Genomic DNA, 144,179 nt, shown 5'->3' with positions numbered 1-144,179 from the left:
GTGTTCCGATTCTTTCGATCAGATACTGTACGTTTATCATATGATTGTCCACTGTACCAGGCTGGAATATTATAGATCAACCTGAAAGCCCATCCACAGGTGTAGACCCCCACCCGAACAACTGCAAAGTATCTCATGTAAGGTGTCTAAATTCTACAACTCCTTGCCATTTTCGAGCCGAGTTCTCATGCTACTTTATTTCCCGAAAGTAAGCTTAGAAATTTGGAAACTGATGTATGTAAAGATTGAAACATTTCCATTCCGTTAAATGTTGTTTTGGGGGGGGGGGGGTTCTGACCTCCATGAACACCCCTCATCTGAATCCGCACCTAAACGCAAGACCATACCATAAATTAATAAAAGTAGCCAAATCCCTTCAAATTCGGGAATGCAGTTATCACTGACACAACCGGTTTCATATTATATCGGTTTTTCAACGCCCGTTTAACCGGACTTTCAAAAAGCGCTGAAAATAACCGGTTTCTGAAATAAACGATTTTCTGTTCTTCATTCTTATTTTTCCGTGTAACAAACGCAGAAATAGAACAAAGATTGAAAAAAATTGACTCCCTCAGTTTCAAGGTACATAAAATGAAAATGTTAAATTAAACAGACACATGAAAGAAAATGTAGTCTATCCATCGTTCGCTGTCTATTTTTTTTTTTTTTTCGAAAAGTCATAAGAGACTACTAAAACAAATCAGCAGTGCTCTAATATTGATCTTAATTTTTTGAAAATCTGCTCAAAAATCATGTTGTAATTGAGTATCAAACCACTATTTGTACATTGCGAATAGTCAGTGATAAAGGGTGAAAACTAAGGTCGAAGAACTCCGCATTGCGTATGTGTGTTGGGATACCTTCGGTCAGATAGTGTACTTTTATCCTGTGATTGTCCACTATACCAGGTTGGAATATTCAAGATAAAAGCACATCCGTTGGGGTAAACCCCCACTTGGGCACCTGCAAAGTGTGCTACGTTAATCTTGTTAGTTCTACAACTCCTTGGCATTTTCGAGCCTAGTTTTCATGCTACTTTATTCCCCGAAAGTAAGCTGAGAAATTTGTAAACTGATGTATGTCAAGGGAGGAATTGTCACATTTGTCAGAAATTTTAATTTCAAGAATATTGATATTAATTAATTTTGCTCAGAGTAGCACCTAGAAGCTTGTGCAATGAAAGCAGTGTCTCGTAAAAACTCCTTTACAATAGTAAGATACACAGAGCGTCTCCAGAAAACTTTAACTTCTTCGTAAAAAATCTGGAAGTTGTGCTGTCCCATCTCGCTGTAAAAAAAAAAAAAACAAGAAATATTGGTTGCTGATGATTTTAATTTGGATTTATTCAAAAATTCTGTCAGTAAACAATTATTTCAATCAGTAACATTGTCTTTCAATTTAATTTCTGCTGCGAACTTTGTAACTAGGGCATGTAAATGCTCCTCTGCTGCTATTAATAATATCTTTGTAGACAAATCTAGGGAAAAAAAGCCATATCACAAAACCAGTCGTAAATGAGATACCTGATGATGACATGCAGCATCTTATGTTAACTGCTCAAACTTGTCAGCATATAAAATTCATTAAATCTGAATACAGGAGAGTAATAAATCAGTCAAAAATTGAGAATTTTAGAAGACTGGTCAATGATATGAACTGGGTAGATGTAAGCGTAGGCTTCCGCGGCCGTTGTCTTCTTCAATAAAATTCTTCAGGGTATCAGACCGCATCGTCATAATTTAAAATGCGCCAACGTTTCGGCCAGCGTTGCAGCTAGCCTTCACGTTAACTAGCTAGCCTTTACGTTAACGTAAAGCCCTGATGAAGGCTAGCTGCAACGCTGGCCGAAACGTTGGCGCATTTTAAATTATGACGGTGCGGTCTGATACCTTGAAGAATTTTATTGAAGAACTGGGTAGATGTTTACAATGCTTCTGGCTCAATTGAAAAATACAAGGCATTCATTGATAAAGTTACTTCCTCATTTGAAAACTGTTTTCCCCTAAAGGTAACTCAAATCAAACAGAAATCTCAGAATAAACCCTAGATGACATAAGGAATAAAAGTATCATCTGGGACAAAAAGAAACTGTGACTACTATCTAGAAACAGATTGATGCTAGCATTGTAATGCAGTACACAGATTATTGCGTAATATTGAAGCAAGTAATCCAAAAACTTAAGCATCTTTGGTATGAAAAAAATAATAACATTAGGTAACAAAAAAAGCTGTAAGAGATATAGTAAAGACAGACAGGTGTGCCACAAACTAAGAAGAACAGATAGCTCTAAAAACAAACAAGACATTGCTAACAAATGCATGTAGTGTTGTAAACTTCATAAACAAGTACTTTGTTTCTGTTACTGACAGCTTGCTATTATCAGGTCCAGTAAATAGTGCAATGGAATATCTAAGACCAGTCTCTACAAATAACTTCAGTAAAATGGAAATGATACTCACTTCTCCCAAAGATGTAGCAACCATCATAAAATCAAAGCATTCTAGTGGTTATGATGATATATAACAAAGTTAATGAAAGTATTCATGTGAGTTAAAATTTATCTTAAGTCATTTGTGTAATCAACCTCTTATCAGCAGAACATTTTCAGATTAGCTAAAATATGCTGAAGTTAAAACTCTTTACAAGAAGAGGGTTAAAGAGATGCTGTCAAAGTATCGACCAATTCCACTTTTGCTGGCTTTTTCTAAAGGTTGGAAAGGTTGTGTTCAGGCATCTTCTTAAACATCTGATTGCAAATAATATACGAGGGCAGTTCAATAAGTAATGCAACACATTTTTTTCTCGGCCAATTTTGGTTGAAAAAACCGGAAATTTCTTGTGGAATATTTTCAAACATTCCCGCTTCGTCTCGTATAGTTTCATTGAGTTCTGACAGGTGGCAGCGCTGTACGGAGCTGTTGAAATGGCGTCTGTAACGGATGTGCGTTGCAAACAACGGGCAGTGATCGAGTTTCTTTTGGCGGAAAACCAGGGCATCTCAGATATTCATAAGCGCTTGCAGAATGTCTACGGTGATCTGGCAGTGGACAAAAGCACGGTGAGTCGTTGGGCAAAGCGTGTGTCATCATCGCCGCAAGGTCAAGCAAGACTGTCTGATCTCCCGCGTGCGGGCCGGCCGTGCACAGCTGTGAGTCCTGCAATGGTGGAGCGTGCGAACACACTCGTTCGAGATGATCGACGGATCACCATCAAACAACTCAGTGCTCAACTTGACATCTCTGTTGGTAGTGCTGTCACAATTGTTCACCAGTTGGGATATTCAAAGGTTTGTTCCCGGTGGGTCCCTCGTTGTCTAACCGAACACCATAAAGAGCAAAGGAGAACCATCTGTGTGGAATTGCTTGCTCGTCGTGTGGCTGAGGGTGACAATTTCTTGTCAAAGATTGTTACAGGCGATGAAACATGGGTTCATCACTTCGAACCTGAAACAAAACTGCCATCAGTGGAGTGACGCCACACCCACTCCCCTACCAAGAAAAAGTTTAAAGCCATACCCTCAGCCGGTAAAGTCATGGTTACAGTCTTCTGGGACGCTGAAGGGGTTATTCTGTTCGATGTCCTTCCCCATGGTCAAACGATCAACTCTGAAGTGTATTGTGCTACTCTTCAGAAATTGAAGAAACGACTTCAGCGTGTTCGTAGACACAAAAATCTGAACGAACTTCTCCTTCTTCATGACAACGCAAGACCTCACACAAGTCTTCGCACCCGAGAGGAGCTCACAAAACTTCAGTGGACTGCTCTTCCTCATGCACCCTACAGCCCCGATCTCGCACCGTCGGATCTCCATATGTTTGGCCCAATGAAGGACGCAATCCGTGGGAGGCACTACGCAGATGATGAAGAAGTTATTGATGCAGTACGACGTTGGGTCCGACATCGACCAGTGGAATGGTACCGTGCAGGCATCCAGCCCCTCATTTCAAGGTGGCGTAAGGCCGTAGCATTGAATGGAGATTACGTTGAAAAATAGTGTTGTGTAGCTAAAAGATTGGGGAATAACCTGGTGTATTTCAATGCTGAATAAAACAACCCTTGTTTCAGAAAAAAATGTGTTGCATTACTTATTGAACTGCCCTCATATTGTCCAAGGTACAGTTTGGTTCTTAAGGGTTCCAATATAGAGAGGGCTGTTTACACACACAGTGAGAATGTACTTAATTCATTAGTCAACGAATTAGAGGCTACTGGCATTTTCTGTGACCTGTCAAAAGCCTTTGACTATGTGAATCACAGCATTCTGTTTAGTAGATTAGAGTATTATGGTGTCCTGGCAGTGCTAAAAAATGATTCGAGTCATACCTAACTAACAGGTAATAAAAGGTGCCATTGAGAAATACTTCTGGAGTAAGCTATCAGCCTTCATCTGATAGGGAATTAATTACATGTGGTGTTCCTCAAGGTTCCATCTTGGGTCCTTTGTTTTTTCTTGTGTACGTTAATGACCTCTCGCCTATTACATTTCCATATGCTGAGTTTGTTTTGTTTGCAATCAATAGCAAATCAAGTACAGATTTAGAAAAGGCTGTTAATCAAATTTTCACTAACATTAATAAATGGTTTAAAATTAATTCATTGTCCTTAAACTCTGAGAAGACGCACTATATGCAGTGCAGAACTTGTAAGAAAAGTACTTCCAGCATGTTATAGCATATGAAGAAATGCAGATAGAAGAGGTTGAAAGTGTTAAATTTCTGGGATTACAACTCAGTAAGAAATTCAGTTGGGAAGGGCATACCACAGAATTGCTGAAGCGGCTAAACAAGTCTGTATTTGCAATGCAAGTGTTATGAGATGTAGGATATACAAATATAAAAACAACTTGCATACTTTGCTTACTTTTATTCTATTGTGTCACTCGAGATCGTATTTTGGGGTAACTCGTCAAACTGAGCAAAAGTTTTTAAGTAAAAAAGCTTGTAATAAGACTCATTTGTGGTGTAAAGTTATGAACATCGTGTAGAAACCTGTTCAAAGAATTGGATATTCTAACCACTATTTCTCAGTATATTTATTGCTTAATGAAATTTGTTGCACATAATATGTATTTATTTCCAACCGATAGCTCAGTACATAGTATCAATAGTATGAATAAGAACAACCTACATTAAGACGTAGAATCACCTACCTTGGTCCAAAAAGGCGTCCATTATTCGGGAACACACATTTATTTTCAATAAATTTCCAGCAACAATTAAAAACTTGGTTTCAGATAAAGCACAGCTTACACAGAGTTTGAAAGACTTTTTGGTAGGTGACTCCTCCCACTCTGTAGATGAATATCTTAATTGGGGCCATTAAATCAGCTGAAGTAAAAATGTATGTTAGATTTCAGTTTTGACAGCACTTGGTCAGAACAGTCAATATTAGGTATTTTGTGCGTGATAAATTCGTTAAAAGTGCATAACTATATTTCATTCTGACGCTGTATTAATTCTGTAAATATTAGCAGTTCCAGTTTACTGTAATGTATTCCCATATCTTGACATCTCCTGACAAACGATCAGGGAAGTGAGTATTATATTCAAATGTTCTACTTTTTTACATTATACTTTCTGTTACGTTCCACACCCACGAGAATCATCTCATTTTTGTGTCTATCAAACACAAACTGAATCTAATCTAATTTATTCTAAAATATCGTTACATGTCGAGCATACTTTATAGTACAGACTACTCATTTCCAGGACACGACAATACCGTTGAAATTCGTTAAGCGTTCCATTCGGAAAAAATTTCATATGCCCCGATAGATAAAGAACATTATAGTACTAACGTCCAAAAAGTACGGACTTCTTTGCATTTTATCGTATTGTAGCAAACAGTTTCGATACGCTGAAGTGTGAGTGAAATAATAGCGGTGTCCATGTTTTCAGAAGACGTGAGACGGTATAATGTGAAAACCGTGGCCTGATGAGATGAGTGCCAAATTCAGTTGGTGTGGGCTGATCGTAGGGTTCGAGTGGGGTGCAGAATCCACGAAGCCATAGACACAACTTGTCAACAAGGCACTGTGCAAGCTGGTGGCGGCTCCATAATGATGTGGGCTGTGTTTACATGGAATGGACTGGGTCCTCTGCTCAAACTAAACCGATCATTTGACAGTACGAGTAAATGGTTATGTTCGCTTACTTGGAGACCTTTCACAGCTATTTATGGAATTCATGTTCTGATGACAACGCCCCATGTTACTTGGCCACAATTGTCCACGATTGGTTTGAAGAACATTCTGGGCAATTCGAGCGAATGATTTGGTCATCCACGTTGGCCAACATAAATCGCTTTGGACATTTTTGGCACATAATTGAGAAGTCAGATATGTACAGAATCCTGAACTAGCAGCACCTTGGCAATTACGGAAGGCTGTAGAGGCAGCACGGTTCAGTATTTCTGCAGGGGACTTACAACGACTTGTTGAGCCCATACCTATATTACATCGGGCAAAAGGAGGTCCGACACGGTATTAGGAGGTGTCCCAAGACTTTTGGCACCTCAGTGTATAACATCTCATCAGTTAAGCTGGCACAGAAACTAACAACACAATCACTCGGAGAATTCGTTATATGTTTCTATATTACAAGAGATGACTCAGAGACACTGACAATAATGAGTATAATGACACCGAGGGAGGATTGCCAGATGAGGTGCGTAAATCCATTAGAAGTATGAAGAAAAGTAAGGCGTTGCCGATGATGGTAAATCAGTAGAAATAGTTAAAGCTGAAGGAAAATAATGTAAGTGGAACGTGTAAAACTGTTTAGGCAATTACTGTGGAGGAAAACAACTGCCTACAATTGGAACAGTGATGTAACGGTTGCGTTTCACGATAACATAGCAAGTCATAAAAAGCTATAGACTTGTCAGAAACAAAATATTCGCTAATGTTATGGGCAATCACAGAGGAAACAAAATTGGATTCCAATCAAGGAATAGGACAAGTGGTTTAAGCAAGCGAATATAGCACACCTGATCAGTTTCATGTCGTGAATTAAATTATAATTGTAGAACAGTGAATTAAAAGCAATTTACCATTCTTCATGAATTCAGAGACTTCAATAAAGCTTTCTATTCAGTTTCAACAGTGTCCATACAGAAATCCTTGACAAAAACAGATAATTATTCAGTCTATGTTAATCATCATCATCACCCTATCGGCGATGAGGTCCTTCAAACTGTTCTGGCTTCACTCCCTCTCTGTCTCGGTCTTCATCGCTCTCTTCGGCCGATAGGTCTGAACGACAGTGCCATTTTTGGAATCCTGCTATTGTCCGTTCTTTCTGAATGCTCTTCCCATTTGATTCCCATTTGCGTTTTATGCCGTGTCTTAAATGTTTTTAAGTGTCATCGTGGATAATAACAGCTTGGCTGATCTTGTAAATACTTTATTTAACGACCTGTTTCGTAGCCTAGAAGCCACTTCATCAGCTTAAATATGATGAATCATGACATTAAAGTTGCAACATGGACGGGACCGAACGTTATTTTTAAGAGCAGCCAAGTGGTTATTATTCAGGATATGTATTACGTTGGTGCGCAAGTTCGTAGTGTTTTTGTTTTGCATGTTGGTATTCCGGTTGCAGTGGGTTTAATTATCGATTATCATATTTGTTTGTAGTTCACCGCTGCTGTTTGAGTTTATAATTGTCATTTTGTTATTCGGGGATAGTGAGTGTACATGTGGACACTAGAAAATGGAGTGCCAAGAGAGAAATCGGAACATTTCAGACACATTCTCCTGTTTCAGTTCAGTAGTGGGGTTACAGCAGCGGAAGCAGCCAGAAACATTTAGGCCGTGTCTGGGGATAACACCACTGGACAGAGCACGTTAAGAAAATTATTTTCTCGTTTTAAAGCCGATCTTTTTGACATTGATGACTGTCATCTTTGTGGTGTGATGAAGATCGTTTAAACGCATCAGTTCAAAAAGATCCACCTAAGTGTACCTGAGATCTGAAAATGTTGTGAACTGTGATCATTCCACCGTTGTGCTACATCTGCAATGGGAAAGGTTCGGAAATCGAGTGTATGGGTATCGCATCCTCTAAGCCAAAATCACGAAAATCATAGGGTGGCCATAAAAGCAACTCTGCTTGCTCGTCATCAGTTGACTAGTGAACAAGACCGGCTATTCCTATACTGTATCCTTCTTGGTTGAGCCCAAACAAAGGAGCAACTGTGCGTACAAAGACCTGCGGACATCCACGAAGGACTATGCTCTGCATCTACTGGAACAGCGGAGGTGTGGAGTACTACGAAACGTACGAATTGCTTCCCCGAGATGTAACAATCATTGCTGACATTTACTGTCAACAACTGAGAAGTCTTGCAGGTGCAGTCCAAGAACAACGACCGGGAAGACTACGTGAACTTATGTTACTACATCATAACGTCCGCCCGCATTTTGCTAGGCTGGCGAAAAACAATATACAGGAGTTGTGTTGGGAAGTCATTCCGCACCCCCTTACTCACTTGATCTTGGGCCGCCAAGTTTTCATCTTTTCCGCTCTCTATAGTATAACCTTCAAGGAACTTCCTTTCCTGATGAAAATGCTCTCCGAACGTCGCTCTACGAGTTCTTCGCCTCAAAAAATGTGATTTTACAGGCACGGAACTGAAAAGTTATCCCAGAGTTGTCAGACTGCTGTAAATAGTGAAGGAGAATATACATTCATCAAAAAATGTTTTGCATCACCTCAGTTCCGAGAGCACTATGGGACTTAACATCTGAGGCCATATCAGTCCCCTAGACTTAAAACTACTTAAACCTAACTAACCTAAGGACATCACACACATCCACGCCCGAGGCAGGATTCGAGCCTGCGACCGTAGCAACAGCGTGGTTCCGGACTGGAGCGCCTAGAACCGCTCGGCCACAGCGGCAGTCATTTCCGGAAACTGTGCAGAAAATTGGAATAGAGATCAACATAAACATAATTTCCGCCCTTTTTATTGCTCATGAAAAACACACATTAAACACACATTGCATGTTGTACCACTGTACACCGAGACCTTCAGAGGTGGTGGTCGAGATTGCTGTACACACCGGTACCTCTAATACCCAGTGGCACGTCCTCTTGCATTGTGCTGTATTCGTTGTGGCATACTATCCACAAGTTCATCAAGGCACTGTTGGTCCAGATTGTCCCAATCCTCAACGGCGATTCGGGGTGGATCCCTCAGAGTTGTTGGTGGGTCGAGTCGTCCATAAACAGCCATTTTCAATCTATCCCAGGAATGTTCGATAGCGTTCATTCTGGCCACCCTAGTCGAGGGGTGTCGTTATCCTGAAGGAAGTCATTCACAGGATGTGCACGATGGGGGCGCGAATTGTCGTCCATGAAGACGAATGCCTCGCCAACATGCTGAAGATATGGTTGCACTATCGGTCGGAAGATGGCGTTCACGTATCGTACAGCCGTTACGGCGCCTTCCATAACAACCAGCGGCGTACGTCGGCCCCACATAACGCCACCCCAAAATATCAGGGAACCTGCACCTTGCTGCACTAGCTGGACAGTGTGTTAGGCGTTCAGCCTGACCAGGTTCCCTCCAAACACGTCTCCGACGATTGTCTGGTTGAAGGCATATGCGACACTCATCGGTGAAGAGAACGTGAAGCCAATCCTGAGCGGTTCATTCGGCATGTTGTTGGGCCCATCTGTAGCGCGCTGCATGATGTCGTGGATTTTAAGATGGACCTCGCTAAGGACATCGGGAGTGAAGTTGCGCATCATGCAGCGTATTGCGTACAGTTTGAGTCGTAAAACGACGTCCTGTGGCTGCACGAAAACTATTATTCAACATGGTAGCGTCGTTGTGAGGGTTCCTCCGAGCCATAATCAATAGGTAGCGGTCATCCACTGTAGTAGTTGCCCTTGGGCGGCCTGCGCGAGGCATGTCATCAAAAGTTCCTGTCTCTCTATATCGCCTCCACGTCCGAGCAACATCGCTTTGGGTCACTCCCTTGTTGAGAGCCCTTCCTGGCCAAAGTAGTAATGCAGACGCGATCTAACCGCGGTATTGCCCGTCTAGGCATGGTTAACTACAGACGACACGAGCGGTGTACCTCCTTCCTGGTGGAATGACTGGAACTGATCGGCTGTCGGACCCCCTCCGTCTAATAGGCGCTGCTCACGCATGGTTGTTTACGTATTTGGGCGAGCTTAGTGACATCTTTGAACAGTCAAAGGGACTATGTGATACAGTATCCACAGGCAACGTCTGTCTTGAGGAGTTCTGGGAACTGGGGTGGTGCAAAACTTTTTTTGATGTGTGTATCATGGATGACTAAAGTCTCTGTTATGTGTATCTGATGTGCTCATTAAACTTATGCAAAAATGCTACGAACGTACGCATCTACCGACACTTACAGCTGCCGATGATCCTCATACAAGATAGTGTGTATTTGTAAATGATTCTGTATTTCCTCGTGTCTTATTTTTCAAGGCGTGTGTGTCACAGTAGTGCCCTACGGAATTTATTTTCTCTGACTTGAATGTGACCGTGGTCCTTCAGCCCTAATCGCTGTGATTCACTGCCATAAAGAGTAAACGGCACTGCCACCATCTTGTACAGCTTTACCTCTGTTTCGGTCCACGCCGTTTTCAGTGTCCTTCGAATAGTTCCTCACATTGAATGGTATCTTTATGTTACAGAATCATGTAGTTGAAAGAGAAATCAACAGCAGATCTCTGTCAGCAACTATTAAACAGATCTTGATAGGAAATGAAACAAAAAAGATCTTCATGAAGAATGGCAGGTGATAAAGAACTGCATGAACAGAGCACCGGATGAAGTCTTCGGCAAGCAAACCACGTGGAAACGAAAGAAAAGTTTCAGAATTTGAAATGACGGAACGGAAAAGGAGGCCTTGGATAAGCAATCAATGTAAAAACGGAACAAACTAGACAACAATATACTCTATAGTTGCTAGAACTATTGTAAAATCTCTAAGAAGAAGAGCAACAAGAGACAGCTTGGAAAATTCGTGAGTAATGTGGAATACGATGTACATGGAAGACAAGACTTTATCTATAAATTCTTAAAGAATTTAGTATACTGAAAAATTTATACATCAAGCCTAAAGCTTTGATTGGACTTCATTAGTTAAGTGGATGATAAAACAGAATAGAATGATTAGTAGAGCATGGAAACTCCACATCAGTAGAAATATTTTCGGCAGTACTAAAGTAGATATTTAGATCCTTGAATTCCTATGGGTGTTATTCAGATCTTTGAACTGGAAGAAAGAATACGTGTTAATGAGATCATTTATAGTGTTCTGAGATCATTTATAACGTTCATCTCTTCAACAACAAACGGAAGAACTTTCCAGAGACAATTTAAAAGAGAGTCTAAGACTCAGTTAAGATAACACAGAATTAATGTATAATCAATATAGTAGAAAGATAGCATAAATTGACAAGAATTCATAGAATCAATTGTCTTTTTTATTTACAGTACTTATAGACAACTAGACTAATGAAAACAACATTCAGTGAAATTAAAAGCTATTGTATCAGCATTAAGAGAGCAGAAGAAATTCCGCAATGAAAAGTGAGGAGAGGATAGATAGATGGAAAGATACATTGATGGCCTCTACTGAGGGAAAGAAATTGTTGGTTTGGAAGAAATGGGGGATTCAGTATTACAGTCAGAGTTTGACAGAGTTTTGGAAGACTTGCAGTCAAATAAGGCAGAAGGCATGGATAATCATTGGAAGGGGGGAGCGGCAACAAATCGAGTATTCAAGTTGCTGTGTAGATTAAAGTCATATCAACAGACTTTTGGAAAAATGTCATCCACATTACCCCAAAGATAAAAATGGCAGATAACTGCAACAACTGACGGACAATAAACTTGACACCTCTTGTATCCAAGATTCTGACAAGAATAGTATACAGAAGACTGAGAAAGAAAATTGTGGGTTTGTTAGACGACGCTCAGTGTGGCTTCAGGAAAAGCAAAGACACCAAATCGACCGTTCTGTCGTTGCACTTTGTAATGGAAGCAATACTTAAGAAAAACCATGGCACCTCATTACGATTTGTCGACCTAGAATAGGCGTCCACAGTGTAAAATGGTGCTTCAATTTGACCCCAAAATTCATAAAGACACGTGCCATGTGTGGACAATCACTGTACTGTTGAGAAATGGCACCACGATACCGTCACATGAGAGGTAACACACGAGTAGGGTGACCAGATGCAATTGTATAAAAAGGAGGACAAACAGCTTCAAAAAGGACAAAGGAAGAAAAAAGAGGACACATCAAACGGATCAACTGCAGATAAGGCGCTACGGTCGCAGGTTCGAATCCTGCCTCAGGCATGGATGTGTGTGATGTCCTTAGGTTAGTTAGGTTTAAGTAATTCTAAGTTCTAGGGGACTGATGACCACAGATGTTAAGTCCCATAGTGCTCAGAGCCATTTGAACCTTTTTTTTTTTTTCTTTTTCTTTTTTGCAGATGAGGATACCACCCGTCAGCTTTGGACAAGTCACGTGACTGCCGGGTATTACCGGTAAAACTAGTAGTTAATTGTTACTGATGGTCAGGTGCTGGTTAGATGAGCAATATAAAAAAAATTTAAAACATTGATTGTGGTGACAGTGTGGCGTCAATTGTTTTGTTATGTCAACAACACAGAATTGTTTAGAAAGCGAAAAACGTTAAGACCATTTACCTCCCTTCATTCGATGCACCGCTACCAACATCTACAATTCAAGCAGCAGCTGACGACATGTAAACTGCACTTTAACCTAGCGAATAGAAATAAATTGAATGACTATGAAACAAAGAAATAAAACCTTGACAGTTAATCAAAAATGGCTCTGAACACTATGGGACTTAACATCTGTGGTCATCAGTCCCCTAGAACTTAGAACTACTTAAACCTAACTAACCCAAGGACATCACACACATCCATACCCGAGGCAGGATTCGAACCTGCGACGTAGCGGTCGCGCGGTTCCAGACTGAAGCGCCTAGAACCCCTCGACCACCACGGCCGACTTCAAATTCATTTCTCGCATTCTTAAAGCCGGATATTTGCAGGAATGGACATAAGAAAATGTACTCTTTCGTTTATGCATAGCCAAATATTTTACGTAACTCACTCGGTTAAAAATTACACTCACAAATTACACGTGCACTACAGGAAGCCAAGCCAATACAAAGCGAAGATACGAAACGAAAATTTTAAATAATCGATATTTGCATTCGCTTATAGGTAGATCAACGATAAAATCGACGATCCTGGTGACACCTACTAACACCGCCTTCATGCGTGTTTTATCACGAAGGCTGTGCCAATAGATAAAAGTATTTAAGACAAGAGCAATAGAAAGGAACGAATTGTAAATTTAACTATATTACGCTCAATTTTACGAAAAAGCCGGACACTGTAAAAATCCGCCCGGACCCCGGACAAAGAGCTAAAAAGGAGGACATGTTCGGATTAATCCGGACGTCTGGTCACCCTACATATGAGGACGCAGGACGTCCTTGACGTACCGTTGTGCCGTCAGAGTTCCCTCAATGACTACCACCCTTGACCTCAAGTCTCCCCACACTATGAAGCCAGGAGTAACACTGCTGTGTCTCTGCAAAACATTGGCAGAATGGGATCTCTCCCCTGGTCGCCGCCATACACGTCCACGCTGGTCATCTGGGGTAGCACAGAACAGCGAATCATCTGTGAGCACAATACGATGCCATTCGTCAGCAGCCCATGCTTCCCAGACACGGAACCACTCCAAACGTAGCCGTGTTGTGGTGTTAAGGGATGCCTATGCATGGGACGGTAATTCCCTGGTCTGGCTGCTGCTAGTTTTCTGAGCAATGGTAAAGTAAATGTCGTGTGACTAGGGCCTCCCGTCGGACAGACCGATCGCCGGGTGTAAGTCTTTCGATTTGACGTCACTTCGGCGACTTGCGCGTCGATGGGGATGAAATGATGATGGTTAGGACAACACAAGACCCAGTCCCTGAGCGAGGAAAATCTCTGACCCAGCCGGGAATCGAACCCGGGCCCTTAGGATTGACATTCTGTCGCGCTGACCACTCAGCTACCGGGGGCGGAATGAAGAGGTTACAGAGTGCTTGGTGCACAATACGGCGATCAGTCTACATCTACGTGATTACTCTGCTATTCACAATAAAGCGTCTGGCACAGGGTTAAATGAACCACCTTCAAGCTGTCTCTCTACCGTTTCACCCTCAAGCGACGCGCGGGAAAAACGAGCACCTAAATTTTTCTGTGCAAGCCCTGATTTCTTTTATTTTATAGTGATGATCACTTCTCCCTTCCTGAGGCAGTCAGACGTGATCGACCTGAACCTTGACGAGTATGCTTGCCTTCACATTCCTATGCTGTCCAACATTGGGCCACTGTCACATCCGAATGACCAACAAATCTAGGTATTGCACGATTCGACCAGCCAGCCAAATGAAGACCCTCAATGAGGTCCCTTTCAAACTATGTCACATGCAGACAAAGCTGTTTCACAAGTGTTCGTGGCAGCTCCGTGTCCTTCACAGTGATTTCCCACCGTGTGAGCTGTCTATGCCCCTTGTTAGAAACACCAAATACAAATAACGCTTGTGCACCCTGGCGGCCGTTCTACCTATTAGAGAATTGCGCTCTAAGTGTTTATTACAAATACTCTCCGACGGTATGTACGTGTACGAAGTTAAGTCGACATCAGACTTTGTCTTTTGGATGAGGCACATTTTTTGTGAGACAGTATATGATACGTGTAAGAGCCAAGAAGAAACAATACGAATGGGAGACGAAGAGAAAATACTCGGATTAAAAAGGGTGTAAGACTAGGACGTATTCTTTCACCCCTACAGTTCAATATGTACATCGTAGGAGCAATGATGCAAATAGAAGAGAGGTTCAGAAGTGAGATTAAAATTCAGAGTGTAACAGTATAATGATGAGATTCGCTGATGATGTCGCTACCGTCAGTCAGAACGAGGCATTATTACAAGATAAACTGAATGGAATAAATAGTCTAATGAATACGGAAAATGGATTGAAAGTAAACCGAAGGACGAAAGTAATGAGGAGTAGCAGAAATAAGAACAGCGAGAAACATAGCATCAAAATTGGTTACCTTTGAAAGATATGTGTGTAAATTTTCGTAGGAATTTTTCTTGTTTTGGATATGTGGAATCGCGCTTGTAAGGTTTGAATTGCTTAGACATGCCGCACGCAGCCTCGGCAGAGAAGCTGCACTAAACCACAGACACACATTGTTACACTGGCAAAGATGCACCTTTTGAAGCCTGATGCTTGGAGAGGTAAGGTGGCGGCATCAGGGAGTTTACGTATGGTACTATAACTACAATTTCTGAAACAAAAGACGCTGTAAGAATTACGTGATGATCTACACAAGTTCTGCGGTTGAGTTTAAAGATTACTTTGTAGAATCGTGTTGTGAGAAAAACATCAAGTTACCTATACACACGTTTAAAGCAGACTGAAGTTTTCGCAAGAACACTCAAATAAATAAAGGCACTTGTTATTAACTCGAATAGCACGTTCTACTTCTGGGAGTACTTTCGAAACGAAAATAGTATTTGAAGAAAAAACAAAGTTGATGAAAACTGGTTAAAAGTACATCTTCAAGCTACATCTGTTAATACTAAACTGATTAAATCCCAAAAAATATACGTAAACACTGCTGATAAGACAAACTGTAATGTAATTGTTTAGGCTTACATATGGTCCAAAAACAAAAGTATGTATGATGTTTCTAGTTATGGCTGCATTACGACATGTTCCCTTCTTTGTATCTTCCATCTGCTAGGCCAGTGTTTTTCAACCTTCTTGAATACGCGACCCCTTTCCAAGTAAAAATATTCTGGCGACCCCACAACCATAACAAAAGTTTGTCGGCGATTTCAAAGACAACGTATTTAGTTTTCTTTCTATTCATACTACACTGATCGAGAAATCAAGTGCAATGTCGAAAGAGGTCGCAGTGCTCTGCGGGCAGAGATATAATTGTATTCTTTACTGCGGTATAGGCGTGGGGTGAAGAAGGGGTCAGCGGGGGCATAGTCGCGCGTTTTCGGTCACTACAACCTAGAGATGGGCAAACTGAAACAAGTAACTGTTTCGAAACAAATGAAACAGTACAATTTAATGTTTCGATACGCTGTTTCGAAACAGGGAAACAGTGTGTGTTTTGAAATCTAATAAACCTACACATTTTATCATCTTAAATGTCTACTGTATACGTATGTCTATATAAACACAAATGAGGTGCGAGAGCGCTAATCATATTGCAGAAAGTATGAAACTATCACTTAGGTGCCTTGGCAGTTTCGTATTTCCTGCAGCAAATGCGCTGCTTTCGTGTCGTGTGACTTTCATACTTTTCAATTGGCTGAGGACAGCCATAGCTGAAGACAGAAGAACCACCACGAACGGAACTGGAGGTGGGAGCAAACTGCAGAAACAACGGATTTGCTACTGGGATTCCTACATTCCGTTAGTATGGGTAATACACCCATCCTGCTAATTTCCCCGCACACAAAGGGAATTATTGTGGGTAATAGGAACAGTGACTATAGACTCACAAATAACACCAAATAATTCGAATAAATAACAAAATATAACAGAAAAAAATTTTGTCTTTCAAGGTGTTTCGAACCGTTACTACAAATTCACCATGCTTCCCAGCCCTTCCTGTTCACCATTACACTATCAGTGATATGTCAAACAGATTGCTTGCAATTATACCTATATATAACTGTCACTCTACGCCTTTTTTTATTCAAAATATGCGTTTCTTAATATGATTACTGCACATGAACAGAGCAGCGTATGTTATAAAAAAAGTGTAATTTAACTGAATGATTTTCACATATTTATTATTTTGAATGTGAATAGTATGCGTTGTTTTATTGTTTGGTTAGTGTTTATAAAGCAGATGTTACGCCATTTCGGACTAGGACAGTCAGCTAGAAACGAAGCTTTATTTTCGGATATCGTAAGCTTCACGCTATTGCTTGTCAAAAAGATTCCGACACTCTTGAAAGTGTTTCATGAAGTGGTATGTTGTGTTACAGTACCTGTGCCGAGCCCGAATCTCGTCCGACACAGAGCGGAATGAAACATCACTGTTTCGATACAATTAGTCCGTTCCAAGCATAGGTGGACTGAAACAGCCTTATTTTGAGACAACGATACAGTTTCTGTGTCTGGCTCGAGATCGAATCTGGTCCGGTTATCCGAGACAGGGGCGGAATAAAACACCACTGTTTCGAAACAGTGAACCACAGCCGTTCCGAAACACTGAAACAGTTCCACATATCGATACACTGTATCGAAACATAGAAACAGTGGCCAAGTCTACTACAATCAGTTGTCCGAGTACGCCAGCAAGTACGGACGTGATTATTTTCTTTGCGCTTCGCTCTGATCGAGCATAAAATGGACACTTTTCTCAAAAGATCTGGGCAGCCGTCCATGTCCGGCGCAAGTTGCATTGGTGGAAGCGAATCAAAATCGACAAGAAAAGACTTTATGACAGTTATCTGAAAGTATAGTTTTACTGTCATGAACAATAACCCTCAATGCGTAATTTGCGGAGAAGTTTTATCACGTGAGAGTATGAAACCACCAAAGCTCTGCATCCCCTCTCAGCAAAACATACCAGGGAAGCTGATAAACCGTTGGGTTTCTTCGAAAGGAAACTGAAAACACTTACCCAGCAGCAAACTAGTATGATTCAGGTAATAAAGTAGTAATGTCATTTGTTGATTTGAAATGGTATTAATATTTCTCATTTTCATTCACGTTTCTCATTTAACAATATTTTTGATCTGATTTTACGTATCAAGTGTCAACGAGAAAGCGTTACTAGCTGGCTACCGAGTCGCATTCCGAGTCGCTAAATCAGGGAAGCCGCGTGAAAATGCAGAGACTTATTTTACCAGCAGCCCAGGATATGGTTGAATTTATTTTAGATAAGCAAGAAGCAATCAAGCTAAAAAGCAAACCACTTTCTGATAATATCACTGAACGCAGAATAAGCGGTATGGCCGGCGACATTCGAGAACTGTTACTCGAAAAATTAAAGAAGAGCCCACATTTTGCTTTGCAGTTTGATGAATCTACTGATGTTTCAGATTGTGCTCAATTTATAGTATTTGTGTGCTTTGAAGCAGATGAAAGTATCATGAAAGACATTTTATTTTGCAAAGCACTCCCTGCGAACTATACTGGCCAGTGTTTGCATGGCATAATTTTAGAATGCACTCGCAACTATTAGACTGATCGGACAAAATGTGTCGCCATTTGTAGTGATGGTGCTAAAGCTATGACTGGCATTAAATGTGGGCACGTCGCGAAGTTAAAATCAATAATGCCAAATTTTTCGTGGACACACTGCTTCCTTCATCAACAATCTCCAGCAGCCACGACTTTAACTTCTGATTTAAGTGATGTGCTTGAAGAGGTGATCAAAGTTGTAAACTCGATTAAAGGTAAAGCGTTGCAAACTCGACTGTTTAGGATCATTTGTCAAGACACGGGTTCGCTCCATGAGAATCTCCTTTATCCACGGAGGTCATGTGGCTTTCCAAAGGAAAGGTATTGACACGAGTTCTGGAGCTCATACAAGATTCTAAATCTGGATATGCGAATTACTTTTGTGACTCTCTTTGGCTATTAAAATTAGCATTTCTCGCGGATCTTTTTAACTACTTAAATATTTTAAACAAGAGCCTCCAAGAGAAAGAAGAAAACATTGTAACAGCCAAGTATAAAAATCAAAGGATTCCTCGCAAAACTTAGTTTGTGGTCAACGTTTTTACAAAAGATGATGTTTAATGAGTCTTTCCCTTTTATTCAGACGATTGTCGAAGAAATTGCAGTGGACCATTCGGTGGTATTACATTCTCACATTCCTTGCATGATACAGAGCTTGCATAATTTGGAAGAGAAACTGTTAAGTTTCTTTCCAGAGCTGAACTCTGACGCTGACAATGGTCACAGATGGCTACTAAATCCTTTTTTATATATGTCAGTACAACTGGCTAATTGGAGCACGATGACGAAAGAAGCACTTATAGATTTAGCAGATGACCAGATGCTGAATATGGAATTTAATTCGCAAAAGATTGACGTCTTCTGGATGAAGAGAAAAGAAGAGTATCCACAGCTGGCAAAGGAAGCTTTGAAATTCGCCACTTCCTACCTTTGTGAATTAGTGTTCTCTTCAATGGTGAACATAAAAACTAAGAAGAGAGATAAACTTCAACTAGAAAATGATGTGGTGCTTTGTGTCTCAAAAGTAGAACCACGATTTGACAAATTATGAATAAATAAATAGGCACAGCCTTTTCATTAAAACTGTTGTGTTTTTAATCGTAGTCTAGGTCCTATAATCCTTGCTTACTTTCATTTGGCTAAGTGGCACCCGTGGCAGATATCGCTGGTGTCGTCCTATGAATAAAAACTGTTCAAAACAATAAAATCTTAATAAGTGTCAAGTATGCCTTTTAATAATACGAATGAGAGACATCAGTCATGAGGTATCAAAAACTAGTTGTGGCGATAAAGCGCTGTGCATTTGCGTACAGTCGCTGGATCGGCCAATATTATTATTGACATTACTCTTGACGGTATGGCTTATGCTCCGTGGGAAAGAAATAATGAAATTACAGAAAACGAGAAGGAAGAAAAAGCGTAATATTTTACATCAGTGTTATTATTATTACGACGAACGAAGTACATTAGACGCTCCGACAAAGACAATGCCACCGACAACGCAGTATTCAGATTTATTGTTAGCGAAACTCCTCGCGTTGCAATTATTGTATCGTCTCCTCGACGATGTTGCCAATTTCTCTGTGACGTTGTTGCAAGCAAGACTCATGTTACTTCATGTCCTTGAAATAACTCTATATGAATTCCATTTTAGATATGTCGTCGTTAACGAAAACAAATTTAATACAGCTGTGCATTGACCAATACGTAGGCAGATATTTCATTCAGCTACCTGTGTTTATGACTCATTTTGAAGAGAAGGTAAAAACAAATGTCTTTAGACGACTTCTTCTAAAAAAGGATGAACATTTTATAAACTGTTTTAGAATTTTTTTGGAATGGAATGCATTATCGTTTTTTATGCGAATTCCAACAGAAAAATATGTTCCGCATAACGAGTGTTTCACAATGCACTAAGACCAGTAGTGAATTATCCCCGTTAAACGAGATCCCACTGTATAGTCAATTTGTAATCAAGAAGATCGTTTTTCGAATTTCTCACAGTTACTTATTGGATCTTCTTCATTTTCCCAGTTTTGCATTTATTTATAGTTAACCCAGTGTATTTATTATAAAACAATCTACGTTATGCTCAATTCAGAATTAATGTTAAACAAAGAATTGCGTAATTTTAAGAAAAATTTTCCATATGCCTATGTTTTGTATTACAGAGCCCCTAGTTTTGAGACATGTAGCAGGATGGTTATTTCATTTATTTTCATTCAATTTCAAAAGAAGACAGCATTTCTTTTTAATTAATTGCAAGAATATGTAGTATATATTTTTGCAAATGATAGTACTAGTTTTCTGTAAGATTTTTTCAACTCTCTTATAAAGCACTGTCAAAAAAGCAATGATTCACTTCAAGGCACCACAGTTAACTACACAAGTTATGAGAAATTAACCAGGTGACCAGCAACGACGATTGTACTGGAATCATGATGAAGCCACAGAACTGGGAAAATTGAAACAACGACAACATGTAGTGTGCGAATTAATTAAAGTTTGAGTTGAGCTCTGGCATCCTAGATCCCCTCGGTAGAAATTGCTATACTTCGTGCCCTGTCTCACTGCTGCCAATCCTAGCGATCTATTGTTTGCTTCGAAACTTGTTACTGAGATGCATTCTAGCAACCGTGGTGCCAAATCTCAAATCTTGCAAGGAGCTGTGTGCGTGTTGTTGCAGCCATTTTGTATCACATTTGAACGTGAGCATCTTTTAAATGCGCTTTCGTAAATTGTTCTCGTTCTGTGTGATATTTTTATCACAGCAGATGATTGGCACGTATACTAAGTTGTCAGTAATACACAAGACGCTGCCACTGCACCGCCGTTCCAGCCCGGAAGTTGATGTGGTCCTTTCCCTCTCCCTACAAACCTCTCAGAGGTAAATACTATATGTAAAAGACTTGTAACTCTCGCCGCCCTAGTTCCATTCTGCAGAAGTGGAAGAGTTCGACAGACATCTTGTTGCTTCTTACTGCTGCAAGTGTTTGTGTATTTGAACTCTTCAACAGGTTTAAATTAAATTCGTATTATTATTATTAAAAATAAGTACCAGATCTGAACGTGAGCGAATTTTCAAGGTGCTGTCACAAAACCTTGTCACTTCCGTGTGATATTTGTACCACAGTCACATATGACGCATGTATTGACGATTATGTCGAAACTCTAAAGGTAACGTAGTAATATCAGTTTATCCCCATTCCTTACGACTGTTTTATCAGTAAATAAACAGCCTCTGTTCTCGTCGCCATACTGAGATTCTAAAGTGCTGCTTTTAGTGACACCAATAATACTGTATACGGTATTACCCATGCAGGTAAAAAAAAGAGGGGGGGGGGGTATTATTACGTGTCAAACTTTAAGGTGATGTCTGCCATCATAACTAGCCCAAAACATTAGGTTCGCGCATTCAAGAACAGAAAAACCTTCGAAATTGCCATCCTGGCACTATCTTATTCACGTAAGCTCTACAATTTTTAGTATTTAAAACAGTTATTGTGCGCACAAAACAGAAATAATGAACGTGAAGCGCTCGTAAACAGTAGCCTGCTAATGTTTTGGGCTACTTAAAATGGCGCCCACTCTAGCTTCAAAACAACATACATAAATATTAAGTGCCGCCTCCAGTGATCTCCATATTAACTGGATGTACATCTTCTATCTTTGACCATAGCGTTTATCCGTGCCGTCACAGGATTGTTTGTTTATATGGTCCGCCATCTTTTAGTTAGGCAAAAAGTTTCTCTTGGTGTTAATGAAGTGTATGTTGTGAGTGTAAAATGGTTATTTCGTGCTCTGCATACAACTGTACGAACTGATGGAACAAGGAAAGTAATTTAACTTTCCACAGGTAATAATTTAATGTCAAGAAATGACAACAATCTCGGAAATATCTTGGTCGTTGCCTTCCATGATACAATTTGTCTTCTGTTTTGGACAGGTTTCCACTGCAAAAAGGCGATTTGCTGAAACATTGGGTCATTGCTGCTAAACGCAAAGGTTTCACGCCTACAAGGGCTAGTTTCTTGTGTGGAGATCACTTCTTGGAAGAAGATTATTTGGTTAGGCCTGGTACTTCGAGAAGGCATCTCAAGCCTGATGCAGTGCCATCACAGTTTGCGTTTACGACGCATTTAATGCCCAAGGAAAAGCAACCAAGGCGACAGATTAGAATAACAACTGAACAGCCTACTGCAGAAACTCATGATTGTATTGAACAGATTAGTCACTTCACATAAACATTGTCTTTGTTTTTGTTTTCAAACAAACATGTTTTCTCACAAATACTTGCCAAACTTTGTTTCATGCCTGTACTACTTGTATTCTATTCTTGTTTCAGTTTTCTCAGAGTTGTGAAACATCTAAGGAATGTGGATCTCAAACACAAGTAGAAATGTTTGACAAGGCCACTGACACATGCAGTTTTTTACCAGATGTTGTGGAGGCATTGAGAAGAAAAATCAAGAGCCTGCAGGAAAAAATTAGGAGAAGAGAGAAGAAGAGCTATTCAATGAAAGAGGAGGGTCATCTAACAGAGAAGCTGCATGAATTCCTGAATCAACAAACAGGGACTCAGGTGGAATTAGTATGCAGTTTGTTGAATAATAGTGTGTCATCCAAGGGAAACAGGTACAAAACAGGCATTAAAATGTTTGCAATGACAGTGTATTTTTACTCTCCTAAGGCGTATGAATATTTACAGACATTAATGCCCTTGCCTCACAAATCACTGATTTCTCGTTGGGCACGGACTGTGAATTGTGATCCTGGCTTTTTAAGTGATGTGTTCAGGTACTTTGAGTTAACCATCAAGTGAGGACTGAAGTTAAAGATTCTAGCCTCATAATAGACAGTATGGCAATTAGAAAACAGGTAGTGTGGGACCAGGAAACTAAGAGGTATACAAGTTTTGTAGATTTTGGAAGAGAAGTTGAACAATCAAAAAAAGTGAAAGAAGCTTCAGAGGCATTAGTTTTAATGCTTGTGTCCATAAAAGGTAAATTTAAGTGTTCTGTCCATTTTGTAGTGAGTGGCTTTGTTAAACTTTGTTAAACTGTGCTCTGGAGAGGCTAAGCAATTCAGGCATCAGAATTTGGGTAGTCACTTGTGATGGCACAAGGACAAATATCTCTTCGTTCATTGGGATGCAGTATTAATTTTCATCAAAAAGTTTTTTCTTCTCAGTCCCTTCACCCAGTTTCAAACCACAATGTTTACTGCATTTTGGATATGTGTCATGTAGTGAAACTTGCTCGCAATGCATTAGCAGAAGTAGGTGTTACAGAGTCTACAAATGGCCATATTAAGTGGCAGTACTTAAAAGAACTAAATGAGTTGCAAATTGAGGAAGGCATGATATTTGCTAACAAGTTGTCAGGACAACATATTAATTATGTTAATAAAAAGATGAATGTCAGCTTAGCAGTTCAAACACTCAGTTCTAGTGTTGCAGATACTATAGATTTTTTGAGAAGAGATGGCAATCCCAGGTTCCACAGTAGTGAGGCAACAGTGAAGTTTTTGAGATTTATAGACAGAATTTTTGATGTCTTTAACTCCAGAAATCCTCTAGCTTCAGGATATAAAGCCAGCCTGAAACTCAGTAATGAGGCATATTGGCTTGATATTTTTCATCAGACAGAATCTTATATAAGAAGTTTAGAAGTAAATGGTGTTTCTCTCCTGCAGTACCCAAGAAATACTTTTGCATTTGGCATAATTTTCAACATGCATTCGATTAAAGCCGTTGCACTGTAAATAATGACTAGGGAAAATTCTCCTCTGCAATATTTATTGACATATAAGTTTTCCAAGGTCATATTGAACTCTTCTTCTCATGTGTGAGATCTAGAGGGGGTTGGAATAACAACCCAAATTCATATCAGTTGAAGTGTGCTATGTGCAATTTGCTTTTAGGCACTAATGTTAGCACTGTTGGGGGAAACTGTGCAAATTTTAACATGTGTCCAATGGTACGTGTAGGACTGTATGACGTCCGATCACAGAAGTGTCCTCTTGTAGATGATTCTTGTACGTTTGTAGATGAAGTAGACAAATGGTGCTCACTTATTGAAGAGGGTACTCTGTTTTCCACATACAAGCAGAACATTTTGTACTACATTGCAGGGTATGTTGCCCTCACAATTTCAAAACTAGTTACATGTAAGGACTGCCTCTACATTCTTAGGCCACCCGTTGTTTGTAATGATGCAACATATGCACTTCTTAGTACTGCAGAAAAGAGCTCATTCACAAAATTTGTAAGCCAAGGTAAGCTTATTGAAACAAGTAATGCTGTATACTCTGTGGTAGAGCACTCAGAAAAATTGTTTCATATGTTTGTTGTCAATGGTGACATGAGGCAAAAGCACTTAATTAGTAAGATTGTCACGTGTTTTTAAAAAAAGTTGTGAACTATTCATTCCCTAAACTTAACCATGACTTCCATAATGAATGCGGAATTGAAGATTTGCATGAGGCAGAGCTTGTACGTAAGATTGCATCTAGGTACATTCAGGTACGGCTGAAAACACATGGGAAAAGGTTTTCACTTGAGAAAATAGGTCACAACACAACTAGTGTAGTCAAAAACTCAGTAAGATTATTTTATTCAGTAATGTGTAGTGTTGTGCCTGTAAAATTGCAGCACTGGTTAAAAATGTATGGAAATGTCGACTATAAATTTCGTCTTTCAATGTGTTTTTGTGTTCAAATTTCAATACCCTTGCTCATGCTTAATGTTTTCAGTATTCATCATTTTACAAATGATAAAAAAGTACATAGACATATGAAAGTGTTCCTTGGGACATTACAATCAGGGCAACTTTTAACTAATCATGGTATCTTTGTACCAGTTGCTATTCTTGTTTCAAATGGCTGGTGTTCCACCTGTTTCTACTATTTTGTACCAAATGTAACGTTTTTATTACCTCTGTGATTCATTCAAATGTCTTTCCACCTTCCTAAAAGCTCTTAGGCTTGTGAATTTTCTTTAATTGCTTTGAGTGTGAAGTAAGCTTCTGACAGTGATTTAAGCTGAACACTGCCAGGTTGATACAAATATCTTTATATTTCAAAGTAAATCTGGAAACTGAATCGACACTGTTTTTACTTCTTATTAACACCTGATTTCCTTTTGCTGGGATGTAAATTTATTCAGAACATTAGATACGGGAAAAATACTACGTTTTATAAGACTAAAGTTACCCAGAATGACTGAGTAACTTTGTACCAGTATTAAAACTGAAGACAGCGTGAAATTTTGGCGTCTGTTGTGATGTTGATTGTGTGTGCAGTACTTTAAAAGACGGAAAGAAGTGGTGCAAAGTTACCCAGATTGACTGAACTGTTTATATACGTTAGTTCTCAGTTAAATATGCACTTTAAACTAACTGATTTCATCGCAATTTACACGTTGGTACATGTGTATTAGTTCAGTAAAAGAAGGGAACAATTTTCGTGTCAGTGTCACACGTAATTTTGGTTGTTTCATACGGTGCCTAACAATAATGAGCATATTGTTGTGGATATCCAAATTCACGCTTAAATAAACCCCATTACGTTTTTTACCGACCCCAAAGATGATGTCGCCGCTGATAAGTGCATTATATATGTGAATAAAACTGTTCCTTACGCCTGGGAAAGATATTGTTTCGCTTTTAGGTACTTTATATTTACGATATTACAGTAGGCTTTAGTGTTCTTGATCGTAAAACAAAATTGGTAGTTCGTTGCTTTAATGTTAATCTAGTTAGTTTTATTATCGTCAAGAATGTAGATACTTTCGAACGAAAACGAGTGCCGCCTTTCTAACTGAAATATCACATACAGTTCCTTGCCTAACTGCAATATGGCGGCGCTAACAGACGACGGCACGCTGACAGCTAAGTTCGCCATCCGGTTAGTATAGAGATCACTGGCCGCCTCTCTTCTTTTTTGACCTCCATGATATTGCCAGCCTAGTAATGTATGCCTACGTGCTAAATAGATATGAGTTAGACGTGATCTTCGCTCTGCGAAGATACGCGCCAGATCTGTCGGTTGATCGCGAGAAGAGGAGAGAAGACAGACAATTGAGTTAGGTGATAGATGTGGACAGTCGAGTTACCGTTTTATAACAGTAAGCATCAAATAATGGAGATCTTCGTGAACTGTATTATGGAATAATGGAAGATTTATTGTGGAGAGATAAAGAACTGATTTTTGCATTGGTACAGTTATACTCTTTATAAAGAATGGATTACGGGTAATGATGTAAGTTTGTTTTATTTACCGCAGAAGTTTGATAATGCAGCATTCTTGCTTTGTCAGACATCTAGATTAGGAATCGTTTTGCTTTTTTTGGTGGGATTTATCGATTATTGTGAGAGAAGTGGATTTAAGAATTACATTTTGGAATTTTGTTTAAGGATAGATTATATATGTGAAGTTTAGTTTCGTAGTTCTTGGATTATAGTTACGTGATTTCAGAGAAAGCTCAACTGTTAGTGAAGTTTCATTGATTGTTCTTAAGTCAAATGATATGAAACTGCTATTGAGTTCATTTAATCCAGAGTCATTGTTCGTATCACAACAATCAATTAAATTTCAATTCATTTAAAACCATTATCAAAAATTATGAACCAAGACTGATAGCAATGTTTTTTGTGAACACATCTCAGTCGTTAGATTTTGCAGCTCTGTTATCGAGACGCGTTGTAGTTACGAGAGCAGTTTGCACGGCGTAATCCAGTGCGACCCAGGTAAGCCAATTAGTGTAGAAAACAGATTCTTTCTTTAATTGAATTTCACAGGAACCAACTTTAGTTTCAAAGTAAGTTCATAGTCAAACTTTATGATAACAACAAGTTTCAGACAGTGTATGCTCTTACAACTGTCGCAGTTAGATTTCTGTATACATTCTCGCACTTGTATTTTGATACCAACATTTAGCATTATGCAAGATATCAGCTTTAAAGTCTTGTATGCGCACAATTCAAAACAGGAAGCCCAAAGTTTAGCATCTAACAGACAATTTAACATTAAGGACACGATCAACATTACAGATCCATTTCACTAAAATAAATCTAAACTAGGCGACAATGGTCTATGTTCGGCGTCGGGGAATTTTATGATGGGATTTTCTTTTTTTCAAGTGGTCAAATGCGGTATTTTTTATTATCATTTGTGTTTTCTTACTGCTCATTAGGATACTTTCTTTAAATTTATTTGTTCTGAATATTTTTCTTTGCTATTACAATCACCATGCTGCGCAAACCAGTAAATATCAAGTCGCGTAGCAATCATTCTCAGACAGCCAATATGCAAAATTCAAGAGACAACAATACCTTAATTTATGACGAGTCATTTATATATGCTTCAGAAACTAATTCTCACATAACAATGCTTGAGGTAGATGCTTCCCTCCCAGACAGTCAAGTTACGATGAGTATGGAGTATGGACAATACACAGAATTCGGAAAGCAACATTTTTGCAAGCTTAAATATTTCTTTTGATGATGGAACGTGAGACTTGAGATTAAAACTTTCAGATTTCGCGCAGTCTAACGGTATCACCACACAGACAACGCAAAATCTTTTCAGAGACGGCAGCAGTGAATGAAAACATAGACGAAAAATCAGTTCATCACACAACTGTAGCACGAATTCTTCTCAGGAAAATGAACTTGCAGTTATGCTTCAGAAACTAACAAAACTTTAGTCGATCAGCCAAGTCACCTCGAAAAAAATTACAGGAAAACAAGAAAATAATTGAAACAAAATGACAAGAAAACAACAAAATACTTGAAACTAAACAGACAGAAAGCAATGATTCAATTGTAAAGAATGTAATGAGAGGCATGAAATCAGAATTAAGCAAAATCTCTACGAGAATAGATGAAATTGCAGAAACTCAGGCACAGTTACAATGTCAGTTTTCTTAGGGATTGACACAAAATTTAAAGAAATTGCAGATACATACCGAAAAATTGTAGCGCAAATCACAAAAGCACTCGGAACGGATACATAATTTGTAAACAGAAACAAATAAAATTGATACCAGAGCAAAAGAACAATTTGAAACACTAAAAAGGACCGATCGATGAGCGTTCAAATAATGTTGAGCAAACCGAAATAAATCAGACGATCACTCGGCAGACACACGACCAATACAGTTTAATGACACCGAAGAATTTGAGTCTTTAGAGCGTTTTAAAGGACAGGTGACGGTAAGCAAACAGCACAAACAAGAAATCAATAGGTTACGCACACTTCTAACTCACATTGCGAAGCATGTGTCACAAGAACAAGATATACGCGACTAGTGAAGGCTGTCACGTACGAGAAAAAGATTTCGTGAAAGAACAATATTTTTGCCAACTTAGACTTGAAAGAGACGTTGAAAAGGAACGCAACTATTCTTACGCAAATTTCAACCAACTTAACAAGACACGAAAGATTTGACTACAAACACTTTTTGCTGTTAGAAAGTTTAAAGTTTTTCGCAGTGACATCAATGATTTGCATCCCTTCGATTGTATCCAACAGTTTAGCTTTTCCTTACTACAAGCTTGGCCAGTGACATACAATTTATTTGTAGTTTTTTGGAAGGTGAACCAGCTATGCGTATGCAAGGACGAACTCATCATTTCGCCAAATTTAGAATATACGCTATTTGAAATGGTAACACAGTTCTTCGAGCACATGGTACAGCAGAACCAACATTTGTCAGAACCGCAGTCAATCTGTTTTAGTACAGCTTTGTATTTCTGAACTTCCAAGATCCTTAGCTGTTTCTTTGCTGAGAGGATATCAGAAAGAATGAAGGCATTCCGTGACGTTTTACAATTGTTTGAGATTCGACAATATGAATGTAGGTACAAAAACATAAACTTCTATCGGAACAACCGTAGTTACAATGACAATCGGAATAGGGGACAATTCAGATTATTTAATGACAACGGAGACAAAAGATAGGGAAATAAACGCCTGTACCAAATACACTGTCAGTGACATAACACTTTCAATAGACCACCACAGTACGATCAGCAACAAAACCCGAATATTTATCATAACAACCAGCAAACTTCAAGAGGCAGCATGAACAGTCCTCCACAGCGACATAGTAACTTCGGAAACAATAAGGTACAAATGAATAACAATTGACATATGCATAGGAAGCAACCATAGAATCATAACTGTCATGACAACTGACAAGAAAACCAAGATTTCCGATGAATTGAGAGATATGGGAATAGGAGAAATGAAGATTACAGACAAGAGCAAAATTTTGTTCTGAATGAATCGCACAGTCGTTTACACCCACGAAATTTAATTCTAATAGTGCAGGACCGAGGCGATGTGTGCACATAGCTGAAGTTTCGCATCCTATTTCACAGCGACGCGACGGTGATGGGCAACAATAAATACAGGAGACTACAGAAGATTCACACACACCCAGACAACACGATGTAGTACCAATCCCACCGACATTACTAAAAATACATTTGTTTAGAAGGCATCAGCGACACGTTGTTACAAGAAGAAGAGGAACTTCAAAAACAAATTAATTACACAGTCAACAGGGTACAAATTGGCAACTTACTTCAAACGCAGTTTTAGATTTGTGCTCTCCAGGCCGGCCGGCGTGGCCGTGCGGTTCTAGGCGCTTCAGTCTGGAACCGTGTGACCGCTACAGTCGCAGGTTCGAATCCTGCCTCGGGCATGGCTGTGTGTGATGTCCATAGGTTAGTTAGGTTTAAGTAGTTCTAAGTTCTAGGGGACTGCTGACCACAGATGTTAAGTCCCATAGTGCTCAGAGCCATTTGAACCATTTCTTTGCTCTCCAGTTTCATTAATTAGTGATGCAGCGTTAAATAAATGTAATTCAGATGGAACTTGCCCTGCTTTAAATAGAAGGAAGTTAGAAAAGCTGTTTCAGGGAAAAGTGTCGATGTGAAATCGCAAACACGTTTATAATTTACTCTAGAAGGACACAGTTTCTTTGCAAACTTCTGGATCGCTCCACAACTAACAACAGAGATTAAGCTTGGCTTGGATTTCTTAAACAGACAAAATGCGGTGATAGATTTGGAAAATTCAAATGATATCCAGATTACATTGCATTTTGAGAAGAGTTTCTCAAAGGAGAAACAGGAGATTAACACCCTAAAGTTTTACAAGTCAACCGATAACATGCATTGCTACACGTCATTCTTCACTGATGCCAAATTTTCTATTATTAATGAAAGAATGAAACAAAATTAGATATTCCTCAAACAATACAAGCAAAAAGTGACAGGTGTGAAGCTTCAACAGACAGGAATAGGAAACAATTACAGGTGGTTCTACATGCTCATTCTCATGTTTTTGGCAACGTTCCCGTAACTATGCGCGGATTTGTTTCAGAATTTCATGTGAATCCTCAGTATTGCTTTATTTGTAGATATTAACATTCAATTCATTTATAGAGACAAAGTAAAACAGGAAACTGAATACATGCTCCAACAAGGCACAGTTGGAACATCAGCTAGCTTCGTTTCAGTCCGTTACACGTTGTTTCAAAAAGAACGGTTCTCTGAGACTTGGTTTAGATTCGAGACTAATTATTGACATCATAGTAACAGAAACCTACAGACCGCTAACATTAGATGAGTCGCTCCAAAAATTTCATGGAATCACCGTGTTTTCCGCACTCGATTTAAAATCAGGATTCTGGCAGATCGAATTACACCTCAACTGTCGCAAATGTACAGGCTTTTTATGCTTCGGAATTTGTTATTAATTTTGCAAACTACCCTTTGGTCTTTGTGTTTCATTTGCAGCTTTCATCAGAGGTTTGAACGTAAGTAGTGATTCTGTCCTTTAAATGTGTTGAGAGAATGGAGTTAAGGCCTTGTTAGTTGTTTCATTCGCTACAAAGCTCTGAACACTCTGAGATTATGTCAGTTAAGTGGTAAAATTTCAGATTGGTTTTGGAACCAACAAGCAAAAAAAGCGGAATCTGGTACATTGAAACACAGCTTTACTAAATGCACCTTTACTTTCGCACGCGGACCTTTCGCGTGATTTTTACATCGCGACTGACAGGTCCAAGAAGGCCGTTGTCTTTCACTTGTCTCAAGATATAGTGGAAAATGGTGGTATTGTTTCCAACAGTACTGCATTTGGCATCCATGTTCTCTCCACTTCTGAACGCAATCATTCAGCCACAGAATTTGAGGTATTAGCTGTCGTTGGCTCTTTTACATAATTTCGAATTTTTTTTATTTGGGAAACATACAAATGCATACACAGCCACCGTGCATTACAATTGCGTATGACCGACAAATTATCCCATGATCGGGTGTGGAGATGGGCTTTCTATTTACAAGAATTTCATATTATTATTAACCACATTCCTGGAAAGCTGAATATTATTGCTGACGCCTCTTGATGGCTCACAAAATGATACATCCACTGAATTCTGTAAGTCCAATTTCAGTCTTTTATAAATACAACAGGTTTCTTGCGAAAATTATGTTACTTCTGCTTTAAAGGACATTGCGAAAGAACAAGATAAACCTGCAATATGGAAGAATATTGCACAGTTGCAAGACACAAACAAGTCGACAGTTAGGCATTACGAACAACATCCTCTTCAAACGTTTGAAACCTGACAGCAGTACCTGGTGTGTTTGCATGCAATATGATTTGGTCAACGAGTTAGTTTGGTACATTCATCTTATTAATGCGCACCGTGATGTGAGCAAATGTTTTTACATACTTCGCCAGACCTCTTACTTTCTCAACCTGGAAAAATGCATCCGATGCGTTCTAAGCACATGTAAACTCTATCAAAAAGCTAAAACATCCACCACTTCACATTTTGCTCAGCTATTTCCTACGGTTACAATTAATTTACGTCATTCAGCAACCGTGAACCTGTTCCAACCCGCAGACAAGGTTTCTCGTACATTTTTGTGGCAGTAGAACAACTCACATCAAAAAGAGTCTCTTTTACACCACTTCGTAAAGCAACTGCGAGAACTGTTTCTGCAGCATTTACAAAGAATTGTGTAAAAGAAGCTGGACTTGTCGACAATGTTAGCTCTGACAATGGACCTCAATTTCGACCAGCTCTTTGGATACGCACATTGAAATATTACATCAGTTTTCATTTCCCTGTACCATGCTTCTTCCAACCTGTCTGAAAGAATCATGAAAGCAACAGGAAAATTATGCGGCCTGTACTGTTGTAAAAAGAATGCAAAATGGGATAGTTATATACAGTTCGTTCAGGGCACCATAAATTCTTTACACATTACTCGTCCACATGTCGTACTAAAAAATAAACAACTGCATAACAAAATCCGAGAAACTGTATCTTTTCCAAAGTCACGGTGCTTCAGACACCATGAAGTCATTGAAGTAGCTCTTAAAAACATAAAACATGCAGCAGAGAAAAGAAAATGGCTACAGAAGAGGAGATGAGACAATAAAGAATTCAAAGTAGGTCAAAAAATTTTAGTTCATCCTCACCAGTTGTCATGCAAATCAAAGAACAAGTTTCAAAAATTCTTCTTAACCTACAATGGACCATTCCGTATTCACCGAATAGCCCATTCGAATGCGACTGAAGTCGAAACATTGAGCACAAAAGATCTCGTGATCTACACCACATTTGCCATGTAAAACAATTCGTACAGCAATTCTTTGGGCATTTTTTTAGTCAGTAGACATTTCTTAGCATAGTCATGTTGTGATACACGTTATTTTCCCATTGACGAGTGGATTGTTGTAAATATCTTGAAGTTAAGTCGCCCTATGTATGGGTAGATCACAATTTTTTCCCTCTCTACATACTGTAGAATAGGTTGGCCATTTCTTTGCATATCTTTCATTTTATGCATTTTTGTTGATATAATACGCTTTACTTTACAGATGTAAGTTACAAAGTCACCAATAGTGAAACTTTCTAGCGGAATGTGTCACACAAAGATTCTGGCAAAACAACACTGCAGAAAAGAAGCAGCAACTTTTAGTCGAGTAGAAATGCGTAATTGCTCAAAACCATGAGTGTTGGATGGTAACATCGGGAATTGCGTAAGATAATGGAATTTTTCTTATAGGCCGAGTCATGCAAAAGTTGGACGTATTTGGCAAATGTTGTGTATTACGTAATTGTGGAACAGGTGGAGACTTTTGGTTGAATTTAACATCTTTTGTTACCTGTACTAATTAAAGGGGGTTAGGGACTAGTAGAGGTTACGAGATGATTTGCTTGTATTGAATTCTTTGAGTTGTGGTTTAGTAATTATTGTCTGGGGTAGGAGGTTTATCAATGGAAGCAAGATGTGTTGGGAAACTTGCTGCTTTATTTGATACACTATGATGACGACTTTTTGGCTTGTAAGCATTTTACTGTGTGGGTAGTTATATTTATGTGAGATGACACTTCTGTTCATTTGCTTGATTTGATAGCTGCTTGGTTTTGCTTGTCCTAAAGACTTTTCTTTCTCGCTCAGCAGATAAATGACTTTTTTACTTTTTCAGCTCATCTTAATAGATTTAAATGTGTGTATTAACCATTTAGCACACTATGTATCATTTCACCCTTCTTGTTTTGGGGTATGCTGAGCATTTTTTAGATGATAATGATTAGTTAGTACCTGCACAAAGTAAGCATCTGTAGCCACATTTTCAATTTAATTGTGTTTTGTAACGGACTGACGACTGATGCTTTAATGTAACTAATTTCTTTCGACAGGTACAACCATAATTTTGTGCACAAACCTTCATTCCCTTCCCTCATCCACTTTCCTTCTGAATAGTTGCTCGAGCTAGAAATTTTTGCAGAAAATAGTATTATGTTTTATGGTTACTGTACACTGTAAGACTCCCTTAAGGAAGCTTTTACTTTTGTAACTGTATTGTGACGGATACTTGGTCCGCTAATGCTATGATTTTTGTCTTCAGTTCCTATTTTTAGATGCATACTATGTTGTACTCATGTTTTCTTACCAGAATTCTGTGTAGCACTGATGTCAAGATCTTCATTTATGTGTTACTACGCCACCTTTATGGTAATTTGTCAACTTTAGCTACGTATTGTGGACTGGTCTTAAATGCCATCACCAAATTCATTCTCTTATGAAAACTTACTTTAGGTATTTGTTTGCGTAACCTTTTGGTAAAAGACACACATTTTAATTTGTAACAATGTTTGTCTATTATGTATACGTTGAGTCAAAACATTCATGGAAATATTTTAACGCACTCTTTTGCACTGCGAGACACTTCTGCACCGACTGCACTTTTTTTACGACAGCTGTATGTTAGTTCACTCCAGCTGGGTTTACGCAATTATTTCAGACATTTGTGAACTAATGCTATGTTTCCGTCCTACTATGGAACTTTACAGTACTGTTGTGAGAGACATTGGCTCTGAGTTGCCAAATGAATATTTGTGGATCAATAGTGCATCCTCTGAGTCTGGTCTTAGCCCCCTCACAAATAAACCGGTACAGTGATGTAGTCATACAGCTTTTATGCATTGAGTCTTCGACAAAACAAGTTTACTTCAAGACACACTTCGAACAGTTTTCTTTAGTGGTGTACTGGGTGCACTCAATATAAAGACAATTTTCACTGAATGCGTATATAATTCATCAACGATGGCAACATAGTTATTGCAATGGTGGAAAAAAGTGTGATATTTCAATGACGTTGTATCTTCAGATTTTTGACGCAACGAATTTCTTAAAAGTGGACTCACGTACTAAGTGCAGAGCAAAACAATCAACTCGTTACCGTGAATGATATTACATTTGTTTTCATACTGATGCTTTGAGCATTTATGGACTCCTTACGTATTTTGTGTTCTAACTTCGTTAGCGGATTTTGTAGTCAAATCTTTTTAATTGCGTGTCTCATCCTGCATGGGTCGAGGGGTAGTGAAAGGTATGTGTGTAAATGTTCGAAGGGATTTTTCTTGATGGTGTTGAGACAGCAACCAGCCACAAATTTATTTTAAGTTCCGTTATTCAATAGGTACCGTTACCGGTCTCGAATCATTACGATTGATCCTCAGACGGCTTTCATTACAACATGTGCTGCGTGTTTTACTGATTAGTTATCCTAAAATATAAATAATACATAATTATAAGCACGTCACAAAGATGGTTGAGTTACAGATTTGCATTGGGATGTGACTCACTTGAGCATTAAACGATGCAGGAAGCCTACGCTGAAGAGTGCTTAAGCCGTACTCGGTGTTCGAATGATTCACACGATTTGAAAATGACTGGACGGAAGTTAAAAGATAAATTGGTTCAAATGGCTCTGAGCACTATGGGACTCAACATCTGAGGTCATCAGTCTCCCAGAACTACTTAAACGTCTTAAACCTAACTAGCCTAAGGACATCACACACATCCATGACCGTAGCAGTTAAAGATAACCCTCGTGCAGGATGCCCTTCGGCGTCTACCGACAACGCTCATGTCAGGAATGTCAACGACACTGTACGTGCCAATCGAAGACTGTCTGTCCGAGAGGGTGCAGAGGAGCTTAACATTTCACTTGGATCTGTCATGAAATCCTGACACAGTGTCTTGGAATGCACCGTGTTGCCGCCAAGTTCGTTCCACGACTCATGACTCAAGATCAAAAAGACCTTCGCCACGTAATCTGTGAAGAGCTTTTGGATCGTGCAAATGAGAACGAGGTGTTCCTTAAAAGAATCACAACTGGTGTTGAGACGTGGCTCTACGGCTATGATGTTGAGACCAAGGTTCAGTCTTCACAATGTGTCGGGAAAGGTTCTCCAAGACCAAAACAATCTCGTCAGATCAGGTCAAATGTGAAAGCCATGCAGGCAGTTTTCTTTGACTTTGAAGGATTAGTTCATATGAATTCGAGCCACAGTGACAAACTGTTAATCGATGGTACTATCGGGACTCACTGCGATGCCTGCGAGAAAATGTGAGAAGGAAACGGCCTGAAATGTGGGGAGACAATTCACGGCTCTTGCATCGCGATAACTCACCCGCAAATTCATCCCTGTTGGTGAGTGACGCACAAGGAAACGAAATCGCTGTGCTGCCTCAACCTTCGTACTCTCGAGACCTGGGCCTTGCGGATTTTTTTTTAATTTCCAAAGTTGAAAACCCCGTTCAAAAGACGAAGGTTTGCAACGATAGACCAGATAAAAGAAATTTCGCAGAGGGCGCTTCGTGCGATCGAGCAAGGCGCGTACAAAAGTGCTTCCGGAAGGGGAAACGGTGTCAGCAGCGGTGTATCAATTGTGGAGGAGAGTATTTCGATGGAGACCATGTTGTTGTTGTTGTTGTGGTCTTCAGTACTGAGACTGGTTTGATGCAGCTCTCCATGCTACTCTATCCTGTGCAAGCTTCTTCATCTCTCAGTACTTACTGCAACCTACATCCTTCTGAATCTGCTTAGTGTATTCATCTCTTGGTCTCCCTCTACGATTTTTACCCTCCACGCTGCCCTCCAGTACTAAATTGGTGATCCCTTGATGCCTCAGAACATGACCTACCAACCAATCCCTTCTTCTGGTCAAGTTGTGCCACAAACTCCTCTTCTCCCCAATTCTATTCAATACCTCCTCATTAGTTATGTGATCTACCCATCTAATCTTCAGCATTCTTTTGTAGCACCACATTTTATTCTCTTCCTGTCCAAACTATTTATCGTCCACATTTCACTTCCAGACATGGCTACACTCCATACAAATACTTTCAGAAACGACTTCCTGACACTTAAATCTATACTCGATGTTAACAAATTTCTCTTCTTCAGAAACTCTTTCCTTACCATTGCTAGTCTACATTTTATATCCTCTCTACTTCGACCATCATCAGTTATTTTGCTCCCGAAATAGCAAAACTCCTTTACTTCTTTAAGTGTCTCATTTCCTAATCTAATTCCCTCAGCATCACCCGACTTAATTCGACTACATTCCATTATCCTTGTTTTGCTTTTGTTGATGTTCATCTTACACCTTCCTTTCAAGACACTGTCAATTCCGTTCAACTGCTCTTCCGAGTCCTTTGCTGTCTCTGACAGAATTCCAATGTCATTGGCGAACCTCAAAGTTTTTATTTCTTCTCTATGGATTTTAATACCTACTCCGAACTTTTCTTTTGTTTCCTTTACTGCTTCTCAATATAGAGATTGAATATCATCGGGAAGAGGCTACAACCCTGTCTCACTCCTTTCCCAACCACTGCTTCCCATTCATGTCCCTCTACTCTTATAACTGCCATCTGGTTTCTGTACAAATCGTGAATAGCCTTTAGCTCCCTGTATTTTACCCCTGCCATGACCATGTACAATAACTAAAAGGTAAGTGTGGAAAAATTGTGCGGAGCAAGTTTCGGAATTTTTTGAACTGACCTCGTACGGGCCACTGTAGTGGAGCGTTATATATTGAACGACCGTCGTAATTTTTTCCGGCTACGTGTTTCTGCTTGTGGGGGCTACGTAGCGGCCTGTCGGAACCGCCAAGTGCCACCTGGCCCTCGGCCGGCGGAAGCTAGCGCCATTTGGGCGCCATTGTGCGCCAGGTGACAGTGGACGGCCGCAGTGCGCGTCAAAGCCGGGCGCGGCGGGGCGTCGCCCGCCATTATAAGCTGTGGACCCGCCTGCGACTGCGACGTGCTCTGAGTACTCTACGCTGCTCTCGCTGGCCAGTCTGCGGTTGAAGCTGTCAAGCGAGATTCGTCCCTACTCTAGGATGTGTGTCGTCTTACATTTTTTCTAAGACTACATAAACTGACGGTAAAGGGAAGTATTCACGATCATGCCTGGTTTTTTGGTTTAGGGGGTTAAGGAACTAAATAGATACGTCATCAGTCCTCCGATCAAGAGATTGTGTGTCTGGGATTAGTGCCGTCAGTCAGAAATTTGAATGAATTGTGGTAGTATGTAGGAGTGGTGAAATCGAGGCACTGAAAGCAATATTGATGTCACAGATGAGAATTTAAAGGGGACTAGAAGCAAATTCACACAGGCCATGACGGCACCGTCACGTCAGGGTGTATTCACACCGTCCATCACGCCAACTCAGTTCAAGTCACGTGATCGTAACTTGCATGGCTGACCCTCAACGGTTATTTTCGCGGGAACTATGATCTTCGCAAGATGATTTTCAACTGAAGTACACATACGCATTGCGGTAGCATATATTACGCGTGTGTGGATGCCGGAGTCCGCAATTTTTCCGTAAATGACATTTATAGGTCTAAAATGATTTGCAGCCTGGAGGGATATTCAAATGGTTCGAACGGCTCTGAGAACAATGGGACTTAACTTCTAAGGTCATCAGTCCCCTATAACTTAGAACTACTTAAATCTAACTAACCTAAGGACATCACACACATCCATGCTCGAGGCAGGATTCGAACCTGCGACCGTAGCGGTCGCCCTGTTCCAGACTGTAGCGCCTAGAACCGCTGGGCCAGCCCGGCCGGCCTGCAGGGATAGCTTAAATATTGCATCTCAATGTATACAAGTGTAATGTGCTGCGAAGACATAGAAAGAAAGATCCTTTATCATCTTTATCATTTAGCTACAATATAGCAGGTCAGTAACTGGAAGCAGTTAATTCCATAAATTATCTTGGAGTAGGCATTAGGAGTGATTTAAAATGGAATGATCATATAAAGTTGATCGTCGGTAAAGCAGATGCCAGACTGAGATTCATTGGAAGAATCCTGAGGAAATACAATCCGAAAACAAAGGAAGTAAGTTACAGTACACTTGTTCGCCCACTGCTTGAATATTGCTCACCAGTGTGGGATCCGTACCAGATAGGGTTGATAGAAGAGATAGAGAAGATCCAAAGGAGAGCAGCGCGCTTCGTTAAAAAAAAAAAAAAAAAAAAAAGGGTTCAAATGGCTCTGAGCACTATGGGACTTAACTTCTGAGGTCATCAGTCCCCTAGAACTTAGAACTACTTACACCTAACTAACCTAAGGACATCACACACATCCATGCCCGAGGCAGGATTCGAACCTGCGGCCGTAGCGGTCGCGCGGTTCCAGACTGTAGCGCCTAGAACCGCTCCGCCACTCCGGCCGGCGCTTCGTTACAGGATCATTTAGTAATCGCGAAAGCGTTACGGAGATGATAGATAAACTCTAGTGGAAGACTCTGCACGAGAGACACTCAGTAGCTAGGTACGGGCTTTTGTTGAAGTTTCGAGAACATACCTTCACCGAGGAATCAAACAGTATATTGCTCCCTCCTACATACATCTCGTGAAGAGACCATGAGGATAAAATCAGAGAGATTAGAGCCCACACAGAAGCATACCGACAATCTTTCTTTCCACGAACAATGCGAAACTAGAATAGAAGGGAGAACCGATAGAGGTACTCAGAGTACCCTCCGCCACACACTGTCAGGTGGCTTGCGGAGTATGGATGTAGATGTAGATATTAGAGAAGGAAGACAGAAGTGCAAAACTACGAAAAAAAGAGTGTGAGTCCGAAAACTATCATTACATGGTACACATGGGGAATTTCACACATTGTACGTGGAGCTCGAGGAAGAACAATCAGGGTTTTATAAGTATTTTAGAAAGCGGAAGCTCTAGTTTCTTTCATTTGTTACGTCAAATTGAATCCAGAATTATTAAAAGGAACACAGTTTACGAGATGCCACCACATCCTATCAAAAATTGGTTTGTTTAAAGTTAAGGTCAGTTGCCAGTCTAGTGTAAATTTTTGTGGAATAGTCATATCTCCCTCAATGCTCTCCCCTCCAAGGTTTATTGATTATCTTTACATCTTATATTTGGCTTTTAATAGTTGAAGTGCCTTATTTGTAGTTAGTTACTGAAACCACTTCAACATTGACCACTGATGCTTACAAAACTGTTTCACCCACAATTCAAATATGTACATATCAGTACGTAAGCCTGCCATAAACACATATTTAGACAAGCAACACTAATATATTACTTGATGTACCCGAATACTTCACAAATGTACCATTTTGCCACTGTTGCAGTGTCTGAAGGTTTCAATCCATTACTTCATGAAACTTCTAAAATGGCACTTACTTATCAATGTGATTCTACGCACAGTACGTTTTCCAGTTCAAGTTGCAGCCGTACTGTAATCCATTTCATTGTAAATGTTAAATGCGGTACCAGTATGTATAGAAATCCAATCTGTAAATGTAGTAGATGGCAAGTAATTTAATGTGCTCCTGTCGTCCAGTTCAGACTGCTGCCTCATTCCTTCAATAAAAATTTCGCCATTTATCATAATATTATAAATTTTAACAACGCAACGGAACAATTTATTCCAAACAACTAAAGTAACGAACAACAAACAGCTGATATAAACCACGAAAACCATGACGAAACGAAATATGGAGATGTGTGCATGACCGTCTATCAGGAGCAAATGAGCTTGGGGGTCACGTGATCAACAATGGACAGATGACGTCAGCTGTCAGAACTTTTTTCCCGAAGAACTTGACGGCGCTGTGACGTAACAGGACTGCCAGTGTGAATGCCGTCATTTGAAACGCATTGCAGAATGTTCTGACAGGACGCGACATGGCATGAAGTGATACGACGTGAGGTCAGTGTGAATTGGCGTTAAATGTATATTGGTTTGGGGGGTACGTAGGTCACTGAACAGCTGATGGTTGCCCCAGAGCTCATCTGTGGCGACAGACACCTTACCCGCATCTGACCCCACCCACCCCACCAATTTGCTATAGGGCTAAGGTAGTACCTAACAGAATAAATAACGCCTTCTTTTAGAGAGACTGGTAACAGCAAAAGTGAGAAGGCTAAAAATGTAACGAACATAAGAAGGACCAACGATAGTAAAATAAAGTGAGAGAAATAATTAGGTTAGTATGTGGGTGGACACAGTCGAGTGTCCCCCAGGGCTCAGCATGTGATGGAGGCCGACCCTCCCACAATCGTCCCAGCCCCGATCCGTCATAGTCAATGTTCAAGATGGAAAGCAGAGCCCCCTCTCTCGGCGGAAACATAGAAACCTGTTGAACAGTACTTTCGTCAGCAGCTAGTATCAGGGATAAGTGAAAAAAGTCTGGCCTTTATCAGGATGCTACTCCAAAAGAGTGAAATTGGATGTGGCAGAAAACAGGGCGAACAGCAAGTACAAGCAATTACAGCAGAGTAAAAGAAGGCTAACCAAGGGGACTGGCAGGAGAGGGAGTGCAGTGTGTCTCAGGCCAGCATGTGGTGGGAGATACCCCAATCCCAGCCATCCTCCCCACACCCCAAAAGCAGTTTAAAATGTTATATGTAAATACTTTAGGATTAAAGGAAACCACTCGCCAAAAAACCGAAGCACTGGGTTGTCGATAAGCACTCACAAAAGAAAGGAAGCGTACTAGCTTTTGAGGTTATCGTTTAACGAGCTAGAGTAAAATACACACGCGCACACACATGCATACGCATGCCTATGCCCCCACATAGTGCTGACTACACTCTAGCTCCTCAAAAGACGGCTTCGAAAGCTAGCAAGTTTATCGACATCTCAATGCTCTTGCTTTTCGGTGAGTAGTCTCTTTTAGTTGGTTGGTTGGTTTGGGGAAGGAGACCAGACAACGTGGTCATCGGTCTCATCGGATTAGGGAAGGAAGTCGGCCGTGCCCTTTCAGAAGAACCATCCCGACATTTGCCTGGAGTGATTTAGGGAAATCACGGAAAACCTAAATCAGGATGGCCGGACGCGGTATTGAACCGTCGTCCTCCCGAATGCGAGTCCAGTGTCTAACCACTGCACCACCTCGCTCGGTGATCTCTTTTAGTCCTAAAGTATTTACATTCTTCAAGAAGTTTCCTAATACATTTAAAACTTTGTACATTACAATTAAAACCACTTTCTCGGATGAAACGAAGAACCACTTCCACTGTCCATATTTTACACAATGAAGTATCTGTCTGGCATTTATCAAACTTCGTGGACCTGTTTATCAAATAACAGACATTAAATGATTTAACTTTCATTCCATTTGGAACTGATGTCCACCCTCAACATCAGTGAGAGATGTCACCCCCATGAGCACGAACACACTTTCCTCTTCACTGTAGCGTGGAGACAAACAACTTCTGAATATCATCTTGAGGAATTTCTTGTCATGCTTGAAACGTCTATTGTCACTTTGTACGTTTACTAATCTGCCAGTTGTGTCCCTCAGTAGATTGCTTCTTTTCATAGTTAATTCGTCAGATTAGATTAGATTAGATTAGATTAATACTTGTTCCATAGATCATGAATACGACGCTTCGTAATGATGTGGAACGTGTCAGGTTAATAAAATATGTCTGTACAAGATATTACATTACACAAAGTATTGCATGACACTAATGTTTAAGTTGTTGTTGTTTGTTTTCCTTAATTTATATCTAAAAATTCAGCCAATGAGTAGAAGGAGTTGTCATCTAGAAATTCTTTTAATTTATTTTTAAATGTTAGTTGGCTATCTGTCAGGGTTTTGATTCTGTTTGGTAGGTGACCAAAGACTTTTGAGGCAGCATAATTTACCCCTTTCTGTGCCAAAGTCAGATTTAACCCTGTATAGTGAAGGTCATCCTCCTGGTGTTATAACTATGCACACTGCTATTACTTTTGAACTGGGTTGGATTATTAACAACAAATTTCGTAAGTGAATATATATACTGTGAGGTTACTGTGAGGATCCTTAGATCCTTAAATAGATGTCTGCAGGATGACCGTGGGTGGCTCCAGCAATTATTCTGATTACACGTTTTTGAGCAATGAATACTTTTCTACTCAACGATGAATTACCCCAGAATATGATGCCATACGAAAGCAGTGAATGAAAGTAGGCATAGTAAGCTAATTTACTGAGATTCTTATCACCAAAATTTGCAATAACCCTAATAGCATACGTAGCTGAATTCAGACGTTTCAGCAGACCATCAATGTGTTGCTTCCAGTTTAACCTCTCATCAATGGACACACCTAAAAATTTTGAAAATTCTACCTTAGCTACAGACTTCTGTTCAAAGTCTATATTTATTACTGGAGTTGTGCCGTTTACTGTGCGGAACTGTATATACTGTGTTTTATCAAAATTTAAAGAGAGTCCGTTTGCTAAGAACCACTTAATAATTTTGTGAAAAACATCATTTACAATAACATCACTTAGTTCTTGGTTTTTGGATGTTATTACTATACTTGCATCATCAGCAAAAAGAACTAACTTTGCATCTTCATCAATGTGGAATGGTAAGTCGTTAATGTATATCAAGAACAGTAAAGGACCTAAGACAGAACCCTGTGGGACCCCGTACTTGATAGCCCCCCATTTTGAGGAATAAGCTGTTGTTTTAACATTACATGAACCACTTATTTCAGCTTTCTGCATTCTTCCAGTTAAGTATGAATTAAACCATTTGTGCACTGCCCCCCTCAAACCATAATGATTTAGCTTATCTAAAAGAATTCCATGATTTACACAATCAAAGGCCTTTGAGAGATCACAAAAAATACCAATGGGTGATGTCCTGTTATTCAGAGCATTTAATATTTGATCAGTGAAAGCGTATATAGCATTTCCTGTTGAAAAGTCTTTCTGAAAACTAAATGAAAGGATTTCAAAGTGAGCTCTAAAATAATTGCACGTAATATTGTGGGGATCGGGATTCGACCGTCGATCAATTGAAAAGTGTCGGCTCTTGGTGTGACTCACGTTTCAGCGACACTACGTCGATGGTCGTCTCCATAATCGCCGTCATCGAGGTGAACGGCGGCTCGACCGTGCATCGCGCCATGGACGCAAGTTGGCGGGAGACATCCTCCGGCGCTTGCATAGGACCTGTGGTAGAAATCGAGAACACGCTGACAGCTGCAGACCACCTGGGTCCCTTTATGCTTGATGTCTTCCCCGACGGCGGCATCATCTTTCAGCAGTATAACTGTCCATGTCTCGGAGCCAGCTTACGTGCATGGCGCGATGCACGGTCGAGCCACTGTTAACCAGCGGTTTGAGGAGCATTATAGTGAACTCACCTTGATGTCTCGGCAGTCAAATTCGCCTGATGTAAATCGTACGGAATCCATTTGGGTTGCTATCGGGCGTCATCACCGTGTACGCAAATCAGCGGCCTGCTATTTACGCGAATTACATGACCTGTGCATAAATCAAATGCCACGTACCTCCACAAACCTACCAACAAACTGTCGGATCCCTCATATGCAGAATCAGTGAAGAATTTAGTTCCAAAGACGGACAAACAAGCTAAGGTGGTCATAACTTTTGGCACACCAGCGTAGATATTTCCGAACTGGGTCTGGTTCCCACGATGTTATTCCACAAGTGTATAGGAAAAGAACAAATGTGCCGAACACGATTAAACCACTCGACATTAAGCAAATCACTCGCCTAAGTGCAGGTAATGTGTTACGTGAACGAAGAAGAAAATTGGAACTGGAGAACGTTGAAATCAAGAAACGAACACTGGAGTGTGTGATGAAGATAACAGCCATAAAGGAAGAATATTAACTGCAATTGGAAAAAGAAGTAGCTATTGGACATGTGCAACCAAAGTTTACATGTGGCTTTAAACACAGTGTATGGTGAAATCTTAGTACGGCTGGGGAATATAAAATATCTGTATTTACAATAAACAGCACTGGAAAGTGGTCATGTGTTGGAGTGCTGGCCGAAATCAGTGGAATTGAGAAGGTTTACTACATTAAAGGATACAGGAATTTTTTTTATAAATTTTCATTCTTATTTGGACTGTCTTAAAAAATGGTTATATTATATCTAAACGTGGCTTGCTGAATGTTGTGCACCTAGCAACAGGATAGTCATGTGCGGCGTTTAAAACCAATGAAATATCTGCACTTAATGGACACTCAGTTGCAAAAGTTGTGACCTTTAAGTTCTATTCCGAAATTCCTCAAGATGTGTAGGAGAAGAGCAGTTGGCATACACACAGGAAGATGTGGAATGCTTTAACAATAGTGTCACGGAGGAAATAAGAAGTAAAATTAAAATCCCCAAGTGCTTTCATCTAGAAGAACTGCAAGCAGAAACAGAGCTAATAGTTAAAACCATCAAGAAGATAGTTTACAGGTGCAAAAATAGATATGTATTGAGTTCGAGATCATAACTTCTTTGTACCTGTCAAATCACTGGTTGTAGTAAGACATATCTTATTCAGCTGTAGTTTTTGCTTACAGATTTGTGAGTGACCACTTATTTCTATTCAAGAACTGATCCACAGTATAGGGGGAATAGTTATGGAGAAAGAACTTTAATCTACATATGAAAAAACTTCTGCTTTCGCTGGTATACCCTCTAAGTCAAAAAATACGAATGAGACGAAAATCGGTAGATGTGACGTACATGTACAGAAAAACAAATGATTGCAGATGCAGAAAAAGTAGATGATTTATTCAAGAGAAAGAGCTTCACAAACCGAGTAAGCCACCTCTGGCCCATACGCAAGTAGTTATTCGGCTTGGTACTCATTGACAGAGTTATTGGATTGCCTCCTGAGAGATATCGCCCCAACTTCTGTCCAATTGGAGCGTTAAATTGTCAAAACCTCAAGTTGGTTGGAGGACCTGTCCACAAAACTCCATTCTCAATTTAGTAGAGATCCGGCGACCTTGATGGCCAAGGTAAGCACGAGGACAAGCAGTAGAAACTCTTGCTATGAGCGAGCGGGAATTATCTTGCTGAAATGTAAACTCAGGATGGCTTGTCATGAAGGACAACAAGACGGGGCATAGAATATCGCCGACATACCGCTGTGGCGTAAGGGTACTTCGGATAACCACCAAAGGGACCCTGCTATGATACGAAATGGTACCCAAGACCATTACTCCTGGTTGGGGGGCCGTTTGGCTGGCGGCAGTCATGCTGGAAACCCAATACTGTCTGGGGCGTCCCCAGATACATTTTCACTGGTCATCGGAGCTAAAATCGTAGCGAGACTCATCAGAGAAGACAAGTCTACTCCAGTGAATGAGATTCCAGGCCTCATGTGCCCAACACCACTGCAAAAGGCTTGTTGGTTTACAGAGGTCAATGGTAGTCGGCACAAGATGGGCTGTGAGCTCAGCCTCCTTTCTGTGAGCTGCCTAATAATAGTCCTTGGAGTCACTGGAGCAGCAATTGCACGTAGAATCGATGATGATGATGAATCCGGGGCCCGAGTGCTCGCTCAAGTTCTGTCGTCTCTCTAGGTCGACCGCTTTCTTCTCGACGCTGTATTCGGCCATGGTTCACTCGTAGACTGATTACTTCAGTTGGCTACTTGGAGCTCAACTGCACGTCCTCTTACAAACGCAGAAAACTCCCAGCTGAGTACACGGAATGAAATTCGTCCTGGCACCGACTTGTCTCCTGTTTAATATCCTTGCCAGCCGCAGGGTGGAATTGCGTTGCAGCGTCACACATTCATCTATCGGCTGCCAAAGTTTACATTTTTGCTTTTCTCATCGATACCCGTATTGAAATCAGTTTTTATCAATTTGTGTAACTCCTTCGTCATGCGTCGCTTTTTTGTCTTGGAACGTATTTTATTCCATGGACAGATAATGAAAGGGTTTTATAGCTTTATATTTCACTCTTTTATGTAGAAAAAACCGTGCATCTGTTAGAGTTCATAAGGCAAAATGGATCGCTGTATGGCTGAATGGACCGCAACGTATATATAAGTGTGTGTGTGTTCCTTCCATCTGAATTTTCTAGTGTTGTTAGCTGGAGGTAAGTGCACACTGTTGTTTGACGTACCTGAATATACAGTATATAATACGATAATTCAGTTACAACAAAAACAATGAATTTCAAATTATAATATAACAAAATAGAAAACATTTATAATGCTTTCTATAATATCAGTTGCGATAAAATATAAAATAATAATACAATGGCTATACAAACGTAGCTGCTATAGACAAAGCAACATTGGTTTGCTCTTGTCCAGTAGTTGCAACATCGCTGTCTGAAGAGTCACTGATTTCACTGATGGGAGGGATATATTCCTCATCATCAATAGCTCTTGCAGCGTCATTTCTCGTAATTCATAGGCTTCACAAACATCACGAGGAGCTTTTCCTTTGGATTCACCATCTGACATTGACATCAAATATTTTAAAATTTCTTCATCAGACAAACCGCGTCTTTGAACCGCCATTCCGAAACAACTGAAATGTGGACAACACAAACTGCGCCACTTGAGCAACAGAGCTTCGTTGCTCATCGACAATGGGTGTGCGGAAGACAATAATCAAATTAGTGTGGTAAACAACAATAGCTTTGGACATGTCCGAAAGCTATTTTTCACATTTCGGTACCCATTAAAATGACGGATTTCGGTCCTTGTAGTAGGAGTTGTTTGGGACACTTTTTAGAATGGTCCTACTGGGTAAATTCTTTGCAGACGTCTACCTAACAATATTTATGAAACGTCATAGAAAATGGGAGCAGTAGAAGAATCCATTTAGGGGGAATAAGTCTACAGAAATAGAATACCCGTCGAAATGGCGGGTGCGGGCCTTCTATTGTTAACGCACCCTTCTTCTCTTTTACTGTCTCTGTTCACAGTGCCAGACACGTAGACCTCCAAAGTCTGTAAGGTGGCAGCATAATTTTGCCCCTTAACATACTATTTTAAATATAGGGACGCTGAAGATATCTTGAGCTTGAAAGGGAGCAACGACGAATGCATAATGCTTGTAAGTAGGCGGGAGCAGCAGTTTCAAATGTGGCGCCAGCTCCTCGTGCCACCTGACATCATTCGGTCTGGCGGCAGGCCAGAGCTGCTACGAGCTGCCCAACTCACCTTCTGCACACGCATCGTTTTGGCCCTATCTAATTGGTGCCAGTGGCCAGAGCTGCTATGAGCTGCGCAACTCACCATCTGCACACGTATCGTTTTGGCCCTATCTGATTGGTGCCAGTGGCCATAATTGTAGGCATATAAGCAGGAAATAGTCCCAGCCCTCCAGTTAGCAGTTTTACTCCTGATGACGAAGGTGGAGCCAGCCATCGTAAGCTCGAGAATGTTATTCAAATTAACATGGTATGTAAACTGAGAAGATTTTATTCATTATTAATAGTATTGGCAGTGACTGCAGTTGTATACATTTGTTCATAATCATAACTGCTATACAGCAGTTGTTGCATACTATAAAGCTTAGCTGAATCAAAAAACTTATGAACATCCAAAATGCATACTCACGAGCTGCCACTGGTTGGTAGTATTAATAGTATTGGCAGTGACTGCAGTTGTATACATTTGTTCATAATCATAACTGCTATACAGCAGTTGTTGCATACTATAAAGCTTAGCTGAATCAAAAAACTTATGAACATCCTAAATGCATACTCACGAGCTGCCACTGGTTGGTAGAATAGAGGGCTGTGTAGTGATGGAATGGGAACAGTGAAGGGGCAAGAAGGGTAAGGATAATGACTAACCAGGAGGATTATGGAAATGTAGGATATATCACAGGGAGAGTTCCTACTGGCGCAATTCAGAAAAGCTGGTTTTGGTGGGAAGGATAGCACAGGCTGTGAAGCAGTAATTGAAATGGAGGACATTGTTTTGGGTGGGATGCTCAGCAACAGGGTGGTCCAGTTGTTTCTTGACCACAGTTTGTCAGTGGCCATTTATGGGGACAGACAGCTTGGTAGTTGTCATTCACATGTAGAACGCAGCACATCAGTTGCAGCTTAGCTTGTAGATCACATGACTGGTTTCACAGGTAGCCCTGCTTTTGATGGGATAGGCGATGTTGGTGACCGGACTGGAGTATGTGGTGGTGGGGGATGTATGGTACAGATCTTACATCTAGATCTATTACAGAGTTATGAGCCGAGAAGCATGGGGTTGGGAGTAGTTACTGTGTAAGGATGGACGAGGATATTGTGTAGGTTCCGTAGGTGGCGGAATATCACTGTGGGAAGGGTGAGAAAGATAATGGGTAAAACATTTCTCATTTCAGGGCAGGAGGAGAGGAAGTCGAAAACCTGGTAGAGAATATAATTCAGTTGCTCCAGTCCTGGATGGTATGAGTGACAAGGATGCTCTTCTGTGGCCGGACAGTGGGACTTTGGGAGGTGGTGGGTGACTGGAAAGATAAGTCACGGGAGATCTGTCCATATCAAACCTACCAACCACCAGCAATACCTCCACCTTAACAGATGCCACCCATCCCATACCAAGAAGCCCTTCTATACAGCCTAGCTAACCATGGCCGTCACATCTGCAGGGTCTCACTGAGGCCTTTACAGACCATAGTTACCCTCCCAATCTTGTACAAAAACAGATCTCCCATACCTTATTTTCCAGTCAGCCACCACCTCCCAAAGTTATGCCATTTGGCCACAGAGGAGCATCCTCCTCATGACTCAGTACCACCCATGATGGGAACAATTGAATTACGTTCTCTGCCAGGGTTTCAACTACCTCTTGTCGTGTCCTGAAATGGGAAATATCCTACCTAATATCCGTCCCACCCCTCCCACATTGGTATTCCGCTGCCCACCAACCTATACAATATCCTTGTCCATCCCTAGACAACCCCTGCTCCCACCCTCTTGCCTCATGGTTCATATCCCTATAATAGGCCTAGATTTAAGATCTGTCCCGTACATTCTCCCACCACCACCTACTCCAGTCTGGTCACAGACATCACCTATATTGTCGAAGGTGAAACCAGTCATGTGATCTACAAGCTAAGCTAAGCTAAGCTGGGACCATATGCTGCATTCTATATGGGCATGACAACCCACTAACTAGCTGTCTGTCCACATAAATGGCCACCAACAAACTGTGGTGGAGAAATAACTGGACCACCCTGTTGCTGAGCAAGCCACCCAACACAACATTCTTCATTTCAATGAGCGCTTCATAGCCTGTGCCATCTGGATCCTTCCCATGAACACCACCTTTTCAGAATTACGCAAGTGAGCACAGTCCCTGCAATATATCCTACTTTCCCATAACCCTTCTGGCCTCAAACTTTGTTACTCATTGGGGCCATATGAATAAAACTGAAGCACAAGCTTGGAGCCAAAGGTAGAAGTAAGAGCATTCACTTGGAAGCAAAAGGTAAAAGCAGAAGCATTAGCTTCTGATTGTAAGAATAACCTTTTGCTTTTCCTATGTACCTTTTACTTCTAACACAGTAGCAAAAGCTCCTAGCCGCCTGCTTGGTATACATTGTCAGCAAACCATTATTAAGCAAGAGCAGGCTTCATCACTGTTTCCTTTGCCGCGCGACTGTGTTTCGCATCATTTATTTTCATTGAGTACTGTCACTCATTGACTGAAGATGTCTTCGTCTGATTCAGATGAAAGCATGGTATGTGCAGAAAGTACGATGTTGGTTTTAGTCACGGCTTTAGAAAATCATCCTGAGTTATTAGAGAAGTCACAACTTCCAGAAGCAAAAAGAAAGAAAGAAGAAGCAATCCTAAATGTTATACATTCATTTGAAACTAATATCGGCATTAAAATTGACAGGAAATAATTGCTAAAGAAAGTTAGTAACATGAAAACGAGACTAAAAAGGAAAACGGAGAAGAACAGAATGGGAAATAAACCGATTGTTTTAAATGTTTGTGAGAAAAAGTTTTACAGCTTGCTCAAGGAGATGGGAATCCTACGATGAACCAGTTACCAGGTAAGATAAATTATAAGCTCGTGTGATGTTAATATTTATTTATTTATTTTTTCAAATTGTCGACCTTCAGGGGCAGTGACACTAGGGGTTGCACCGTCCATATCTACACTATCGCCAGTGGAGCACTCGAAGTTGTCTGGTAAGATTTAGTTCCAGTTTTTGTAGGTCAAACAAAATTATTTTTGTTTTTTGCGAGAGTAGCGAAATGTTCTTATTACTGTATCGTAAGTACTACTACTACTATTACTATTACTATTATTAGTGGTGCTAGCAGTAATATGATATGTAAGAGCCTTGTTTGCTATTCAATTTCATTAAGTGCCATGGCTAGAGTTAACTTGGGCTGCCAACATTTCGTGACCCTTTGCGGAGGAAAGCTTCCGCTGTTATCTTTGTAAGGTACATGTTGATAAAAATGCAAACACGCATTAAGTTCTACCATATTACACATCTCTGGCATACATATGAGTTTCTAGGAACAGATGTTACACCTCATTTTTGCCCACCATCCTCTTCGTATAAAGCAAGTCCATATGCCAGGCCACCACCCATGAAGAAAGGAGAATTGCCAGAAACAGAAAAGACGAAGATGCTCAGTACCACAGAATTGCGTAGGCTGGTGCTGTTGGAGCACCTGACGCTCACTCGACCGCAAATGGAAAAAAAAGCTATGTTAATGAACTTTCTTAATATAAAAATGAATAAAGTAAACAATTCGAAACAGTAGGAAAATGAAAATAGTTTTAAAGTATATACTATTCTGTAGACTGTGTTATTCCTTTTGTTGTAGACGATCATTAGTTTTGCATCTTTTCATAAATAAAAAATTAAAAATGCTGCATTTTGTATTAGAGCTGCAATTTCTTGTCTTCTTTGACGTCCCCCCCAAAAAATATCCGCTTCAGTTACAGGCTCCTTCTCCTCATTATCACCATCTTCATGTAAATCCTATAACGTGTCTTCAAAATCTTTATCTTGATGTTTCGCAACATTATGCAGTATAAAGCATCAAGATATTATTCTTGGAACATTTGGTAAGGCAACCCTACACATATACTGCAAAACAGGAAACTGCCTCTTCAGCTGACCAAAGCAACGCTCTATCACAACTCTTTCTTTTTTAAAGAGGTTATTGAATGACTTGTGACTGTCCTCAGGTGGATTACGAAAGGGGGTTATCAAATGGTTCAAATGGCTCTGAGCACTATGGGACTTAACATCTATGGTCATCAGTCCCCTAGAACTTAGAACTACTTAAACCTAACTAACCTAAGGACATCACACAACACCCAGCCATCACGAGGCAGAGAAAATCCCTGACCCCGCCGGGAATCGAACCCGGGAACCCGGGCGTGGGAAGCGAGAACGCTACCGCACGACCACGAGATGCGGGCGGGGGTTATCAGCCAGAGCTCTAGGCCATACCCTTCATCACCCAAAAGAACAGTGTTCTTACATTCACTCAGCACTTTCCAGACACGTGAATTTCTACATATTCACTTGCCATGTACTGACCTGGGCCAGCTAGCCTCAACACTAGTGAACTGTTCCTTCACATTGCATGTAACCTGCACATTTATACTAGCAAAACCCTTTCTGTTGATATATTCGTCGTCAAATTGCACAGGTTTTGGAATTCGCACGTGTACAGTCAGTTAAATCAACAGCACTCGGAAATTTACATTTTTGTAGCCACTCATTTTTAGCCACAGTAATATCATGTGTTGATGATAGAAACTTCATCCACAAATCTGCTTTTTCCATTATCTTTTTAGAAACACTACTCACTGTTTTACTCACTGTAGTTTGATGAATACCCACTTCTTCTGCTGTTCCAGACTGAAATCCTGGATCAGCTACATACCGAAGGAAAATCATCTTCTGTTCCGACGATAGTGCTCCACCTCTTCTTTCCCCGGTCAGAAAATGCTTTGCAATCCACTTAACATTTTCTTCGTTGAAATGATACAGAGTTTTATAATGCTCTCCAGATGGACATCGACGTGGTCTGTAGCATTTTTCGTGGCGTAAATGTGCTGCTACTTGAGCCATATCTGCACTCTGCAAACGTGAGCCTGCTACTGACCAGCCTTCAAGTTTTACAAGCAATTTCTTCCAGAATGAAGTCAGAGCTTCTCTTTATTCTTATAGTTCATCTAATACTGAAGCAAGAGCTCAAGGGGAAAGCAAGAGCTTTCATTATTCTTTTTGTTCCCACAAGCAAAAGCTCTTGCTTCACATTTTATTCACAAATTCCAAGCTTTAGCTTCGAAATTTGAAGGAAAAGCATTTGCTTCACTTTATTCTTATGGCCATTGTCCTTACCTATCTAGCTCCTTCGCTGTTCCCATTCCAGCACTACGTAGCCCTCTATTCCACCAACCAGTGGTGGCTTGCGAGTACACATTTTCAATATGCAATTTTTTGATTCACATAAACTTCAAAGTATGAAACATTAACTGCTGTATGATTGTGAACAAATGAGTAGGGAATTTGTGGTAAGGTCTTATGGGACCAAACTGCTGAGGTCATTGGTCGCTAAGCTTACGCACTATTTAATCTAACTTAAACTAACTTACGTTCAAGACAACACACACACCCATGCCCGAGGGAGGACTCGAACCTCCAACGGGAGGAGCCACACAGACCATGACAAGGCACCTAGACTGCGCAGCTACCCCGTATGGAAACAAATGTATACAACTGCAGTCACTGTCAATACGGGGTGTTTCAAAAAGGAATTTACAGCTTTGAAAATTCATATAAATTAATTCATAGTACCTACAGAGGTGATTTTAGTGTCAATTTGTAGGGAAATACATCAACTTTTGTCTCATGTAGTTTGCTAGTGTCGAGTTGCTCTCTAAGGAGTGCTAGCAGCAGTTATGTTAAAGATGGCTGCCTTCACTGGTCTCGAGTGTGCTAGCTGTGTGTTTTGGTTTGAAGAATCAAAATAGGCGACAACAGTAGAATTTGGGGGAATGAAAATCCACATCAAACATTGCATCATGTTTGTGATAGCCCTAAACTGACTTTTTTGCGCATTGAGCTAGAACAAAGTGTTCGGCTCCTTTTTTTCCGTGAGAGAACCATCAACCTGATAGTGTACCTGGATATGTTACAACAATTTTTGATACCACATGTCGATGAGGATGAGCAAGAATGAAATGTTTACATCATGCAAGATGGTGCACCACCCCACTAACTGTCTGACATCCGGGATTTTCTCAGTAACCGCTTTCCAGGTCAATGGATTGACCACGATGCACCAATTGCACGGCCCCCATCTTCCCCAGACCTGACACCACTTGATCTTTTTTTATGGGAATTCATCAAGGATTTTCTGTTTGTTCCTCCTGTGCTGGTTTCTCTACCTGAACTTAGAGCAAGAATTTACAGCGCCACTGAACAAGTTACACCTGCAATGCTACAGTGCATTTGGGAAGATATTGACTTCTGATGGGATGCGTGTAGGATAACCAACAGAAGCCACATAAATCTTTAGCTTAAAGAAAAAAAAAACATTATTTGTTTCCCAACAAAATAACACTAAACGCAGCTCTATATCTTCTTTCAGTAAATTTATATTAATTTTTAAAGTTATAAGTCCTACTTGAAACACCCTATAATATTAATAATAGTAATAATAACATAACAATGATGTCCGATCTAATTTTATTATATAGTGAGTGAATTGATATATCTGAGGAGGGTGCTAGCATCTAATGGACTTTATGCCAACTGCCAAAAGAACAAAGATCACCGTGTGCCGCAGTATGCTACCACCTAGTTGCACAGACTTAAACTTGTAGTTGAGTGGTAAGGGGTAGCTGTGCACATCATGACTCGTGCACATTGTTAATCAAATCCGTATGTATTTGACCCATAAGGCAATTACGTCTTGCCAGCAATTCAAGTGCAAAAGCTCCTTAATGCGTGCACAACTGAAGATGTGCTTGCGACCCTGATGCCAAGTTTCACGGAGTGTAGCAGAGCAGTAGTGCGGCAGATTTAAGGGCCGTATATTTCAGATTACCTCATCTACATTACATTTAACAACATTCAAAGAAATATAATCAATAAATCTGCAAGGTGTCAAAAGTTAGGGTATTCATGTGATCCTTGCTCTGACATAGCAGCCGCCATTGCCACCAACGCACCCAGTCAGTTTACTCATGTCCTTTTCCACTACTCCTCTTTCTCTCCCCTGCCCTCCATCTAACTTCCCAGCTGTGCCTAGCTGCCTACCATCTTTGCACCTCATCCCCGCACACTCACAGTAGCAGCACTTTACCTTCTCCCACCCCTACCCTGCTAACCCTCCTCTTCCCCACCTCAGCCTCCTCCTTAGCCCACTTGGTTGCCTCCCCCATCATGCGCTGCTCTTCATAGTCTGGCTTCAGCTGCCAGAGTCTGTGGTCATAAGTGTGTGACTTGCATTCATGTGTGTGTGTGTTTTTTCTTTCTTTCAGCAAAGGCTTTGTTGGCCAAAAGCTCATTTTGTGACAGTCTTTTTGTTGCGCCTACCTGCAACCCAGTATCTCAGCTATATTGTGAGTAGCAACTATTCTTTTCATAATATTGTTACATTCCATCCTGGATTTTCCACTGTGTATTCTAATTACTACATAGTTTGCTCTCAACTGATTTTTCAGATATTTTTTTATTTTATAATAATTTATTATAAGTAAAGACAATGGCCTTGCTGCAGTGGTAAAATCGCTTACCATCAGATCACCGAAATTAAGTGCTGTCGGGCTGGACCATTTTTTTTATTAAATCCAAATTTTGAAGCTTGGGTACAAGAGCTGATATGGGTGAAGAGATAAACGGGAATGGCTGTGATATTTTTGACTATTCTGATCCTGATTTTGTGGTAGTTAACAATCACTATGAAATAGAGGGTGATACCAGTGAAGAAAATACTTTACTGGAAGAAAAGCCTGGTGTGATCTATACCACAGATAATTCATCGCAGCAAACACAATACTGCACCAATGTTCTGAGTGTATTTTGTTTAAAAAATCTCAGAATAACTTTTGACAGGCGGAATGCCTGAATTAAGGGCCAAGATTTGATCTTTGGGGCAAAGGCCTATTAAAACTCAAATATTTGTAGGGTTTATGTGATGACAAAATGTTAGAGGCATAAAGTTATAGAACGGAAAAGAGAAACGGTTATATAAAGTGTTCTGAGTCCAAGAAAAGGAAAACAGAATACAAATGCACCGAATGAGGTCAACCAATGTATCCGGAGTATCGTAGTAAGATATGCTTCGATTAGTCAAAAGTGTTGTGTGATTTAATTTTTTCATTTCATTTGATCATGAACTTCACTTACATTTTCTGTCATTTTTTCATTTCATGACTGCTGTAACAATGTTAGCAAACACCTGAAGACTGATACTAAAAGATGCAAATACTCCTGTTATTTTGTGTTCATTTTAGATCATGTAATCAACCAAGACTTTATACATGCTGAATAGTGTCAAGTTTACTTGTAGTGCTAATCAGCTATTTACTTAATTTTTGGCAACTAATGTAGAGTTAAGTGATAAAAAACATTACGTGATCTGATAGAGCCCTTGATTCTACTTATGCACATTAGAGAGATGTTTTGAGTTATGTGTTAACTTGTTATTGAATCAGATGTCGAAGGGTCAATCCAAATTAAGTGGTCAAACAAAAATTAAGTTGGTTGCTTGATCATTTTTAAATATTTTACTTTTTTTATATGTGATTAACCTATAAGTGAGAAATTCAAAACAGTTTTTTAAAAAAAATTTACCTTTCACCTTTACTGAATGGCAGCAATTTTCATTTGTAAGCACGCAACGATGTTTCAGTTTAGAGACATTAGCAAAAATATGAATATCTCTACACTGCGTTAAGTTACAACATTGCAATTGACATGATTGTTTTTAGAAAAGTGTCCTCTACAACATTGTCTGTTACACAAAATACCCTAAATTCAACAATAACCAGTCAAAATGACCTCCAAAGTTTGCTATTCAAATTTTCAAAAATCCACTTTTTAGGCCCAAAAATAACAAGGAGTGATTTAAGAGAGTCTATTTTTTCCTATAGTCAGATATCATACACTACTAGCCTCATATAGAGCAAGAAGACTTACAAATGTTTCCTTAATTTTATATGAATTTTTGAAATTTGAAAATTTTCATTTTTTGTAAAATTTGGGTCTAGTTATCTCAGGTGGAACAGAATATAAAAATATGATTTTTGCACAGTTTGTACACCTATATGATAGCAACGTACAGTAAAAATTTCAACATTGGTATCTGACTGTGAACAAAGACATGAATATTTGAAAATGAGGAGATAATTCACTTTATTCTACGATGATCTTATGGCTGTTGCCTATTCATGTGTGACAGTGTGATATTGGCAGGATACAAGCAATTATTATTGAATTAAGGTACTGAATTATATACAAAAAGTGGTAACATCACTGAAATTAACATTTATATTATTTTGACATACTTAAAATAAACATTTTCAATTAACATCCTTTGAGATGCGACTGTTCCCAAACCTGGTGGTGAATTTTAAGAGCACTTATTTCTTCAGACAGCTTCTGTGATATAGAATAAGACCTCCCAGTTGCTGTGGTAAGTTCAAGTACTGAAAATTTCCTTAAAACATTTTTCATTTGTATCCAAACTTCGTCACTAGTAGATTTCTAGAATGATGTTCTTGGGCCAGCAGGGTGGTAAAAATGCACAAAAACATCATTGTTTTCCAGACTTATTCTTTCAAACCTCTGCAAGCTACCACTGTCCATCATACACCCATGCCACTATGTCATTCAATGTTAAAGACAGATATGTAATTTTACTGACGCAATGATCCTCATAAATTTTGGTTTCTGATATTAAATAGCATTGAACTAAGTTTCCTGCAATGCCAAGGAATTTGTGGAAATGCCTTGTTCCTTTTATTGCTATACAGTTTTCAAATCTGGTTTGAAGTGTTGTTTTCATATGCAGAACCACTTCTTCTATATTGATCAGAAAATAGGTAATGCCTTTAATATTGTCCTTGCAAAAGACATACATGTCCTGTACTGTGAGAATTTGGTCTGTGGTTGGTCTTTGTAGGCTGGCTTTACTTACTTCACATTTTGTTGTACCTCCTACTCTATCGCATGCATTTTTACCATGGCAAGATGCAAAAAAGTGCCATTCAGCCTCCAACCCAAAGTCTACTTTGTGGTTGCACAGATTTGAAATATTCTTTTTGTTCTTATACTGACTACCACTTCCATCTGAAAAGTATATCAGCTTCTCAACCTTGGGAAAATTTTCTTTTATGTAATTTATTACATACTTTCGAAACACGTGTACAGCCAAAATGTTGTTCTCCAAGCAGTCGCTTAGAATGCAAATTGAAGAACTGCAAACTTCATCTTTCTCATTTTTAAAGTAGAGAATAAATGGATGCACTGCTGCCTAGTCAATGACCCAGTGGCACCCTTGTATTGCACCCTGAATCAAAAATGTAAAATTTTCTGCAAAATCATCTAGCCTATGCATTCATTTTCATGAAGTTGTGCATATTTGTCCTTCAAAAACTTACTCTTGATTTTAGAAACATAGCACTGACTATTGAGTTTTTCTAAGTTATCAATTTAACCGCTATTATTTCTGCCCTGTCAGTTGTGACCCACTGTTTGAAGGCAATACTTTCTGGCATTTCCTCTTCATACTCGTGAAACAGTTCAATAACGATTTCCTTAACAGGGCATTTATTACACAAACTCATCATGCAGTCATAACTGTTAGTGTAAGAGACCATTAAATCTAGTAACTCTTCATAGTTAAGATCACTGAGTTTTGCACCCGCAATCATCAGTTTGACATTTTGATGAAATAAACAAACACATACGGAGTGTTTCCCTGAGGATCCAGCCAAAATACACCACTTAGGGCAGAGGTCACAAAATTTTGACCTTCCAATTTTGCATTCAGTATGAGAATTTTTGAAAGTTACATAAAGGTCATTTAAATTCGGCAGCACTAGTCATTTCTGCTTTGTTACTTTAACTCCATTTATAACAACTCTTTTGCTATCTTTGCAACCTGGGCACATTCTACTGTTTCCATCATCTTCAAAAAACTGCTGGATCTTTTTAATTGTTTCTTACTTATACCTACTCATTTCTTCTTTCCTAAAACTGGAAGAATGCCTTGCTCTTTCACTAATTTTTGGGTTAATTTAACCAAACAATGAGAAATGTTGATTTCATGAACTATTTTTTTCTCTTGACCAAGAGTCAGGGAACAGACTTAAAATTTTGACCTTTTCCTCTTTAGTTGTCACTGAACATTTAACTTTAATTTCTCTATTAAGATCAAATATTCAGTGTCAGACGATGCTGGTGGTAGGTTTTCTTCTTCTTTAGAAATAATGTTGGTATCTGTATTATTGAAGCATGTTTCCAAGTCTTTTCTAATTTTGCCTGAAATTTGTTGTACCTTATTTTCAATAGCTGCTTTTCTTTTTCTGCTACTTAATTTTATTATTTTCAAAGCAGGAGATATATCTAACTTAGAACAAGCAAAATTCAATATGCTAACAGCGTCCTTATTAGGAATATAAATGGCATTAACAAGGTTACATTATTCTGGTTCTGGATTCACAACAAATATTTTGAATAACAATTTGGGCACACGGAATTTCCAGGAATCACATTATGTTTCACTTGGGAAGCTGTTTCACTCTCACATAACAAGAACAAATGTTCAAGTTTTATTTCCCTCAAACCTTTAGTAATAGGCTTTTTATGAACTTTAAGTGGATCACAGCACTTTCTTCCAAAAATGTGGTTGTACTTCAGAATATATTTCTTCTCATGATACTCGCACACTGATGTTACAGAAGAACTTATTTGAAATTTAAACAAAGTTTGTCTAACTTCATCAAAGTCATTGACATTTTTCAAGTTTTTTGAAACTGAACCAAAAACTGTTTTGTGACACACTTCACTTGCTATCTGTCAAACAGAGCACTGTTCATCCATGTTCTTGCATTCCAGTTAATCTCTCAAAATTAATTACAAATTACACACAGAACAAAGCACATAACACATTATACACTCTCGATGAAGTATGTACATCCACTCTAACAGAGGTTTCAGAACAGACTGACTACAACAATGCCACATCCAGCAATAATGTACTTCTACAATGCCACACCCAGCAATAATGTACTTCTTTATTGACAATAAACCTAAACATAAATGGGCATTTTTATTACCATAGAACAAAAGCAAAAGCTCCTATTGCTTGATATTGCATTATTAAAAATAAATAAACTAAATGAATATTGGATGATAGTGTTAACTAAGTATATGCCATAATTAAATTTTATTACAATGGAAAAATAAACCATTTGAATAGGCAACAGCCATAAGATCAGTTGTAGAGTAATATGAATTATTTCCTCATTTTCAAAAATTCTTCATCTTTGTTCACAGTCAGATATCAGTGCTGAAATTTTTACAGTACGTTGCTATCATATAGGTGTACAAACTGTGCAAAAATCATATTTCTATATTCAGTCTCACTGGAAATAACTAACCCCAAACTTAACAAAAAAATGAAAATTTTCAAATTTCAAAAGTTCATAAAAAATTAAGGAAACATTTGTAAGTGTTCTTGCTCTATATGAGGCTAGTAGTGTATGATATCTAACTATAGGAAAAAAAATACTCTCTTAAATCAGTCCTTGTTTGTTATTTTTGGGCCTAAAATGTGATTTTTTGAAAATTTGGAGGTCATTTTGACTGGTTAATGTTGAATTTAGGGTATTTTGTGTAACAGACAATGTTGTAGAGGACACTTTTCCAAAAACAATCATGTCAATTGCAATGTTGTAACTTAACCCAGTGCAGAGATATTCAAATTTTCACTAATGTCTCCAGACTGAAAAATCCTCGTGCACCTACAAATAAAAATGGCTGCCATCCAGTAAAGGTGCAAGATAAATTATTTTAAAAAACTGTTTTGAACTTCTCAAATATAGGGCAATCACATTTTAAAAAATTAAAATATTTAAAAACGTTCATGCAACCATCACTGGACCACTTCATACGGGTTGACCCCAAAGTAACTTTACACACAGTATTTAATATAGTGTGTGATTATTAATGTCTATTTTTGGTGCTAGATTGTGGATTTTGGTTGTTTGAAACAGCGTAATATGAGTCTTTTTTTCAGTTATCATTCACTGTGAGATAAAGGCTTGAACTTTACACTGTGAACCAGTTTTAGTAACTTTCAGCTATAATCTGAGTAGTTTCTGGTGAGGAAGAGTTTGGAACCTTGATTTGCTTGACTGCATTATGAGCCAAAATTACAGGTTTTGAACTGCTCTTTGAAGGCACTGGAAGGTCACTCATGTTGGTTAAGAACAAGTGGGAACCCCAGACATGTTAAATTCCCCTGTTCTGAGGTGAGTTTCATCCCTGTGATGCAGTCTGTTAATGTGGTGCTCTGCCTTATGCATCCATCCTAACTAGAGGCATGTCATTACTGTCCTGTTTTAATCTACTATGTAGAATTTTGTTATCCACATAATACAGTACTTCAGCAAAGCCACAGAACACACCAATATGATAATTTGTCTTGTTTAGTTTTGCAAGTACAGTACAGTAGAGTGTCGATTATCCGAAGTAATTGGGGGGACATGCGTGTTCGGAAAACTGGTTTGTTCATATAATCGAATCGTACACGTTTATTTGCCAAAAAGAAGTACTGTACAGTAAATTTATTCATAAAAACAGGCATCTCTTTTAGTATTACAAAGCAACATACAAAGGCAACTTCAGTAGGAATGTATAGTATGTGGCACAGTTTATTAAACAAAAATTTATACATATTACATACACATTTTGCATGAACAATACACACAGTATACAAAATTAATGTTTAAAAAAATCCTTTATTTTGGTCTGTCTAAGCAAGCCTACACGCTTACGAGCAGCTAAGTCACGTACTTTTTTCATTACAGATATCTGAAACTGGTCATTTTCATCTTGGGCTTCAAACCATCGCAAGGCAGTATCTAAACAAGTGAACATCTCAGAACCTGTTGGTATACTTTCATCTTCACTTTCTGGAGCACTGATTGATGAGATGCTGACGGCGTGATCTTTATCAGTGACAACGTTTACAATCTCGCTGTCCTGCATGATATGGTGTCCTGGATCTGCATCATCGATATTCATCCATTCATGAACGTCTTCTTCATCACATTCGTGACAATCTATTGCTTGGCTTGGGAGTGAGGGGGATGATGGATGGTAGGGTGGGAGAGTAACAGGTGCGAGCGAGTACACAGTTCGGTTAAGCGGTCGTTTGGTTGACCGACGTTCGGATAATCAACGCTCTACTGTACTTTGTTTGGGAGGTCTGGTATGGATTTATCTGTGGAGATTTCTATACAAAATTCTAACAAGAGGCAGTTAACAAGTTCAGCTCAGAAAAATGTGTCAGTATTCTATCACAGATCACACATTCTCAATAGTTTCTGAAAAGATGACATGGAGTGGATGTGTGTCTGTAATTCAAGACAGTTTCCATATCTCCAGTTTTGGAGGAGGGTGTTATAACAGCACATTTAAGTGTGTCAAGAAAAGTGATGTGAACCACTGACCAATTACACATCGTTTAAGAGCAGTATAAGATTTTATTACTCTGTTAGAAACTAGATCACAGACAGCAGAATTACTACTACCACTACTACTACTACTACTGACTGGTTTGATGCAGCCCACATTGAATTCCTCTGTGTAAACCTCTTCATCTCAGAGTAGCAATCACAAATCACAACCTACATCATCATCAGTGATTTGCTGGATGTAATCCAATCTCTGTCTTCCTCTACAGTTTTTATCCTCTACAGCTCCCTCTGGTACCATGGAAGTTATTCCCTGATGTCTTAACAGATGCCCTGTCATCCTGTCCCTTCTTCTTGTCAGTGTTTTCCATGTATTGCTTTCCTCTCCAATTCTTCGCAGAAGCTCCTCATTCCTTACCTTAACAGTCCACTTAATTTTCAACATTCGTCTGTAGCACCACATCTCAAATGCTTTGATTCTCTTCTGTTCCAGTTTTCCCACAGTCCATGTTTCACTACTGCACAACACTGTGCCCCAAACATGCATTCTCAGAAATTTCTTCCTAAAACTAAGGCCTGTGTTTGATACTAGTAGACTTCTCTTGGCCAGGAATGCTCTTTTTGCCAATGCTAGTCGGTTTTTGATGTCCTGCTTGCTCCGTCTGTCATTGGTTATTTTGCTGCCCAGATAACAGAAATCCTTAACTTCATCTACTTCATGACCAGCAATCTTGATGTTAAGTTTCTTTCTGTTCTCGTTTCTGCCACTTCACATTACTTTCGTCTGTCTTCAATTTACTCTCAATCCATATTCTGTACTTATTAGACTGTTCATTCCTTTCAGGAAATCATGTAATTCTTCTTCACTTTCATGACGATAGCAATGTCATCACCAAATCATATCATTGATATCCTTTCAGCTTGAATTTAATTCCTCTCCTAAACCTTTCTTTTATTTCCCTCGTCACTTCTTCAATGTACAGATTGAACATTGGGGGTGAAAAACTACATCCCTGCCTTACACAGTTTTTAATTCAAAGACTTCATTCTTGGTCTTCCACTCTTATTATTCCCTCTTGGCTCTTTTATATTTTGTATATTACTCGTCTTCCCCTATTTTCTTCAGAATGTCAAACATCTTGCACCATTTGAGCTTTCAAATGCTTTTTCCAGGTCGACAAATCCTATGAACGTCATTCTTCCATTACCAACCACAACATCAGAATTGCCTCTCTGCTGTCTTTACCTTTCCTAAAGCCAAACTGATATTCATCTAACACATCCTCAATTTTCTTATTCATTCTTCTGTATACCATTCTTGTCAGCAAATTGGATGCATGAGCTTTTAAGCTGATTGTGTGATAATTCTTGCACTTGTCAGCTCTTGCTGTTTTTGGAATTGTGTGGATGATATTTTTCTGAAAGTCAGATGATGTATCGCCCGACTCATACAATCTACACACCAACATGAACAGTTGTTTTGTTGCCACGTCTCCCAATGATTTTAGAAATTCTGATGGAATGTTATCTATCCTTTCTGTCTTATTTGATCTCAAGTCTTCCAAAGCTGTTTTAACCCTACACTGCATAATGTAACATTTTTGCTACATGTAATTTATTTGCTTGTAAATCTGCAGAATTCTAACAGATGACAACAGTGCTTGTGTCAGAGTCTCTCGCTGACTTCTGTGAGCTTATGTCTAACATTGTTGTTTCTTAACTCTCTTAAATCTCTGTTTTATTGTCTGTTGTATCTTTGACAAACATGTTCTGTGATCTGTAATGGCGACTGTCTACTGATATTGAATTAGTGTCTTCATTTACGAAGCCAATACGGAATATTGAAGTCTTCATAAATCATTTTTCTACAGAAAAGGTATGGAATTATAGATATCAATGTTGAATCTGTGTTTTCTTTTGGTTCTAGTGTGGAAAATATGTCAAAATATAAGTGTAGCATTTTTGCTACAACATAAAACAAAGCTATTTTTTACTGTGTACAATAATTGCCAGATTCATTTATTTGTAGTTGTTTCTTACACAGAAAATTGCTATTTGAATCTAAATAAAAGTTTTTATTGCTAATGGAAGTAGTAATGGATGATGACAAAGGTCACAAAAGAGTGTTAGAGGAGGATGATATTCTTGCCATTCTTGAGATGCCTTCTGGAAGTGAAGATGATATCTCATCTGATGACTCAATTGCTGCTCCAACTGTAAACATAGACACAATAGTTAACAATATTGAGGAGTATTGTCCAACAGACTCTGAATCTGACAACTGTAATAATGAAACTTCATGTGTCTCCACAGTCCCTTCTGCTGCGGAAGTTGAACACGTGGCAGAACAAATGGATGTGGTCAGCCCATAGAGGGCTCCACCTCCGCGGCGGCTATTCCACGCAGCGGCTCTCGCGCAGCGAGGGCGCCACCGCTAAACCACGTGCAGACAGCGGCCAATAGCCGCTCCCTCCGGTTTTGTATATAGGGACCCGCTCTGCCCTAGTCCAGCCAGTCTGGTACTCGCTCTGGATTTTGTTTCTATCTCGGCGGTACTGCGTTCCGGTCGTTGTTGACATTTGCCTGGCTCTGGTTCCGAGTGGATTTACGTTTGGTGTTGTGGTTTCCACAAGCCTCCGTTGTTTATCTCTTCCTTGTTGTGTCGCTCATAGTCGGTCGTGGTCGGTTGTTGTCAGTTGTCGTTGGTCGGTCATCCGACTCGTCCTGTGTTTACCCGGTGGTGCGTGCTCCACCGCCGGCGGCTTCCCCGCCTGGTGGCTCCGATCCGCAGCCCAAGGCGTTCCCGCTGTTGGTTGTGGTTACAACAGTCCCAGCACCAGATTCCTTGCCTCATATGCCTAATATGAATGATAAATCTGAGTCGTCAAGGAAAAATCTGAGGAGAGAACATGTAACATGGAAGCTGCATAGTTTTGATTTTCCGGTTGTTAAAAAAATATTCAAGGGAAACCTCCATTTACCAGATGAACTTTGTGCTTTGGAAACACCATTTCAGTTCTTCAAATATATGTTTACATATGGTTTACTGAATCACATTGCAGAACAAACAATATTATACAGTGTTCAAAAAGATCCAACAAAGCCTTATAATACAAACTCTGAAGATCTTTCAAAATTCATAGGAATCTGTATCTTATCATCAGTCACGTCATCAAGAAACACTAGGCTGTTTTGGAACCCAGCCGTGGGGTTATCTGTGAAATGTGAAACAATGTCAGTGTATGAATTTGAGAAATTGAGGCAGTTTTTGCATTTCAGTGACAATAGCAAGGAAATTCCTTATGATCAGCCAAATTGTGATAATCTGCGCAAAATTTGCCCAGTCATAGAGTCACTAAAGAAGCAGTTTTCCACAATACCACTAGAAGAGAATCTTGCAGTAGATGAGCAGATGTGTGCAACAAAATCAAGGCACTATCTAAAGCAATACATGCCTGATAAGCCACACAAATGGTGCTACAAAATTTTCATGTTGTGTGGTACATCTGGCTTCACTTATGATTTTGAAATCTATACAGGACAGGAAAATCTTCCAGCACACTGCTTGCAAGATGAATCGGATTTGGGTGCCAGTAGCAATGTGGTTGTCAGATTAACACAATCTATTCTAAAGCATGTGGGTCATAAGTCGTACTTTGACAACTACTACACAACCTTACATCTAATGACATTCTTGGCTTCTCAAGGAATTTTGTTTCTGGGAACTGTTAGGAGAAACAGAATTCCAGACTGTACCAACAGATGATGATTTGCAAAAGGAGTCAAGGGGAACATCTGTGGAGTATGTGACAAACATAAGTTGAGCAGATGTATCTTCTGTAGTATGGGAAGACATTAAATGTGTAACATTACTTTCAACACATGCAGGGGAGCTACCGAGGTGTGCAGCCGAAAGGTACAATCGCAAGAAGAAACAGAGGGAAGTGATAAGTGTTCCTTATGTGATACAGGAATATAACAAACATGTGGGGTGTGTACCTTCATGACAGTCTGCTTGGATGCTACAAAACTGTAATAAGGAGCAAAAAATGGTACTTTAGACTATTTTATCATCTAATAGATGTTGCAACCACCAGTGCCTGGATTCTCTACAAGTGTGTTGCAAAGCAAAACACTGGTTTAAAAACACTAAAATTGTCTGAATTTCGGATGGACATTGGGAGAAGTCTCTGCAAAGTAGGAGGAACACAAGGAAAGCGAGGCAGACCAACGTCCAGTCCTCAGAATGAAGTGAAAAGGTCTCCTGTTGCAGCTCAGCTAACAATTGATGTACGGAGAGACGGTGTTGGTCATTGGCCAAAAGTGTCAACATTGTAAGCGTGCCAGCTGCAAGGCATTTACACTAGTACAGAGTGAAAAGTGTGGAGTAGCTCTGTGTGTGAAGAAGAACATTGATTGCTTTAAAATTTATCACATTGAATAAGGGTCATTTTTTACAATGTTTATTTTTAAATATTTGATGGTGACTGACAGTTTTGCAAAAATATGACTATTTTTCTATACTGTGCTGAATTACATCTTAGAAGCTATGAAATACTGATTGTACAGTTTGTTAAATGGTGTTAATTTAACCCATTTCATGTCACACTGCATGATGTAGCATTTTTGCACAATATCAAACATTAGTCTCCCTGCATGATGTAGTGTTTCTGCACATTTTTCGTTTTGTACCCATAATGCAATAATGAATGAAAATTTAAGGAATCTTTAAAGTTATAATTCATTTTTTCTGCTCAAAATTACTAAAATTGCTTTTTTACCACAATTTGATAACTAAAAATAAATTCAGGCAGTGTAGGGTTAAATTCTGATTCAAATGCTGGATCTCCTATCACATCAGACAAACCTTCCCCTCGTAGACACCTTCAATGTACTCTTCCCATCTATCTGCTCTCTCCTCTGCATTTAAAGTGGAATTCTCATTGCACTCTTAATGTTGCCAACCTTGCTTCTAATTTCACTCTTAATGTTACCAACCTTGCTCCTAAATTCTAAGGTTATTTTGACTTCCCTATATGCTGACTCAGTCCTTCTGGCAATCATTTCTTTTGCAATTTCTTCACGTTTCATGCATCCATTTCACCTTAGCTTCCCTGCACTTCCTATTTATTTCATTCCTCAATTACTCGATTTCTGTATTCCTGAATTTCCCTGAACTTTTTTGTATTTCCTTCTTCCATCGATCAACTGAAGTACTGTATTTCTTCTGTCACCCATGGTTTCTTTGCAGTTACCTTCTTTGTACCTATGCTTATCTTTTCAACTTCTGTGATTGCCCTTTTTAGAGATGTTCATTCCTCTTCAATTGTACTGCCTACTGAGCAATTCCTTATTGCAGCATCTATAGCCCTAGAGAACTCCCAAGTGTCTCTCTTCATTCCTTAGAGCTTCCGTATCCCACTTCTTTGAATATTGATTCTTCCTGACTGATTTCTAAAACTTCAGCCAACTCTTCATCACTACTACATTGTGACCTAAGTCTATATCTGCTCCTGGGTACGCCATACGACCCAGTGTCTGATTTCGGAACCTCTGATCGTGATGTAATCTAACTGAAATCTTACACTATCTCCTTCCCTTTACCAAGTATGCCTCTTCTTATTTTCATTCTTGAACAGAGTATTTGCTATTACTAGCTGAAATTTATTACAGAACTCAAATAGTCTTTCTCCTCTCTCATACCTAGTACCAAGCCAATATTCTCCCATGACCCTTTCTTCTACTCCTTCCCCTACAATCACATTCCAGTCCCCCATGACTATTACATTTTGATCTTTCTTACATACTGCATTACCTATTCAATATTCTCATATATTTTATCTGTCTCTTCAAATACAGCTTGCAAAGATGACTTCTTCTTCATGACATGATAAATTTGGTTACTTCCTTAAGCCTCTTCAACATGTTACAGTTTTTGCACTATAGAAAATTTCCTGGTAAACAGGGATTTTCAAATGTTATGCCAAATGGCCATAACACAGCAACTGTATTCTGGTAATCATATGCCACTATGCCTTGTCACATCTACCTGTGGTGGCCTAAGTGAGGCTGCAGAGGTCTTCAAACAATATGGTGAAAGCTTGACGATGAGCTGTGGTTGAGCAAAACATTGTGCAAATACTTGCATTCTTTATTGTTTGTACAGTCTTTTGTGGGAAAATGGTGTTGAAATCAATATGAAAGAATTAACTGCTACAGTAAAGATGCTGTGATTGAACTGTCTTAGTGGTACTTATGTCTGCATGAGATACATGTCAACAAGGAATTACACACAGAGGTGACAAAAGTCATGGGATACCTACTAATTTCATGTCAGACCTCCTCCTGCCCAGTGCACTGCAGCATCTCAACATGGCATGGACTCAACAACTCGCTGAAAGGCCCCTGCAGAAGTGCTAAGCCACGCATCCTCTATAGCTGTCCATAGTTGCAAAAGTGTTGCCAGTGGAGGATTTTGTGGACAAACTGACCTCTCTTATGTCCCATAAAGGTTCCATGGGATTCACATCTGTCTATCTGGATGGCCAAATCATTTGCTCAAATTGTCCGGAATGTTCTTCAAACTAATTGTGAACCATTGTGGCACATACAGTGGAATTTTAGTTTTACTTTATCTGATTGTACATTTTTCGCGTTTCTTTGCCATAAAATTTGTAGCCCCTGTGAAAAACCCACTAGATCAATGCTAAAAATTCCCTAATTTGATGTTTCTTCCTAGTAAGTTTTACCTCGATTCTAAATTCTCACTCGACGTCTTGCTTGACTTCATCCCATTTTCTGCCTATTGACATTTGATGTGACTGATTGAGTTATACGAGGGTAATCCCAAAAGTAAGGTCTCCTATTTCTTTATAAGTACATGGACCTGTTTATTTCTACAATGGTTTACATTAGTTTACAGCTTGAACACTTAGCTATTTTTCGACGTAATCATCATTTCTGTCGATGCATTTTTGTAGATGCTGTGGCAGTTTTTGTATGCCCATGTCATACCAGGTCGCCGCGATGCTGTTCCGAAAGTTACGAACCTCTTCTTTCACCTCGTCGTCGGAGCTGAATAGCTTTCTGGCCAAATGTTCTTTTAACCTAGATAACAGGTGATAGTCACTGTACGCCAAGTCAGGACTATAGGGTGGGTGGGTGATTATAATCCACTGAAACTGTTGCAGGAGAGCAACAGTTTGCCAAGCAATGTGTGTGTGAGCATTGTCACGGAGAATGTGTACGCTCTTGCTCAACATTCCTCTTCTCCGATTCTGAATTGCCGTTGGAGTTTTTTCAGAATCTCACAGTACCTGTCAGTGTTAATTGTGGTCCCACCGATTCAGCTCCAATGATGAGCAGTGAGAAGAGGTTCATAACTTTCTAAACAGCATGGCGGAGAGCTGGTATGACATGGGCATACAAAAGCAGCCACAGTGTCTACAAAAATGCGTTGACAGAAATGGTACTTGTGTCGAAAAATAGCTAAATGTTCAAGCTGTAAACTGATGTAAAACATTGTAGAAATAAACAGGTCTATGTACTTATAAAGAAATAGGAGACCTTACTTTTGGGATTACTCTCGTAAGTGGCACAAAGGACAAGACGGTTTGCATCATGAGTGGTGGCAAAGGTAAGGGAATATTTTAGACCAATGCTGAGAGGGGAGACATGGCAGAGGAAATGCTGACATAACCTGCCACTGGCGTTATCAACACAACTTGCAACTTTTAGCTTCACCATGCAGTTATGATACAACTACTGCTATGTTGCGGCAGCAAGGGAAAAACAGGACAGCTGGTGGGAAGTGCTCAGGACTGACCCAATATGCGATTAAGGGGCCCAGAGGCCAGATATTCTTGTGCCATTTACAACTTGGTCTTGTCTTTTTACATGCGTTTTTGATGTACTGTATTCAGCAACAATTATCTATCATCAATCTTTTAAATTCAAACAATGAGTCTCAAAACATATGCTTGGTCAGAATCAAGGAAATATCAGCCATTTCTAGTTAGTGAGGAGCTCTTATTGGCTGACGACTTGTTATGTCACTTGACAGCCAGCACAGCCACAACAGAACACTAACACTTGTAAAATGGGCTCGCCTGCTAGATGTGTGGAGAGGGGGAGTGGCCCTTCAATGATGGGAGTGCAGGTAGGGTTAAAGCATTTTGTTTAGTGCTGAAAATATACTTTTCATGCAGATCATGTGCTATGGCAGAGATGTCACACAGAAATAGAACAAGGGTTTTTAAAGACTTTCATTTGCAAATCTGATACGATACAGCTGCAACAACTACATACACTACTCATGTATATACTTTGCGCCACACATTGTATATCGTAAAGGGTGGCAGCAGTGATAGACGGCATGAAGCGAAACTGTAGTGCCTGAGTTTTCTTTTAAATTTACATTTTACGCTGTGTACAGAAATTCACCAAGCCAACTTCTAATAAGCTTTAAAGTAAATTGGGGAAGTAAACATATTTTTTCACTTCTCTGTTTCTCTCTTCAAGCCTAAAATAACACTTTGACAGGGTGGAGCATATGAAGTGTGGTGAGCATATGAAGTGCGCGCCCCATAAGAAAAGTGTTAAACAATAATAGCAATGGTGACAAATTTGTCATTAAGCAGATGCTTGCATTTTTGCTTATAGTTTAACCACTTAGCTGCTGCGATATTTTATAATTTTCCTTGCTACTTTATTTGAGTCATATACAGTGCATAAAATAAAAATTACTGTACCTCATAACTTATTCTACAGAACTAACAAAGACACTTTAGCTAGTAGCTGCTGAAAATTTCTGTGTCCAGACTGATTCCTTTCTGCCAAAGTCCATCTCACTGCATGAAACATTTACAGTAATTCTTTTATTTAAATAGAACCCACCAAATGTGTAAACTTTCGTTCTTTGACAAATATACCCAACATTTATGCTGTTCACTACCAACCTTCTGTTGACAGGATGTGGAACATATTGTGCCACTACTGACTGCAGCCAACGTAGGCTGCTCCATTTGCTGTATGTGGCAGTGAACAGTTGTGCGATGGCATTTGCATCTTTGTTGTAGTCCTCAGTGGTGTTCAAACTTCACGGCTTTTGGTTTAATTTAGCGTGTTAATCAATTTTCGATTTTTTTCTGGGTGAGCACAAACGAAAAATCTCTCAGTTACCTTGTACCCAGAAACAAATTTAAATTTTTTGATGAGTTTTTACCTGTTACTTTTTAAGAACTGATTAAATTTATTACCACACATTATTATATAAACATGGTATTGTACATTCAGTTTCTTTCTCTCATACAGATTTTATACAATGTATTGGAGAGGATTACAATTTTTAATCATGTATGCTTATTACATACGTTTTTGCTCATATTTTGGTGGTGTTAACATTTTCCTCAATTCTGCATTATCCTCAATTTTGTGTTTATTAAATCCGGATCACACGAAAATGTAAAATACCAGTTTCCCAGTAGCTATTTGGGAAAAAATTCCACGAGTGCCTGAAAATCATCTCCAAGTAGCCAAACTCCGTCAATGATTGGTTGAGTTGGATCAGAGGACCAAACATGTAAATGCAGCCCACACCATTATGGAGCCACCACCAGCTTACCCAGAACCTTGTTGTCAAATTGGGGGGTCTGCGTCAAACACAAACCAGACCATCAGCTCTTACAAACTGAAATTGGGACTCGCCTGAACTGCCCATGGTTTTCCAGCTGTCCAGGGTGCCACTGACAGGGTCACAAGACCAGGAGAGGTGCTGCACAGGATGTCATGCTATTAGCAAAGACATTTGCATCAGTCATCTGCTGCCCTAGCCCACTGATGCTAAATAACATCACACTACCCTAACAGATATGTTCATCATATGTCCCACTTTGGTTTCTGCAGTTACTTCACACAGAGTTTCTTCTCTGTTAGCACTGACAACTCTACAGAAATGCTGCTGCTCTCAGTTATTAAGTGAAAGACGTTGGCCACTGCATTGTCCGTGGTGAGAGGTAATACATGAAATTTGGTATTATTGGCACACTCTTGAGACAGTGTATCTCAGAATATTAAGTTCCCTAATGATTTCTAAAATGGAATGTGCTGTGTGTCACATGAATCACACGAGTATGAATGACAGCTCCGCCCATGCACTGCCCTTTTATATCTTGTGTACATAATACTACTGGCATCTGTATATGTGGATATCGCTATCCCATGACTTTCGTTGCCTCAGTATACATCCTCATTTCTCCCTTATTTTAGGATGCTGCTTTTCAGATGAAGAGTCTTGCAACTTCACACAAAAAATGCACTCCCTGAAACACTCTACTCATCTCGTGGTGAGGTAATGTAATAATTATTGAGACATAAAGTAATAGAATATTTGCACTCTGCTCCCTCCAAATTAGAGAATGAATAAAAACAGGCAGTGTTTCTTTATTTGATGTATAATTCAGACTGTTTAGTAGGTTGTTTCTGAAAGATACAATCTTCTAGGAATCTAGCTTTAGCCTCTGGCTCTGCCATGAACATTGACTGCCACAATCGTGCTGCAATGCCAACCACACGATAGCCCAACATCTCAAGGTGTCGTTGCTTCATCTGCTGGGGCCCCTTCAACCGCTCCCCACTGAATGCATCTTCTCTCAGCAGCAACACGGCAATTCTGAAAATAGTAATCACACTTAATAATTGGGTACAGCAACTGCATAATTATTTTTTATTCAAAATATCATGACCAATTATTAAAACAAATCTTGGGACTAAAACTGCAAGTACTACATGTGAATTCACGAGCTAACAGTTACTGGACTAGTTAGTCTCTTTTGATTATCTATAATCTCCATTACATAATTTAAGGGCAATAGGAAAGGGAACATTCACAAAATGTGTTCAGCATTATCTCTATAAAGCACTCTTCTTTGTGTTTTCTCAGTCCACCAGCAAAATAATGGATTCAGATAATTCAACAATGTAAATGTTAGATCTGCATTTGACAGCACTGCTTTCAAGACCAAAATGAGTAAGCAAAACAAAAGAAAGCTAGCAATAGGAGATGTTTACATACTAAGGATTACACAATAATGTTACTATTGGGAATAGAAGAAGTACTATACAGGATTATCTTGTGTCAATCATATGGCTGCCAAAATATATACCATGAAAGATGGCAAATTATAAAAACCCTTATTTGTATTCTTCACTGGAGACCTTTGAACAGCTTCTGACAAACTTGCAACAACAGATTATGTTGCTACCACGTATGTTTATTGGAAGTAAGACAATATCAGTCCTACATTTTTCACGGTGAATTTCATAAAAAAGGCAATTTATTGGAAGTGTTTCTACTTACTTTGATATTTGATGATCTGAGATGAATTTGGTGTTGACAGGATTGTTTTCAGCATCCAACAGCAACAAGAAATCTGAAACAAGTGACTAAATAATATTAATATTCATTATAACTGAAAGTCAAATGTTATCAATATCTAGTGGCAACATGAATAATATTATGAACTCCGTCATTTTTAAAGGTTTCATTTTTAGTTCTTTGTATCCAATAATAATTTATTTGATAGGCTAGCTCTCCACACCAACATTGTAAATGAACTTAAGTTCGCAATAACTAACTAATGTTGTTACAAGAAGACTGCTGGAATAGTCCCACTCTAGACACTTCATCACTCCTTGTTGTCATTAAAAGCATACATTCCTCAGGTGTATTGTCAGTACTTGGTGTCCAATGTGCATAATATTTTGGGAAGCAGCCCTGTCACTACCAATAAGTGGTGATGGTGACAGCATTGTTCACCAAAATATTGTGCCTAGTATACCAAGTACTGACAGTACAACTGCTAACTATTCTGTCAATAAATAGAGTGAGATAATCTAAAGAAGCACAATGTGAAGATTTTTTACTTTTGAGTTACTTTGTGTGTACAACCACAATGGAAAATTATTCCCTACTGAAAAGTTTTTTCTGTCCATGTGAACACACACTCATTTACACAAATGCTTAAGGAACTGAAAATACAGAGATTTTCACAGAACATTAAGAAGCACAGCTTACCAATTTTATATGAATATGGTGAAAACACATCTGATTCTATAAACTGTTTTCCACCCACAACTGTGATGAGATGCTTCAGCACATCTTGCTGGAAGACGGACTTGAGTTTTGGTTCTGGAAAAAAGTAATGAAGTAACAACATTATAACAGCACATAGCTATCGTGTCTCAAAGCGCCATTCCTGCAAAAATTTATTAGTACCAGCTCGAAGATCATAAAATTGTGGGGAAAATAAATATCAACAGTGACTGACACACTGAAGAAATCCGTTAACAAAGAGATTGTAGAAATCATCTATATTCTGCACAGAGTGAACACAACAGAGGAAAATAAGTATGTTGATTAAAATAAAGCATTATTGAGCTACCTGTCAGACAAAATGAAACACTTAGTCGTTTCTGGAGATTTCAATGTAGATTTCTTAAAAGATAGGGACAGAAAAATGGACTGGAGTCATTACTTGGGTGTTCCAATCTAATTTCAGTAATCACTTTTTTAACTTTGAAATAGTAGGACTCTGATAACATTTTGCCTACAGTGCTCAGGCTGAAACAATTAATATGTGCCCACTTGTTAATGGAGCATCTGATCATGATGCAAAATTAATAATGGAAATAAGCATTATACAGTAGCACCATAGAGAATACAAAGCAGTGAGGCATGTTAATGAGAACAGGATACATTGTTTTACGTGTGAGTTAAAGTGAGTGATGTGGGATGAGGTATATAGTGTAAGAAATGCTCATGTCAAACTCCAAATCAAATTTTTTGTTGGTACCAGAAAGTTGGCTTTCCTAAAAAGTTAGCCAGAAAATCCATTAAAAAAACATAAGTAAGCTATGGATAAGTCGAATAACTAAAATCTCTTGTACGAGGTAGAGGGAAATTTGTTTAAAGGTCAGAATAAGTCAAGACCCAACATAACTTGCGAACTACAAAAAATGTGTAATATTTTAAGGAAAGTCACTGAAACATCAAGAAGTATGTATGTTCCTGACAGAAATTAATAAAGCAGAAAGTAAGATTAATACTACATGGGATACTGTCAAATGGGAGACAGGACAGCCAGTCAATGTATGAGAAGCCACAACAATTACACTAAATGTTGTGACTAATAATTCACAAGCTGTGTGAACTTTTAACAAACAGTTTCCAAATGTAGCAGCAAAAACAGGATTTAAGGGTCCAGTTAAAGAAGCAAGAGAATATATTAAAAATGTCATTCCATTAATCTTAAAGCAACTAGAAGTAAACCAATATCCATCACTGAAGTTGACATATTTATAAAAATTCTAAAGAACAAAAGCTCATACGGTGTTGATGGAATTTCAAACAGAATTCTGGAACATTGTTCTAACTTAATAAATAATGTCCTTAGTGATACATATCATGCATCACTGGCAATGAAATTTTTCGAGACAAATTAAATTATGCCACTGGGGGCCTCTTTACAAGAAAGTAATTATTTTTTGAAAATGTAATGTAATTGTACTTATAAAACAATCTATTCACCAAGCAACAGCAGGAGAAAACATGTACAGAGGTTAAGTAAATGTGCAAACTTTCGGAGCCAGTGGCTCCTTCTGGCAGATAGGTTGAAGGACAAGGAAGAGAGGGATGAAGGAAAAGGACTGGCAAGATTTAGGAAACGAGGAGAGTTCGGAAAAGTAACACAGGATCCCGAGTCAGGGGAGACTTAGCAAACAGGATAAGATGGAAAGACTGATTGCTCTGGGATTCTGGATGACTTTTCCAAACACTCTCCATTTCCTAAACAATACAAGTCCCTTTTCTTCATTCCTCTTCCTTCCACTCGAAGAACTGTTGCCCGTTAAGAAGTGTAACTTATCGGCATGACACAGTCTTCTCCGATGACATATAAACGAGAGCTTAAGTGATGGACTGCAAGCAGTCAGCACGTAACTCGGGCAGCTCTTGCCGACGGGAACTGTCTGCTGTGGTCCCTGGGTTGGCTTAAATAGTCACTCTACAGGAAGAGACATGCTGCACCCAAGTCACTCATAATCGAATGGAGGCCAGTGACCTCTGGCTAGATGCCCAGTGATCCTTAGCTCTCGGTACTCTATTTTATGTTCCTGTGTGACTATTATGGAGCGTCCAAGCATCACCCACATTGACCCATGCATCAAACTGTAGTGAGGATTGCAGCTGATGGACAGCGCCGGCTGAGATTTGAAAACCTGACAGCTTACAAGTGGAACACAGGATAATAAGCAAGACAGAGCATACAGACAAAACACCATGAAAGACTTCACAACAGCAGAAAGTTAAGTGCTCTGTATATGGTATATTAGACTTATATTAATACCTTCAGTTGCTGATAGGCGTTGATATGTATCAACGGGGACTGGTGAAAATGTGTGCCCCGACCGGGACTCAAACCTGGGATCTCCTGCTTACATGGCAGACGCTCTATCCATACGAGCCACCGAGGGCACAAAGGATAGTGCAGGGACTATCTTGTACATGTCTCCCGCGAGACCCACATTCTCACCTTGTATGTCCACACACTACATTCATAGTGACCCACCCCAACACACACATTACTTTTGGAAGATATTCTTACCGAGTCCTGTAAGAGTTCGGGGAATATGTGTGCATCCGCACAGAAGAAGAAGGTCATGGCCGGTATTGTCAGAACTATATACTTATATTGAAATGGTGTCTGTTCTTTCAGACATGTCCGAAAGAACGGATGCTATTGATGACCTGCAGCTGTATAGAAAGAAATCAGAATTATATTAATACCTTCAGCTGCTGACGGGCATTGATATACATCAATGGGACAGGTGAAAATGTGTGCCACGACTGGGAGTCGAACCCAGGATATCCTGCTTACATGGCAGATGCTCTATGAGCCACTGAGGGCACAGAGGATAGTGCAACTGCACGGACTATCTCGCGCACGCCTCCCGCGAGATCCACATTCTCACCTTGTATGTCCACACACTACATTCATAGTGTCCCACCCCAACACACTCATTACTCGTGGAAGACATTCTTACCAAGTCCCGTAATAGTTCAGGGAATATGTGTGCATCCAAACAGAAGAAGGAGGTCATGACTGGTATTGCCAGAACTATATACTTATATGGATATGGTTTAGGTTGAGGGCGGGCAAACATAGACAGGTCAAAAAATAAAATACATAGAAAACTGAAAAGGAGTGAAGACAGGAATAGTTATTCAGAATAAATGTTGAGACCAGAGAAATTACCATAAATTAAGGCTAGGTGGGTGGCAAAAAGCAAAGATATGTTGTAACGCCAATTCCCACCTGCGGAGTTCTGAGAAACTGGCGTTTGGGATAATAATCCAGATGGTAAATGTGGTGAAACAGGCACCATAGTCATAACTGCCAGTTTTTAGAGCATGCACTGCAACAGGAAATTGCATTTGGCCAGTATTTACCTTCTGATAAATTGGTGGTAGTCATACCAGTGTAAAATGGCCAACAGTGTTTATATAACAACTGTACATGACGTGTCATTTCACAGGTGGCTCTCTATTTGACAGTATATGCTTTGCCAATTACAGGATTGGTATAGATGGTGGTAAGAGGATGCATAGAGAAAATCTTACAGCGGGGATTGTCACAGTTTTAGAGGCTGTAGGGTAGGGAAATGGAGCATATAGAAATGGAGCACAGGGTCTTACCAGGGTATTGTGGAGATTGTGAGAGGGATGCCATGGATTGGGAGGCAAGGGATGCAATAAAGCTATTCTAGGTAGGCAAAATGAACCTCATTTCAGGGCACTATTTTAGGAAGTCATAGCCTTGTCAAAGTGGCTGATAAATACATGCATGACCTGAAAAATACTGAGTGATAAGAGATTGCTCTTAAGTTGTTTCTGGTGGGATAAGCAGTACCAGGATTGGATGTGACAGCCCGGGGAAATCTGCTTTTGAACTAGGCTGGAGGAGTAATTACATCCAGTGAAGGCTGATGTGGAAATAGTGGTATGTTGCTGTGAAGAGTCTGCATCTGAACAAATACCCTTGCCTCAAATACCAAAGCTCTATAGGAGGCAACATCCGACATGGAAAAAACTGCAGCAGTCAGAATGTAAGCATTCTTGATTTTTAGTATGTTTAATGTGAACAAAAGTGTGTAGTTGACCCTCTATGAGCAAGAGGTCAATGTTAACGAAAGTGGCATGGGATCCAGAATAAAACAACATGAGATTTGATTGGTAGAATGTATATAGAAATCCAGAAAATTTTTAACAGGTCGGCCTCACCATCAGTCCATGTGGCAAGGATATCACAATGTATCTACCCTAAACCATGGGCTGAAGGCTTATAGATCCCAGGAAAGCCCCTTACTAGTGCCCCAAGAAAAGGTTGTCATAGGAAGTAGCCATCCGGGTTTCCATGGCTGTGCCTCTTATTTGTTTGTATGTCTGCCCTTCAAAAGTATAACAGTTTTTGTTAAGTATATAGTTGATTAAGGTGAGCTTGAAGGAATCATAGGTTTACAATAAGATAATGTTCAGCAGCGGGCATTGAACTCTGCCTTGAAAAGTTCTGAGCTTGATCTCAAAATTATTCACCCTCAAAATCATCCCTGACAACCTTCCAAGAATCCCTAATAAGGCACTGCTTCACGATCCTCTCTTGGGTACCTACATGTCCCTAACCTGAAACTTCATGGCAGATTAAAACTGTGTGCCGGACTGAGACTCGAACTCGGGACCTCTGCCTTTCGCGGGCAAGTTTGCGAGAGAGCTTATGTGAAGTGAGTAGTGCTTGGGTAGCTCAGATGGCAGAGCACTTGCCGCGAAAGGCAAAGGTTCCGAGTTCGAGTCTCGGTCTGGCACACAGTTTTAATCCGCCAGAAAGTTTCATATCAGCGTACTCTCTGCTGCAGAGTGAAAATCTCATTCTGATGTCCCTAACCTGTCTCTTCTTTCCCTAAATCTAACTACTCCATCATTATCCTCCTAGTGGACAAGGGATCTAAATTTCAAGCTTTCACAACCCAAGGTTGCTTCATCAGGAAAGAGGGAAGGAGAAGGAAAGATGAAAGGATGTGGGTTTTAAGGGAGAGGGTAAGGAGTCATTCCAATCCCAGGAGCGGAAAGACTTACCTTATATATATAATAACTTCTTACTTTAGGGTAAGTCTTTCCGCTCCCAGGATTGGAATGACTCCTTACCCTCTCCCTTAAAACCCACATCCTTTCGTCTTTCCCTCTCCTTCCCTCTTTCCTGATGAAGCAACCGTGGGTTGCGAAAGCTTGTATTTTGTGTGTGTGTTTGTGTTTGTTAGTGTGTCTATCAACATACCAATGCTTTTGTTTGTTAAGTTACATCATCCCTACCCCACCCAAACTACACACCTCACCTTTCACCTTCTTCCTATGATCCACAAACCCAATCACCACCCAGAGTGTCCCTTAGTTGCTGGCCTCAAAGCACCCACTGAATGTATATCTGCCATAGTTGATCAACATCTGCAACCTATAGTACAAAGACTTCCCTCCTACATTAAAGACACCAACCATTTCCTAGATCTTCTGAAAACTGTGCCTGTCCCACTCTCATCACACATCTTGCTTACTGAGCGAGGTGGCGCAGTGGTTGGCACACTGGACTTGCATTCAGGAGAACGACGGGTCAAACTTGTCTCTGGGCCATCCTGATTTAGGTTTTCCGTGATTTCCCTAAATCGTTTCAAGCAAATGGTTCCTTTGAAAGGGCATGACTGATTTCCTTCCCAATCCTCCCTAATCTGAGCTGGTTCTCGTCTCTAATGACCTCGTTGTTGACAGGATGTCCACATCTTGCTTGTCGTCTTTGATGCCACCTTCCTCTACACCAACATCCCCAGATACATCATCTATCTGCTGCTGAACATTACATCGAACAGTGCTCACTGACTGCAAACCTATGACATCCCACGTGCTCATCTTAATCAATTTTAACCTTACCAGCAACTAGTGTATCTTTGAGGGCAAGGCATGCAAACAAATCAAGGTTCCACCCATGGCAACCAGGATGGTTCCCTTCTATGACAACCTTTTCATGGTCCACTTGTAGGGGGCTTTCCTGGGATCCATAAATCTTCAGCCCATGGTTTGATTTAGATGCACTGATGACATCTTTGCCATATGAACTCGTGGAGGGGTCACCAGCTAAAGTTTTGGAATCTCTAAATACCTCTGTTCAAATTAAACCTACTAACAAACAACAGCACCTATATTTTGACAGTTGCAATCCTTCCCATGTCAAACATTGCCTCCTACAATGCTTTGGCATTCAGTCCTACAATGCTTTGGCATTCAAGGGAATAGTATTTGTTCAGATGCAGTCTCTTTACAGCAATGTGCTACAATTTTCACTTCAGTCCTCACTGGAAGTAATTACCCCACAGCCTTGATCGAAAGCAGATTTAATGGTTAATCACATCACATCCTGGTACAGTTCATCCCACCAAAAAATGGCTTAAAAATTCATTTCTTGTCACTCAGTATTTGTTTGGTCTTGAACGTATTAATCAGCTACTTTGACAAGGCTATGACGTCCTAAAATCATGCCCTGAAATGAGGTCCATTCTACCCGACATTTTTCGCACCTAAAATAGCTTTATGGCATCCATGGCCCCCTCCCCAATCTCTGCAATACACTGGTTAGACTCCATGCTCATTCTACGTCCATTTCCCAACCCTACAGCTCCTAAACTTGTGACAATCCCTGCTGTAAAGACTTTCCCTACCAAACCTTCTGCCACCACCTATGCCAGTCCTGTAACTGACAAAGCATATACTATCATAGGAAGAGCCACCTGTGAAACGATACGTCATGTACAGCTGTTATATAAACATTTTTTGGCCTTCTACAGTGGTATTGCTACCACCAACCCTTACCAAGAGGGTGTATACTGGTCTCACACAATTTCCTGTTGCACAGCATGCTCTACAAGTGCCATGTGTGTTCTTCTTCCAGACACTAGTTTCTCAGAACTACACAGGTAATAGATACTGGCAGTACATCATGTCCTTGGTTCTCCCCACTCACCTTGCCTTAATTTGGGGCAATTTCTCCAGTCTTAGCATTTCTTCTTAGTAACTATTCCTTCCTTCACTCCCTTTTAGTTTTTTATATATTTTATTTTCTGACCTGTCTATATTTCCCTGTCCTCAACTTCTATCATATACAACACACTTAGCCTTCTGCTATTATTAACTTTTGCACAGCATTTCGTCGGTACTCTCTGTTTGGCTCTTACCCTACCTTCCACCTGTAAGCTCTCTGGATTTCAAATCCCGTTCCAGTCAGTACTCAACAATAAGTCTTTCCTCCTTATCTCGTGCAGTAAGTCTACCTGGATACAGAGTTCTAGGCGATTTTTCTGAACTCTTCCCATTTTCTAAACCTTTTTAGTCATTTTCCTTCATCCCTCTTCCTTCCTCTTCAACCCTCCGGCTTGAAGAAGGAGCCACTGGCTCTGAAAGCTTGCACACTTACATAACCTTCACATATGTTTTCTCCTGCCACTGCTTTGTGACTAGACTTTTTTTATCTATCCAATTCCATTATATCTTTGCAACAAAGGCACAAGAAAGACTTAAATAATTATCATTTAATTTGCTTACTGATGTCTTTTTCCAAAGTAATCAGAAATTTAGTTAATGGCCTCATATTTGAGAGGAAACAATTTACTCAGCATATCACTGTTTGGATTTCAGAGAGGTTGCCCTACTGCGAACACTATTTATGCTTTTACTCACCAAATATTACATGCCTTAAATATCAAAATATCATGAATTGTTATTTTTTGTGATCTTTTCCAGGTGTTTGATTGTGTAACTTTTAGAAAAACACAGGTTTTAAAGAAATGATGGCTTTACATACAACTGGTTTGAATCATATTTAATAAACAGAATGCAAAAACTTGAGCTGAATATTTCAAACAATGTTGGGAGGGCAGAAAAATTTAGTGACTGTGGAGACATCACAAATGGAGTTGCACGGGGTTCAATTTTGGGTCCAGTACTATTCCTTATATATATATGTGAACAACCTTCCACTTAACATTCAGAAGAAGAATTGGTACATTTTGCAGACAATACTAGCATTTAAAAAAAAAACCACGCACAATATTCAATTTCATATAAGAAAGAGAGTTATACCAACAATTGGTGCAGCATATGAACAGGAGTCAGTCAACAGGATAAAATGCTCAAGATGTTTGGGTGTACATACTGATGAAAACTTTTAACTGGAAGAAGAATATTACTGAGCTTCTCAAACAATTAAGTTAAACTACTTTTGCTCTTTGTATAATTGCTACTTCAAAACAAATGAATCGACCTCCTAGCAAATTTTGCATATATCCATACAATAATGTCTTGCAGGATAAGCTTCTACGGTAACTCACCACTCAGAAAGAAAATACCGATTGTATAAAAGCAAGCAGTATGAATAATACGTGGTGTTCACCCACACTTGTCATGTTAGTGTCTCTTCAAGAAGTTCCGCATTTTCACTGCACTGTTACAATTCAATTTATGTATTCACTAATGAAACTCGTCTTAAATAATCCATCACAATGTGAGAAGAACAGTGATGTCTACACCTACAACACTAGTAAAAATTACCTTTATTACCCATTATTACAGCTTTCAGTGGGTCAGGGAGGATTTTAATATGCAACGTCAAACATTTTGATCATTTTCTCAATAACATAGAATGTATGACAGGTAGCTAAGCAAGGTTTAAATTTAACATAACTTAATTTATCTTGGACAATGCATTCTATTCCATAGATGAATTTCTATTTAAAAACTGGCTGTTGCCTGTAAAAAAAACTTGTTTTTAAATTTACAATATCATGAAAAGGATAAATTGCTACTCACCATATAGCGGACATGTTGAGTCACAGACACGCACGACAAAAAGGCAACTAAACACATGAGCTTTTGGTCACAAGGCTTACACCTACACACACACACACACACATGCAGCTCACACACGAGACAGTGGTCATTCTTCTGCCACTGGATGAGAAGATCTTTCTCAATAATACTACATTATTTATTTCAGATCACAACTTACTTTTATAGGGGGTTCCATTAAATTTTTATTTACTTTTATAACAGGATAATTGATATTCTCATATTTCCTCACACATTTGTCCTAAGAATTTCATTCACATTAATATGATTTAATCTATTTTATTTACAAATTGTATAACTTCTTACACTCATACAAAACCATCAACTGCAACAACATGATATATATGAGGGGTTTAGAGCACAAGTGACGTAACTCCACTTTTAGTTGAAAACAAGTTACAGAGATATTCGTTAACAGAGAGACATTTACAGCTCAGAGCTACACGTACATAACTCTGAGGTTTCATCATCTGTGCACAGAGTGCAGCACTGTGTTAGTGCTTTAACCGTTTCCCGACTTTGTTCTGAGCACAACGTACGTATGTCAGTAGAAGATGGAATGTGAAGGTTCTTGTAGTGACCATCTTATGGAGTGCTGTTCAGAATATCCACCAGGCAGTGAGGAAAACATTCCTACGAATGATACTATGACACATAAGCCACACCAATAATAATTAATAATATTCTATATGTAGAAAAAATAAATATGATACTGTTTCTAACCTAACCTGTCAACAGGTGCTGCATTTTACCATTACATATACTCCTCAACAGAAGTGCAATTTATAACAATTATGTATTGTGTATACTGTGAACATACAATAACTGCATTGTAGCATGGAACTACAGTATTTGACGAAACTTTATTTATCGTACTTTTAGATTCTGAGGAAGTGCATAGGGGGTATAAAAGGTTCAAATGGCTCTGAGCACTATGGGACTTAACTTCTGAGGTCATCAGTCCCCTAGAACTTAGAACTACTTAAACTTAACTAATCTAAGGACATCACACACATCCATGCCCGAGGTAGGATTCGAACCTGCGACCGTAGCAGTCGCGTGGTTCCAGACTGTAGCACCTAGAACTGCTCAGCCACTCCGGCCGCAAACTCTCAACGCATGGAAACGGAACATCCGTAAGAATAACAGGAACAGCAGACAATCGTATATATCTCATATTGGAAAGATCGTTCCAGAAAAGATATTTGAGGATGAGGAGTGTAACTGCAGGAGGGAACGTAATGCAAAAATTGAGGCAAGTAGTAAGAGGAAAGAAATATTCGAAAATTTTTAGAAATTAGCAGACTACTCCAAACAGAATGTGTATATTCGGCGACTTGTTCAGTCAAATTCAGTACAAAGAAAATGGTTGAAGGATGGATTTTGTTCTCCAAAAGCTATCATATACAAATACTTTCTTAGGGTAGGAAATAACAGTTAACAGGTGTGCAAAAAATACTTCTTAACAACACTGCAAATAAAAGAAGGGAAATTATACAGCTGTATAGGAAAGGAGGAACTGTTTGCTGTGACTGATTAATGAGGAAGAAAAACACCTGGAAATAAAATAGACGACAGTAGCATTCAAGAACATATCAAGTTGGTTCCATCATACCAGAGCCATTATAACAGAAAGGATAATCCTGATCAACAATATCTCAGCCAAGACCTCATAGTGAGAAAAACGTATGAACTCTATATTCAATGGTGTAGGAACACTAGCAAAGAACTGGTGAAAGCAAAATATTACTATCATGTTTCCAGTTCAAAATTTAATCTACACTTCAAGCCTCCGTCCAAAGATACTTGTACAAAATGTGATGAACTACAGTCGAAGACTGCAACTGAGGACAATCTACAAGAGAGACATAGGCTGCAAAACAACAAGGACAAACACTTAGCACAGGCTGAAGAGTCGATGAAACAAGACAGAAACACAGTATCTGGTGACCAGTATATGTTTACATTTGATTTACAAAAGGCACTGCCCTTTCCAAAACTGCAGACATCTACTGCCTACTATAAGGGAAATTTATATGTGTATAATCTGGGATGTCATACATACAAAGTAATAACTGCATATTCTGATTCATGTACAAGGCAAAACCATAATTGTAACAAAATTAGAATTATATTAATACCTTCAGCTGCTAAAGGGCGTAGATATATATCAACGGGGACAAGTGAAAATGTGTGCCCCGACCAGGACTCGAACCCGGGATCTCCTGCTTACATGGCAGACACTCTATCGATCTGAGCCACTGAGGACACAGGATAGTGCGACTGCAGGGACTATTTCGCACACGCCTCCCGCAACACCCACATTCTCACCTTGTATGTCCACACACTACATTCGTACCCCAACACACTCATTACTTGTGGAAGACATTCTTACAAAGTCCCATAAGAGTTCGGGGAATATGTGTGCATCTGCACAGAAGGAAAAGGTCATGGCCAGTGTTGCCAGAACTATATACTTATATGGGTATGGTGTCTGTTCTTTTGGACATGTCGCGAGAACAGACACCATATCCACATAAGTATAATTGTAACATGTGTGGTTTCTTGATGAAATTAGTGCAAGATGCAGACATGAAAGTGGAAGTAATAAAAAACAAATTTATGATACCTGCCCATAGCTATCTGCCCAATGATGCACACTTTGGTCTGATTGAATTAGCCAGTCGCAAAAAACAATATATTTACTTAGCTGGTGACTGCGTAGATATTATCTAGGTGTAAAAACATAAAGCCTTTCACTGTTCGCATAATGAAGAATGACGACTTTATGTCAACAAAGAAGCTGCTAGGCAGCACATTGATAATGAAAGGGGCTACTGACAGGAATCCATTAAATTGGCAGCAAGTCACTTGGATGCAATTAGAACAGGCAGTGCCATTGTCCATGAGGTTTAAATCAAGTTTCCATCAAAGTGAAGAATTTCATGAGGTGGACTTTCATAAGCACACGTTAGGCACACCTCTCCAGAACCTTGCATCAGTGACACAAGGGAGACTTTACAAGACCAGGTGGACTGTGACAACCAACAAGAAGAATATGCTTGATCTTCTAAAATTTATTCCTCCTGTGTATCATGCATTCTTCAAGAACTTGCCTACGAAGACATGTACTTGACATTCAGATTCCCAGGATCAGATTTTGGACAACGAAAACAATGAACCTGTATCCACACGAGGTACAGTTACAGTAGATGACTGACAAAAGTGTTCAGTGCACAAACTAAGTAGCTCATTTCTTTTTTGTTTAACAAGTCATTTCCTACACATTTCCTGTATGATATTCTGTTTTTTTAATATATTTAGAGAGACTTTTGTGCATATTATCCTGTATTTATCAATACAAATAAATTATTAATATTAATAATTGTTTATACACTTCTTAATGAATGTTCCTATTACTCAAAACCCCATAGGTGGAGTTATGCCACTTATGCTCTGAACCCCTCATATTTTTGCTTATTAGCTTTCTGAGTCATCGAATAGATCTACTGGGAGGTTCTAATGCTCCAGAGATCTGTAAATGGAAGCCAACTCTGCATTGTATCTTGTGTTTTAATAATCCAAATGGGATCCATAAGTGGACATTTATACAACACTGTTAATGAAACATGCAGCAACATGAATAAATCATGAGTTAATGTAGATAGCATACAGACTGAAGTGTTACAGTCTACTAAATGCACATATCAAATGATTCTGAAAGGTTCCATCAAAGTTTAAATTTGATTAGTATCTTGGCTAAGTGGATGGACTGACTGAGTAACTGATTGAGACATGGTCAATCAGTGTTATGAGAGGATAGACCAGTGAAGAAGCAGTCACTGTTATACTGAGAAGAACTGCTGAACACTTATTTTCATTCTCACGTGGGCATACACATTCACACATGCTGTAAAGGAAGCCCTGAAGTAGGACTGTGATTGTACTTGTAATTAAAATCAGCTGGTATTCTAATTATAGCTCATGTACCAGCACACTTGTACAAAAACCATGGGTCTTCATTGTGTTATGCATGACATGGACCCCTAATCCCAATCATGAGCCTGATTAGCATCATGGGCCTCACATCAACTTGTTTGTCTCTCCTGTTGTTACCTTTTTTACACTCTTTCATGTTTCTCTCTTGTACCCATCAACTTTCTGTATGCCTTATTTTTCATTTTTTTTTTTTTTTTTTTTTTTTTTTTAACTTTGACCACAAATTTCCCTCCTTTTCCTTGAGTTTCCATGTAATGTTTTTGAGTGTTATTACCTGTCAAAACAGAGTAAAAATAAAACTGACACTCACGAATGAAACATCAGTGTAATGAAAACCTTCTTTTCTCAACATTGTTTTCCCCCCAAAGGGAAGGTACACAAGATGCAATCAGGACTTTATGTCTCCTACATGTTCTCTGTATTGCTCAATACATCCTGTAATTCTACAACTTCTTCAATAACAACGTCAGCAGTAAGTAGACAGAAGACTGCTGAAGCAAACTTTGTCAAGGAAAAAGTGTATTTCATGAAGCAGTGAGTGATATGTAAGCGAAATGGTGTGACTGGGATGACATACAAATGTATATGTGTGTAGTTGGGAGTATAAATTAGAATAACGTTGCAGTATAAACATCATGTAATTAAGTTTTTACTATGCTTATTTGGCAAAATTTTGGCATATCAGCCAAAACTCAACATTGGCTTGAAGCAATATTTCAGTCAGTTTCCTACGTCATTTCCAGGTGATTTTGTTTTAGGATATCATGTAGGAAACTCATGGAAATGTTGCTCTGAGATGGCACTGCCATGTGACTGATATCCTGCGTAGATTTCATCACAGATATTTGCCAAGAAAGGGCATTCTCATTTGTTTCTGTATACTTGCCAAGTTTAATACTATTTTGTAAGGTGCTTCATGGACAACTAGATGCACAATAATAATAATAATAATAATAATAATAATAAGTTTGATTGCCGCATGAAGCCCTGTCACAGTCACATTATAGTTTCACTGTGCTCCACTAAAACTCATCAATGTTGCTCATCATGCTGACTAGAACACTTCATAATCATTCACGAGGATTGCTCAACTGCTCACTAGAGCACTGTACTGTAGCAAATAGTACAGTAAATGTAGAAATCAGTAAATGGTATGATTGAGGTAAGAACAATATTCTTTCTAAGGGACACATCTGTGATAAATTTTAAGACGAATCTTCTCCAAGGAGCAGCTAAAAACTTTCAGTCTGCAAGAAATTACAATAAAATTCATAACTGACAAAAATAATGTCATTCAACACTGTAATTCCACTATGGGTAACACAATTTACAGGATTTTCCCAGTGATTGAGGCCAATTTGAAAACCAAATGTGGATTTTACAGAAATACTTCAATGGGAAATGGCAGTTTTCTGGAAAATTTTAAAACAGTAATATGAAGAGCGACTATTCACCAGATACAGGTGAAAAATGATTCGAATCAAAAGAGAAATTCTAGAATATTTTCAACAATAGCTTTAAGATTGGGTCAGGCTCATTTCAGACCAACAATTCCCGCAAAATTTTGGAGAATATAACCCGTAATCTGAGCTTCCTGCATTTCAAACCTTTCTTGGAGATAAAGACAAACATTATGATTGCAATATCTTTATGAGGGCAAACTACTTGAGACATTTTTTAACACGTAAAATGTTCTTTCTTCACTGGGTAATGGCCTTTCTTTTACAGTAAGTCAACGTTTTTTGATGACATATCCGACAAGTATTAAAATTTTTTTTGTTGAGTAAATAACTCACCTGAAACAGCAAGTTCCTGGCAGTATTTTTTATGAAACCAAGGTACATCAGCATCAGGATAATCCAAACAAACTGCACGGTTAAGCTCCATCAAATTATGACGAACACGGACAGGATAAGTATCCTGCAATTCAGCAGAATCACCAACTGTAAATGTAGAATGTATCATCTTCCAGGAATATTAATAGAAATTAACAAAATTCTTAAATAATGATCCATAGCTGATTCGTTGCATATTGTAAACTCAACTACAGCATAATTAGTGCCAATCAACCTTTTCATTCAACAATGGAAAACATGCAGCAAATACTGACAAGTTACTTTGCTCTGTATGTGGACAAATAAATAAAAGAATGTGGATGAATTTTTCTTCTTTTACATGGTGTTAACAATCGCCTAATTTGATTTGCAATAACAAGAGTGACACAAAAGCGTATAAAATATTTAAATAACTTATGGGAATGCAGCCAGGTGATGCCTTCAGAAACTGGCAATATTTTGGCATGTGCACACCTCATCATTTTCAAGGCACAAATTTAATGATAGAGATAACCTAAATCTCAGTATGTGGGGCATCTGCAGGTAGACAACACATCTGCCATAAAGTAGCACCTCCACACAACAAAAGTAACTAAGCCCAGAGTTATCACTACAGTAGTGAAAATTAGTTACCAACAGAAATGAAGTAGCATTAATCCCGTCCCTCTGTTGTTTGGCTAAGGAGGATCTGACTTAACTTGATTTCAGTGCATGAGGCTTTATCAATGACACTGTTTACAGAACAAAGGCCCAAGATTTGGTAGATTTGAGACAACAGATGTACACTGCCATTCTTAACGACATGCAGCAAAAAGGAGAGTACCATATTGATATCTTTTACGCTACAAGCAGTGCCCGTACTGAACTGCACCAACATGCATAAAACTGTTTGAGCCCCAGTGTAAAGTGTTGGACAGATAAAGTTATAAACCTAAACAGGTAATAAATGTAAACAAGTGTTTTTGTATACTTCTAGCCCAGAAATACTGTATTCCAGTTGCCAAAGTATTGTTCTGCAACAGCAGATTTGCTTAGTTGCTGTGAGCATGTGTAAAACTTATGCTTAATACACCAGTCCTCCACAGTCCTGATGGTCTGACCAATGGATGATATGCGAGAACTGCAAGGGATACAGTAGACACTCCCTTACACAAACCAAGATCATCCTTTAATTACCCTAAAGGGGACCTAATCTTAGATGGTGGTCAAAAAACACACTTCATGCCATTTTTCCACATAATACAACAAATCCTACAGTAGGCAAAAAGACCATAGACTTAGATCTACTACACTATTTCACACTCACCTGGTTTACAGCTGGTCAACAGTGCAATGTGATCTGATCTGTCTTTCACTATAACAAATCTGACAAAAGGTGAAGTATGAGGCACAGCATCAGTAGCATTGAAACCTGTACATTTTTTTCTGATATGTACATGGTACTTTCGTTATTTGGTCTCACTGAAGTGAAAATTTCATTGTCTTTTTAGAATGTCTGAATTCAATCCATCCAAATATTCCTTTCATGGTGGAGATGGAAAAGGATGGCTGCCTTCCCTCCCTTGAAGTGTTGCCCTGGAGGAAGGCCGATGGTATGTTGAGGTGTGCCCTTTGTAGGAAGCCAGATCACACTGATTTGTATCTTCAGGCTGATAGCTGTCACCAGCCAGCTCAGTGGGAAGGGATGCTTTGTATCCTGGCACAGAGGGCCCACATCACCTCAGATCCTGAAAGTTTGTCACTTCAAATCGCTTTTTGCCAGAATGGTTATAATGAAGGACGTATCAGACACGCATTACATCAATCAACCATGAATGAGTGATGAATATAATGAAGTAGCACTAAAGTCTAAGGCCTTTTTGTCTTACATGAGTAACATTTCCAACAGGATTAGTCATACTCTGTGGAAATGTGGCATGAAATGTGTTTTTAAACCACCATCTAATATTAGGCTCCTTTTACGGGTCTGTGAAGCATGATCTTGGTCTGCATAAAGTGGGTGTCTACCGAATCCCTTGCAGATGTGGCACGTCATACATTGGTCAGACAATCAAGACCACAGAGGCCCAATGTAACAAGAAAAAGCATCACACACACTTACAATGATAGAGTAAATCTACTATTGTAGAAAACGACCTCGCACCAGTCATCCTGTGGAATATAACAACATGGAGATTATTAAGGAAGCAGTGAGATGAAATTAGCAAGTGACCTTACAGATCGACTTGAGGTTTATGCTCGAATTCTGCTTGGAATCCTGCTCTCTCCCTGAACAAACACAGGGACAGAGTTAATGTTACCACACCCATTGGTAATTAATATACACTGTCAGTAACTTTTGACTTCGATCATCTTGATTGTGTGATGGCACAACTTCTTTACATGTGTGTGTTGTCTTCCTGCAGATGTCCCACATACTAATGATTTAAATTTCCTATATCGTGTGCTGTTAATGAATCTGTGCCTTGAACAGGACACTGTGAGCACTTGTTACAATATTGACGGTTGTCAAAAATATCACCAAGTTGCATTCCTATCAGTTGCCAGGACAACACAGCTAGTGAATAATGACCTGTGGCAAGCAATTCATTTTCCAATGAACGATTTTGCAATTTCCTTTAAGGAGGCCGAAGCTAACCCACAAAAAGGAGTGATATCCTGCTTAATAAGTTTGTCTTCATTATGAGAAAATACTAGGGGTAATGCAGGAGTAGGTTTAATAATGAATAAAAAATAGGAGTACAGGTAAGCTACTACAAACAGCATACCTACTACAGTAGTACAAGTTTATATGCCAACTAGCTCTGCAGATGACGAAGAAATTGATGAAATGTATGATGAGATAAAAGAAATTATTCAGGTAGTGAAGGGAGACGAAAATTTAATAGTCATGGGTGACTGGAATTCGGGAGTAGGAAAAGGGAGAGAAGGAAACATAGTAGGTGAATATGGATTGGGGCTAAGAAATGAAAGAGGAACCCGCCTGGTAATTTTGCACAGAGCACAACTTAATCATAGCTAACACTTGGTTCAGTAATCATGAAAGAAGGTTGTATACATGGAAGAACCCTGGAGATACTAAAAGGTATCAGATAGATTATATAATGGTAAGACAGAGATTTAGGAACCAGGGTTTAAATTGTAAAACATTTCCAGGGGCAGATGTGGACTCTGACCACAATCTATTGGTTATGAGCTGTAGATTAAAACTGAAGAAACTGCAAAAAGGTGGGAATTTAAGGAGATGGGATCTGGATAAACTGAAAGAACCAGAGGTTGTACAGAGTTTCAGAGAGAGCATAAGGGAACAATTGACAGGAATGGAGGAAAGAAATGCAGTAGAAGAAGAAAGGGTAGCTTTGAGGGATGCGATAGTGATGGCAGCAGAGGATCAAATAGGTAAAAAGACGAGGGTTAGTAGAAACCCTTGGGTAACAGAAGAAATGTTGAATTTAACTGATTAAAGGAGAAAATATAAAAATGTAGTAAATGAAGCAGGCAAAAAGGAATACAAACGTCTCAAAAATGAGATCGACAGCAGGCGCAAAATGGCTAAGCAGGGATGACTAGAGGACAAATGTAAGGATGTAGAGGCTTATCTCACTATGGGTAAGATAGATACTGCCTACAGAAAAATTAAAGAGACCTTTGGAGAGAAGAGAACCACTTGCATGAATATCAAGAGCTTTGATGGAAACCCAGTTCTAAGCAAAGAAGGGAAAGCAGAAAGGTGGAAGGAGTAGATAGAGGGTCTATACAAGGGCGATGTACTTGAGGACAATATTATGGAAACGGAAGAAGATGTAGATGAAGATGAAATGGGAGATATGATACTGCGTGAAGAGCTTGACAAAGCACTGAAAGACCTGAGCTGAAACAAGGCCCCCGGAGAAGACAACATTCCATTAGAACTACTGACAGCCTTGGGAAAGCCAGTCTTGACAAAACTCTACCATCTGGCGAGCAAGATGTATGAGACAGGCGAAATACCCTCAGACTTCAAGAAGAATATAATAATTCCAATCCCAAAGAAAGCAGACAGATGTGAAAATTACCGAACTATCAGTTTAATAAGTCACAGCTGCAAAATACTAATGCGAATTCTTTACAGATGAATGGAAAAACTGATAGAAGCCGACTTCGGGGAAGATCAGTTTGGATTCCGTAGAAATGTTGGAACACGTGAGGCAATACTGATCCTACGACTTACCTTAGAAGAAAGATTAAGGAAAGGCAAACCTACGTTTCTAGCATTTGCAGACTTAGAGATAGCTTTTGACAATCTTGATTGGAATACTCTCTTTCAAATTCTGAAGGTGGCAGGGCTAAAATACAGGGAGCGAAAGGCTATTTACAATTTGTACAGAAAGCAGATGGCAGTCATACGAGACGAGGGGTATGAAAGGGAAGCAGTGGTTGGGAAGGGAGTGAGACAGGGTTGTAGCCTATCCCCGATGTTATTGAATCTGTATATTGAGCAAGCAATAAAGGAAACAAAGGAAAAGTTCAGAGTAGGTATTAAAATCCATGGAGAAGAAATAAAAACTTTGAGGTTTGCCGATGACATTGTAATTCTGTCAGAGACAGCAAAGGACTTGGAAGAGCAGTTGAATGGAATGGACAGTGTCTTGAAAGGAGGGTATAAGATGAACATCAACAAAAGGAAAACGAGGATAATGGAATGTAGTCGAATTAAGTCGGGTGATGCAGAGGGAATTAGATTAGGAAATGAGACAATTAAAACAGTAAAGGAGTTTTGCTATTTGGGGAGCAAAATAACTGATGATGGTCGAAGTAGAGAGGATATAAAATGTAGACTGGCAATGGCAAGGAATGCGTTTCTGAAGAAGAAAAATTTGTTAACATCGAGTATTGATTTAAATGTCAGGAAGTCGTTTCTGAAAGTATTTGTATGGAGTGTAGCCATGTATGGAAGTGAAACTTGGACGATAAATAGTTTAGACAAGAAGAGAATAGAAGCTTTCGATATGTGGTGCTACAGAAGAATGCTGAAGATTAGATGGGTAGACCACGTAAGTAACGAGGAGGTATTGAATAGAATTGGGGAGAAGAGGAGCTTGTGGCACAACTTGACTAGAAGAAGGGATCGGTTGGTAGGACATGTTCTGAGACATTGAGCGATCACCAATTTAGTATTGGAGGGCAGCGTGGAGGGTAAAAATCATAGAGGGAGACCAAGAGATGAATACACTAAGCAGGTTCAGAAGGATGTAGGCTGCAGTAAGTACTGGGAGATTAAGAAGCTTGCACAGGATAGAGTAGCATGGAGAGCTGCATCAAACCAGTCTCAGGACTGAAGACCACAACAACAACACACTTTTAACACCAGATACACTACATATATATGTTGAACACTTTACACAGTAATGTGCTGATTATTTCTGATATGTAAGAAAAGAAAACTTCTAACTGTTAATGTCAACAGGTGCTGTGCAAAATGGGAGACAGGAGTGAAAATTGGGACAACCATTTTGAAAATTTATTTAATCTGAAGCCAATAAGTGAAGTAAGTTAATTCTGGTTACGAATTGTTCATAGGCATTTATAACCCCTATATGAATTTATCACAATGTGACCTATAGCAACAATGGGCTATTGTGAAACTTGTTAACAGACTAAGACTGAACAAGATCAAAACTCAAATCCTGACTCCTGCTTTTTGCAGAGCAATGCTCTTACTAGTAAACTATTCAGGTATGACTCATTCGCAACTATAATAGATCAAATGCTGTAAACTGTACACATAATTCCTTTTTTCCCCAAACAGCCTTAATTAAACCATTTATTTAGAACATAACTACGAGGGCAGTTCAATAAGTAATGCAACACATTTCTTTTCTCGGCCAATTTTGGTTGAAAAAACCGGAAATTTCTTGTGGAATATTTTCAAACATTCCCGCTTCGTCTCGTATAGTTTCATTGACTTCCGACAGGTGGCAGCGCTATACGGAGCTGTTAAAATGGCGTCTGTAACGGATGTGCATTGCGAACAACGGGCAGTGATCGAGTTTCTTTTGGCGGAAAACCAGGGCATCTCAGATATTCATAGGCGCTTGCAGAATGTCTACGGTGATCTGGCAGTGGAAAAAAGCACGGTGAGTCGTTGGGCAAAGTGTGTGTCATCATCGCCGCAAGATCAAGCAAGACTGTCTGATCTCCCGCGTGCGGGCCGGCCGTGCACAGCTGTGACTCCTGCAATGGAAACAACTCAGTGCTCAACTTGACATCTCTGTTGGTAGTGCTGTCACAATTGTTCACCAGTTGGGATATTCAAAGGTTTGTTCCCGCTGGGTCCCTCGTCTAACCGAACACCATAAAGAGCAAAGGAGAACCATCTGTGCGGAATTGCTTGCTCGTCATGTGGCTGAGGGTGACAATTTCTTGTCAAAGATTGTTACAGGCGATGAAACATGGGTTCATCACTTCGAACCTGAAACAAAACGGCAATCAATGGAGTGGCGCCACACCCACTCCCCTACCAAGAAAAAGTTTAAAGCCATACCCTCAGCCGGTTACAGTCTTCTGGGACGCTGAAGGGGTTATTCTGTTCGATGGCCTTCCCCATGGTCAAACGATCAACTCTGAAGTGTATTGTGCTACTCTTCAGAAATTGAAGAAACGACTTCAGCGTGTTCGTAGGCACAAAAATCAGAAGGAACTTCTCCTTCTTCATGACAACGCAAGACCTCACAGAAGTCTTCGCACCCGAGAGGAGCTCACAAAACTTCAGTGGACTGTTCTTCCTCATGCACCCTACAGCCCCGATCTCGCACCGTCGGATTTCCATATGTTTGGCCCAATGAAGGACGCAATCCGCGGGACGTACTACGCGGATGATGAAGAAGTTATTGATGCAGTACGACGTTGGCTCCGACATCAACCAGTGGAATGGTACCGTGCAGGCATACAGGCCCTCATTTCAAGGTGGCGTAAGGCCGTAGCATTGAATGGAGATTACGTTGAAAAATAGTGTTGTGTAGCTAAAAGATCGGGGAATAACCTGGTGCATTTCAATGCTGAATAAAACAACCCCTGTTTCAGAAAAAAAATGTGTTGCATTACTTATTGAACTGCCCTCGTACTTTCCCTGACTGTCACCGTTGGTTATAAATGTCACAAAAATCATTTGTTGTGAAGTCATAACAAAACATATTACAAGCTATTGTTGTACAGAAATATCTGGGTGGAGGATATGGATGGAATAATTGACAGTTTACATGAATACATGCAGCCATAAAAGAGTGAACTCTATTGAGCCATGGAAATGATGCATAAACATTTGCACTTGAGAGAGTGAGAGCTGCCAAAATCATGTATACTGAATATAAAACACAATAGTTCTCATGTGAGGGAGAGTATATCATAGCAGTGTTGCCACTGACATTTATGAAACCCAGACGAATTTTTATTACTGAATTAATATTCAAAAGGCATATGTCTTGTTACATACAGTAGAAGTTGTTAGTTCTTTGAAATGAACAATAATCTGTGATGATGCACAGGATCTCAAAGTAATTCAACAGGCCACTGTATTTATGGCACAGGTAAATAAAATGTCAAAACTGCACTACAAAAGGACACATAAGTACTTACCTTCGAATAGCACTGTGACAACTCTGCTTCAATCCACTCCAGAAAGTCAACAGTGAAAATATAATGAATTAAAGCCTTTGGCAAACTGTTGTAAAAGCAGAGAGCAAGAGATGAACGAATGACTGCTAGACTAACCATGAAATCTCTGTCCCTAAAAAGAAATATAAATATGAGGTATTAACAGTAGTTCAAAATCAAAATAACAAAAAATGCTGATGACATATACATACCTGAGAATAAGATCTATCATTGCAGAAAAAAAAGAACCTGCACCGGTGGGTGTATAGCCATGCACATAACAAAGGGTGAGCAATTTTTCTGCAGTTTCAGCAAGTACATGTGCCTTATTATGTGTAATATAGTCCACCATTCTGTCAACTGTTGTAGGTGCCAAGTAGTCGAAGCTGCGAAAGTTCCAAACTGCATCTCGTATTATCCTTGATGATAGTGGATCATTACATTTTTCATATCTGGAAGTATTTTTTTATAAACAGGTGTGTTTACAAACATAATGTTCAACATACATTGTAATACCAGCAGTAAAAGCATAGTTTTATGCTGCACTAACTGAACAGTAAAATCTTTTCAGTTTTAAATGATGGTCACCAATGTGATATTTTTTCTTAAATATGTTATGAATGGTTAATACTGAAGTCTAGATACTTAATTTCAGTGGTAATTTCTAAGTACATCTGCAATGAGTGGTGTTCAACAAACCCTCTCATTTTTCAATGTGGCTTATAATGCTGATAAATTGCCCTCTACTTGCAAAGTTAATCCTAAATATTCAGTTATTTATTTCAATAAGAGAAACATACTTTCATAGCTCCACAACAGTAGTTACATGGCCCTTACTGTGCCGTATCTGCAAACCATATTCCTTAATCATGTTAAAAGTAGATTTTTTCTGCATGAGAATTCAAGCCCAGGTAAAGGGCATTCACTACAATGAGTACAAGAGCACAGAAAGAATGACATTTGGGAAGCCAAGTTTTACATTACATATTTGACTAGCTGGAGAAGATTAGTGGACTAGGGTAGAACTAGATGCTTCTTTTACAAAGATGTCCTTTATGCAGAATGAAATTTTCACTCTGCTGCAGGACGAGGTATTGGTGGAATTACAGCTGTAAGGACGGGTCATGAGTCATGCTTGGGTAGCTCAGTTGGAAGAGCACTTGCCCACGAAAGGCAAAGGTCCCGAGTTCGAGTCTCGGTCCAGCACACAGTTTTAATCTGCCAGGAAGTTTCATGCTCTTTATGATTTGCGATAAGATTAAGGTTGCTCACAATCAAGACCTGTAGTTTCATTATTAGAATATATAAAATTCATATAATGGAAAGTCCAGGTTGGAATATCAACAATTTATGAAACAGATAGATCGCTATTTCGTTAAGATGACTGTTGAGTTGCAGACAGGCATAATGAAAAGACTGTTACACACTGAGCTTTTCGCCAAAACTTTCTTCAGAGAAGAAAAGAAAACGACACACATACACACAAGTGAGACTCCTCACACACATATGACCACTATCTCCAGCCTCTGTGGCTAGAGTGCAACTCTTGCATTGGATGAAAGCATCAACCCCGTTTGTGTTGGGGAAGGGGGAGGGATAGCGGGGTACAGACGGGAGGGAGGGGGGGAGGGGGGAAGAGAGAAAAGCACTCTCTGGCAGAGCATGTCAGCTGGACAAAGCCACTAGGCACAGCATCAAGAGGCTGTGGGATAGGGGGGACGGTGGGTGGGTGAGATAACAGGGAGAGGAAAAGATGAGTAGGTATGTTGGCAGAGAACGGTGCACAATGAGAGTGAGAGGATGTGAAACAGGAGGAGGTGATAGGACAGAGGAGGCAGAAACTGTTGGATGTAGGTTGTGGAGCAGTAGGTTATTATAGGTTGACGCCAGCATAATTTTGGGAGCAGAAAATGTGTTATAAGGATAATTCCAATTTGCAGAATTTCAGAAAAGCTGGTGGTAGATGGAAGGATTCAGAGAGCCCAGGTTGTGAAGCAGCTACTGAAATCACTTCCCTACACACCACCATCCCTCATGCCCATGGTCTTGCCACTACTGAACACTATCCCTCCCAATGTCCTTGAGACTCAAAACCCACGACCTAATTCCTCATACACATTACTAACTTTATCCTGACACACAGCTACTTCTTCTTTGAAGGGAAAGTATATAAACAAATCCACGGTACAGCTACGGGCACCTGCTTAGACCCCCCCTCCCCCCTCAAAGCCAATCTGTTTATGGGTCACCTAGAAGAAACCTTCCTAGCCTCTCAGGTATGGTTCAGGTTCATTGATGATATCTTCACAATCTGGACTCAGGGTCATGACATCATACTGTAATTCCTTCACAACCACACCATCTCTCCCATCCGCTTCACCTGGTCCTCCTCAGTCCAGCATGTCACCTTCTCCTCTCTGATGGCTCCATCCATACCTCTATCCCCATTACACCACCAACCACCAACGATACCTCCACTTTGCCAGCTGCATTCCTTCCACACAAAAAAATCCCTCCAGTGCAGCCTGGCCTCCTGGGGAAGGCAAATCTGCAACGACAATGATTCCCTTGCTAAGTGTTCTGAAGGTCTCACAAGTTCTTCATAGGCAGGCACTGCCACCAGACCTAGTCCGCGAATAGGTTTCCCGTGCCATTCCCATGCACCTTTAATCCTCCCACCACCCTGACCAACCTGCTACAAAGCAGCAACACGTTTGTCACCCATTACCACTAAGGACTGGAACAGCTGAACCACATCCTTCTCAAGATGCTTCCAACCCTTCCTGAAGTGGTGTTCTGTTGCCCCCCCCCCCCCCCCCAACCTTTCCTCACTGTGCCACTCCCTCTCCCAAACCCTAGCTCAGGGATAATATACCTGTGGAATATCCAGGTGCAAGACCTGACCAGTCCGCCCACCCAGCACTTCCAGTCCCGTCACTGATTTATCCTATCCCATCATAGACAGGGCCACCTGTGAAAGACGCCATGTCATATCCAGCTCTGATGCACTCTTTGCAGTTTTTTTCTTTTTTTATTTTTTTTTTTTAAATATTGGTAAGATTATCAACAAGATGACCACTAGGACAAATGACCACCACTAAACTATCCCAAAGCATTCTCCGCTCCCAAAATTATCCCAGTCTCAACCTACGATAACCTGCAGCCTCACACCCTACATCCAATAGTTTCTGACTCCTCTGTCCTATGACCTCCTCTCACTTCATGTCCCCTCACCCTCACTGTGACCTGCTCGCTGCTAACACACCTGCTGATCTTTTCTGTTTATCTTGTCCCCTCCTCGTCCAATCATCCCCCCCCCCGTACCTCCCCCACAGCCACCAGACACTACACTTTGTCCTGCTGCTATCTAGGGATCATACAATATCACGAACATAACCAATCTATAGACAAGCACAGTGATAACAGTATAAAAAGTGGCAGTGGCAACATATGGAACAGAGATCATATGGAAAACACATAAGATCAGAAATTTTGAAAACAACACAAGAAGTCGAGACAGTGTTCAAGAAATGGATCCTAGGACTGGGAAGAACATCATCCCTTACATATTAACTTATTAAAGAGATTTATTTTAAAGAGAACATCAGATTACAAGATTTGCTATGTTCCATAGGACCATATCTGAAACTGACTGACATTATGAACCAGATGAAGAGGGATATAGACGTTGAACTCTACAGCACACCAGCCATGATGGATGACAGCTGGACCAGATAGTGTAGGAAACAGAAGCACATCACAACAAGACTTGAAACACCTGGATTTCATTATAAAATACATCCAACAACAAAATTCCATGAATCAACTGGAGACTGTACACTGAGGTGACAAGTCATGGGATAGCAATATACACATACACAGAGGGCTATAGAATCACTTACACAAAGCATAAAAGGGCACTCCATTGGACAAGCTGTCATTGTACTCAGGTGATTCATACGGAAAGGTTCCCGATGTGATTATGGCTACACAATGGGAAGTAACATATTTTGAACATGGAATGTTAGTTGGAGCTAGACATATGGATATTCCGTTTTGAAAATCATTAACGAATTCAATATTCCGAGATCCACATCTCTAAGCTGAAGCCAGCATGGTGCTTACCAATGTACTATCTTTGAACTTCTAATATTTCCTATCCCTTGCTCTTCATCTCTGTGTCACTGCACGTGGGGGCCCCCTCAATCACAAGTCTGAGTGGTCTGTTCCCACTTTCCAACCTTTCCCTCTCTATCCCTCTTTTCTTCCTTAAGGAAAGAATTAACATTTTTGAAAGATATGAATGGTTTTTTTCCTACTTTTAAATGTCTATCAGCAGTGCTTGCCACTTCACCTCCTGAAGATAAATAAGGTCAGTCCACGCCCTCACCCACTCCTTTGGGTCAATTGTCATTAGATGTGTCACCAATAACACTAGCAAACCTGAATACCATGGATTCAACAGTGACAGTGTCCTTTATTATTTTTACATCACCACCTTTTTCCATGCCACCACATCCCCTGGGGTGAAACATCATTGCATTCATACATCATTGGACCCGTCATCAAGCAGCTTAACAACGTCAAATTCTATGGTTTCTGATTAGTTTCCTTCCCCCTCCCCATCACAACTCTTAGCTGAGCTAGTGGTGTCTTAAACCCAAAGTACTTTTTCCTAGATTGTAAACCAAGTGCATACATATCCTAATCCTACAGTGTCGTCATCGTCCCCCCCCCCCCCCCCCCCCCCCCCCGGACTGAAAGCCATATATATTCCAAGTCTGGGTGAAACTGTTCCAGGTGTTCCAGAGTCATCCTTTGCATGCAAACCCTTCTATCAACTCTCCAACAGCTAGATATTAAAAGCCATTGGAACTAACAGTAATCAGTGCAGCAACCCCAAAAGTTACGGATTAAATATTCATACAGTCTGTTTTCAGTTATTTTAAAATGCTATCCTCTTCAAATTCTATAATGATCATCTTTTAAAGTACCTTATTCTAAACAACTTATTACTGAATTACTGCACACAATTAAATATAAGGGACAATCAAAAATTTTGCCATTTCACGGAGCTGTACATGCAAAGTAGCGTGACTTCAATGCGGGTATAAGCACCAACAGGTTTAGTGTGGGATTCATGTCTTTCTACAGTATGTGTGGTAAATGTGGAAATGTGAACTATGCCAATGTTATTACCAAATGCGTCCAAACAGGACCAACATGCAGATATTCTTTTTTCTGGCTGCCAAAAGACAAACACTGACAGACATCTGTCAGAGAATGAAGAACGTGTGTGTGGCAGCAAGCCTGTCGAAAACCACCACTGTGGAATGATGCACCAAGTTCCTTGCTGGTTGCTTCGTGATAATGCACGTCCCCGTATCGCAAATGTTGTAGATACAAGTTATGCCAACTCAAGTGGAAGAGACTCGAGCAACCACCCTATAGTCCTGATCTTTCCTCAAGTGATTATCATGCCTTTGGTCTGGTAAAAAAGCACTTAGGCTGACGATTCCTGGCAGATAGGCATGTGCAGCAGGCAGTTACAGACTTCTTCCTGCAGCAGGACACACTGTTTTCTCAAACAGGTACCTTCAACCTGGTGTGTCGGTGGGATAATTGCGTCAGTGCTCATTGTGATTGTGCCTGATTGGCTCATTGATTCTGGGCTGTACTATGAACTGAAATTTTTAATAGTCCCTTATACATAACAATTTTTCTGAATGTGAATGAAGTACAATAATGAAAAGCCACTAAATCTTAAATTTTATTTCTATGTTGTGAATGGTAGCAGCTCAATAATAAACTGAAAACATACCCATCAATGATGTGTTCAAAAATATCAGTCTGCGAGCTGCTTCTGGGATTAACAAATGCTCTTCCTATCACATTAATAGTTACAATGTCCAAGTTTTTCTCACTCAAATGCCTCTGAGCACAAGTATTAAGTACAGAATTAACTTTTGCATACTGAGTTAACAAAATTTTATGAGCACCCTTCTTATAACACATTTCCACTCCACGTTGAAATCCTCTAGATATATTCAAGCAGTCAACTGAAGTAAACTGTGGTGCCATTTCAACCAATCTGTCAACTACTCTTGCAATAAAAAGCTCATCAATAACTTCTCCTTGGAAAGTGTTTCCAAAAGCTAACAAAAATGCTGCTATCATTGCGAATTTTGATGGAATTATACCAGACAGACCATTTTCCATTTCATGCAGTAGCCACTGAAGCAAGCTTCTTTCAAACTCAAAATGCCTATACTTTCCACCAAGACTGTTACTGAAATGTATGTACCTGCAAAATAAAGACACAATGATAGCATTCACTTACACACAAAAAATTTCAGGTAACATTCAAATATATAAATACCTATATGCAGTTCTCAGCAACTGGGAGCCTTCCCTTTCTGCTTCAGAGTTTTCTAAATCTTGGAGCATTTTATTCCAAAAGGCATCACACAGACGTGTGTCATGTGTTTTCAGGTGCCACATCAATTTGAAAACTGTTGGGAGAGAAGATGAGAAGACGCTATCTTGAATATGCTGCCTTGCCAGTTCTTCAAAAACATTTTTCTTTGATGGTGGTGAAAAGGGAACCACACAAGAAAGAAGTTTTGCAGTTGCTTCCAATGTTGCTGCAGACCTGCTGTCATCATTACTTATTCTTGAAAGAAACTTATTCGCACATGATTTTATTTCTTCCAAGAGATCAGCAGGCTCCAGATGACTGACAAAAACCTGAGGAAGATGATGCATTGGAGTTTGTTCTTAAAGATGCCATGTGATGGGAAATAAACACACAGTAAGTGCAAAAATGTAGTTCCAAAACCGTGGTCATCTCATCAACAGGAACAATGTTTAAATAAGGAAACAGACTGACATATCTGAGGCACACAAATACTTTTTCTTCATGAACACAGAACACTGAAGCAGATATGAGTGTACTCTATGACATTCTCTGATTGTTTGCAATTATTTCATCTGTGGAAAATTTAACATTGTATTTACAAGTGTAGGTTACTTATCACAGACACACAATTAATTCTGCTCGTAAAAGGAACGGAATAAAAGTAAAGCATAAATAATGAACACAAAGAAATTACAGAAGTTCTTTTCAATGCAATTGTTGTGAATCTTATATATTTGAAATTAGAAGAGCAACTGCGGGGGCAGGTGGGGTGGAATCCTATGAAATTTCTGTTACATAGCAAATTAAAAAAAAAAAAAAAAAAAAAAAAAAAAAAAAAAAAAAAAAAAAAAAGTGATTAATTCAAATATTAAATGTTTAGTGAATGAAAAGGCAAGTAAGGGAGGTACAACCTCGTTTCCTGAATGTTTTGTCCACGAAAATTTCCTAATCCTACCCGCAGTAGGCAGAGTCACACATGGCCATTCATTAACTCCACGTATCAATTTTACTCTTTGAATAAAGGGGGGAGGGGGGGGGGGGCAACACGGATTCCATTTCTTCTGTTGGCAACATGAGCAAGATGGAGGAACAAAGCTGTGTGAATTGAGAATATTGTTGTGCCATATGTCAAGCCAGTGAAAGGTTGTTGAGGATTGAACAATATCTCCTGATCCCACAGTGGAAACAAAACAGTAGTTTGCTGGATTCTAGGTCCCAGCTCATACGTTTGTTAGCCATGCATTCCAGAATCTTTGCCACACACCTCATGAAGTGTCTATTCTATGATAGCTATTTAGTAATAATAGCTCCAGGTTGGCAAACAAGGCTGCTTCACTCCATGAGTCAGGAAAGACTCCAGTCTGCCAGATTTCATCCAAAGCAGCTAGGAGTATGTCTTTCATCTTCTTGTTAACACTCCATACCATGCTGTAATGGATCTGACTGTCATTTTTTGTAGTGTACATGGTCCCCTGACATTGCAAAATCCAGATTTCACATAGGAGGAGCAATTCTTCAGCAGTGTTGGATTGAAGTTCCAGTTGCTCCACTCCATTAAAGCCTAAGGGATGGAGGAACTCAGTTCCCTTCAGAAGCATTTACCAAAGCGGTATACATTATCACTGCCAGGACAATATCTAAATATTTGGTTTGGAGACAACACATAGCTCAATACAGTAGAAACTGGAGACTAGCCTTGTTTGCTAGTAATCCTCCTAAATGCTTCCCATATCTTTCAAGAGTACCCAACATTACGCTGTGTGCAAGCTGCCTCTTAAGCCACTATAAAAACTTTCTGAGATATACACTGGAGGGACAATGGGTCACACATAATGTTAACCTCATAACACTGTGTATTGTTCTGAGGTTCAAAACTTATAAGTTGACTGCACAGCATCTGTCTTGCTCTACTGAATATTCATCATGGAGGCTTGCTTATGGGAACTGTTCTAGCAGAGAAGTGGATTTAGATACAGAGATGGTCACTTGAATGCAAATCATTAACTGCTTCAAACAGAGCAATACCTGCAATAGCAGGAGAGAAGAACGAAAGGTTAACAACAGAGATTGGTATCACTGCATAACTAAAGCAAGTATTATCATCCTTATTTAGAAGTCATAGCTTTTCTGACACAAAAGACCCTAAAAAATTTGAATGATTGGATAATCTGACAAAGAACTACACAGTACATTGAAATCTCCTACAAGTATGAATGGTTAAAGAGTGTCATGGAAAATGTCTTTGAAGAAGGCTTTTTGAGGTCGCAAATTAATGTACATAGTATAACATTACAGATAATGTGCACGATTTCAGTGCCTGGTTGAACAGCTACTGGAAAAGGGACAGAAATGGTCTGTATCATTCACATGTAATATCATGCTGCCTGGCAGTATTCTTTCAGTGGAGTGAGTATTGCTTCGACATAAGGGCATCAATATGTCTGCTGTTGACACAAGTAAAAGGCTCTTTTACATGGTAAAAGCTTCAATTTCTCCACATGTGAACTGAACTCATTGTAGTAAAGGAGTCATTTATCTATCGCAGAGGTTTCTGACTCCCTCTTTTGTACTTAGAGCCAAAGAGCCCATTCCAGAAACCTCAAAATCCATTACATTCTTCATCATTTTGTGTAACAGGTGTCTTAGTTATGATGTGATTGTTTTCACTGTTTTCTTGCCATTTCATTATTTCCCCTCGCCTACTTGTCTTTCCAGTTCAATGGAGACAATTTAGGCTGAGGTACAGGTACATTTAAGTGGTTTCCCTTCCAAAGGTGTTCACATGTCACGGGCTGAGACTTCTCTGATCACAGGAAATCACTTTGGAGTTATCAGCAGGCTCATGTGGAACTTTATTTGCACTAGCACAAACACTTTGTTAACTCAGGATCCAGAGTTCAAGTGTGTGTTGATTTCTGATGTTCTTCTCCAGCAATATTACGAAAGAGGTTGGAATTGTAAGGGCCAAGGAGACTTGTATGCCTTTCCTCCCACAGTATACAAATAATTGAGGACACTGGATGGAAGTGCTACTCTTGGATGAAGAGGCTGTCACAGGAGATAAATTCATGGAAGGCTGCATCAAACCAGTCAATATACTGATGAAAAATAAAAATAATATCTATTTAGTCACCTCCAGTTCTTGGATTTTCAGAGAAGGAAGATTTAGAGTTCAAGTTGTCCAAATCAATGAGGTCTTTAGGGATGAAGCACAAGCTTGGATGCAACAGGGTCAGAGATTTAATTATTTATGTCTAGTACGAACAAGAAGTTGTTATGAGTGTTTATTAATTGCAAGAATCCAGAAAATCAAAACATGACAGTAAGTTCATAAACACTCCAGAATTCACTTAATAGATTTATGGAAGCCATGGGAAACCTAATTCTAGATTGTGATCTGAAGCTCCCTCTGCCTGAAAGTGAATGCTATGTCTTAATCACTGCACCACTTCATTTCATTTGGATTTTTGGCTCTTCCAGGCAGGTTAAACATTTTCTGCTTCACACTTGGTGATAAACTGAACAATTACAGAAACAGAGATTGGGAGAAGTACTTGTTGTTCCTTTAGCAAGAGTGGCTATACTGTAGCTCCTTTTCCAACCCTGTCCTTTGGTACCCGAATTTCCATTGCTTGTAACACCTTGTGGGGTTCAAGCCTAAGAAAGTCATATTTAATAGACCTGTAAAAGCTAGTGGGTCAAATGTATGCGTTTCTTCTACAGTACTATTCACACATCACATTGTATTTCACACTGCAACAACCCCTCAACCACCCAATCCTCCTGAAGCTCTGCATAATCTGTTCACATAATATCTCTACATTTTACCACATCCTTCCTACACTTAATAGTGAGGCGTAGTTGCAAGACAATGGGGTACACTTCAGTAAAGACTGATTTCAAGAGGCTTTGTGAATTTCTCTACATCCACACAAATATTCTGTATGCTAACGTTTGGTGTGTGGCGGAAAGTACCATGTGCCGCTATTAGTCACTTTCTCTCCTATTCCACTTGCAAACAGAGTACAAAAAAAAGTCTAAAGTCTCTCATCTTGTCTTCACAGTCTTTATGCAAAATGTATGTTGCTGGCAGTAAAATCATTCTGCAGTCAGCTACAAATGTCTGTTCTCTAAATTTTCTCAACAGTATTTCATGAAAATAATGTTGCCTTCCCTCCAGCAATTTCCATTTAAGTTTGCAAATCATCTCCTTAACATTCACATGTTAACTGACACTACCACTAACAAATGTAGCAGCATCCCTGTCAACTGCTTTGATGTCTTCCTTTAATCTAACCCGGTAGGGATCCCAAACACTTGAATAGTGCTCCAGAACGCGTTGCATGAATGTTCTATATGTGGTTGCTTTTGTAGATGAGGAACATTTTCCTAAAACTTTCCCCATAAACCAAAGTCGACCATCTGACTTACCTTGCCTTCCTTGTTCATTCCATTTCACATCACCTTGTAACAGTACAGCTAGATATTTAATCAACGTGACTGTGTTCAAACTTTACAACATTGTTTTTCCAACACATCTGTATTAACTTCCAGTTTTCTACATTTACAGCATGCTGCCATCCATCACACCAAACTGAATATCTGTCTAAGTTATCCTGTAACCTCCCACAACCGCTCAACAATGAGTGCCACAAACACAGTGTCATCAGTAAACAGCCACAGACTGATGTTCACCTTATCCATTAGATCATTTGTGTATACAGTGAACAAAAGTGGTTCTATCATGCTTCCCTGAGGCATTCCTGACAATACCCTTTTTATATCAATATGATGTCGAAACAAAAGAACTGATGTCATTGGTGATCTTGCAGCTATCAAAGAATGAAATTACATTGAAATCCAGGCCTTTTGAAGCTGCTTACAGGTGTTAATAAATATCAATGGGGACAGTTGAAAATATGTGCCCCAACCAGGACTCGAACCCAAGATCTCCTGCTTTACATGGCAAATGCTCTATCCGACTGAGCCATTGAGGACACAAAGCATTCCATCAGAATTTCTAAAATCCTTAGGGGAAGAAACAACTATTCATTTTGGTATGCAGAATGTATGAGCCTGGCGATATACCAATCAGACTTTAGGAAAAATGTCATCCATATAATTCACAAGGTTACAAGAGCTGACAAATGCACAATCAACTTAACAGCTCCTACATCCAAGTTGCCGACAAGAATAATATACAGAAGAAAGGAAAAGAAAATGGAGGATGTGTTAGATGATGACCAGTTTGGCTTTAGGAAAGGTAAAGGTTCCAGAGAGGCAGTTCTGATATTGTACTTGATATTGGAAGCAAGAATGAAGACAAAACAAGACATGTTCGTAGGATTTGTTGATCTGGAGAAAGTGTTCGACAATTTCAAATGATGCAAGATGTTCAAAATCCTGAGAAAGGCGGGTAATATACGATATGTACAAGAATGGATACGGAACAATAAGAGTGGAAGACCAAGAATATAGTGCTAAAATTAGAAAGGGTGTAAGACAGGGATGTAGTCTTTTGCCCATACTGTTCAAACTATAGACTGAAAAAGCAATGATGGAAATAAAAGGAAGATTCAAGAACAAAATTAAAATTCGAGGTGAAAGGATACCAATGGTAAAATTTGCTAATGACATTGCTGTTCTCAGTGAAAGTGAAGAAGAATTACAAGATCTGCTGAATGGAATGAATAGCCTAATGAGTATAGAATATGAACTAAGAATAAATCGAAGAAAGACAGAAGTTTTGAGGATTAGCAGAAACGAAAATAGCGAGAAACTTAACATTATAATTGGCGATCATAAAGTACATGAAGTTAAGGGATTCTGCTACCTAGACAGCAAAATAACCCATGACGGATGGAGCAAGGTCATAAAAAGCACATCAGCATTGGTAAAAAGGTCATTCCTGGCCAACAGAAATCTACTAGTACTGAACAAAGGTCTTAATTTGAGGAAGATTTCTGTGAATGAATGTTTGGAGCACAGCATCGTGTGGCAGAGAGATTTGGACTGTGGGAAGACCCGAACAGAAAGGAATAGAAGCATTTGAGGTGTGGTGCTACAGAAATATGTTGAAAATTGGGTGGACTGATAAGGTAAGGAATGAGGAAGTTCTCCACAGAAGCTGCGAGGAAATGATTATATGGAATACACTGGCAAGAGAAAAGCACAGTATGATAGAACACTTGAAGACTTCAAGGAAACACTTCATGGTACTAGAGGGAACTATGGAAGGTATAAACTGTAAGGGAAGACGGAGATTGAAATACATTCAGCAAATAATCAAGGACAGAAGTTTCAATTGCTATGCTGCGATGAAGAGGTTGGCACAGGAGAGGAATTCACGGCGAGCCACATCAAACCAGTCAGATGACTGATGACACAAAAATTCATTTGAAGCAAAAAAAGTCTAGTGAACATGGCCTGTACAATGCATACCTGAAGAGCTATGAGATGTGTTTCACAGTTGTGAAGGAAGGAAAAATACAATCAGTCTACATAGTATACTGCTCAAAAAACACTTTTGATCTTTGAATATTCCTTGAATATGTGGCACCTGTATCGCTTGAATATGTGGCATCTGTACCATTTAGTACTAACAGGGGAAACTGAATACATACAACAGAGTTAGTGTATGCTTTGAGATAGAAGCAAAATATGCAACGAAAGTATACTTACAATGTTTCCAGAACCAGTTTTAAATCAGGAATCTTATAATATACAACAACCCCCATACTTATCATCATATACGGATTGCTACGCCAAGATTAGACTACTATACATGAAGGCAGTATCTGTTCCCAAAAGAACAGATACCATTGACGACCGTGTAGAATGAAATAATAATTAAATCGACACCGTAGCTGCAAACAGGCATTGATATACATCATTGGGGACATGCTGAAAATGTGTGCCCCAACCGGGACTAACTCGGGATCTCCTGCTTACATGGCAGACACTCTATCCATCTGAGCCACCAAGGGCACAAAGGATGGTGCGTCTGCAGGGACTTATCCCTTGCACGCTCCCCAGGAGGCCCACATTCCCAACATGCCCACACCACTACATTCATGGTGCGCCTAATAGATGTTTGCTTATAACACTCATTACTCGTGGCATATTAATATTCCAAATCCCGTACGAGTTGGGGCATAGTGTGTGCATTCGCACAAGGAGGTCAATAGCCGGATAGCCATATTTTAACTATATATGAAGGTAGTATCTGTTCCCGAAAGAACAGATACCATTGATGACCGTGCAGCTTCTCTAGAATGAAATGATAATTAAATCGGCGCCCTAGTTGCAAACAGGTGTTGATATACATCATTGGGGACATTTTGTAAATGTGTGCCCCGACCGGGACTTGAACCCGGGATTTCTTGCTTACATGGCTACCCGGCCATTGACCTTCTTGTGCGAACGTACACACTTATGCCCCACACTTGTGATGATATACATCATTGGGGACATTTTGAAAATGTGTGACCCGACCAGGACTTGAACCCGGGATCTCTTGCTTACATGGCTACCCGGCCATTGACCTTCTTGTGCGAACGTACACACTATGCCCCACACTTGTACTGGACTTGGTAGATTAATCTGCCAAGAGTAATGAGTGTTACGGGCAAACATCTATTAGGCGCGCTATGAATGTAGTGGTGTGGACATGTTGGGAATGTGGGTCTCATGGGGAGCAGTCCCTGCACGTGCACTATCCTCTCTGTCCTCAGTGGCTCAGATGGATAGATCGTTTGCCACGTAAGCAGGAGATCCTGGGTTCGAGTCCCGGTCGGGGCACACATTTTCAACATGTCCCCAATGATGTATATGAACACCTGTTTGCAGCTAGGGTGTCGATTTAATTATCATTTCATTTAAGACTAGACTAATTACAGCGTGCACACAGCATCATTCTTCCCACGCTCCATTCGCAAGTGGAAAAGGAGGATCCCTAATAAATGGTGCAATGAGAAATACCCTCTGTCATGCACTTCACAGTGGTTTGCTGAGTATAGATGACTATGTAGAAGAAGAAAACTGTTACAACTGAATTCCTGTTACAATTAACTTTATGAGAGCCTACTAACTGTTCTCTAACTGGACCTATTTTGGTGATTTTTAAGTATCCACTTTTCATCTATCTGCAAATTATTTTTATTAAATTAGCTAAAGAGCATTATTTGAAATAGAGTTATAATGGGAACTGAGGCTTAATACCCAATGGCAACAACAATGAATGGTATATAAGAGCTTAAAAACTAACTCTTTCTCCTGAAGAAGTGATCAAAAATTTATAAACATGCAGAAATTACCTTATGCAGCATAAACAACTCCTCTGGAGTTAGTTCTGAGACTTTTCCCTTCAAAGACAACAACAGAATCTTTATTGTTGAAGCATTTTTTTGTGACCATTGTGGAAGACTGAGAAATACAGCAGCCTTAAGAATTGTCCTTGTCCCCTGAGCTGTCATTTCTCCTCTTGACACGAGTCCCTCAGCTATTTCCTTGTATAATTTTATAAAAGACCAGTTCAGCAGAGCATGTGCATTTTTCATGCACACTGTTATTAAGTGGAAGTCTTGTATATTTTCACATCTATCTGGGGAAAAAGTAATTGTTCTAATTTACCAAAGGAGTTGGAAAATTCAGCAAAATATATAGAACTTTACATTACTATAAGCTTTTGTTCTACTGGAAGAACTCCACATTAACCACACATTACACTTTCTTAACATTAATGACAGGATGTTTCCATTCTGTGATTACTATGGGTATATAACACAACTGATAGATGTAAAAAGAATAATGAAGCCTTACCAAAAGTAGCATTATTTCTCTTTGAATGTTAACAAATTTCTGCTGGATGCAATCCAGTTGGGCATCACAAGCATAAAAATCTTATAATAGTATTGAACCAGAATGCTACCGTAACTGATGTTTTATTGCTATAGTAGCAATAGGCCTGTTTCAGCTCTATGACTATTTTTAGGTTATCTGCTGGCAAATACACGTTGTTAACAGTTGTAAAATGATAACTAATAACTATTTTATTCGATTGTGTTTGTTAGTACTTATATCCATATTGCATCATGCTACTCTCGCTGTCTTACGTTCTGATTGCTGCATAAGGATCTTCCATTGCCAGCCCTGGCAGCCCTGCAGCCAGGTGACTAGCGCGAGTTTTGGTGTTCTTGTAAAGATAAGTCATTTTAGATTATAAAACATATAGATTAGTACTGATTACGTGGTAAATAGGTGTATTAATGTGTCTTTTAAGTGTACCATTAAAAGTTTCATTTTTCTTTACGTAATAAAGCAGAAAACGCGAAAAGACCGTACAGTCATATTTTCTGTTTACGTTCTGCTGCAGCAAATCTATAGAATTTCGTTTAGGTGTTCCTTGCTCTCTGCAACAATTTAAATTAGCGTACCTCTTCATTATTTAAGTAGCATTTCCGGAAAGTAGCGGAAAGTTTAAGTTGTTGTTTCAGAAACCTTGTACTTTTGTTTTTGTTTACACAAAGTTGCATATAGGCCAAATTTGTGTAACTGAATTTTCATGTTTATCTGTAATTTAACTGACTTATTCTTAATAAACCATTACGTTTATCATGAGTGAAAAGTGCTTGACTTGCCGTAGAATTGTTAGGTCGGGGATTTGGTGTGATGGGTGCTGTAGTTTTTTCCATGTGGGTGACTGTAGTGGCGTGGGAAAGGGGAAGTAAATGAGACTCATCAGTGGTTTTGTAGGTTTTGTAGTAGAGATAGGATGATACTAGAACAGGAGGGGAAAACTGCCGCCCTTCAGGCAGAGTTAGACAAGGCCAGGGGAGATCTTGAGAGGTTAAGGAGGGAGAAGGGTAAAGAGAGGTGGGAAGTGGCAACAGGAGGAACAGGCCTAGAACTTTGTCTGATAGCTTCATGGTGAATGTGGAAAATAGATTTGACCTGTTGCTTCAGTTAGAAGCTGGTGAGCCTCAAGCAGTTGCAGGTGTAGACAGGGCACAACAAACTTTCAGCAGCAAATTGAAAAGTAAGAATGTAAGGATATCAGTAAAGAGAAAGAAAGTGTTGTTGTTAGGTAGTTCCCATGGAAGAGGTGTTGGCCAACTTTTGCAGGATGAACTAGGATCAGAATACCAGGTCACCAATTTTTTTAAACCTAGTGCTGGTCTGGAGCAGGTGATAGAGGATTTAGGATCACACCGTGGTTATAGTGGGTGGGGCAGGTAACAGTATTGACAGAGATCCGGGTACAGTATAGAGTGTGACCTGGCGAAAATTGCATCAGCGTCGAAGCATACTAGTGTTGAGTTTGTATCTGTTCTTGGGCGCCATGACTGACCTCATTTGAACTCTTCTGTCAAGAGAGTCAATTTTGAGCTGGAACGGCTGCTTATGTCGGGTACAGGGTCACACATTGGTGTGGTTCCTGTTGATTCTCTCAGAAAGTGGGATTATACTAGGCATGGCCCTCACCTCAACAGGAAGGGGAAGGGTAAATTGACTGGGGAAATAGCAGGAAAGTTAAAGGGGGGAGGCACTGTCATGAGTGGTAAAATACCAGTGGTTATAGGGTTCAGAAAAGGCCCTTTTTTAGGGTAGGGAGAACAGAAAGAAAGCAAATTTTAAGAGAGGTTGGAACTGAGACAAACCTTAAGTTTGAGAAAGAAATCAAAAAACATAATTCCAGCTTATTACATCAGCATAAACAGCTATTGGTTAAGAATTTTCAACAGTCAGCAGATATTATAACTCTACCAAATTTTAACTCAGTCAATGTGAAAGATCAGCTATCTTTATTGCATCAAATTATTCGAGGACTGAGAAATAAAATTAATGAATTAACTATCTGCATAGATGAATTAGAGTCTTCAAACCCAGCTGACATAATCTGCCTCTCTGAACATCATGTGACCACTGGTATAGAACTTTTAAGAGTTACAGGGTTTAGGTTAGCATCTCATTTTTGTAGATCAGGAATGGAGAAAGAAGGAGTTGCCACATTCATTAGGAACTGTCATAAATTTAAGAACATAGACATTCATAAATTTTGCCTAGAACAGCATATGGAAGCATGCACAACAGAATTAGAATTTCACAAAAAATCCTTCATAATATTAAGTGTATATCGAGCACCTGCAGGTAACTTTAATCTGTTTGTAAACCACCTTGAAGATGTACTGGCCCATTTAACAACCAAAAACAAAGAAATAGTGGTTGCTGGTGATTTCAATGTAGATTTCCTTAAAGACTCTCCCAATAAGAACTTATTTGAGTTAGTAACACTATCATTCAACTTAATTCCCACTGTAAAGTTCCCCACTAGGGTAGCCACTTGCTCACAAACAGCCATTGATAATATCTTTATAGAAAAGTCCAACGAACAAAATTATATTACAAAACCAATAGTCAATGGCCTCTCAGACCATGACATGCAGTTCCTTCTGTTAAATGTTAATACTGAACAGGACATAAAATCTGTTAAATCTGAGCTCAAGAGGGTAATCAATAAGCCAAAAATTGATTATTTTGGGACACTCCTCAGAGACATTCACTGGACTGATGTTTACAGTGCCTATGGCATGAACGAAAAATATAACACTTTTCCTAATAAAGTGCTTACCTTATTCGAACACTGTTTTCCCCCAAAACTTACCAAGGTTAGAGCAAAGTCTACAAAAAAGCCATGGATTACTCGAGGAATAGGGGTATCTTGTAAAACAAAAAGAAAACTGTATCTGTCAATCCGAAACAGTTCCGATGTTGATGCTATAGCACATTACAAGAAATACAGCAAAATATTAAAGACTGTAATACGGATGTCAAAGCAAATATATTACAAGGAAAAGATAGTCATATCAGATAACAAAATAAAGACAATATGGGATATAGTGAAGGAGGAGACCGGTAGAACCAGACGTGAAGAGGAACAAATAGCATTAAGAGTAAATGATACATGGTGACAAATGTGTATAGTGTTGCAGAACGTTTTAATAAACATTTTATAACTGTTACCGAAAAGATGGGGTTGTCAGGTTCGGTAGATGCTGCTATGGAATACCTCAGACCAGAAATTTCAAGCAACTTCCATAATATGAATTTGACCCTCACTACCCCAACAGAAATAATGTCCATCAAAAAATCTTTAAAATCAAAAACATCTAGTGGGTATGATGAAATATCAACAAAGTTAATTAAGGAATGTGATTCTGAGCTAAGTAACATATTAAGCTATCTGTGTAACCAGTCATTTATCAGTGGAATATTTCCTGAATGGCTGAAATATGCTGAAGTTAAGCCACTGTTTAAGACAGTAGATAAAGAAATAGCATCAAATTTCCATCCAATTTCACTGTTGCCAGCATTCTCAAAAATTTTCGATAACGTAATGTACAGTCGGCTTTATAACCATCTTATCTCAAATAACATACTGTCAAAGTCACAGTTTGGATTTCTAAAACGTTCTGATATTGAGAAGGCTATCTACACTTACAGTGAAAATGTGCTTAATTCATTAGACAAAAAATTGCAGGCAACTGGTATATTTTGTGATCTGTCAATGGCATTTGACTTTGTAAATCACAATATCCTTTTAAGTAAATTAGAGTATTATAGTGTAACAGGAAATGCTGCAAAATGGTTCAAATCTTATATCTCCAGCAGGAAACAAAGGGTTTTATTAGGAAAGAGACATGTATCAAGCTATCAGGCATCATCCAACTGGGAACTAATTACATGTGGGGTCCCACAAGGTTCCATTTTGGGGTCCTTACTTTTCCTTGTGTATATCAATGACTTTTCATCAGTAACATTACCAGATGCAAAGTTCGTTTTGTTTGCCGATGATACAAACATTGCAATAAATAGCAAATCAAGCGTAGTCTTAGAAAGATCAGATAATAAAATATTTGTGGACATTAATCACTGGTTCCTAGCCAATTCTTTGTCACTAAACTTCGAAAAAACACACTACATGCAGTTCAGAACTTGTAAGGGGTGTCCAACGAGTATATGTCTAACATACGATGACAAGAAGATAGAAGAAGTGGACAGTGTTAAATTCTTGGGATTACAGCTTGATAATAAATTCAACTGGGTGGAGCACACCACAGAACTGCTGAAGCGTCATAACAAATCTAGTTTTGCAATGTGAATTTTGTCAGACATATAAAAATGAAAAAGCTGGCATACTATGCTTACTTTCATTCCATAATGTCATATGGGATTATTTTTTGGGGTAATTCATCAAGCCAAGCTAAAGTTTTCCGGGCACAAAAACGTGCAGTACGAGTTATATGTGGTGTGAACTCAAGAACATCCTGCAGAAGCATGTTTGGGGAACTGGGGATACTAACAACTCCTTCCCAATATATTTATTCCTTAATGAAATTTGTCATTAAAATATATCACTTTTTGAAACCAACAGCTCAATCATAGAATCAATACAAGAAATAAGAATAATCTTCACAAGGATTTAAAGTCACTTAGTCTTGTACAAAAAGGTGTGCATTATTCAGGAACACACATTTTCAATAACTTGCCAGCAGCTGTAAAAAGCTTAACAACCAATGAAATTCAGTTTAAGAGAAGCCTAAAGGATTTATTGGTGGCCAACTCCTTCTACTCCACTGATGAATTTCTCAGTAAAACCAACTGATATATATCTATATTTTCCCATGTGGAATGTTTCCCTCTATTATATATAGAGTGTTGAATCTCTTTGCCTCTGTATATGTCTGTTTGTGTCTGTATATGTGTGGATGGATATGTGTGTGTGTGTGTGTGTGTGTGTGTGTGTGTGTGTGTGTGTGTGCGAGTGTATACCCGTCCTTTTTTCCCCCTAAGGTAAGTCTTTCCGCTCCCGGGATTGGAATGACTCCTTACCCTCTCCCTTAAAACCCAAATCCTTTCGTCTTTCCCTCTCCTTCCCTCTTTCCTGACGAAGCAACCGTTGGTTGCGAAAGCTAGAATTTTGTGTGTATGTTTGTGTGTCTATCGACCTGCCAGCGCTTTTGTTTGGTAAGTCTCAACAAACTGTTGCCTCATCAGGAAAGAGGGAAGGAGGGGAAAGACGAAAAGATGTGGGTTTTAAGGGAGAGGGTAAGGAGTCATTCCAATCCCGGGAGCGGAAAGACTTACCTTAGGGGGAAAAAAGGACGGGTATACACTCGCACACACACACATATCCATCCACACATATACAGACACAAGCAGACATATTTAAAAACTCTAGGAGCTCTAATTTTGCTGGTGTGCAGATGTATTATGAGCACCCAAAGAGCTGGTTCTCTTGTTTCTGGGCTCATGTGAAACTACTGATGTTCTTTCACTATTTACAATCAGGCCATAATTAAGTTGAAAATGCCATCTTTGTTGACAAAGTTTTCAGCCTGCCAATCCCAGTCACCTCTGGGCGCTGTCTCATAAACCTAGGCATATATGCCATGATTCCTATTGCATTGCAGCTCATGGAACTCCAAATTCTGTGAGAACTGTTAAGCAACCGATAAGTTACTTGGCAGTATCAGTGACATGTTGTTTGTGCTGCAGGTATTAGACCTCCATTGCCATAGTTGTTCGGCCAACATACTACATAGCAAATGGAAACATAATGCTGCAAATTCCTAAGCATGTGTCATCTTTCGTGTTTCTGAATAGGTTGATTGCTTCCAATGGGCATGTCACATGCTTGTTATTTCTTAAGTATGCATCAGACAGTAGGCCATTGGCTTTGGATTTTATTCTTACTCTCTTCACATATTAACTTCACACATAAGTTCCCTTTCAATTTGAAATCTGGTACATCCAGTTTTGTGAAATGCCATATGTTCTGCACACCAAAGTATATAGACCACATGTTTCCATGATGGACAATGACAGGTGAACCACATTGCCTCACTTAATAATGACATATAAGAATTTTACCTGTCCTTTCTCTCTCTAATTCCATAACAAACTGGACACTGGGATGGCATGAATGGAAATATTGCAATAACTTATTTAGTTTTTGTAAACCAAGTGGTTATATGGCAAACATGCCATTCAGGTAGCAGGAAAAAGAAAACATGTTTGTTTATATATTGATGACTGCAAGGCTTCTTCCTGCAAATGTTCCATAAACAAGTTTGCCAAAAATTACTAAAACAGGCTACCCCTTTAGTTCTTTCGAAATAATACAGAATAAGTAAGTCAGCAAACACCTGAACAGGGCCATCAAGCTTCCCACAAATAACAGTTTCTTTAATGGGCCACTGGTGTGGCTGTTTTCTCTTCCAACTAATATGCAACAAACACCCACCAGGAGTGTCTGAGCACCACTGATTTAAAATGCTCACTGCACAAGAGTTACTATAAGCTACTGGAGGAGCCTGTAGGTACTGTTCGTGATATAGCTGGGTTCTGAGAGTAGGTACTTGCCTGCTCACTCTTCAGTTTGCCTATGTAAATACTTTCTGAACTGTCCATATCATGTAGCTAATTTAACCCTGCTGGTTAAAAGATGCCACCTAAGTTATTGCACCTTCCAGTTTGCGGATATACATCAATTTTGTGACCAAAGGTTGTTGTTGACTTCTGGTCTGTTACTTTCACTTACCATTCATTGAAAATCAATGCCCAGCATTTGCTGTTACTTCATGGAGTTCACTACAGACCTGACTGCTTGCAGTATACTGCAGCAGAGAATTTTAGTGTCATCAGAGAGTGCTAGAGAATCAATTATTTTTTAAACACATGCCAATATTTATGCTTTTAGTTTCAATCTGCCACTTTTAAGCTCGTTTTCCTATAACTTAACAAGCCTTTTTCACTTTAGATGTTGATTTCGGTTGTTTGGCTGATCCCCTTGTCTTTTTATCAATTAGAAATTCCTCTGACATGTAACACAAAGTTCACAGCTTTCTTGCCACATAAGATCACAGTGTGAGTGCAACATTTCAGAAAGGCTACACTCTTTTTTCCCATCTTCAGTTGAAGTCACTTCACTAGAAGATGGGAAGCGATAGTAGCCTTTCCAAAATGTCATGCTCAAGTTGTGATCTTATACACCAAGAAACCCATCAAGATTTTATCACACTGACATGCCGTGAAAACTTTCACAGGCACACATTATACAATGTTTGTTTGTTGATGGATTTATAAGCCTATGCCAACTTTCTGGACACTACAATTTGAATTTGTGTCTGCCACTTGGTGCTGAGATCTAGGACTTGTTCTACACATAAGCTCTTCTTTTGGATCTTGTCTGATATTACCTACGTAATAACACAGTATTTTTGTTTATCTAAGCTATTAAGTGAATCCTTGATATGAATTTTATAGTTAATAGGACAGAAAAAAATTCTTTTGTACTTGTTTAGGGTAGATTTCTGCCGTTTCTTATGAGGCAGGTCAGTTAATGTTCATTTCCATTCTTTGGACATGTTTGGCAACATTTCCTCAGCAGATTTGTGTAAGTTTATCACCAGCTCATTGACTCACTACCCTATACTGGATACAGTAAAATAACTGCTTTAAACATAGGAACAGCTGTAAAGTTGATTGACATCTACCAAATGATATCTACATTAAATAACAAAACAGGTATTAGCAGCAAATAGAAGGAAAAAATCCCTATATATAAACTCTTGACTTACCTAGTGCACTGTAAATGAGTGGAATAACTTCTTTTAGAATCATGCATGTCCAAATACTATTTGGTATATAAACTGCCACTGTAAATCTGGATAAGGCAGTAAGTGGAAAATGTGTTGATAACGACTCAATGAGTGAAGCACAATATGCTACTAAATTTTGCATAACTGGATGTGTCAAGCGTACGTCCATCTTTCTTAAATACAGTAATGTACATGTTGCAGCATCAGGTGTCATTTGAAGATAAGTTCTATTTACAAGCTCTATCAAATATTTAAAATCTTCATGATTACTGACAACATTAATATAATGTCTCAGTGAGTCTGATGTGCCTACTGCTGGGTTATAAAACTTAGCCTCGTCTTCTTCTTTGGCATACACCCTGTAAAATATTTTCTGCAGATCCCACAGCACTAACACAGCTTGGCTCACATGTTGGGAAGTAAGTTGAAGCTCTGTGGGTCTAATAATATTAAATACTTCCTGTACTGACATACAGGTCTTCAATTTGAGCAACAGAGGGTCTTCAGAATCTGGATACAAGAAGTTTCTCAAAGATTCACTCATTTCCTTAAGTTTTTCATAGTCTGGATCATCATCCTGTTCACTAAATTCATCTGACTCGCTGTCATCAGTGTCTGCAGAATGTGCTAAATATCTAAGAGAAAGATTCTTGCTCATAACTTCAACTGCAGTCTGATTGTTACCCCTGTGAATTCGGCAATGTGGTGATTTTACAGTGCTCAGAACGGCACATATTCTCATACATCTCTCATGGAGTAAATTATATGTCAGGCGTATGTTTCTTTCCATTATTGTTGAACCAAACCTTTGCCATGCACACATCATACAAATCTCTTAAATGATACATGTGAATAACAACATATAGTTCGTTCCCTGCTCTCCTCTCTGCTAGTGTTGTATCTTAGATCTACAATTATCTGATCACAGCGAATCCCTCAAATAACACTGGTTAGTCTTCTCCTTACAAGTAACATCCTAGTCGATTTCGAACAACAATCGAGCGAATGTCATCACTGAAATGCAGCTTTGTTTACTTTTCACCTTCATCATGTTCGGAACACCACGAGCACACCACACTTCACACAAGAACTGTAGTGTTTACACTTTACAGCGGTCTCTGCATGCTATAATATCTTTGAATGTGTAATATACAGGCGTCTAAAGCTAGCGAAATGAGGGATGCTCAACTACCGGACCTACCGATAGATGGCTCTAGCGCGTGCCGGCAAGACGTTGTATAATTGAGTGTCCGCCATATCTGAATTTGGCAAACAAACGAAGTGTCAAAACACGGATGAAAATGTTTTTCGTTCTGCGCCCTCATAAGTATTTTATATTGGATGTTCTAGATATCTACACATCAACATAATGAAGTGTTTCTAATCTAGCGAGAAAAAACAGTGACAGTTCTGCTATGAAATTCCTAAATTCGAGTGTGTTTTGAAAGTTTGACAAGCGGACCTATAAATTGTTTACCATTTTATGAGTGCTTTACTTATTTGCCCGTTTTAAAACACTATTTAAGATTCAATGGAGGTCAACAAATTACCTTACTTGCCGAAACTTTTAACTACTGGTATAATTCGGAAAATCAAGTGTGGACAACAGTGAAGACGTCTCTTGAAAAAAAGTTGACATCGTTTGCTGAGGGGTATCTTTACTGACAACAGAAATTACAACTGAACTATTAAAGTATTACTTACGTATAAACAGAAAAAAATGTTATTTTTCTTTATCTGAAGTGATGCATTGCCATGCTGACACTGTAATTGCAACATGCACTTACGAATTTGGCTCTCCCTTTGATCAGTAATTTAAATGCCATGATTTTATTAACGCCTGTACATGACACGGTGTATTTAAACTGAGTGATATGGTAGAAGCACCAGTATTTAACAGTGCTTCAGTCTTTGATACGAGACAAGAAATACATTTGAATGAGATAAACTCAAAGCCCAACATTAAGGCTCCTCTTAAATGCATGACTTGTATTGGACTGATCCATGATGATGTAGGGAGTGAAGGAAGTTGTTGAAAATAACCTCGATCACAGCTGTTAATTTTAAGGTTGGCGTGTCTTAAAACTGTAATTTTCCAGTCTGACACCCAAACAAATTTAAAATTGAATTCGAAACATGTCAGTGAGCAAAATTAATTACACTTTGACTTGCAACCACAGAATTCTATTTCTGTGAATCTTGGTTCCAGTCTTTGACATGGTGTCAATCACTGGAATGAGTGGTTGTCAGTATACGGCCCAAGCAAAAAACAAACCTGAAAGTGAAAGCTGCAGAAGCTGGCCAGACAGGCACCCCAATGGCTGCTACAATCTGTGTGAGACAAGGGTGACATTATATTGCAAATTTATTGTAAAAAGTTCCATATTGTCTGAATTTGTCCTATACTGACAGGACAATCTAGTCCAGTCGATTTTCTTATCTGCAAAAGTACACTAGCCAATACCAGTGGCACAAAGGTAGTGCCACATTACAAACTATCTGGTAACAACAGAAGTATTAGTGGACAATGTACAGTAAATAATATGTAATAATCTGAGAAATTCAAAATTGGTTTGAAGAAATAGGACAGTATTGGGAAAGAGAGTAACATTTTGAAAATAACAAATGACGCAAGTAGAGTTCTCAGTTATGAAAGCTCGCTTAAATTTTTTTCCCCTCACTCTCTTTTCGATTATCAAGGGAAAAATGTGATAACATAAAAGTGCAAGAAAGTTGTGTACAATGTTGGAAATGATGAAAAAGAAAATCTCACTATGCTTCCTCCTCCATGTGAAGAGTATTCCTGTAATAATAGCTAATAGCATATCAAGAACATGAGGGTGTCACAGTGGAGATCTGTTTTGTGGTACAGACACCTGATACAACTATTCCACAACAAAACGTACTTTCAGTAGGTGTGGTACCAGTGCACTCCCACAGGATAACAGAATATTATGTACTCCAGGAATCACATTGGGTACACCACATACAGCATAAATTGTACAGCAACTACAATGCTTTGTGAGCAAGTAATAACTCTTGACTCCCATAATTATCTGCTTATACGTGTGCTTGTACTACAGGTTATTGGTAAAGCAAATACTAATTGAATACGTCTTCACACTTTTAATACTTAGCAGAAATTCTGAAAAAAGTAAATTGTTTTATTACTGTATCACCTCTATGGCGAATTAAGAGGTACTGACTGGTTTCTTTGAACGTTTAATAGAAGCCTTCTTTTTTACCTGCTATTGATTACGAGCCATTCCAAGTTCTGTACAGAACAATCTCTCGCATTTTTCATGAGGTTTGTTATTCTGTACACTAATATTTCATCTTCTGAATGGTAAATAATGCATTCAGACAGTGCTGGTATTAAAGGTAATTCATGAAATAAATTATATTTAAGCCAGAAAATTAAAGGTTCCACATGGCACATGAAAAGTACCTTGCTACACACATGTATGTACAGATTCCAAAATGTCTGTGAATTTGAGTTACAAACTTTTTTAAATAGAAATTTGAAGATCACAATACTTTGGGTCTGCAATAATTCAAACGTAAAATACTTTAGTTCCCTATGGGAAACTTTGTTCTTTATGTGACTCGTGCAACTGCTTTCACTCTTAATGGAAAACTAAATGGTTTATGTTAAAGTTAACAAGCAAAAAGTGTAACCATTGTTACATAATTTCTGTGAAGTAAGATTCCTTAATGTTATTTCCTTCCTTTGTCATCATAACTCGATAATTTCAGTTCCGTATGGGACATAAGAACTAACAAAATGAAATGCTTTTATTACTATGACCAAACAAAATCTTTTTAACATGTAGTACACAGTTCAAATCAGCAAAAAGTGTAACCGTATAATTAAGGTAAATGTTGATGAAAATTAGGCATGTAACATGAATACTGAAATTTCCTAGATTTCCACGTGTACCTGTAATCACTGTATTCTGTACTTTGTAATGCTAGAAAGATAATTCTATATGATTATTTGTATTCTCTTCCCCCCCCCCCCCCCCCACTCCTTTCCACAGGAAAATATAATAGAAAGACATCCTAACAAAATAAGGACAAAATTCAGAAAATTAGGTTTTGCCTGACTCAGGTCCCCTTATTCTAGAATGGTTATAAAGTAATAAGAATGCTTATGATCAACTGGAACATTGTGTTCATTATAGGAAGTATTAAAACAAGAATTAACAGAGTAACAATTTTATTGCTCTTATGTTGCAGAGTATCCACAAACATTACTGTTTGAAACATAGGGCCACTGCATACTTCATTAGATCACACCCATCCTGTGATTAAACTGTTTTCTTAAAGTGAAAAATTCAAGTTAACATAGTTATTGAGGGACATATTTTCTCACACTGAAAGCCATCTGTCAAATAAGTCTCAGCACATTTTTTTCATTAATTTCACAAAAATCACCCGTTTTTAATGCAAGTGCATATTTTGTAACACCAAACATCTTAAAATAAGCTTGTATAATAAACAATTATAATTTTGTTACAATATCTACACAGGATGTAAAGACTTAATTTTACTTCAATGTGATTCATCTTTTGAAGTTCATCATTACACAACAACAAATCTATGGACAAAATAGTTTTAAAAAATCTGTCAAAATGTCGCACCCATCTGCATGGAATGTCCCATTACATAATTTTTCCAATTTGAGCACTATACATGATTAAACAATATGAGTTTATTTAACTTCTGCCTTATACTTGATTTGTTGTTTAAAATTTTCTCAGCAGGCTTTTTTTCCACATGTTTTTAAGCGTATGCAGGAGTATAGGGATGCAATCTTACAAACAAGTTGAGTCTGATGTAAGTCCTCAATCCTAATTTCATAACGGTAATCATGAAGAGCAGGAAATGGGTAATCTACAAATTTATTTTTAACACAATGCAAAATCTTGGCCTGTATATGTTTGTCACATATCCCCAGCAGTCACAATCATCTGAAAGAGTTTCTGAGTATTCTACAACAGAGTACATGCAGTCACTTGTTTTAACCAGTTTTCCCCGTTTAACAAAATTTACAAATGCATTTTTATTGGCCATATTGGGAAAAGCATAGAGAGAATCACATTCTAATGCAGATTTAACTACTGGTGGCTTCAGTATGTGAAGACAGTCTTTGCATGTGATCTGCCTTGAAAGGCGCAATGACACATACCCTGCAATATAATTGAGTATGTTTTACTTGTGAAATGAGAACTTAATTTTATCATCAAGAAGTGCACACCACTCCTCTACTTCATTTTCTGCAGCACTTTCATCACTTTCTACTACAAGCTTTCTTGCATGAAAATCATAAACAGGTGGCAAACAACACACATTAAAATTTGAGCAATTCCCATTCATTGCAGTGACACTGTTACCCAAGAGCAACTTTCTCATGGCACATTTGAGCTGGTATGCTTTTGGATTGTTGTTCCAACCACATCTGGACTGAATGCAGGGGAAAAAAAGCTCTATGTGGTCTTGTGACAGTTTATATGTTAGCAAATACTTCAAAGGAGATTCAACACGAAGCATACTTGTCAGAGCTATGTGCCTTACTGATTGCACATTGAAAATTATCCCAAAAGCAAAAATATTTCTTGCATGGAGCAGCAATGGAACACCAATGATTTTTAAGCTTTTGATATAATTTTCAGTGTGTCTGAAAATACCAACGTGTTGACTGGGTGTTGTGTGATGTCCTTAGGTTAGTTAAGTTTAAGTAGTTCTAAGTTCTAGGGGACTGTTGACCATAATTGTTAAGTTCCATAGTGCTCAGAGCCATTTGAACCATTTTTTTTTAATTTAATTTTTTTTTTTAAATACCAAGCCAATAAGATTTGTTGTCAAGTCTCAGGGGGCTCTTATACCCTTTACCTAATGGATTTCTGGAGTTCAGAATATCAATAATCCTATCAATATTATACAAAAATTCTACTGTTGCTTCACTTCCTTTAATATTTGGATCACCAACCCTCCTCAAACACTCTATACTATCTGTCACACTAGAACTCAGTCTGTGGAGCTAATGAAACATTCATTTTTCTATTTACATAACTTATATGTTGTCCTGATAGTTTGTTGGCAAATGTCATACCTTCTTCTTGTTGTACCTTGTTCAATTGCTCAACGAAAGGCCATCTAATAGTGCCAGTTGGAGATGATGTACCTTGTTCAATTGCTCAACGAAATGCCATCTAATAATGCCAGTTGGAGACTCAATAGCAGATACTTCTGCTAGAGCATTTCTGGCAAACTTAATCATATGACATGCCCAAGATACAATAAACATTGTAGCTCTTAAAATCACCCTTGGAAAAATTTAAAGTACAGCCAAGTGTACGTAAAGTGCTTATATTTACCTTGCAGCCATCACATGTAACACACCAAACCCTAATGCCAGAACTATGCAGCCTCTCTAAAGCGGATTTTATCAGTGTGGCCTGATTATTTGCCTGTACACCGTTGATAAAGAAATATGCAATCGGGCATATAAATTTGCCTTTAATAGAGACAAGCATGAAAACCAGAGCCTCAGATGCCTCTATTACTTCTTTTGACTGAGGCACTTCCCCACCAAACTCTAAAAAACATGTGTATTGCTTAGTTCCTTGGTCCCAAACTACTTGCTTCCTAAGTGCCACACTGTCTACAATTAGACATGAATTGCTGAACTGGTCCCTTACAATTGGGTTCGAATCAATGTAGGCCTACTTAAAAACATCTTTTAAGAAGCCAGTTTCACAGTCGACACTTGCCCCCCTTTTGGGAATCAATGATTTATGGGTCAGAGGCATTAATTTTTGCAGGTATTCATATGCTGCTGGTGAATAAAAGTACACAGTCATCGCAAACATTTTCACATTTGTTGTGTTTCTATTACCCTTTGACGAGAGAGAGTTGTCCACTAAATTGCACACTAATTCCACTTGTGTTCCTTTCTGATGATTGAGGAAGTTATGTAACTATTCAGGAAGATGCCCCTTCTCCTTCAATGAACTTATGATGTCATCCATGGAAAACACTTTCTTCTCTCTTCTTCGAAGTTTTTCACGGACACACTTCAGTTTACGTTTTAATTCGTGCACAATGTCTGAGAAAAAATTGCAAGTTTCGGTCGCTTGTCTTCCATTTCTACTTTCGGCTGTATACCACAATCAATTACTTGAGAACCAACTGCACTCTGAAATAAAGAAACAATTTCGTTATATATGATTGAAATAACTCAAGGCTTGATGAAAAAATATTATAAGAAAACTTTGGGGGTGTGAAAACATCCTTATACTAACGATTTCGACACAATTCGTAGCTTCTGCATTGGATAAATGGGACATGCTTTCCACGGAAGAATTCTCATTGACAACATTCTCCACGCAATCAGTAGCTTCTGCAGAGGGCAAATCAAGCACGGATTCCAGGACAGAACGCTAAAAACAAAAATATGGAACTGTATTACAACATTGCGTAGACCTATGTAGCCCATCTGTGTCCGTACGAAATAAATTCACAAAAGTCAAAACCACACACATAGCAAGGAAATTAATTAGCTACCTCAAATGGAGAAGCATCGTAGTCACTCAAAATCCTAAAATGTCGTCGTGGCTGCTTATTTGGTGGCATCAAATGTGTCGGAAAGTCAAAAATTGATGGCACTGCTTCGGATCTGAGACGTTTCTTCCACGTTCCAGGGCTCACTACGTAATCATCTTGTGGGAAAGGGTTTCCGCAAAGAAAACTGCAAGACTTGGGTTTAAAATCTTTCCGCTTCACGGAAGTAATCCACTTCTTTAGCAGCTCTGGGTGCTTTAGAGGAAACCTGTTCAAAAACATCGAATTAGCAAACGCACTAAGTCTGTATTGTTGTCGTATTGTATCGGCAGTCTTATCACCTGTGAAATGGTAAGTCACTTTCCTTACTCCATCGCTTCGCACAATTGAAAGCGGAACAAGAAATCACCATTTCGATAATCCTTAATTCCTTATACACCGCACAGACCGAGATAAACTTCTTGGCAAATTCAATTATGGCGGGCAATACAGACGATAGTAATCAGCTGGTAGAGCCATCTATCGGTAGGTCCGGTAGTTGAGCATCCCTCATTTCGCTAGCTTTAGACGCCTGTGTGTAATATCTGCAAAGATATGTTTACTGAAGAGCTCTTCCGTGGTTCTTTCAGTTTGAATTTCCTTGGTGACAACTTATGTTCGGCGATCGGCTTCTGTAAACAGCTTGTTAGTTGTTACTTATTCGCGTGGGAAGCTACGCTGTGTTTTGTTAATTGGGTGGAGTGATTGGCTACTACACGGTGAGATGAGGAACGTAGAGATAAAAGCAAAAGTCAGGAACCTCGCAGAACTCATCTCGAGGGCAGAACAGCTTAGTAACTCCAAAGGCGAACTTATAAAACAGGAAGATACGTTTTATAATGTGCCTCGAGGAAGACTGAAACTTAGAAAATTTGAGGTATTTCACCAAGCGGTAAGTTACCGTTCACTTATTACTTTCGAGAAAAATAATTCATCATTTTTTGTGTTGTTTGCGTTGTAGGATGGAACATCACAGTTAATATGTTACGAAAGAGCAGATACTGAAGGACCTAAAGTATGTGAGTACACGAGAGTTGATTTTCCACCTGGTTCGAACCCAGGACCAGTATTGGCTCAAGCATTGGGAATTAAAGGAACTGTAAAGAAAACTCGAAGGCTTTACCTTGTGGGTAACACAAGAATACACATTGATGAAGTCTTTGGCTTAGGAAAATTTATGGAGTTGGAGGTTGGTTTTTTAATGTGTTAAGTATATAATGCTTCATTTGACAGAAGTTTATAGTATTAAAGTACTTTTAACGAGTTTTCAACTGCCATCTATCATGTTGAGACACATAAGGAAACAAATAGTTGTGAAGACTTCATTTAACAAAGAAAACAATCGAATACAGCAATCATTTTTCAGGTATCAGAGCAGGTTTATTGAAAAACTATTAATTGTGTCTCTTCACTGTACAGGTTGTTCTTACCGAAGACCAGCGTATTGAAGAAGGTCAAGCGGTGGCTGAAGATATTAGGAGGAAATTAGGAGTTGAAGAAACTGATCTCTTATCTGGTGCATATATGGATATGTTGTTGAGACGTTGATATTATATGTTGTTTTAAGAGGATCAGCAGTTAATTGTAACCCCATGCAAAGTCTGATAGATTAACAAAAGTGATATGAATGTCGAGAGGTTTGTGGCTTACAGGAACACTGGTCTCATTGATGTTTTGTTAAGGCTTTAATTGTATTTGTAAGCATGAATCATTGTTGGAAGTTTTGTAAGCAGTGAAGCATTTAATATGTGAAATAAAGGTTATTTTATGTAAATAATGATATTCAGTACTCTTATTCCCACAAAATAATCTAAACTTTTGTGTACTAGGTCTGTCTGTCTCCAAAATTTCGCTTTCCTTAGACAACAAGGCAGATGAAAATAATTTGAGAGACTGTTTTTCATGGCAAGTAATTTTGTTGCAGTAAATTTGTGACATGGAGATATTTTGGGAAGAAAAACAGAAAATGTATGCTTCTGAAACACACTATCATTGTGTACAGCAAGAGCAAAATGTGTTGAAAAGTACTACAGACTCTAGGGAATGCCCGGATAATTTTTTGTTCCCTTCTTTAGTGAGAAAAATTGCGAATAGAAAAAAATCTGGTGCTTCAGTTGTAATTTGTCCTTAATTTAAATATGTTTAATGTGTATATAAAAAGAAAACTCACCCCAGTGCCATTGTCAGTACTAGGTGTGCACATTTCTTATGATCAAGTTACCCAACTGGTATGCTATGAAATTTAGATAGAGGGTGAAAATTGTTGGGGAAACAGAGATTGAAATATATCGAACAAAGTAAATGAGTATTTTGGATGTAAGTGCCACGAAGATCGAAGAGGAATTCGTGGTGTTTCAAAAGACTGATTTGGTGGGGGAGGGAATATTGAAGTGGGCAACTAAAGTTTATGATTGAAATTTGTGAAAAAAATAACATTTATGCTTCAGATAATAAGTAAACAAAAGTTTCTGGTATATCAGAGAACAGCTGCTTTTTTTCAAAGTAGAGCCTTGTTTCCTACTTTAACAACTTGTTTCTAAACAGCTTTCCTGTTAATATAGTAAGTAAAATTATTTGAGTGAGCACAAATAGTTGGTAGCAGTTGAGCAGGAGTTAATTATCAGTGCAGCCTTTAGTTCTCTCTTTGATAATCTATACGTTAACTCACTCTGCATTGCTGAAGGTTCACCCTCATAGTTCAATTTATGGAATGTGGAAATGAATGTCACTTTGATCATGCGTAAACACAAATAGTATATAGCAATACAGTTATGAGTAATTACATAAGATTAGTTTGTCAGCTTCTTCTCATTCACAATGGAATCTAAGAACGTGATAAATGAAAGAATTTAATCTTTTTGACTAATCCAGTACTGCACTTATTTTTAACTGATAAATCCAGAACTTAAATGACGTGCTAATTTAAACCATAGGTCCCCACTTCCTCTCCTTGCGTTTAATGAATTTCTGGGCAATACTTATTTTATTTCTTTACTTATTGTCCTTACACCTTTCAGTTTTACAGTATCATACAAGTCAGATACATTACAGAATAAAGAATATACAAAGTAAGATAGGATTAGGTATGGATAGGGCAGGGAGCTGTTTAGTTTACTGTCAGTAGGTATGCAAGTTGCTCAACATTTGAACACTTCACAGTAGAATAAATACAGGCATACGTTTAATTTTTGAGGTATGTTGCTTGTATGAAAACTACATAGAATGGGTGTGCCATTTTTGATCTTAACAATGTTATGAAGTTGTATAGACCTGGCAGCCATATGAAACCATATGCATTATAATCTAAAATTTATTGCCCAGAGAACACACGGAGTGATAGATGGCCATATGAAAATTTCTCCTGCATCAAATTTGATTGGGGGGGGGGGGGGGGAGGAGGTGCTCAACTGAAGTTTGCAGTTCAATCTGTCTGCTGTGACAAGTGACCTTACAGCGTGGTGGTGTGTGACAGTTCTGCGGTGTGGAGTATGTGAAATAGGTTATGTTTGCAGACAGCGAGTTGGAGTATGTGGTGTCACACTCTAGTGTGAAATATTTGTCCCTAAATTGTTTTCGGGTGGTGTTAGTGATTCATTGGACTTGTGGAGAGCTGTTTGTGAGAATAATGTCGGAAGAGTTTGAAACAAGTCATTTTGATGTTGGCAGTTATGGGCAATAGATTCATTTTTAAGTTTAGAATTATTAGTACAATGTGGTGTTTATTGCTGATTTAATTCTATGTTTAGTTTTTTGTTATAGATGTTTTGAAACTGACTTCATATCTAGCTATGTGGAATGAAAGCATAGCCTCTCTAACAGCAGACTCCAGGTTACAATTTCCATCTTTGGCTTTAAAAAAGAAAGTTCATGTTTTGTGATGTAGTGGCATTAATAGCACTCCTGTGTTTATCTGTGGTCTTTAACTTCACCCTTTCCTTTATGTGTGACAGAACACTTTGCAATACATAGTGTGCAATAAACATGTTTATTGTTAGTGTCATTATGCAGTTTCAAAAATTGGTATATCTATTGCAAGGTAACATTAAACGCAGACTTTCTTTTGCATATTGGTAAATGATCAGACTAAGAAGGAATTGAGAAATGATGAAGAACATGTAGATGAGTTACTTTACTCCCAAAAACATCATTAACACTTTGCTCCTATTGTGTTGCCAAATCACAAACAGTAAGTGAGAAGTTGTGGTAGTAATGGCAGTCACATCTGACCATTGACTTCAGTGCTTGCTTGGAGAGAGGCCCAGACATAATGGAACATTTAAGAATGCGATGGAAATTTTTGCAGCACCAGACATTATCTGGACAGTACTAAAAACCAGGGTGTATAGTAAGCCTACATTTATTGCGGTGTATAACAACATGAGGCAGGGCAGCAAATGTCCATATGAACAGAAAGAATATAAATCTTGACAGTATATTTGAAACTATCGTGTATCTCAAATTAAATTGTACACCAATGCTAAAAAGAGAATTACACAATTATAGCCCAAGAGTCAAAGATGACTATCACATAAACAGTATCCAACTACAACTGGCTGCAGGGCACTCATTATACAACAGACTACCAAGCAGTTTAAAAAATATAAAAGCACTACCAGTTTTCAAAACAACTTAAAAACAGCATGTTTCTCCAATGTTAAGGGGATATTGTGAGACTAGTTCAAAAGAGGGTTGGGTTGGGTTGGGTTGTTTTGGGGAAGGAGACCAGACAGCGAGATCATAGGTCTCATCGGATTAGGGAAGGAAGTCGGCCGTGCCCTTTGAAAAGAACCATCCCGGCATTTGCCTGGAGCGTTTTAGGGAAATCACGGAAGACCTAAATTAGGAAGCCCGGACGTGGGATTGAACCGTCGTCCTACCGAATGCGAGTCCAGTGTCTAACCACTGCGCCATCTCGCTCGGTAGTTCAAAAGAATTTGCAGTACTGAAACGATATCATTAGAACTGTGCTAAGTATACTGTAATAGTGGAAAATAAACACGAAAATTTTCTTGTGTTTCTTCAGCACCCTAGTACTGCAGCAGAAATTGAAATTAGTTGACTATGTCTAGTAAATTAAATTAGTGTTAAAGTTTTTGTTTTTCCTATGTTTTCATTAATTATTATACATAATTGTGTATAAATCTATTGTAAAATAATAACATATGTGCTCAAATTGTTATTTTCCCTGTATCTGTAATTGTAAATGTATATTGATGTATCCAATATATTTCTAAACAGGATCACAGGATAAATTAATAAATGATAAAGTTCACAAGTAGGTCCCTACAGGCTGTAATGGGGGACGATATGTTGACCATGATAAATCTCTATAGTTATTCACTTTAATCGCCAAATGTGTGAAGTGTTAGGTTTGTGGAAAAGGTAGGATATTGACCGAAGTTGCTGCATCTCAGTCCAGGGACCAGTATATGTGGTACTGCCGGTGAACAACATATGACATTCTATCCAGAAGTGTTCCTGGTTTGAGAAGTCTATGATGCCCATTTGAAAGATTGTGTTGATGACGTATTTTTGCTATCACTTGATTTTTAGATTTCTGTGTTGGCTGTATTGGTTGATAAGTTTCTATGCTTTTATTTTTGTGTAGTATTTTTGTATATGAGAATTGGTGTCAATGCAATTTATTCTAACTTTTTGGGTTTTGTTCTTATTTGGTAATTACATTGTACTGTGATTAATAGGTATTGTGGGGTTTGTTTTACCTAAATTGCTGAAATGTTTGTTTTCAATATTAGTTATATGGACAAGTTTTCGTTTTGTGTACCACAGACTTTGTTATAGCTGGGTGGGTCAATTGAAATTCCTGGCACCGGTTTTAGAACTGTGTGGGTTCATGGTATCATGAACTTCATTTGGGTTATATATAGTGTTGCTATCCACACAGTTTTTAGTGGGATTGAACCAGAATTTAAAATACTATCCATGATCCCAGGTAAAGGGACTTGGAACACACTTTTATCACACCTTATGCTGAATTTGTGAATCATCAATCAAAGAGAAGGAATGATGTGCGAGTTCCTACATATGATTCAAAACGCACATTTTCCTATTAAATTAGGGATTGTTGCTTATCAAAGTCGCCTGTATGTTTCACATCCAGTTTGAGCATTTTGGAATTAGAAAGGATCAGCATTCGGAAAAAAGTTTTGTTCTTCCTCTGATGACGAAGCATTCATCTGTTCCAAAGAAGGAAGTTTAAAGATATAAGGTATTCAACAATATGCAGAGCAGAAAAGGGTAGGAAATTAATTTTTCTGGACTTCACATTAGCACAGCCACAGGCGACACCAGGCAGAGTGGGTGGCATATCAATGCATTGGAAAGAAACAATTGACACTCTGAGTCGGTCATATACATAAACATACATTGCTACATTGGTACCAATCACAAGAGAGAGGCATATTGATAGCCCTGGTGCCTAAAAGTGCCTGCAGTGATGATCAGGAACATCGGTACCGTATGGCCCTCTTACCAGTGGTGGTGGTGGTGATGTGAGTCCGGTAAGCACTGCGAGATTGACTGGTGTTGGAAGATCCTCAGTCTCCCTGTCATTGATGTGATAAGCTGCAATCAACATGAAGTCCAATTATTGACAGGTCACGGTTACTTGGATGTTGCTCTCTCAGGAAGTGCAAACAGCATGTTTAGAAGTGCTGGGTCATCCAATGCATGCATGCCACTGCATAATTACCGACTGAATTGATAGCTGGGCATGCATCTTTGCTAGTTGTCAGTTCTCATTCTGCTGTTACTGGTTTTTAACAACACTGGCAGGTCTCTGAATTGTGTTGTTGCGTCTGAAATAAAACACTTGCCAATAATTGGGCTTCATGTTGGTTGCAGCTTATCACATCAATGACAGGGAGACTGAGGATCTTCCAACACCAGTCAATCTCGCAGTGCTTACCAGACTCACATCACCACCACCACTACCAGGTGAGAGGGCCATACGGTACCACTGTTCCTGATCATCACTGCAGGCACCAGGGCCTACCTGTCCATTGGGGCCAGGATCATCCAACTACATATGACTTCTGACAGCGCAGTACAAGCTGATGGGTCTTTGTGAACCACGATCATCTTCCAGGGTGGAGTCAACGATGCTATAAGCAGTGTGATGCACACTCTCATGGTACAACTTTACCTGCTGACCACATAATGGCAGCCTGCGAAACTTCAGCAGACCTGCTGGAGTAGCGGCCTTGGCAACCAGCTGAGCCAAGCCAAGAACAGGAGGCCATTGAAATTCCACCATTTCACTAGCATGAGATGTTAGCTGAGGCTGATGAGCAGACACTGAAGTGTAAATCTGAACCAATAAATCTTAACATTAGAGCTGAAAGATGCTCTACAGGGCCCCCATCACCATCTTGACAATGTAGAGATGTCTCTGCCAGGCACTCCAACTATTTAGCATCAGAAGTGGTTTCTGGGTGACATCAATATGACACTGCTTTCCAGGAGTGATTGATGAACCAGGGGAGGACATCACAGCACGAGCAGCAACAATCTGATCTCTTGAATGGCATCCACATGCCTCAGGTGTGACCATAATGCGGTGATTCCAAATAACATTTGCTATGGCTGGGATTGGACATGGATATTGGTATACAATGTGGAAAGTGACTTTTCTCAATTGAAGAACCTGTAGATTTGTCACATAGGCATTATGGTTGTGCAGCAGACAGTTGTACTGAGAGTCGCTGGGCAACGATCAGACATAGTGATTGGTAAAGATTATTGGTATGAGTTTTGGGTGCGACTATATTATGTTTTTCTATTGCTTTTAAAACAGGAAGTGTTTTCTTCATATTTGTCTTGTGAATGTAAAAGTAGTAATAAATTGCACAAAGGTGCTAGAAACATGTTCAGCTAATATGAGTGATACTTTAGCCAATCTGATACAACTATCGAAATTGTTAGAGGATAAGGGTCAACAGAAATTGTGTAATGATAAGTTAAGTAAGCAACTAGAAACTTTGCAAGGTGTGTAACAGTCACATTCAGATGAGATTAAGGCAGTAGTGAATGTACCCTCCTCCTCCATAGATCCTTCAGCCGCTAACCTAATAACACCCTTCTCCAGAAAGATAACAGAGGAACTGGTAGTATTCATAGATGATGTTTTAGCCATAGCCAAACTGAGTAATTAGTTAGATGAAATGAGTCTGCAGTCAGACAGTCTATCTCTAATGGGTAAGGCTAAAATGTATGGGATGTATCATGAGACGCATAGCAAAGCATGCTCTTTCAAATAATTAGCAGAGGTTGAACAGACCATGGGTGTACTGGTCGTCCATAGTGCCCAACAAGCACAATATCGGACATGTTGCCACCATCTGGTGTACTGACAAACTGAGCTCCTAAGGGCATGTGGCTGACTTATATTCCCTTCCAACGAAATCTATTCCCTCCTTGCCCAAGTGTGTGTGTGTGTGTGTGTGTGTGTGTGTGTGTACTTCAATGTAGTTGCTTTGTCCACCCTAAAAGCCAGATCATTGTGTTTGCTGAGTATCTTTTTAATTAGACCCAGCACTGGCTCCCAAGCCTTGCTGAGATTTTAGCCGCAGTCCCAGTTAATAAGATTAACTGTGGTCCAAATTTCAATGGTTTCTCCGACAAAACTGTCCCAGTATTTAGAAGTCTGTGCCAAAAATCCTGGTACATTCATAATCTATCACGTGATTCTGTGAGAAAGAGTGCAATGCAACCAATGGCTTTTTGAGGTACATTAGTCAAGTGTGCCGCTGGTATTCTCAACATCGATCATCGGTGGTGTACACTGTTTGTCCAATATATGTCTAGCCATGCTGGCACAGAATCGTCTATATCCTGGCCTTCCACAAACTGAAGTCATCTGTGACGCTCCCCAACAGTGTCCGTGTTTTACTGGGTGGGCAAAAGACAGTTCCTGCATGGTGCTTTTTCAGCATGTGCCCAACTTTTTCCAATAGCATGCCAGTGTACAGTATAAAGGCTGTGCCTACCTCTTCCTCCATGATGTCTTCCATCTCCCCATGTTGTACTATAGTGTTAGGATGAAGAGCTCACTTAATATCCCATTCTGAGTATCCATCTTTTTGGAACACATTTCTGAGGTTTTCCTGTTCTTGGAGCAGCCTCTCTGCATCTGAGATGGTGTGTGCCCTGTCTACTAGTATTTTTAGTACCTTGTTCGTCTGTGCAGGGCAATGGAAGCTATCTGCATGCAAATATAGGTCAGTGTGCGTTTTCTTCCAATACGCACCATGGCGTAGGGTGCCATCAGTTTTCTCTTGATCATGATGTCCAGAAATGGTAGTCTTCTTTCTTCTTCAGTCTCTATAGTGAATTTGACGTTTGGATATATGGAATTCAGATGTATAAGGAAGTCAAGGAGTTGGTCCCTTCCATGGTGCCATATGACAAATGTGTCATCTACATAATGGAAAAAGAGGTGGATTTCCATTTGGATGATGTCAGAGCCCCTTCCTCACAATGTTTCAAACATAAATTTTTGACCACTGTTTAGAATGGGCTGCCCAGTGGGACTCCCTCCATTGGCTCATAGTATTCTCCATTAAATAGAAGGTAAGTTGAGGTTAGGACATTCCTGAAAAGGACAGCAATCTTCTCATTAAATTTCTGACCAACGAATTCCAATGACTCACCTAGAGGCACCCTAATGAATAACAAGATGACATCTGAGTTCTTCAGCCAGAAGTTGTTGAGGCAGTTCACAAAATCCACAGAATTGTGGATGTTATATGGGGATTTACTCACATAAGGATTTAATACCTCTCTTAGGTATGTTGCCATTAAATATGTAGGAGCTCTGATGTTGCTGAATATGGTGTGTAATGGCAGCCCATCTTCATATACGTCCGGGAGTCCATAAAATCTTGGCAGTACAGGTGCTGGTGGTGAGAATTTCTTAATGACCCCCTCTAGTAAATCCGATTCCTTGAGAAGCACCCTGCTCTTAGGTGGGGTCAGTATTGATGTCCATGTAGGAGTCATCATTTAGCAGGTTCTGCATCTTCTCAGTGAAGTCCTTGTGGGAGAGAACAACAATAGCAATTGCCCTTGTCAGCAGGTAAGATAATGATCTGAGAGCACTCTCTCAGTTTCAGAATGACTGCCCTTTCTTTTCTTGTAATTTTTACTTTGTAGTCTTAGTTCTCGTCAGAGTATGACAGGCTGTACAATTCAGCTCTTCTGCTGCTCCAGGCAGTAGCTACTGAGCGACCTGGCAACCAGGGTGCACAGAGCAACTACATCGATACTACCAGATACTGATGCAAGTGTTCCTGTGACTGCTGATGTGCACCCTCTGACACAAACCATGTAGAGAACGGTTTGTGGTGGGAGAGGTATAAGTCGACCATGTGGCCTCAGACACTCAGTACATCAATGCAACAGATGATGAGAACATGTTTGACCGCAAAAATATCATGCCTGTTTGACACTATTGACTGGCAGTACACCTGTGAACTGTTCAATCAACAGATATTCTGGGAGAATCACAATTAGCAGAGGGTTTACAGCAGAGGTACTGTAAACAGAACAGTGCTAGGTGATTTTGGGCTTGCAGCCGGTCGTCGTAAACTTCATTGCACAATATTTCGCCTGGACAAATGCCAGCCATCTTCAGGTGAGCTGAACAAAGCTGACGAAGATGTTCTCCACTCATCTTATATAGTGCACTGATAGTACTGCCGTGCAAGTGTTGCAGTCGCAGCGACAGGAGGGCCACACCGCTCAGTGACAGCGCCCTCGCTGGTGGAACTGCGATACTCAGCGGCCGTCAGTGCTGTCACTGGCCGCAGCTATCAAAGTCTTCTGGTGTCTTCGTCTCGAGCAAATTTCGGAGATGACGGGATTCCATGCATTATTCAATTGGTAACCACTGTCATGGTTCATTAGATTTCCTGAAAAGCGTCTTTCAACGGGTTCTTTGATAATGGAGCTTCAAAAAGTTGTTGCTGTGGCCAAAATCGAAGTTTTAGCGTACTCCACTGAATGTCCATTAGAAATACAATGTTCTGCATCTACAGACTTACTGGGTTGCAGCAGGTGAGTGCAACGTTGATGTTCTGTACAACACTCTTCCACTGTACGCGTTGTCTGTCCTATGTAGGCCATACCACGTTGACACGGTATTTTGTAAATTCCCGCCTTCCGCAGTAACAAATCAACCTTCACTGATCCCAGCAAATCCGAAATCTTAGAAGGTGGATGAAAAACCACTTTTACATGAAAATTATTAAGGATCCTCACTATCTTGAAGGAGATGTTTCCAACAAAGGGAAGAAAAGCTACGGACTTGGCTGGCACGTTCTCCTCTTTATTCACTTCCCGGTTCCTGGCTGTAGTTGAGAACGCCTTGTTAATTTGCCGGGTTGAGTAGCCATTGTCTCTGAACACCGTCCTTAAATGTGCAAGTTCCTTAGGCAAATTTTCTGCATCCGACACCGTATGTGCTCTGTGCACAAGGGGTTTAAGTACGCTCATGGTCTGGGATGGATGATGGTAACTTGAAGAATGCAAGTACAAATCAGTGTGAGTGGGCCAACGATAAACAGAATCTCCAAAAAATACGTCAATGATACTTTCATAGTGTGGCCCCACGGAGAAGAAAAATTAATGGAGTTTTTTCATCATCTAAACTCCCTCCATGAGAATATTCGATTTACAATGGAAGTAGAGAAAGATGGCTGCCTTCCATTCCTGGATGTTTTGGTTAAACGGAAGACTGATGGCTCGGTGGGACATTCTGTTTATCATAGGCACTCTCACACTGATCTGTACTTGCATTCTTCAAGTTGCCATCACCATCACAGACCATGAGTGTACTTAAAACCCTTGAGCACAGGGCACATACAGTGTCGGATGTAGAGAATTTGCCTAAGGAACTTGCACATTTAAAGACGGTGTTCAGAGACAATGGATACTCAACCTGGCAAATTAACATGTCATTCTCTTCTAGAGCAAGGTTCCAGGAAATGAATAAAGAGAAGAATGCACCAGCCAAGTCCCTAGCTTTTCTTCCCTTCGTTGGAAATATCTCATTCGAGATAGCGAGGATTCTTAATAATTTTCATGTGAAAGTGGTTTTTCATCTGCCTTCTAAGATTTCAGATTTGCTGGGATCGGTGAAGGATGATTTGTTACTGCAGAAGGCGGGGATATTCAAAATACCGTGTCAATGTGGTATGGCCTACATAGGACAGACAACGCGTACAGTGGAAGAGTGTTGTACAGAACATCAACGTTGCACTCACCTGCTGCAACCCAGTAAGTCTGTAGATGCAGAACATTGTATTTCTAATGGACATTCAGTGGAGTACGCTAAAACTTCGATTTTGGCCACAGCAACAACTTTTTGAAGCTCCATTATCAAAGAACCCGTTGAAAGACGCTTTTCACGAAATCTAATGAACCGTGACAGCGGTTATCAATTGAATAACGCATGGAATCCTGATAGCCGCGGCCAGCGACAATACCAATGGCAGCTGAGTATTGCAATTCCACCAGTGAGAGCGCTATCACTGGGTGGTGCGGCCCTTCTGTCTCCACGACTGCAACGCATGTGCGACAGAACTATCAGTGCACTATATAAGACAAAGTGGAGATCGTCTTCGTCAGTCCTCGTTCGGTTCACCTGAAGATGGCTGGCAGTTGTCCAGCTGAAATATCGTGCAATGAAGTTTACTATGACCAGCTGCAAGCCTGAAATCTTTTTGAACAGTTTATTCGCCGGGAAGATTTCAAATTTTACTACAGAACAGTGCTAGATTATTTGCAGAGAAGTTAAGGCGATTAATACAGAAAGCCAATGAAACTGTTGAAGCCTTTTCTCATATAATGTCTTTCTACAGGGAAGTCCTACAGAATTTTCATTTAGAGTATGTGGAAGATCCAAATGAGTTAGCTGCAGCGCTTCACATTGCCATGCAGTTGCAGATAATAATTGATAATGCCACAAAAGTACACAATGATCCGTGAATATTTACTTCATAGAAGAATGTTATTGGTGTGGGAATGAAGGACATTTAAAGGCACAATGTCACCAACCACATTGTTATAGTTGTGAATGTTTTGTGCACAAGGCATTCAAATGCAGAAACAAGAAACAGATCAAACAAAACAAATAGAAGCAAACATTGGCTTTTGATTGTGTAAATCATGAAATTCTGCTAGACAAGCTCAAGTATTGTGGCATGAGTGGGACAGTGCACAAATGGTTTAATTCGTACCTAACTGGAAGAGTGCAGAAAGTTGAAATAAGTAGTTCTCGTAACATGCAAAGATCAGCACATTCCTCAAACTGGGGAACTATCAAGAATGGGGTTCCACAAGGGTCAGTCTTGGGTCCTTTGTTGTTCTTATTGTATATTAATGACTTGCCATTCTATATTCATGAAGAGGCAAAGTTAGTTCTCTTCGCTGATGATACAAGTATAGTAATCACACCTGAGAAACAAGAATTAACTGATGAAATTGTCAATACTGTCTTTCAGAAAATTACTAAGTGGTTCCTTGTAAACGGACTCTCACTGAATTTTGATAAGACACAGTACATACAGTTCCGTACAGTGAATGGTATGACGCCATTAATAAATATAGACCTTAATCAGAAGCATATAGCTAAGGTAGAATATTCCAAATTTTTAGGTATGTCCATTGATGAGAGATTAAATTGGAAGAAACACATTGATGATCTGCTGAAACGTTTGAGTTCAGCTACTTATGCAATAAGGGTCATTGCAAATTTTGGTGATAAACATCTTAGTAAATTAGCTTACTACGCCTATTTTCATTCATTGCTTTCATATGGCATCATATTTTGGGGTAATTCATCACTGAGGAATAAAGTATTTATTGCACAAAAGCGTGTAATCAGAATAATAGCTGGAGTCCACCCAAGATCATCCTGCAGACATTTATTTAAGGATCTAGGGATATTTACAGTAGCTTCTCAGTATATATACTCTCTTATGAAATTTGTTATTAACAACCAAACCCAATTCAAAAGTAATAGCAGTGTGCATAACTACAATACTAGGAGAAAGGACGATCTTCACTATTCAAGATTAAATCTAACTTTGGCACAGAAAGGGGTGAATTATACTGGCACTAAAGTCTTTGGTCACTTACCAAATAGTATCAAAAGTCTGACAGATAACCAACAAGTATTTAAGAAGAAATTAAAAGAATTTCTGAATGACAACTCCTTCTACTCCATAGAGGAATTTTTAGATATAAATTAAGAAAAAAAAGGAAAAATAAATAAGTAAAATAAAAAATAAAGAAAAACAAAAAAACACAAAAAAATAAAGTTGTTATATTAACTTAAGTATGTTGTTAAATTAACCTAATTATGTCATGTATTGGAAAATTCGACTCGTTCCACATCATTACGAAATATCGTATTCATGATCCATGGAACTAGTATTAATCTAATCTAATCTAAACATAAACAGGAATGTTTCATCCATTTGGAAACATTCCCAGTAAACAATAATAGTTCAAATACACATGCAAAGACAGATTGCTGCTTGATCGGCTTAGCGCAGGGCAGAGAAAAATTATTGCTAGACGCTGATGCATCTATGTTGATTGTTAGTCCGGACCTCATGGGCAGCACAAGAAACTCCAAGATACAGATTACATGGAGTAAGAAATAATGACATAGAGTCATTGGGGCCAACACAGCTCTTCTTTGAGATAGGAATTAAAAGATTTTGTGACCACGTGGAAGTGTTGCCAACTGTGGGACAGGGATATTATGTGATTTTCAGATTTGACTTCCTGAATAAGCATCATGCCAAAATCAATTTTTCACAGCAGATAGTTGAACAAAGCAGAAATTAATTTCCAAAATGTGCTGCAGCTACAATGTTTCAATTTAACAGGTTATGTACACCAACTGCCAATGTGTCACCAACTGTACTTCCAACATGTGCACAGAAGATAGTTTCGCAGGGCAAAGTACTGGTGGGTCAGTGAACCACAATGAGTATTGTGTGTGGTTGTGCCACTACTGAAAAATGAAGCGTTAGATAAAAGGCACTGTTTTATATGCATAAGCACAGCATGCATAAGCAGTGAAATTGGCTAATTGGTGATTCTGGTAAGCCTGGATAATTTTGGAATGGATGAAATGTCTCTCCAGAAAGGATTAATAACAGCAACTTTAGAGTTACTCAATGAGGATGATATCGATAGGTCAACAGATGGTCACAGCCTCAGACAGACTGTCAATGCATCTGCACTACATGCCAAAGTTCATCATTGAAAGACGGTGAACAGGAAACCATGGCAACATTGCCATTAGAATACTCAGACTCGTTAAACTCAGATGGTCTGTTGCCAGCAACACACATAACACAACATTGTGTTCCAACAGGTGATAATACACCAATCTATAAGGAGGCACACAGAATATCAAAGCACCTGTAACTACTGGTAGATGCATTTATGATCAACAGCTAACTGAAGGTATTATCAAATATGGCAATAATCTCCAGTCAGCCAATATTGCCACTGTGTAAAAATGCCATCCAATAGTATCAAGAAATACTGATTCTGTTCCAACTGCCACTACCTAAACACACACACTATAACAAATGCATATCCAATGCCGAACATAACAGAAACATTGGACAACTTGGGATGATGTAAATATTTTTGGACAATGGATCTTTGAACTAGTTATCGCCAACTTGAGGTATTTAGAGAAGACAGATCTAAAACGGGATTCAAAGACCCTCAGGTAGCCATCGATACTGCAGGATACCGTTTGGATTAAGAAATGCTCTCGCTACATTCCAGCATTTGTTAGATGGGGGTACTTCATGGACTGAAGCCGAAGATATATGTGGTATATCTAGATGATACAATAGTTTTTTCAAGAAATGTAGAATTAAACACTTGAACAAAGTTTCCAGCAACTGAGAAGAACATGTCTCAACAAAAGTTAATTACCTTGGAATTATTATCAGTCAAGAGGAAGTGGGAATGAATCCTTGTCTCGCGTAAGCTGTGCATGATTTTGCACCACCACTGACAACAAAGCAGTTGCAATCATTTCTTGATTTATGTTACTATTATCATAAATTTATAAGGGGATTTGCTGAAATTGCACAGTTCCGATTACTCAATTACTTCAGAAAGGAGTTAAGCTTCAATGGACTGCAGAATTTTCTGGAAGCATTTCAAAAACTGAAGGAAATACTGATATCAGGTCCCGTTTCAATATTCCCTCATTTCGAGGAGGAATTCATACTTTCCTGTGATGCTAGTAACAGTGCATTAGGCTGTTTTCTGACTCAGAATTGCAGTGGAAAGGAACATACGTATCTAGACAGTTGAATATGGCCAAGTGAAATGACTTGATAACTGAAAAAGAGATGTTGGCAG

General features: G+C 39.2%; 2 protein-coding genes across 4 annotated transcripts; one reads left to right on the top strand and one right to left on the bottom strand.

Annotated features, from left to right (window-relative positions):
• Positions 1-73,029: 73,029 nt before the first annotated feature.
• LOC124622265 (FAST kinase domain-containing protein 1, mitochondrial) lies at positions 73,030-121,236 on the bottom strand. 2 transcript variants are annotated; one of them, XM_047147927.1, is made up of 10 exons: positions 120,129-121,236; positions 111,804-112,090; positions 103,450-103,817; positions 102,892-103,374; positions 97,283-97,522; positions 97,053-97,203; positions 89,400-89,523; positions 74,683-74,796; positions 73,966-74,038; positions 73,030-73,278 (listed from the first exon to the last, which is right to left on the bottom strand). In XM_047147927.1, the coding sequence occupies exons 1-10, from the start codon at positions 120,973-120,975 to the stop codon at positions 73,050-73,052; spliced, it is 2,916 nt and encodes a 971-aa protein (XP_047003883.1). In that variant the 5' UTR covers positions 120,976-121,236; the 3' UTR covers positions 73,030-73,049. The 2 variants fall into 2 exon arrangements, 1 of the variants encoding a protein (XP_047003883.1); XR_006980610.1 differs by lacking the exons at positions 73,030-73,278; positions 73,966-74,038 and having other exon boundaries at positions 89,400-89,546.
• Positions 121,237-128,326: 7,090 nt separating this feature from the next.
• LOC124622280 lies at positions 128,327-129,534 on the top strand. 2 transcript variants are annotated; one of them, XM_047147945.1, is made up of 3 exons: positions 128,327-128,646; positions 128,716-128,943; positions 129,174-129,534. In XM_047147945.1, exons 1-3 carry the CDS (start codon positions 128,479-128,481, stop codon positions 129,300-129,302), a joined length of 525 nt encoding a protein of 174 aa, XP_047003901.1. In that variant the 5' UTR covers positions 128,327-128,478; the 3' UTR covers positions 129,303-129,534. The 2 variants fall into 2 exon arrangements, with proteins under 2 accessions (XP_047003901.1, XP_047003903.1); XM_047147947.1 differs by having other exon boundaries at positions 128,332-128,631.
• Positions 129,535-144,179: the final 14,645 nt, after the last annotated feature.

The sequence above is a fragment of the Schistocerca americana genome, chromosome 7 (genome assembly GCF_021461395.2).
Source record: "Schistocerca americana isolate TAMUIC-IGC-003095 chromosome 7, iqSchAmer2.1, whole genome shotgun sequence".
NCBI classification, from domain to species: Eukaryota; Metazoa; Arthropoda; class Insecta; order Orthoptera; family Acrididae; genus Schistocerca; species Schistocerca americana.
The sequence above is the reverse complement of the archived record's forward strand: the minus strand, read 5'-3'. Positions and strand labels throughout refer to the sequence as shown.

Coding starts and splice junctions, on each gene's coding strand:
- LOC124622265 (XM_047147927.1), bottom strand. CDS start 120,975: ATGATGTGTGCATGGCAAAGGTTTGGTTCAACAATAATGGAAAGAAAC. Junction 112,091..120,128: donor ACTCATTTACAGTGCACTAG/GTAAGTCAAGAG, acceptor CTTTTTCCCCAG/ATAGATGTGAAAATATACAA. Junction 103,375..103,449: donor TTGCTGAGAACTGCATATAG/GTATTTATATAT, acceptor TTTATTTTGCAG/GTACATACATTTCAGTAACA.
- LOC124622280 (XM_047147945.1), top strand. CDS start 128,479: ATGAGGAACGTAGAGATAAAAGCAAAAGTCAGGAACCTCGCAGAACTC. Junction 128,647..128,715: donor TTGAGGTATTTCACCAAGCG/GTAAGTTACCGT, acceptor TTTGCGTTGTAG/GATGGAACATCACAGTTAAT. Junction 128,944..129,173: donor GAAAATTTATGGAGTTGGAG/GTTGGTTTTTTA, acceptor TTCACTGTACAG/GTTGTTCTTACCGAAGACCA.